This window comes from Heptranchias perlo, chromosome 20, assembly GCF_035084215.1.
Source record: "Heptranchias perlo isolate sHepPer1 chromosome 20, sHepPer1.hap1, whole genome shotgun sequence".
In the NCBI taxonomy this organism is placed as follows: Eukaryota; Metazoa; Chordata; class Chondrichthyes; order Hexanchiformes; family Hexanchidae; genus Heptranchias; species Heptranchias perlo.
The window spans coordinates 47090465-47234643 of NC_090344.1; the positions used below are offsets into that span (position 1 = coordinate 47090465).

Genomic DNA, 144179 nt, shown 5'->3' on the forward strand with positions numbered 1-144179 from the left:
GGATGGGGATGTTTACAGAGCCTCTTCCTCCTGTTAGTTGTTTAATTGTCCACCACCATTCACGACTGGATGTGGCAGGACTGCAGAGCTTTGATCTGATCCGTTGGTTGTGGAATTGCTTAGCCCTGTCGTACAGCATGTTGCTTCCGCTGTTTAGCATACATGTAGTTCTGAGTTGTAGCTTCACCAGGTTGGCACCTCATTTTTAGGTACACCTGGTGCTGCTCCTGGCATGCTCTTCTACACTCCTCATTGAACCAGGGTTGATCCCCTAGGCTTGTTGGTAATGGGAGATTGAGGAATATTCCGGGCCATGAGGTTACTGATTGTGCTGGAATACAATTCTGCTGCTGCTGATGGCCCACAGCGCCTCATGGATGCCCAGTTTTGAGCTGCTAGATCTGTTCTGAATCTATCCCATTTAGCACGGTGGTAGTGCCACACAACACCTTGGATGGTGTCCTCAGTGCAAAGATGCGACTTCATCTCCACGAGGACTGTGCGGTGGTCACTCCTACCAATACTATCATGGACAGATGCATTTGCGACAGATAGATTGGTGAGGACGAGGTCAAGTAAGTTTTTCCCCTCGTGTTGGTTCGCTCACCACCTGCCGCAGGCCCAGTCTCGCAGCTATGTCCTTCAGGACTTGGCCAGCTCGGTCAGTTGTTGTGCTACCGAGCCGCACTTGGTGATGGACATTGAAGTCCCCCACCCAGAGTACATTCTGTGCCCTTGCTCCCCTCAGTGCTTCCTCCAAGTGGTGTTCAGCATGGAGGAGGACTGATTCATCAGCTGAGGGAGGCAGTAGGTGGTAATCAGCAGGAGGTTTCCTTGCCCATGCTTGACCTGATGCCATGAGATTTCATGGGGTCCAGAGTCAATGTTGAGGACTGCCAGGGCCACTCCCACCTGACTGTATATCACTGCACTGCCACCTCTGGTGGGTCTGTCCTGCCGGTGGGACAGGACATACCCAGGGATGGTGATGGAAGAGTCTGGGACGTTGGCTGAAAGGTACGATTCTGGAGTATGGCTATTGCTTGACTCGTCTGTGGGACAGCTCTCCCAATTTTGGCACAAGTCCCCAGATGTTAGTGAGGCGGACTTTGCAGGGTCGACTGGGCTTGGCTTGCCTTTGTCATGTCCGGTGCCTAGTGATCCGTCTGGTTTTATTCTTATTATGACAATTTTTAAGGAAGATTTTACAACTGAGTGGCTTGCCAGGCCATTTCAGAATCAACCACATTGCTGTGGGTCTGGAGTCACAAAAAGGCCAGACTGGGTAAGGACGGCAGGTTTCCTTCCCGAAAGGATATTAATGAACCAGATGGGTTTTTACAACAATCCGGTAGTTTCATAGCCACCATTACTGATACTAGTATTTTAATTCCAGCTTTTTATTTTTAATTAATTGAATTTAAATTCTCCAGTTGTTGTGGTGGGATTTGAACTCATGACTCGGGGATTATTAGTCCAGGCCTCTGGATTATTAGTCCAGTAACATAACCACTATGCTACCATACCCCTGGCAGAAGGGTTGAAAACCAGAGGGCACTGATTTAAGGTGATTGGCAAAAGAACCAAAGGCGATGTGAAGAAAAACTTTTTTACGCTGTGAGTAGCTATGATCTGGAATGTGCTGCCTCAAAGGGTCGTGGAAGCAGATTCAATTGTAGCTTTCAAAAAGGAATTGGATAAATATTTGAAGGGAAACATTTTGCAGGGCGACAGGGAAAGAGCGGGGGGATGGGACTAACTGGGTTGCTCTTGCAAAGAGCTGGCATAGGTTTGATGGGCCAAATGGCCTCCTTCTGTGCTGTAACCATCCTAAGGTTGTTTCCCCTGGCTGGAGAGTCTAGAACTTGGTAGCATCGTCTGAGGATGAGGGGTCAGACAATTAGGACTGAGATGAGGAGAAATTTCTTCACTCAGCGGGTTGTGAATCTTTGGAATTCTCTCCCCCAGAGTGGATGCTGAGTCGTTGGGTATGTTCGAGGCTGAGATGGATCAATTTTTGGACTGTCGGGAAATTGAGGGATTTTGGGGATGGGGCGGGAAAGTGGAGTTGAGGTCTGAAAAAAAAAGTTATCTGTTTTTAATACAACTGGACATTCTCTCTCTCTGTGCCTTTCGGGTCTCTTTCTCTCTCTGGCTATGTAATCTGACCCATTGTGTATTCAGTATACTGGGATGTAATGTTTTCCGTGGCGAACCTGTCTGAACACCAACGACACCTTTGATTGCTGTGATGGTCTCCCAGCCGAAGACATGCTGTGCGATTTTAGAACCCTTCACTCACTCACCTGACGAAGGAGGAAAGCTCCGAAAGCTTGTGATTTTCAAATCAAACTGTTGGACTATAACCTGGTGTGGTTAAGATTCCTTGCATCTGATCTGATTGAATGGTGGAGCAGGCTGGGCGGGGGGGGTGGGGGGCCAGTTTGACCCATTCATGCTCCGAGTTCTCAGGTTGAGAGATTGATGGGCTCCGAGAGGAACCACTCACCCTTCAATGGATACACAAGAGGCATTGTCCAATCAGCGGGCGGCGGAGGCGGGATCAGAACGCGCTGACGGTCATGACCCAATCGGTGCGAAGAGGGGGCGGGCTGAGTGGGCGCCACTGACCAATATGGGGCGGCGGCGGCGGCGGAGCCCGGAAGCGATATTCGGGGCCTGGGACGGAAGTCGGTGGAAGGAGCCGGGAGTGGGGGGGAGAAGCCCAGTGATCGGGTCCGGCACATGCAGCCGGTGCTGCGGGGAGGGGGGGTTTGAAGGGAGCCCCTGGGGGTGGGGGTGCTGTGAGCCATGATCCACAGTCTGTTCCTCATTAACTCCTCCGGGGATATCTTCCTGGAGAAGCACTGGAAGAGCGTGGTCAGCCGCTCGGTCTGCGACTATTTCTTCGAGGCGCAGGAGAAGGCGAGCGAGTCGGAGAATGTCCCTCCGGTGATCTCCACCCCGCATCACTACCTGATCAGCGTCTACCGCGATCGCATCTTCTTCGTGGCAGTGATTCAGAGTGAGGTCCCTCCGCTCTTTGTCATCGAGTTCCTCCATCGGGTGGTTGACACCTTTCAGGTCAGTGAAGATTATCGGCCTCCGAGCCGGTGGGGAATTTCTGTTGCTCCCAGAGAGTGGGAAGTAGTCAGCTCGAAATCAGAACCAGAACACTGGTCAGTCAACATGAGAGACAGACTGGCTGGTTTTGGTGGGGGTGCGGTCCTGTATCAGCTGTTGCCAAATCATCATCCGAAAAGATCCGAAGCCAGATATCTCTGCCGCTTCGTCCTTTGTTTATTTCTGTATTTTCTACTTAAATATTGCTGGCCAGAGCTGACCAAAACGTTCAATGCAGTGACATGAGGTTCTGGTCCATTGATGAGGGTGCTTCTTAAAGCTAAACATTGCCTTCCAATTCTGTGTCCCCCACAGGGGGAATTCTGTTCAATAATGCCTGTTCATCAGTTTCATTCTTTTCAACCCCAGGGATAAGTGATGTCTGACTGACTGAACCGACCTTTGTCTTACATTATGACATTGAGCAGCCACTTCCATTTAAATAATGGTTGCTTATTCCATTCTTCCTGTTTTCTGTGGTAGGGAATGCCACTTTTTTTGCTCTTCCTCTTTTTGTCTTGTGAATATTTTGGACATCTAGTAGGGAAGCTGCAGCCCCTGATGTGATTTTTAGTTGTAAACAATTTTACAACACCAAGTTATAGTCCAGCAATTTTATTTTAAATTCACAAGCTTTCGGAGGCTTCCTCCTTCGTCAGGTGAACGATGTGAAAATGAAAACCTCGAAATGAAATCGCATTTATAATTCACAGAACAATGCTTGGTGAGTACAGACAGTTTTTTCAACTGCCCGTTGCCAAGGCAATCAGTGTGCAGTGTGATTTTTAGTGGCAGTCGGCCTGGCTGATGAGAAAAAACTGCAATTCATGCAATGTCTGCATTGTTGATGCAGATTGTCTTCAGAATGTTTTGAGCTGGCACTGTGATGACTGTCAGCTGTTCCAGAATTTAAGGTGACACGTTAGAGAGCAACCCTTTGAGTTTTTATTTCAGTAATTGTGTTCCTGAAGTTTGTGACTGATTCCTTTTCATAAACAAATGTTGGAGAATGAATTTGTCTGATGCTGTCTGTGTCCTGATGAGATGGGAGATGCTTCCTCACAGCTCTGGGTATAAATCTTTCCACAAGTGACTTTTTTTTTGTGTGAATGGTAAAAAATCTGCAGTGAAAACAGAAAATATTCACCAAGGCCATGGTCATCTGAAAAAGCAAGCTAACGTTTCAGATGGAGACCCTTCATGAGAACTGCAAAAAAGAAGAAAGGAGAACCCCTTTGCAAGATTGACCAAAGAGAAGAACAACAAGTAACTATTGAGCACAAATCTGCTCACTACTGGTCAGTTCCAGCAGCCTGTGAACAGACTTTTATAAAAGCAGGGAAGAGGGGTGAATCCAGGTCCGATTTGATTTTAACAACTTGATATCCCAGCTGTCCTGACGTTTACCTGTTTGTTTCCTTCATTTCCATTCAACTTTGCTCCTTTTCGATTTTGCAATTGTTTGACTCCACTTTTGTCTTTCTGCTGCATTTTCACATCCTGATTGGGATGACATTGGCATACTATCCAGCACTTCACAGCTCTATCCAGTTTTTTTTCCAAGTCTGTGCACAGATTATTAAACCTTCCTCTTTATATTAGGAGTTAAATTATCTGTATTCTTGATGTTTCGCTGTCGCCCCTTTCTCCCTTCTTTATTTTGGCTCGTTCGAGGGGCTTTTTTTTCAGTTCTGACAAATAGTCTTGACGCAAAATATTAATTTGTCTCTTCTTTTCAGTTGTTAACAGACCTGTTGTATATTTCTGTTCTTCATTGTCTTTGTCTTTGGTTTTGGAAAAAAGGAAACTCTCCATGAAAGAACCAACATTAAAACTGTGACAATCAAAAAATGAACAATGCTGAATTCAGCCCCCCTTGAAGTCGGTGACTTCCACAACAAGATGCACATTGGAAACAACCTCGTGTTTTTATTTGGAAAAAAAAATGCCCTTGAGACTATTTGATTTGTGTTTCCTCCACTTCTGAGATGTCTTTCTGTTTGAACAACTACTGTAACCGAAGAACATGAATTCATGCTGAATACAGTGAACTGAAATTTCAGGATAAGGATCAGTTAAGCAACATAAGCCCCCTTCTCATGAAACTCAGCCCTGACTCTCCGTGATCACTCATTTCTTCCTTCCATCTCGTTATTTTTCTTCAGAAGTCTCTGGATTGGATCATGGGCTTGGGGCTTTAATGCAGTCTGGTTGCAAAGTGAGCCAGTGGGGTGACTGGAAATATTGAGTGTGTCTGCCTTGGGATATTGCATGTCTTGGACGAATGACTGCAGGAAGGCATCATTAGGTAAAGGACACATAGACTATTGGTGCTTCTGCTGATGTTTCACTGATCTGTCCCTGTAAACTAATGAATGTGCCCTGCCAGTGCTGGGAGGACCTCCAAAGCCAGAGTATGCATGGCAACGTGAGAATGTTGCACACAGAGCTGGCAACAGAAATTGACACTGCCACATGGATCGTGAGTTCTTGATTTTACTTTTAATATTAGGAAAGGTAAGAAAATTTGTATTAGCACATTATGGCCTCAATAGACTAGAGAATAATTAAGGGAGAAGGTAGAAAATGGCCTTTCTTGGGCTGTATTTCGTAATCAATCTCAATCTCCAAAGCTGAAGCACAAATGGGAATCCTGAGATCTGTAATTCGTGTGAAGTGCATGACCCAGTTTGTGGCTTGGAGGCAATGGTGGCACTGTTTGCCTCATCTGAACGAATAGAACAGCCATTGTTGTCCTGCTGTGCTCTGATTTGTCATGATGATTTTTGGAGTGTTGGTGCGATTCGAGTTTCCAGTTGAAGTAAGGAAAGTGAATTGAGATGTACTGTATCTTGTTCCGAATGTTTCTCCAGTTCTACTTCATGGTCTCACATTCAAAATCAGTGTTGTGTGAAAGAAAAGCACTTCACTGTTTTGAAAGATTATTAATACAGCTGTGCATTTTGATACAGAATCTCTTTAAAGTTGGGGAGGATCTTGTGATTTGCAAAGAAATGTTTCATGCAGATTATTGGATAGTTTTATGCAATTTATTGGGCTCATCTATTTTCCAGAGCTTCAAGTACTCAGTAGAAAAATGCAGTACAGACTAAGGATCAAACTTCAGACCTTCTGGAATGAACTAATTTGTGGTTTGGTGGGATGTTGATGTTTTTCCATTGGACATACTACCTTTTCTTGCAGCATGCATTGTACTTGCTGAATTAACTGCGGTAGGGGAATAAAACAGAACCTGGGAAGTGAAAAGGATCCTGGTTATTTAAATATTAATATCGAGCTGATTGTGTTCATGCTATGTAGTAACAGTATCTACAGAGCTCAAGTCTCAGACAACTATTGCAACAGCTGTTTCTTGAGAAACTGGAGCAATCAATTTTCTGCAGAGTTAGTGTTCACTCTGAGCCAATTGATTTCATCTGGAAAACCCAACTTATTTTTTTGAAGGAGTAACCCATCATTAAATGGGTTCCTTGACACTAAGAGGTGTGCCATCGTTGAATCATGTTCGCACCGACTTATTTTGTGTCATTCCTGTTTCCAATGGAGAATCTTCTCACCTCACCAACAAAAACTAGTATCAGTAATGGTGGCCATGAAACTACCGGATTGTCGTTAAACCCATCTGGTTCACTAATGTCCTTCAGGGAAGGAAACCTGCTGTCCTTACCCGGTCTGGCCTAAATGTGACTCCAGACCCACAGCAATGTGGCTGTTTCTTAATTGTCCTCTGAAATGGCCTCGCAAACCACTCGGTTGTAAAATCTCACCAAAGAAAGTCATAACAAGAACAAAACCGGACGGACCACCCGGCATTGGACCACTGGGCATCAGACATGACAAAGGCAAACCAAGCCCAGTTGACCTTGCAAAGTCCACCTCACTAACATCTGGGGACTTGTGCCAAAATTCAGAGAGCTGACCCTCAGACTAATCAAGCAACATACTGACAGAATCATACCTTTCAGCCAACGTCCCAGACTCTTCCATCACCATCCCTGGGTATGTCCTGTCCCACCGGCAGGACAGACCCACCAGAGGTGGAGGTACAGTGATATACAGTCAGGAGGGAGTGGCCCTGGGAGTCCTCAACATTGACTCTGGACCCCATGAAATCTCATGGCATCAGGTCAAACATGGGCAAGGAAACCTCCTGCTGATTACCACCTACCGCCCTCCCTTGGCTGATGAATCAGTCCTCCTCCACATTGAACACCACTTGGAGGAGGCACTGAGAGTGGTAAGGGCACAGAACGTACTCTGGGTGGTGGACTTCAATGTCCATCACCAAGAATGGCTTGGCAGCACCTCCACTGACCGAGCTGGCCGAGTCCTGAAGGACATAGCTGCCAGATTGGGCCTGCGGCAGGTGGTGAGCGAACCAACACGAGGGAAAAACCGACTTGACCTCTTCCTCACCAATCTACCTGTCGCAGATGCATCTGTCCATGACAGTATTGGTAGGAGTGATCACCGCACGGTCCTCGTGGGGACTAAGTCCCGTCTTCGCGCTGAGGATACCATCCAATGTGTTGTGTGGCACTACCACCGTGCTAAATGGGAGAGATTCAGAGCCGATCTAGCAGCTCAAAACTGGGCATCCATGAGGCGCTGTGGGCCATCAGCAGCAGCAGAATTGTGTTCCAGCACAATCTGTAATCTCATGGCCTGACCTATTCCTCACTCTACCATGACCAACAAGCCAGAGGATCAACCCTGGCTCAATCAGGAGTGTAGAAGAGCATGCCAGGAGCAGCAACAGGTGTACCTTTAAAAAAAAAAATCAGGTGCCAACCTGGTGAAGCTACAACTCAGGACTATATGCATGCTAAACAGCGGAAGCAACATACTATAGACAGAGCTAAGCAATTCCACAACCAACGGATCAGATCAAAGCTCTGCAGTCCTGCCACATCCAGTCGTGAATGGTGGTGGACAATTAAACAACTAACGGGAGGAGGAGGCTCTGGAAACATCCCCATCCTCAATGATGGCAGAGTCCCGCACGTGAGTGCAAAAGACAAGGCTGAAGCGTTTGCAACCATCTTCAGCCAGAAGTGCCTTGTAGATGATCCATCTCAGCCTCCTCCCGATATCCCCACCATCACTGAAGCCAGTCTTCAGCCAATTCGATTCACTCCACGTGATATCAAGAAACGGCTGAGTGCACTGGATACAGCAAAGGCTATGGGCCCCGACAACATCCCGGCTGCAGTACTGAAGACTTGTGCTCCAGAACTAGCTGCGCCTGTAGCCAAGCTGTTCCCAGTACAGCTACAACACTGGCATCTACCCGACAATGTGGAAAATTGCCCAGGTATGTCCTGTCCACAAAAAGCAGGACAAATCCAATCCGGCCAATTACCGCCCCATCGGTCGACTCTCAATCATCAGCAAAGTGATGGAAGGTGTCGTCGACAGTGCTATCAAGCAGCACTGACTCACCAATAACCTGCTCACCGATGCTCAGTTTGGGTTCCGCCAGGACAACTCGGGCCCCAGACCTCATTACAGCCTTGTTCCAAACATGGACAAAAGAGCTGAATTCCAGAGGTGAGGTGAGAGTGACCGCCCTTGACATCAAGGCAACATTTGACCGAGCGTGGCACCAAGGAGCCCGAGTAAAATTCAAGTCAATGGAAATCGAGGGGATAGCTCTCCAGTGACTGGAGTTATACCGAGCACAAAGGAAGATGGTAATGCTTGTTGGAGGCCAATCATCTCAGCCCCAGGACATTGCTACAGGAGTTCCTCAGGGCAGTGACCTCGGCCCAACCATCTTCAGCTGCTCCATCAATGACCTTCCCTCCATCGTAAGGTCAGAAATGGGGATGTTCGTTGATGATTGCACAGTGTTCAGTTCCATTCACAACCCCTCAAATAATGAAGCAGTCCGAGCCCGCATGCAGCAAGATCTGGACAACATCCAGGCTTGGGCTGATAAGTGGCAAGTAACATTCGCGCCAGACAATGACCATCTCCAACAAGAGAGAATCTAACCATCTCCCCTTGACATTCAACGGCATTACCATCGCCGAATTCCCCCACCTGGGGGTCACCATTGACCAGAAACTTAACTGGACCAGCCATATAAATACTGTGGCTACGAGAGCAGGTCAGAGGCTGGGTATTCTGCGGCGAGTGACTCACCTCAGTCCCCAAAGCCTTTCCACCATCTACAAGGCACAAGTCACGAATGTGATGGAATACTCTCGACTTGCCTCAAGAAGCTCAACATCATCCGGGACAAAGCAGCCCGCTTCATTGGCACCACATCCACCACCCGAGACATTCACTCTCTTCAACACAGGCGCACGGTGGCTGCAGTGTGTACCATCCACAGGATGCACTGCAGAAACTCGCCAAGGCTTCTTCGACAGCATCTCCCAAACCCACAAACCCACAACCTCTACCACCTAGAAGGACAAGGGCAGCAGGCACATGGGAACAACACTGGTGACTAAAGTAGTGGACAGGGGAATGTCAATGGATGTTATTTATATGGACTGCCAGAAGGCATTTGATAAGGTCCCACATCAGAGCCTGTGAGCTAAGATAGAAGCCCATGGAATCGAGGGAAAAGTATGGACTTGGTTAGGAAGTTGGCTGAGCGAAAGGCGACAGAGAGTAGGGATAATGGGTAGGTACTCACATTGGCAGGATGTGACTAGTGGAGTCCCGCAGGGATCTGTCTTGGGGCCTCAATTATTCACAATATTTATTAACGACTTAGATGAAGGCATAGAAAGTCTCATATCTAAGTTTGCCGATGACACAAAGATTGGTGGCATTGCAAGCAGTGTAGATGAAAACATAAAATTACAAAGCGATATTGATAGATTAGGTGAATGGGCAAAACTGTGGCAAATGGAATTCAATGTAGACAAATGTGATGTCATCCACTTTGGATCAAAAAGTGATAGAACAGGGTACTTTCAAAATGGTAAAAAGTTAAAAACAGTGGATGTTCAAAGGGACTTAGGGGTTCAGGTACATAGATCTTTAAAGTGTCATGAACAGGTGCAGAAAATAATCAATAAGGCCAATGGAATGCTGGCCTTTATATCCAGAGGACTCAAGTATAAGGGGGCAGAAGTTATGCTGCAGCTAATCAAAACCCTGGTTAGACCGCACCTGCAGTACTGTGAGCAGTTCTGGACACCGCACCTTTGGATGGATATATTGGCTTTGGAGGGAGTGCAGCGTAGGTTTACTAGAATGATACCTGGACTTCAAGGGTTAAGTTACGAGGAGAGATTACACAAATTGGGGTTGTATTCTCTGGAGTTTAGATGGTTAAGGGGTGATCTGATTGAAGTTTATAAGATATTAAGGGGAACAGATAGGGTGGATAGAGAGAAACTATTTCCGCTGGTTGGGGATTCTAGGAGTCGGGGGCACAGTCTAAAAATTAGAGCCAGACCTTTCAGGAGTGAGATTAGAAAACAATTTTCGACACACAAAGGATGGTAGAAGTTTGGAACACTCTTCCGCAAACGGCAATTGATGCTAGCTCAATTGCTAAATTTAAATGTGAGATAGATAGCTTTTTGGCAACCAAAGGTATTAAGGGATATGGGCCAAAGGCAAATTTATGGAGTTAGATCACAGATCAGCCATGATCTTATCAAATGGCGAAGCAGGCACGACTGGCTAAATGGCCTTCCTATGTTCCTAACACCACCTGCACATTCTCTTCCAAGTCTCACACCATCCCGACTTGGAAATATATCGCCATTTCTTCATTGTCGTTGGGTCAAAATCCTGGAACTCCCTTCCTAACAGCACTGTGGGAGAACCTTCTCATGGACTGCAGCGGTTCAAGAAGGCGGCTCACCACCACCTTCTCGAGGGCAATTCGGGATGGGCAATAAATGCTGACCTCGCCAGCGATGCCCACATCCCATGAACTAATAAAAAAAACTGTGTAGCTGTAATTTTGCACACAAGTTCTTCCAGTGCAGTTGCTCTCTGATTAGCTGTGTTGATACACCAACATGATGGGTCACATAATCTACCATTTGAAAGAGCTTTGGTTAAATTTTGCACTCCAGTTGAAGGATGTCTGTGTTGAGATGGTGCAATCTTGTTTTCCCCCCTCCACCAATTATTTATACCTAGTGTGACTATCAAGGACATTTGACACACAGGGTAAGGATCTGTTGCTTTCCTTCAACAGTGTGTTGGAAACCAAAATCTGAGGAGAATGACTGCCTTGTGTGAATTTTTTTTCACCTCCCATTTTAAGCATCAGATCATGTGGCATGTTTGAGACTGCCACTTGGTGCCAAACTACATAACTGTGAGCTTGTGTTACTTAGAATTGGGTTGACCTTACATGTGTCATATGGTCACATGGAGCTGTCAAGGACAAGGCGTTTTGACCCTGCCAATTTGGGTGTATTTGAACCCAATTCCGAGAGGAGGTAAGAAAATGTGCTCGGTCAGTGCCTTAAAAACACCATCGGACCAAACACACAGTCCCAGTGCTGTGCCTCCAGGGACTGATGCATCTGTGCACAGATGAGCTGAGCTCACACCATAATGTGAGGTCGGCATATTTAAATATTTTAATGGTAGTCCTGTGCATGGCACCCACTCAATGGAAGCATCAAATTGGAGCTGGAATGTTGGGTACAAGCAGCCAGTGAAGATTATCTGGCATAAAATTGCTGCTGTTCTTTTGTTATGGTCATTTGGGACATGTGTCCACTTACTGCTTCTGGTTATTAAGGCTGACGAAACGAGGCAATATAATCGGGTGCAAAATCTCCTCCCTCCTCCTCCCTCCCCCACCCCCCCCTCCGACGAACAGGTGCCGAACAGCTGGAGCACCGTATTGGGAGGCCACCGAATACTAAGGAAATGCCGCATCGTAATGCGGCCAGGTCATAGGGCGTTTGTACAAACCCCCAGATCCCGTGGTTACTGGTTGCATTGCAGCAGGCACAGGATAAGCCTCGGGCCTTCATGTCCAACAAGACAGGGAACAATATTTCACAATACACACCAGAGACGGTTCTCGCAGCAGTGCAGAGGATGGGAGGGGATCTTATTGGCGATACGGTGGCCATCGATCAGTCACCATCACGTTATCAGTCCCTATATTTTAACAATTTTAGTAATGGGAATCTGAAGGCGATTATAATCGCCTTCTGTTAAAGAGACCGCAGTGTATCAATTGTGGGATTTAAAACTGTATCTAAATACAATGTTGTGTAACTTTTTGTTTGTATTTATTTTCCCCACCTCTTTTTGTCGTTGTTTAAATCACAGCTAAAAATAATTTGCAATGATTGACTGACTACATCTTAAATTTCATAAATCTCTTATTCCAGATGAATGATGCTTGTTGACTTCCTTTCTCTCCAGGACTATTTTGGAACCTGTTCAGAGGTGGCAATCAAAGACAATGTTGTGGTTGTATATGAGGTGCTGGAAGAGATGTTGGACAATGGCTTCCCATTGGCAACTGAGTCTAATATTTTAAAGGAGCTGATCAGACCTCCCACCATCCTCCGTACTGTTGTCAACACCATCACTGGTATGTATTGTGGGATGTGGCAGGAGCAGCTGCAAAAGTAACACAAGGGATTTGCCACGTTCTCTGCTATGTTTTTATTGTACTCTATGCATGTTCTAGAGGTGAGTTAGCTCCCCAATTCCTGCACCTGGAAAGGTTGATGGCACTCTAAGGGTGGCCAGACTTGGCAAATTTTCAGTCTTGCCTCCCTCTTCTCTCAAATGTTCGTAATTTTCTCGAAGCCATTTTGGATGTTTCCCATTTTAAAATTAATCATGTCTCTGTCAATTTGTCTTCACCCTCCCTCCGACAATCTGCTATCTTTTTTTTGCAGCAGGTCCTCCCTCAGCTGGATTCTACGATTCTCCACAGCTGTAGTCAATACCCTTTTAATATCAGTCAGTGGTTCAGACTGCTCCTGCTGTATGGGCAGTTTTTTGGTGGCAGCCAGACATCAGATGTAACTTGGATGTTAAAGAACCACTTCAAGGTGCAATTATGCAATATTTCCCCAATGTTCAGTGCTGTGGGAAGCCCTCCCTCTTTATGTCGAATAACATTAAAACGTGTGCAGTTACTCTTGAATCACAATCGTGCCTTATTTTTGATTAGTACACCTTGTTCACCGGCCTGCATGAGTGAGCTGAACCACTCAGTCTGCCAACAATTACAAAATCTGGCTGCCTCTAATGGCAAGACCTTTTATGTTTTACATTGTCAATAGAGACAGATTTGCCCTTGCAGATGCTGTCCATGATACTCTAGTGCTGTAAAGTAGATGCTTTAAACAACACTGCCTCTATTGCAATTGTACTGCTTAACTGCAGATTCATACTATTGTGTCTTGTTTGTTGCTTGCAAGGAAAAAGTCTCCAATCCCGTGGCTTTCACAGGAAGATCGAGCTTTGGAAGGGGTCACTCATGCAAGTTATTTCCAAAGGATTCTGAGAATTATTTTCACAGCTGGCAGCATTTGATCACATGAAAATACCTTAAAGTACATTAAGTTCTTGTTTGTGCCAAACCTTTTCTGAATGTCGTTTTCTACATGGTTTTTCTTTTTTTGAAATACTCTTTGTATCTCAAAATTCAATTCAAAAGTACTTAATTTAAATAAATAAAACTTGAAAAGCTACTGCTTAAGCTAAATAAAATGACTGAAGATTATTTTGTGCATTAGTAAATATTGTTTCCCTGGAATCCCAGGTGAATGATCTGTCTTTTAATTTACTGTTGGAATTTCTCACGATTGTTTTGCAGGTAGTACCAATGTTGGGGACCATCTCCCCACAGGACAGCTCTCTGTGGTTCCCTGGCGCCGTACCGGAGTGAGGTACGCCAACAATGAAGCCTACTTTGATGTGGTGGAAGAGATTGATGCCATCATTGACAAATCAGGTACAGATGGTATTGCTGAATCAAGAGTCATGTTCACTGTCACTGGGGATGCAAGTGGATCATATTTCATTGCCCAAGAAACTTAACATACTTTCACATCTTGGCATTGATTATATGGAGTAATTTTACTCCTAGCACATTATATTCTAGGATGCTTGCAAGCTTAGTGTGGACATCAAATTTGGAATGCTGCATCGAGATGCAAAGACACACTGAGACTTCCCCTTTTTACTTTGAGCCATTGTCTCACCACCTTTAGTGTCACTGTTCACCTTTCCAAGTTCAGAGCATCGAATAGTGATCTGCCCCAAAGAAGTGAGCTGTAATTTAATCTTAGTGTTCACGTAATGTCCTTGAACTGCTCGAGCTTTGCCTCACCTTGATTAAGTAACAGTCTTGTTACTTGCTGCAAGCTACCCATAATTCTGCAAGTAATTCTACTTCAAAGACGGCTGCTTAACATCTGATTTTTTTTTTTTTTAAATTCCTGGTGTTGACTGTTTACCTGCACCCTCAACACACCAATGTGGAGAAAAACATTATTAACCTCTTGCACTGGATAATATTGTTGATCAGGTGGCCAGTTTGCTGACAAACGGACCTGAACCAAACACAGGTGGTTTGTGTGCGGCCTCATCTCTTTCAGGTATCAGTTCATTTTTTGTGTTCCTTTTTGCGAACTCAATCACTGCAGCTGATTGTTGCACTGATAATGTCACAGCTGAATTTATCTACCATGGTGCGGACATGGGATTGAACTTGGGGCCTCTGATCCATTTGGAGGACCTCCCGGTTACGTTTGATCAATCGAGGATAAATTGCTTCTCATGCTACAAAGCATAGCAATGTATAAACCACAACAAACTGAGTCTTCATTTTTCCTCCCCTTGAGGACATGCTACTGAACTAGTCCCAGATGTCAGCCAGTGCCACTGTATGACCATCTGTTATGCACTGTGCAAGAGTACCCAGGGTAACAGTTCTTTCATGTATTCGTTCTTTTTTTTCCACTCCCTTTCAGAAAAACCCTGACACACCCACTCCTTCCCTTTTTATAGCTCCTCACAACCACCTGGCGAAGGGGGGGTAAACTGTTCATGTAGTGGATTATAGGCCTTTGGTCTCGACATGCTCCAGAGTGGCAGGAGCGACTTATGAAAATCTCAAGTCTTCTTAAATAGGCAATGCAGTCAGATGGTCCAAGCTTCCTTTGGCATTATCCTGAATTAATTTTCTTTGAGCTGCTCTAAATTGGAATGGCATGAACTAATGCTGATGCCACTCTTGCTGCAGGTTCAACAGTATTTGCTGAAATACAAGGTGTTATTGATGCCTGTGTAAAACTGACTGGAATGCCAGATCTCACTCTCTCATTCATGGTAAGATTTCTGATATAATTGCAGAGCAGTTTCAAATATGACTGAGAAAATGCTTTGATGTGCTTACGCTGTGTTGGCACTAAGGTAGTTGGGTACCAATTAACAGGCATAGCTCCTCTTGTGTGGCGTTCACTGGGTCGTCCGGGTGGATGATGGGAAGATGAGATGAATGCAAGAGGCAAAGGATCAAGATTTGTGTTATCCTATTGAAACACTTTTTATTCATTCATAAGATGAGGGCGTTGTTGGCAAGGCCAGCATTTATTGCCCTTGAGAAGGGGGTGGTGAGCAGCCTTCTTGAACTGCTGCAGTCAGTGGGTGAAGGTACTCTCACAGTGCTGTTAGGAAGAGAGTTCCAAGATTTTGACCCAGCAACGATGAAGCAATGGCGATATATTTCCGTCAGGATGTTTTGTGACTTGGAGGGGAACATGCAGGTGGTGGTGGTCCCATGCGCCTGCTGCCCTTGTTCTTCTGGGTGGTAGAGGTCGTGGGTTTGGGAGGTGCTGTCAAAGAAGCCTTGGTGAGTTGCTGCAGTGCATCTTGTAGATGATACACACTGCAGCTATGGTGGTGGAGGGACTGAATGTTTAAGGTGGTGGATGGGGTGCCAAATCAAGTGGGCTGCTTTGTCCTGGATGGTGTTGAGCTTCTTGAGTGTTGTTGGAGCTGCACTCATCCAGAGAAGCATCTGCCAATAAAGTGCCATTGGTAGAATCGTGGAAACCAGTGACTTGGCTGGTCTTTGAGTCAAGGCCTGGTCTGGAAACTGAGGAAGGGACAGGGAAATTAAACAATTGGAGAATTCCCAGTGGTAACAAATGAGGCCCAACGGATTCCAACAATGATTGCTGACTTCTGGTGAAAATAGGGAGGTTCATAATGTGGGATTCTCATTGACCTTTTCTTTCTTGTAACAATTGCAGAATCCTCGACTCTTGGATGATGTCAGTTTCCATCCTTGTGTCCGTTTCAAGCGTTGGGAGTCAGAACGAATTCTTTCCTTTATCCCACCCGATGGCAACTTCCGCCTCCTGTCCTATCATGTCAGTTCCCAAAAGTAAGTAACACTTTTCTGGACTGAGAGGGAGGTGGAAGACTGGAGAAGATTTTATTGCCCTTCTGCCACTTTTGTGTTGTATTTGGAGACCACTACATTAGTTGTGGAATGGCTTGAATGAGTTCTGGAATTCACCTGTGGTTTGGATGGGTTTTCGGAGCTTTATCCAGTGATACCAGCAAGGGTCTTCTGGAACTAAGATTGTAAACTATTAAGCTGCTCTTCTATTTCATTTGTCACTGGGGGATTTGCAGGTCAAATGGATTCATGATTTTGTGACAAACAGAAATTTCATCTTTTACTTGGATATCTTTTTTGTATGTCATTTAAAGGAAATCAATATTAACAATGTGGTTGAAAACATGTTGTGGATTGAGAAAGGGCCATCTGACCCACTTCCCTTGCCAACTTTCCATTGTCATATTATCTTTTAGGGAGGTAAATAAAATAGCTGAAGCTTTGTAGAAGAGAGAACTTTTAAGACTTTTCCCCTTGACGGGGTACCAGTATGTCAAAATCTATCATGTATCTAACAAGAAAGTTGTATTTAGATTAATTTGTCCCCTGCGTACCTCCTGTACATAAGTTCTCCTTGAGCTGGTCTCCTGGTCACTTGTTGGTTCATTTGCTTTTGACATCGAACCTCCACATAAATTATTTTTAATATCTGATTAGAATCTAGAAATAAAATATCCATTGTCTTTCAATATACCATTAATTTGAATAGCTTGAGTTCAAAGGATATTGTATTCTGGCCAACTACAAATCAAAAAGCTCACTGATAGCTCGGCTCATCCAGCAAGTGAAGACAGCTTCCATCTCGATCAAAGAGTTATTTCCAAACTACACTGCATTGTAAATCTATATTTAAGTAAACATTTTTTTTTCCCTATTTGTTGCATGATGAAGTTACTTGCATTACAATAACTAGGAGCAGTAAGAATCAGCATCAGGCTGCTATCTTATTGATCAGCCTTAGTTATGGTATGCACATTATATTAACACATTAAGACTGAGGGTGACATTGAAACAGTTCAATAGGAGACTTCTGCAAACCACCTTCAGTGAATCATTCTTGCATGCAGCCCACTCAGAAAACAGACCTGCTCTTTACTTCAATGTTAGAAATATCTTAATTGCACATGTTTCAACTTCAAATAGTCTTACAGTGGAGCAACAGATCTGTTTTATGTTTTACACTGTCAAGTTCGATGGTTAATAGGTGCTGGAAAGAGCTGGCAAAATTTTCCTTTTTCATTGTTCTGTAATATGTTAACTGAAGTATTGTCCTGTTTATCTCCACTATTCATTTGCTTATGTCATTAATTTTCTTGTAAATAAATTGGTCTATTAGTTTTAGCCTTAATGTAATATTATTCACCATATTTAGGATTAAACATTAGAGCATGGTGGACATCCCAGTCTCCATTGTGTAATATAGTGGGGGAAAATAATAATTGTTTGTTTTGTGACCTCCATACCACTCAACTTTCAATTCATGTGAGACTCTGTCTGTTTTAGAAAACAGCCTTTTCCTTGTAAACATAGTTGGAAGCGTTCGGAAGCCTGAATTGAAACATTGTGTCAGCAAAGGTGAAAAATGTTGTTCATCTTGAAGTTGTCGTGTTGAGTGAGTTTAAAAGTGAAATGCAATATTGGCACCTCCCCAGAAGCTGAGTGGTTGAAGCAGGGAACTTTTTACCATCTTGACACCTTCTGATGTTGATCTGATGCAGAATGTGCATCTTGAAGATGATTGCATTGCATGTCTAGAGCTGACAATGCGACATTTCCTTTTTTATCCTAGTTTATGAAAACCTGTCGAGCCATTCCTGCGAAATGAATCAAAATAAAATGAAACGGGGCTCTTTTGATGCTCCGTTGGTAACATCTGACAGTGGGTAAAGATTGGGCTTGGCTGTGATGCTGCCTCTTGTCAAATAGCCTGCTGGCTGCAGGCAGCATCACAACCAAATCTGGACGCCCTCCTCTAACGTTAGGCTTTCAGCTGTTGAGCTTGGACTGAAGTAATGGCCTCCATGGTGAGCATCTATCGAACTGTCTCCTCGGAGACGCCTTCAGGGAAGGGTGAGTGGAGGAAAAATGGTAAAAAAAATAATAAAATCTCTCTCAGAAACTGACTCTACTATCCAGTCCTTCCCTCTCCCAACATGTCTGAGCAATCTGAATATGTCGAAAAACTTTGTGTCTAATTTTTTATTTTTTAAAAGCCTCCATTGTATTTATTTTGCCTCCAGTTTAGTTGCCATTCCTGTCTACGTAAAACACAACATCAGCTTCCGAGATGGCAGCTCCATGGGGCGGTTTGAAATCACCATTGGCCCAAAACAAACAATGGGAAAGACAGTGGAGGGTACGGTTGTGACCAGCCTGCTGCCAAAGGTGGTCCTGAACATGAATCTCACCTCCACACAAGGGAACCACACCTTTGACCCAGTCACCAAGGTAACTGAAAGAGAATTGGCGTTGCCATGAGTTCACTGCTGATAGCATCCTGATGAGCATGTAACTAATTTGCCAAGAAATGATCACTAGTTCAGGAATAAACTCCAGATCAAAAACAGCTCACACACATGTGTTGTTCCCCTCCCAGCATGTAAAATCTGTGATTCATAATTTAATCTCAACAACAACAAAATAGCTGAAGAAGAACACAATTGTAGAATTATAGAAATGTCTTCACACGTGGTCCGTTGTCCCTGGCACTAACTCTGCTTTGGACTCACTATTCTAATCCCATTCTGTTGTCTTTTTTTTTCCCCCGAATGTTTCAACATTTTTCCTCTTAAAGTATTTATCTTATTACCTCTTGCTGTGATTAATAGCAACTTGCAGCAATTCCATACTCTTATGACCCTTTGTATGAAAATAATTCACTCCCAAATCTTGCCCTTTTTATAATTTTAGCACTAATCCTCAATTTTTTTCTCCTTCATTCTGATTGATGTGACCATTCGATTTTCCTTTTGAGGATGTTTATTATGAAGCACAGCTTTTCAGGGATCTTGCAAAGTTTTAAATTATATCCTTTGCAGAAATTTCAAGCAGAAGTTTTTCTTTCCTCATGGCAGTGATAATATTTTTCAATGCAACAATGTCATTGATTTGAGTAATTTTTTTAAAAAGCTATGATGGTGCATATCATCTGCCCTCAACTTCTTGTTGCAGATATTGTCATGGGATATTGGGAAGATCAACCCACAGAAGCTGCCCAGCCTGAAGGGCACCATGAGTCTGCAGGCAGGGACACCCAAGCCTGATGAGAACCCCAATATTAGCATCCAGTTCAAAATCCAACAACTCGCCATTTCAGGTAACAAGTGCAGGAAGCACTTATCTTGGTCTTTGACATGCTGAGGTTATTCAGAATTACATAGAATTTGCAGCACAGAAACAGGCCATTCAGCCCAACAGGTCCATGCCGATGTTTATGCTCCACACGAGCCAGGTGGGCGGTTTGCTTTTCCATCCTGAAGAAAATGAGAAAAAAATAGGGTAGTTGTCTGCATTGTATGTTGTCCTTTTTAGCTTGGAGCTTGAGGGTTTCTGTATCACTGCTTTTCATACTCCATGGCCATCTGGAAACAAATTTATTTTAGCTTGGTCGTGACAGCGACTGCGCGTTCTTGTTTTCTCATTTCCATCTGTTCTTGATTCTTGCCCTGCTCGCTGTGGCTGAAGGTTTCTCACGTGGTGGCAGGCAAGGCGTTGATGCAAGTTGACCATAACTTGAAAAAAAATAATTTGAACTCTCCCCTGCAGTTCCACTCATGTTCTGCAGGCCTCTCTTTCTCTGCTGTTGTTCTACTGACAGACTGCATGTGCTTTTAGATCTAAAAGCGCAGCAATTTTGCTTCTGAATTGTGGCCCAGCAAGTTTCTTTTTTCCCCACTACTCCCTGACTACTGAACACCTTGGTTTATTGAGGGGAGGGGATGCAAGTGTATAAATGTTTTACCAAAGAAAGTCATGCGAAGAAACAACCGTTAAGCGATTGCAAGGAAAAGTCATGCAAAAATAGACTTTATTATTCAAAATGTTATGACTGCAGCTTTGTGTTGAATATCACTGTCTAAGAGAAGGATATTTTAGCATTGCATGCTGCAGTAAAGATCCCTGTTTTCCTCCATATTTGGGTGTTCTATAATTTTTTCACATGCCAGCCAATGACAAAACTTATATTCACTGCTTAAAATAGCTACAAGATTGCTTGATAGAAATCACCTTCAAACTTGTCTGGAACTGATAACTTGGTTCTGTTGAGAGCTAGTGGATGGGTGTTTTCTTGTCATGAGGGTAAGGGGAAAGGACTGGGGCTTATTCTCAGAACTGGGCTAATTTTATTTTTCTTCAGGAGAACCTGTGGGGTCAGATGTGAACTTACTGCAATGGACCAAATCATATTGACCGATTCCTGATCAAACTGAGTAGGGGAGTGTGGAATGAGCTGAAAATGTCCTGATGGGGTCCGAAACGTGAATCTTAAAAGATGGGATGAAAGTGATTCCTTGTTAGTATTTTTTTAAAATGTGATCCATTAAAGAAAGAAAGACTTGCACTTTTATATGGTGCCTTTAGGCAGCTAACGTTTTGTCTTGTTGAAATGAAATGTACGGAGAGTGGTGAACAGAGTACTTTTATGTTTTATGCAGTGAGTATCAGCATTAATCACTCTCTGTTTAGGTTTGTCATGGGTTAGATGGAAAATAAGGATCCTTTGATGCTGTTCCAACCTCAGACTAGCGTTTTAAACTACAGCCGTGTGACACTTCGATTTCTGATCGGCTATCATTATGACCTTTGAGTGAGACTGCAAATATGATGCCAATTTTGTTTCGTTCTGCAATGTGGAACTGGATGGAGAATGTAAAAAGTTGCTCCATTGATAGCTTTGCAACTACCAGAGTAGATTTTTATCCACCTTTTCATTCTTCCAACCCTTTCATGTTGCACACAGTAGCCCACAAAGTGCAGATTCAGTTCTATGTACCACGTTATAATGAGGTTGATTTCTCTTGCCTCAGGTCTGAAGGTGAATCGACTGGACATGTATGGAGAGAAATACAAACCATTCAAAGGCATCAAGTACATGACTAAAGCTGGAAAATTCCAAGTCCGAACATAATCGCTGTTCTGAGGGCACTTGCCTGTTGCGGCAGTGAGACTCTTTCCCTGCCTGTCTACCCATCAATTGAATGTTCCCCTTTTCTTGTGTGTTGTGTTGGTATCAATACAAACAACTTGCACGGTTAACTGCACTTCTGAGGACTCCAGAGCCAATCTCATGATGTTAACCCACAATGTTACTGGTGTGAGCCGAAGGTTTAGACTTTGTGTCGAGTGGTAAAGTTTATGTTAGTCATCCTCACTGAAGGAGTGCAATTGATGTTACAGTACGTTCACCGACCAACCTGTCTTCAATTAAAATGTTATCACTTAAATATAATTAGAAACCACCATTATCTGCTTTTGGACAGGAGGATTAGTGTAAAAGCTGAACATTTGCCATGTGGTGCGATTTTTGCATTACAGAAAAGAAGTGTTATGGAAAGCAGGGCTATTGTGTTGCTAAGCCTTCACCCAAACTCTCTGGAGACTGCTGCATTTGGTCAGGTTTTGCATTGTGATTATTTCAATAACTGCTGGGATGTTGGGTTATTAGGGTGATAATTTTGTTTTACACTATTACTGCCCTTCAAAGGGATATGCTGATTTTTCACATGACTTTTTCTGCATATCACTTGTTTCCCAACTGTTGAGCAGTACTTGCTGTTCATGAGACAAAAGCTGATATTTCAATGTACAGTGAGCCTAAAGTACCCAGTGGCAGCACAGCATATAGGCACACAGGTTTTGGAACCACATTTGTTTGTGTACTTGCATGAATTGAGTGCATTGGAGTGCAGTACTGGCTCCAGTTACCTTTTTTGAAGAGGGGTGTCAGTAAGTCCTGGAGTATTTCAGAACGTTGGTATTTTCTGTGTTGGAATGAAGTGGTGCAAGGTTATTCCTTAGGTCAGTTTTGAATACATTTTCCTGACCATGCCTGCACATACTCCATTTAATAGTAGTGCATTGCCAGCTATTTTGTGTCCCTTATGGCTGTGGGGAAAGTATTGTGCAGTAACTAAAATTATTGAAGCATCTTTATACTCTGTGAATGGAGTATATTGGATCTGAATATGTGTACTTTTAGCGCCATGTCGGGTAATCTTTGAAGTTAATTCGGGCATGGTGAAAGTCTCCGTTAAATAAACAGTTGAAGTTGCCTGAACACCTTGCTTATTTACACTACTGTTTCTCACCCTTAGTATTTCCGAAGTGCAAAAATGACACATGGGTGGGGGGGAATATGTATTTTTCTGACTTTCATCAGCACTGTTGGTTGCTACTGTTCAATTTATGGTGGAGTTGGTAATGGACTGAGGAGGAAAAGGCTAATTATGGAGCACCAATCATTGACTCAAATTTCACCTCATAGTTTAATAAGAAGTTGTGCTGTTGAGAATATGCAGCACCAATGCATTGTCTCCCACTTGTCCCTACCAAGCATTTTTCACTGTTGGAGGGAAACTAGCAGTGTTTTTTTTTCCACACATTGCTTTGTGAAAATGTTGAAACTTTGAAAGCTGCTGCGAGAAGAGGACAGGCCTTGCAGTTCTCACAATACACTTTTTTTTTGTTGATGTTTGTTCATGTTGTTCCACAAACTATTTGAAGCTCAACATTTTGAGAAGATTAACCCCTTTGAATTAAACACTTGTGACCACAATTAGCTGAACTTGACAAGAAACTGGGGGAGAGGCAACATTGAGCATCCCAAACTGATGACAAAAGAAAGCAGAATAGACACTTGTGCCCACTTGCTTTTCTTTGTATCGTGTTCATGTTCCTATATTTTGGTTAATTTTACTATGTTAAGGCCCAAATAACACACAATAGATGCAGATATTTGTAGTTATGGTACAGGACCACACTGAATTTGTAGGTATGATTACCTCATGGTGTCCTATTTGGAGCATTCGGTCTTGTAGGTAGTACAATGTTTTAATTTATTTTGAGTATTTGGATGTATTTAAAATAATAACCATTACTGTACTCTCCTATTGGGTAGTGTTAATACAGAGTATGATTCGATTATGAGCAGGCAATTTTACTTGAAGATATGTTAGTGTTTAGCATTAAATAAAGTAAAACATTGTTACAACAAAGTGCCAGTGGAATATTGTGTTTATATTGTTCAAACCTTTTTCTGTGTGTTCATCGAATGCAAAGCTTTGTTCGTCAAACAACACTGGCTGGGCCCAACAATCAACCATCCTCGCCACAATTAGATTGGCTGGCTAAAGACAACACAAAACTTTACCATTCCGTTCTTTCCTTTGCCAGGCTGCAATTGGCTGTCTGTAGTTATATTTAGATCTTGCCACATAATCACCCTGTCTCAGATTTAGTCTTGCACATTCTTTTCCCATCTGGAACCGATTGCATCACCTTCCAAGTGCAATGATCGTCAGCCGGGCGACATATCTAGCCAAGCTGTTCCAGTACAGCTACAACACTGGCATCCACCCGACAATGTGGAAAATTGCCCAGGTATGTCCTGTCCACAAAAAGCAGGACAAATCCAATCCGGCCAATTACCGCCCCATCAGTCGACTCTCAATCATCAGCAAAGTGATGGAAGGTGTCGTCGACAGTGCTATCAAGCGGCACTTACTCACCAATAACCTGCTCACCGATGCTCAGTTTGGGTTCCGCCAGGACCACTCGGCTCCAGACCTCATTACAGCCTTGGTCCAAACATGGACAAAAGAGCTGAATTCCAGAGGTGAGGTGAGAGTGACTGCCCTTGACATCAAGGCAGCATTTGACCGAGTGTGGCACCAAGGAGCCCTAGTAAAATTGAAGTCCATGGGAATCAGGGGGAAAATTCTCCAGTGGCTGGAGTCATACCTAGCACAAAGGAAGATGGTAGTGGTTGTTGGAGGCCAATCATCTCAGCCCCAGGGCATTGCTGCAGGAGTTCCTCAGGGCAGTGTCCTAGGCCCAACCATCTTCAGCTGCTTCATCAATGACCTTCCCTCCATCATAAGGTCAGAAATGGGGATGTTCGCTGATGACTGCACAGTGTTCAGTTCCATTCGCAACCCCTCAGATAATGAAGCAGTCCGAGCCTGCATGCAGCAAGACCTGGACAACATCCAGGCTTGGGCTCATAAGTGGCAAGTAACATTCGCGCCAGATAAGTGCCAGGCAATGACCATCTCCAACAAGAGAGAGTCCAACCACCTCCCCTTGACATTCAATGGCATTACCATCGCCGAATCCCCCACCATCAACATCCTGGGGGTCACCATTGACCAGAAACTTAACTGGACCAGCCATATAAATACTGTGGCTACGAGAGCAGGTCAGAGGCTGGGTATTCTGCGGCGAGTGACTTACCTCCTGACTCCCCAAAGCCTTTCCACCATCTACAAGGCACAAGTCAGGAGTGTGATGGAATACTCTCCACTTGCCTGGATGAGTGCAGCTCCAACAACACTCAAGAAGCTCGACACCATCCAAGATAAAGTAGCCCGCTTGATTGGCACCCCATCCACCACCCTAAACATTCACTCCCTTCACCACCGGCGCACTGTGGCTGCAGTGTGCACCATCCACAGGATGCACTGCAGCAACTCGCCAAGGTTTCTTCGACAGCACCTCCCAAACCCGCGACCTCTACCACCTAGAAGGACAAGAGCAGCAGGCGCATGGGAACAACACCACCTGCACGTTCCCCTCCAAGTCACACACCATCCCGACTTGGAAATATATCGCCGTTCCTTCATTGTCGCTGGGTCAAAATCCTGGAACTCCCTTCCTAACAGCACTGTGGGAGAACCGTCACCACACGGACTGCAGCGGTTCAAGAAGGCGGCTCACCACCACCTTCTCGAGGGCAATTAGGGATGGGCAATAAATGCCGGCCTTGCCAGCGACGCCCACATCCCGTGAACGAATAAAAAAAAAAAAAAATAAGTGCTGTACTCATTGCAATCCTTTGACTAGTTCAATGGCTGGACAAAAGCTGCTGCTCACTATATCCCTTGCCTTCTGCCAGCAGGTAACGAACATCCTCAATACCCAGCACGTTGCAAAAACGCCCATTCTCTGCTTCTGTGTCTTTGCCAACACCCATCTTTTAGCACCATATAAATTTGCTGATTGCCCATCAGCCTCACATACAAAACTTTTTTACCACCGACCCAATGAAACATCTCAAGTGGTTTCCGTGCTCCATTAAAAATACTTCCAGCCAAAGTCATGCATCTCTACACTTCTTTCTCACTTCCTCTGTATAAAAGCTAGTTTACCACTTCTATCCTCTCTCCATCAATGCCCACTTCTTTCCACACTGTTTGTACCACTGGTACAACCATGGTCATTTGGGAAGTTGTTAAGCCCCCACTTCTTGATCACTAAAGTCAATGACTATCGGAACATCAGCAGCCAAGGTTTAAGTGAGTGTGATGAGATCTTCTCCAAATCGCAGCATACCCTGTCACTTGACTGCATTCGCTGTTTCTGTTCTCCAACGTCTGGCCCATCAAACCGTCCATGACCGCATTAAACAAGGTAGGCGACTGAATGCAGATTATTATCATTCAAGGAGCTGGGATATATTTTGAAAGGAATTTCATATGGATGTACTGTGAATCAAAACTGAGAGAATATGGAAAAGTAAGAAAACCACACATTGAATCATAGCCTGATACAGCCCAGAAGGAGGCTATTCGGCCCATCGTGCCTGTGCCAGCTTTTTGAAATAGCTATCCAATTAGTCCCACTCCCTGCTCCTTCCCCATAGCCCTGCATTTTTTTCTTTTCAAGTAGATATCCAATTTCCTTTTGATAGTTACAATCGAATCTGCTTCCACTACACTTTCAAGCAGTGCATTCCAGATCATAACAAAAAAAAATTCTCCCCTCTGGTTCTTTTGCCAATTACCTTAAATCTGTGTCCTCTGGTTACCGACCCTCCTGCCACTGGAAACAGTTTCTCCTTATTTGCTCGTATCAAAACCCCTCTATTTTGAACACCTCTATTTAATCTCCCCTTAACCTCTGCTCTGAGGCGAACAATCCCCAGGTTCTCCAGTCTCTCCACATAACTGCATTCCCTCATCCCTGGTGCCATTGTAGTAAATCTCTGCACCCTCTCTAAGGCCTTGACATCCTTCCTAAAATGAGGTGCCCAGAATTGGACACAATACTCCAGCTGAGGCCCAACTGGTGATTTTATAAAAGTTTAGCATAACTTCCTTGCTTTTGTACTCTGTCTCTATTGATAAAGCCAAGGATTCCATCTGCTTTTTTTTTAAACAATTGCTCAATTTGTCCTGCCACCTTCAAAGATTTGCGTATATACACCCCAGGTCTCTCTGCTCCTGCACCTCCTTTTAAAATTGTAAGTATTATGAAGTACAAAAAAAATTTATAATTCGGAAATGCAAAACTATGGAAGATTGTGGGATACAAAATGCAAAAGAAAAAAGTTCAGGTAAATTTTAAAAATTCACAATAAATAAAAGAGCCCTTCAAATAAATGAGCTTTTTTGAATCATTTTCTCCCTATTTCTGATTTTTAATCTTCTGTTACAGATTTCCAGTAAAATTAAAAACAACCACTCAATCAATTCTCTGAGCAATTGTAAAAGGGTTCTTGGAAATAGTGAAAAACATGAAGAAAAAGGAAAAATATAAGATTTAAAACCATGTGGTGAGTATTTTTTTTGCTTTCTCTGACTGAAACAAATGAATACCAACCTGAGTTCATACTCAATGAGCTGCCAGATAAAGATTTGAAACTGGAATCTTCATTTCGAGTGATTAACGTTGGTGTGAACCTCAGATGTAGGGCAGAACCACCTTATCTTCCAGCTCCCCCCACCCTGCTGTTCATACGTGCCTTGGCTATCCTGAGACTGTGAACAAAGCTGTTGGAGCCTGATTTAAAGTCAATGCATTGAGGTGAGCTTGTCAGCGGATTATACAGAGGTTGGTATTTATCTGAGTTTGAGTCACAATTGCCAGATAAACAGTTCAAGTGATTAATGTGCTCTCTGGTGCAATGTCATCACTTGAATTTTTTTTTTTCATTTTTGAGTGCAGATTACATGTAACCGAGGGACTTTACATTGGATATTGTCTTTTAAATGGTGATCAGTACCTGTCCTGTGGCAAGGGGAGGAAATTTATGCTGACCGATATAAGGAATGCCAGGGTAGGGAAGATATAAATATACCTGTTCAGGGGTCCTTTATTGACAATTTGGCTTCGTTTCCACCAATAATCACTGCAGTGATATATGTGATAACACAAAATGCACACTAGGAGCTTTTTAATCATTCAAATAAGACACTCCTGTTTCTGTTTCTTGTCTTGGGAAAATGTTTGGGTAAATATTTATGCATAAATGACTTCAGGCCTTTGTGCTCCACCAGAGGGTGCAGTGACATCAAGCAAGTGAAATGTCTTGTGCTGCATAAGATTCCAAGGCATCGGGATCAGTGTTTAGAATTTATTTTGAGGCGATTCAAAAATTAGCTGTACCTCCAAAATTTGCAGATGCTTTGTGAATACGCGGAGGAGGAGTACTTAACTTGCAATTGGTTCTTAAAAGGACCATAAATAATAACCCTCTTGCTTCAGTGTATATGTTAATAGCTCAATGTATGCATAATATTATCAATTCCCTCCAGTTGCAAAGATGCAAAGAGTGTATATGCTATTCTCCTCAGAACCACTTCGAAAGTGCCCATGGAAGGAATGGACACAATTCATCTTCTGCCAATTTTTTCTCCATCAAGAAATATTTCACTCATTAGATTTTTTTTCTTTATTCTTTAATATTATAAGTGGCTTTGAGGCACTCAGAGCCATGACCTTATTGGCGTCTCCAATTCCTGAATTTTTTTTTGCCTGCTTACAGAGATAAACGACTGCTGCTAATGGCTGCATGTGTGTGGATATTGGTTGGAGGCGATTGGGCCTGGCTGGTCACCACCAGCTTCTCGAGGGCAATTAGGGATGGGCAACAAATGCTGGCCTCGCCAGCCACGCCCACATCCCGTGAACGAATAAAAAGAAAAAATAATACAATTAGTTGCCATGATGGGAGTCAGTCCATTTGAGTAATGAGCTTTGATGGATTGAATTGCCTTTTTTTCATCCCTGATTTTCCTTTGGCAATTCAGTGAAAAGTAAACATGTAAACATTGAAATTTTGAAGAGTTTTTTGGTCAAGTTAAAATATAAATCAATGTTATGCTCAAAATTTAAGGACTTGGGGTAATCACTTGTAAAATGTGTTAAATGGACTCCATGTACAAGGCTCTAAAACACTGAACCATTTGTCTGCATTACCATGAAGCAACAGTTGATGTCACTCAGAATTTTTTTAAAATGAATGTGTCAACAGTTGATGAATTTTGTTTCTCTGTGCCTGACATATTCTATCAGCTAAAATGGTGGGCAAGCAATCTGCTCCCAAGGTCTCTGCCGGTGCTGGTTACTGGAGTGAGATTTCATGACCCAGATTCCCTCTCTCATTGTAGGAGGAAGTCAAGACCTCCCTTTGGGATATATAGCCTGACAACGTGGTCAAAATTGGAAACTTGTGGCATGGAACATCATGAATATGAATCCATGCCTTCACACCATGAAACACCTTTCAGAGCAGATGTCAAACTGAGACACCATCTGTCGGTTCAGGACATAAAAGATTCCATTGCTCTATTTGAAGAACAGGGAGTTTCCCAGTGTCCGAGCCAACATTTCTCCCTCAATGAGAACACCACCAAAAACAGATTAACTGATCATTCACCTCATTTGTTTGTGGGATCTGGCTGTGTGCAAATTGGCTGCCACGTTTACCCACATAACAACAGTGCCGAAACTTCAAAAGTAATTCATTGGATGTGAAGTGCTTGCTCGGGATATGATAAGGATTATATAAATATAAAAATTTGCTTTCTTTAAAACATCTGTTCCGACTGATGCTGAGGCCCTCTTTCCTCCATTCTCCCTTCGTCTGGAAGCAGTACAGTCTGTATTAGACAATTGGAGATAAGCGTGCTACATAAATGTGCATCCATTTAGCTGTATATCTATGTGGAGTAATATTTTCCATTTTCTGCTTCATGTATAAAAAGGAAAGAAAAGTTACAATGGTTCATAAATGCCATCCAGACTCCAAGATTAAATTCCTCACTCTCTTCCATTTATCATCTCGTTATTGTACATAATGTCTCCATGAAATAAATAGAATGCTAATGACAGTTGGAAGTGCTGCTAAATTATACTGATTGAACACTGAGTAGCAATTATGATCTTATCACTGTAAAGTAATATTCCAAAAATGTCTGTAGCCATGGTCTATCTTACCAGCAGTTTTAAATCATAAATCACAGGAATAAAGGCAGCTTGAAACACACAAGAAAGTGGACAGCTATCTCTTGTGAAGTTTCGAATAATGGAACAATTTACATGAATAGTTCATCATAAACAGTTTTATTTGTCCAGGTGCACCCTTCATCCTGGGACTACCAATTACTTTACTTAACTCTCAGCAGTCCCTTTCTCTTTGATACAGAAAAATTGTTGAGATTTAAATCTAATCTGGTCCCATTAATCATTCAAGTCTTGCCATGTGATTTACTGATAATGGCTTCAGAACTGGCTCTTAGCCAATCAAATGTCAATTTTACAAACATGTTTTCACTTCAAACGTGTATAACGGAGGCAGGGAGGCAGAAGAATAAAAACAGCAAGTTGAGGATTTTAAAGTCAGAAAAATAGGACAGACAGAAAATAGAATAGAGAACAAATGGGGGAGGAGACAATTGGAGAAAGAAATGTATGATGGGGAAATAACAGTTAAACATTTAATTTCTTCATTTTTATGCAATTAAGTGTTTTGGTGTTTACTTTGGTACCTTAGAGCCAAATCTGCTTGATATTTGAATATCTTTATTATTGTAATATGGGAATTAATTCAATTTCACATTGCTGAACTGAAAGATAACAAAACTAGACAGCCCAGGGACATGGGAGTTTCTCTGAACCTACTGTCAATCCAATGGTTAATCTATTATTTAAAAAATTAAAGGTTGATCCATCTGTGTCTGAAAGTCTGTTTGTACTGAGATGCGAGGTGATTGCTCTGTGGGATACATGGGACTGCAAAATATGTCCTCTCATTGGTGCTGGTATCCTTTTTACATTGGTCACTGTCAATGATCAGTGTGAACACTACTCCTGTCAACTCATGTTTGGTCTCATGGTCATGTTTGAACCCAGATCCAGCAGCAGCCATCTCAGACCAACTCTGTCCAGTCTTCCTGTTTCCAATTGGATCACCAGCCCCCACCAGACCTTGACTCGGGCCTTAGACTCGGTAGTTGCCTGCACCCTCTATCCAGGCTCATTTCCAGACTCGCCCCGAGTGCTTCAGAGCCAAGGTCCGCTCCAAGCGCACCCAGGCCTTCTTGCACTCCTGGTCACAGCATCAGGACCCCAAATCTCCTGACCTCAGGAATCTTACATAACTAAAATGAGATCCTCAACAAAAATTGCCTGACCTCCACAACAGGCTCCCACTCTCTTGGCCTCAAGATGGTCAAGAACCAGCAGCCCTGTTACGAAGTGACAAGAATCAGACATTTTAGGAATGCAGAGTGCAACTGTGAATGTGCTCTGCTGCACAGACTACACTAAATTGCAGATACTCTCCATTAAGTCATCTACTTGGAGATAATCCTTGTTGCACTGGCATTGTTGTATCACCATGATGAAGTTGGCACTTCCATGACACTCTTCTGGAGGCAGCAGTGCTTCAGGTGGCAGATGTAACCGGCCGCCGCTGGCAGCATTGGTCAATCCAGGTCGTCTGAGCTCTCAACCTAACGTGCTCTGTTTCTGCACGACTGATTTTCACTGGATCTTCCCCATCATTGGCAAAGTCCTACAGCCAGAAACGTGACATGGTGGCCATGATGGGTTAAACAGCTTCTGCTTCTACTCTGAATTCTGCCCTGCAGTGGGGTGAGTTCAGAGCCAACATGTACTGCAAAACTACTACAAATAGCAATGGTTCTGCAAAATATATGGGGATGGCTGGAATGCTCTCCGACATATGCATACACTGAAGCTGGTACTGCAGCAATAGGAGCTCCAATACGATCAACAGCAGTGCATCCGAGATTGCCTATTGGTGGGAAGCTTGGGTACCATGGACAAATAACGTCTCTCTCTGCCGACATTGCTGCTATTAGTTGAATAGGGGTTGATGGGAGATCCAGCCAATTACTGTTAGCTGGTGGTGGAGTGACTGATCGTCTGGGAGACTTCCCATACAATATGAGGCTTTAAGCTGACACACAAAACTTGCTCTGGTCAGGATAGTTGTCAAGAACCAATGCTAGGGACTCCCTCTTCCACATAACTCATGAAACTGAATTTTTTACATGTCAACTATAAAACGTTTTACATTATTAAATGTAGTCAGGGTGTAATTCACCCACTGCAGTTTGTGTAATTACTCTGGATTTTCTGATCTTTCTTCCTGTATATTTGTGCTGTCAAGATCTCTGCATTTTACCAGTTGGGGTTGAAAGACAATGGTTTTCTTTATTCAAGTTTCCGGCTCAGACCAACATGGAAATCGCATTTTCCAGCGCTGTTCCTAATATGATGGCCGCTTAGTGATATTTACATGTGTTGCGATTTTTGAGTGTGGGCCGATATTTTCAACGTTCTTTCGATGCAATCCAACCTCTTTCTCAATTTATCAAAGCAGCTGTGAAATAAAAGTCATATCCTGAGGTGGTGCTTATATTAACCCGGAACTGCTTCACCAAATATTAAAGGGTCTCTTCCAACAGAGAGGAAGGGACGTGCAAAGAGTGGGGATTAGCTGTGTGCTGTGGCTGGCTGATATCTGGACAACACACACTGCAAACTGCGGTTAGGATGGCTGCAGCCCTCAGATCTGTGACACAGGTTACATGCATGAAATGTCGCCACATCCAGGTGCCACTTGGAGACTTGATCGAACACCGCCTGCCCAGTTACTGTCTTTGCATCGGGAAACATCTGCAAATCCGGGAAAGAAGGCTGACCTCCACCGCCAGCCGTCACTGCAAGGCGGACAACAACATCGAGCTGGTGATGGGAACCGAACATTTCTGTTCCACCACTCACACTGTCGGGAATCACAGTGGGAGACCGAGAATTACCAGGATTTCAGTCGAAGGAAATATCGGTAGGGTTACGCAAAGAAATTTTTTTTAAAAATAAAATTACTTGCAAAAGTATGAAGATGATGTAAATTGTAAACGTGAATATTTCATACTGGTTTAAAGAGAATAATGCAAAAAATTATTTTAAAATCTTTTTCTACTTGAACAATAAATGCACAAATATCATGGAACACTTGTAAGCTGATTACAAATGTTCCAAACTCTCGGGATTGTTCAAAAATGACAGAATTTTCGGAATTGCAGTATTCCAGTGGCCTCCGGTGAGTGAGCAAGAGTGTGAATCTCCCGAGATGGTGAGTGAGGGAAGAGAGAAGATTGGAACAGGCAGCTCTCACTCTCACACTCACTCGTGGTGATGTCAGAAACAAGCGTCTGCTTACATTTTCATGATTCAACAACATGATTCAATAGAGTTTGCATCATTGAGTTTACCAAACACAGAAAATGGTTTGCCAAACATGTTATTTGGTGTTCCTTTGCACTCTTTTTCCTTCTAAAATGCAAAATATGCCATCCAAAACACTTCCTCTCCTCCACCTCTCTGTGTTGAAATCAATGCACATTGCACTGTTTCCTTCAACTCCATCTTTCACAGGGCCACAAAAATGTGTAACTCCATGTCCATCTGCCTTCTTTGTACAGTCTTTAAAAAAACAAACTTGCAATCACGTAATCCCTACTTCCAGACTCGTATTGTTTACTCTTTTTAACCTCAGTGGTGTCCAGTACTTTGTTCCTTGGTACATCACCTTAATTTCGCCATTCAAAAAAAAGATTTTCGTGCAGACCGTGTCACTCTGTAGCAAGAAAAATAAACTTACATGCTACAATGTACAGTTGTATTATCTTTGTAAATGCCTAATCCTGCTCATTCAAGATGGTTGGACAGTTTAGCTTCTGGATATTTCCAGAGTTGGAATCAGTGTTTCTTCTTCGGGTGGAATATTTATTCTTAGGCTCCAAATGTAGCTCTCCTGTGAAACTGTAACACAACAGTTACCATGTAAATGCAGCCTGAATTTGACAATGGGACCCAACACAACACCAGAAAGAAGAGTCTTGTGCCTTGGTAGCCAATTTATACTGCGCATAATGTAAGTGTGAAGAGGAAATTGCTGCATACGGTCACTAAACTTGAGACTGTGAAATGAACCTTTAGTTGACTGGCTAGGGTGCTCTGGAACAGTGAGTGTTATCAGTTCATCAACCACACACGGTTGGATTAAACTTCAACTCATCCAAAACTCTGCTGCCTGTATCCTATCCCGCCCCAAATCCCATTCACCCATCAGCCCTCTTCTTGCACCCTGATGACTCCTCTCTCCGCTGACCTAAATTGGTTCCCTGTCCCATAAATGTAAAATTCTTATTCCTGCATGGTTTTGCCCCTCCTTAACTCTGTAACCTATTACTGTCCCTCCGAATTCGAAGTTCCTCTTCCTCTGACTTCTTGTACTTCCCCCTAACCCTTCACCCACCATCAGTGGTTATGCTTTCAGCCACAGAAATCCCATACTTTGGAACTCCCTCCCTAAACCCCTCTGCCTCTCCACCTCACTACTTTAGGGTCCTTTTTAAAACCCACCTCTTTGACCAAGCTTTTGATCTCTCTTCCTGATATCTCTTGCTTTTGTTCAGCTTCCATTTTTTGATTACACTTCAATGCAGCACTTTGGGATATTTTTCGATATTAAAGGTCCAATATAAATGCCAGTTAATGATTTTATATTATGGGGTTGGAGAATGTCATAGCAACTGGAAGGTGGAATTGGGATTAATGGGTAACTTGTCATCTTTTTGTGAGTTATTCAATTTTAGGTGATAGAAGTTTATTGTTAAGGGTGAATATAATGAAGTTGGTGAAGAACTCCATTGGTTATTATATCTGAGAGTGCTGCAAAAAAAACCCCAAACAGTCATTGGGAAGAATTTTTGCACCAGAGTGGTTGGGCAGAACAATGTGGGGTGGGGAGGGAAGAACAAAGATTTAGTGTAATGGATTGGTGAGTAACAAATATAGAAAATACCAGTTTGTTTGGGGAAGGCATTCTTTATTCAAGGCTTCAGGTAGTGCCAATGACGATGCCCCAACCATTTTTTTTGTGAAACTCTCAAGTGTTCCTAGGTTATACCACGGTTCCTCTATCTATACTGTACACATCAACAGTGTACATCGTGTAACCAGCCATGACAGACCCAGGCTTCAATTATACATGCAGACCAAATCTCCAAACAAGTGTGGTTTATTCCCCCACATTGAGTCTTTACATTGTACAATTTACCAGACATTCATCGGTCGTACATTCTGTCCTATCACTTAGTTTTCTATGTTCCTTCTGCTTCATGCTTCTCTGTGCAGATTAATCACCCACATTCAGTCCTTACATTATCCTGTGCACTGGACAGATTATACTTTCCAGCTTATCACTTGTCCCTCACAGTTTCTCTCTCTCTTTGATCAGTCACTGAGCCTTTTATACTCACAGGCTGGGAGTCATTAAAAGCAATTAAGGTCAACAACTTCCGAAAGGGGTTTCCCAGCTCGGATACAACACTCTCACTCTGTTACAATAGTTAATCGAAAGAAGAAGGAGTTGATTTTGGGTAGATAATCCAGCAAATTGGTAAACCTTCCATCCCTCCCTGGGCATTACTTGTGCAATACAGGGCAAAATGATGACTGCAGATTGTACGAGTATGTGTATGGAGATCAAGGGTGGAAATGTGAGCAGTGTATGAACAGGCAAATAGTGAGTGTGCCAAGAAAAGCACACCCAGTGGAAAAACAGGCCCTGTTCTTAAAGAACACGCGCATTTTTTAAAAGTGTGGAAGGCCTGTTTCTGTTGGAATTCATTTTGGTGATTTGAATCTTCCTTGTAAACTGTTCTGATGCTCTGAAAAGATGGATTGACAGAAAGGGCAGAATAAGAGCAGCTGCACTCTTTGCCATTTTTGTCTGGGTAACATTTCAAAACTATTTTTAAAACATCACATGCATATTACGGATTTAATAAGTACAAGTGACTCCTGCTGGAAAGTGCACTTGTGAGCACGTCAAGTGACAACAGAATTAGATTCTACTGTGTTGCTCTATGATTGAAATGTCTGCCAACACTCAGTCTACGCTCACAGCTGAAGAGGTGAGTTAATGAACTATATCCTAGCTGTCAATCCTCTCTGGGTCTTTGGCTGGTATTTCAGATGAGAAGCATGAACCTTCCTTCTTCAAGTTCTGCCATTGTTCAATATCCTCTGAAGGATCCATGCCCTGAATGTAAACGTATGTCAAATTTTATAACATATAGGTACCCATCCATTGCAGGTCAAGAGTCAGTTAGAATGGAACTGGTGATTTGTTATCGGTGTCAATCCAGTGAGTTTGCAACAAATGTATTGTATTAGTCACATAACAACATGCAAAGTGAATACCTTGTTGAGCATTCACGAGCCTCCTTCTGGTCGTATGACTTGGGATTAAGGCTTGCGTGCAGTCCACTTGTGCCTTTTGCCAGATATCATTCACTAAATAAGAGAAACTACAGTCACCTCCTTAATAGGGTGGACTTGCATATTTACATTCATTTTACTTTTAAGAATTTTTGAAACTTAATTGCAGGAATACAAATATCAGCCCACGTTGTAAATTTCTGGCTACTGAGACTGCAATTCACTGCCACTTTTGCATTGAAGCAAAGTAGCGTTGGATGCAAATCAGTATAAAAGTGACAGTACAACTCGTGAACCCATCTGACTCCCAAGTGCACTCAAGACAGGTGCTTTGAAAACCCCCTGCAAGCAGCCCTTCTCTCACCACTTGAGAAAGTGGGCTACCAGCCTTGCTCTTAACATTGAAAAACAGCTGTCAGGGGAGTGACGCTCTACATAAGTGAATGCACACATGTGCTGAACTGCCTCCTGGTAGAAAACCTGCAGCATAATTTCAGTCTTGAGAGCTGCACAGTGCACTCTAAAGCTACTGGTAGTGTAGTATAACTGCAGCCTGAAAGACCATCAGCATGATAACCCAATTCTTGAGCCAAATGACAATTCAAATCTTGTTTTTCCAGGTATTGTCGCACAAGCAATCTGGACTGGTCTCTGGGTCAATGTGACCTGGAACCTGGAGCTATTCAAAGGCAGGCAGAGGTTATTATAAACAAGCAGACAAACTTAACTGACAAATACCAAGTGTACAAAAAAGTTACCCATTCCGTTCATTACTTTAAGCCTGGAAGTGCTCTGGTTTTCCCTTGGCTCTGCTGCTTCTGTAGTAAAATGTCAACAAGAAACCCAAATTGTACCAAGTGTGTTTTTAATATTTATATCATGCATGTGTGCATATGCACAGATTCAGCGACAGCTGAACATGTATTAGGTGACCATTTGTCCATTGAACTGACTTGGCCTCATGGTCGTCATCTCCAAGTGGATTTCAATTCACATGAAATGGATTGTGACAAAAAGGGATATTTTTGTCTGCATTTTATAGTTTTTCTCTCTTCTGCATTTCTAAGCTTAAAATAGGTTATTTTAAGCAAGGTACCACCCTCAAAGTAGCTTCTGCATTTACATATCGAAAGATTGACTTCTATTCTTTTGGCTCTGCATGAAGTGTCCAAAGAAGAAGCCAGTCAAGTCAACACATTTGATTACTAACAGATGTAGGCATTTGGATGAACAGTCACCGAGCATACCGAAGTGCAAGAAATAACTAATGTGTTTTACCAGGCTATTAATTGATGACATAATCTAATCAGGACTGTGCTGTCACAGCACTTGACAAACACTGCAACTAACCATCAGCATGTTTTTGAATATGTTTTTATGGAGTCTGTGGCCATTGTTTGAGGAAAAATAGCTGTGTCTCACAGATGCTTCTCAAAGGCAAAACTGTATTTCAAAGGTTGTTTGGCTGTGAGAGTCCAGCACTTTTGATATATTAATTAGTTACAATTTTCATCAAGTTGCAAAAGATACTCCCTTGCCACTGACTTCATCCACCCTCTCAGGTTGAACCAGTTTACTCTCTGACACTGAGCTCAACTTCAAATCCACATCTTATCTGTCACCAAGAGCTGAAACAGTGTGCAACGACTTCCTCCAGGTACCCTCTGACTGCAACTGAAAATCTGAGTTGGTTTTATTTCATTGAACTTAACTTAAAATTATGCTGTGCTCGTGTTTGAGTCTGTGTGATGCGAAACCCACTTCAGACAAACACAAGATGTGCAAAATAGCTGAAGATTTATTGTACAATGGCTCTGCTGATTGGAGAGCTGCTAAATAATTTTAAAACTTCACAGCAATTATTGCATTTCCAGATGTAGCAGTCAGTAGATATCAACCTATTCAGCTCAGCAGGTGGATCAGTTCCAGCTACAATTTCAAAGCTTGGCCACTGCATTTCATGGAAAGGTTAGCAACATTGTGTATGAAAAAGTAATCACTCAGCATGTGATTTTGGCTCACCTCTTGTCAACAAGGCCAGGAAGGATTGGTATGAGTATCCAGCATGGTAATTAAAATATGGACGAGAGCTGTTAAACACTTTTTGATGACAGTATTCACACTTCTGTAAGACTGAACAACGTTTTCTGTTTTTTTTTAAGCTGCAGGTAAGTCCACATTTGCTCAAATGTTGGAGCAGATGGCCAGCAACCAGTGGGAGATTATTCAAGAGCCGGTAGCTAAATGGTGCAATATTCCAGATTCCAGCTGCAATGAGGTGAGTATCAAATTCTCATTGTGTGACCAAAAATGACCAAATGTCACATGGAGCTGTTATGTCTCCAGTCAGGAAATTGCTGTCCTCATTTTGCAATAATTTAACAATATTTACAGTCAGACCTGGTTCAACTGTGATTCATTGATTCATTGAGCCGAATGTCTGGTGATCAGAACAATTTTCTTAATAACCAGTTTGAAAAAAATCCAAAATCTTATATTCCAAATCCAAATTGAATCAAGCCATTCAGCAAAACCCCACTGTCCTCTATGTATTAAACCAAAATAGCTACTTGTTGAATTGATTTGATGCCACTTTTCACCAAGCTGTCTCACCCCCCGTACATTATTTTTTTTTACTCATTCATGGGATGTGGGCATCGCTGGCGAGGCCAGCATTTATTGCCCATCCCTAATTGCCCTCGAGAAGGTGGTGGTGAGCCGCCTTCTTGAACCGCTGCAGTCCGTGTGGTGACGGTTCTCCCACAGTGCTGTTAGGCAGGGAGTTCCAGGATTTTGACCCAGCGACGATGAAGGAACGGCGATATATTTCCAACTCAGGATGGTGTGTGACTTGGAGGGGAACGTGCAGGTGGTGTTGTTCCCACGTGCCTGCTGCCCTTGTCCTTCTAGGTGGTAGAGGTCGCGGGTTTGGGAGGTGCTGTCGAAGAAGCCTTGGCGAGTTGCTGAAGTGCATCCTGTGGATGGTACACACTGCAGCCACTGTGCGCCGGTGGTGAAGAGAGTGAATGTTTAGGGTGGTGGATGGGGTGCCAATCAAGCGGGCTGCTTTGTCCTGGATGGTGTTGAGCTTCTTGAGTGTTGTTGGAGCTGCACTTATCCAGGCAAGTGGAGAGTATTCCATCACACTCCTGACCTGTGCCTTGTAGATGGTGGAAAGACTTTGGAGAGTCAGGAGGTGAGTCACTCACCACAGAATACCCAGCCTCTGACCTGGGTATGGTCGCACAGTGGTTACTGGACGAGTAATCTAGAGACCTGGATTAATAATCCGGAGTCATGAGTTCAAATCCCACCACGGCAGCTAGGGAATGTAAATTCAATTAAATAAATAAAAATCTGGAATTAAAATACCAGTATCAGTAATGGTGGACATGAAACGACCGGATTGTCGTAAAAACCCATCTGGTTCACTAATGTCCTTTAGGGAAGGAAACCTGCTGTCATTACCCGATCTGGCCTATATGTGTCTCCAGACCCACAGCAACGTGGTTGATTCTTCGGGCTCGATGTTACCAGGGCTGCGGGTTCGCGGCGGGGGGGCTATTGGGTGCGTGGGTAACGCGCCCGGTGAAATCAGTCTTCTCCCCGCGCGATCGCAGCCTAATTGGATTCACTTACCTGCTCCTCCGGGTTCCCCGCTGCTGATCTGCGCGTCAGGCGGACTGCGCATGCGCAGTAAGCTCTGTCAGCTGGAGGAGCTCTATTTAAAGGGGCAGTCCTCCACTGACAGATGCTGCAACAAATAGAAAAAATTACAGCATGGAGCAGCCCAGGGGGAAGGCTGCTTCCAGTTTAATGATGCCTCACTCCAGGTATCATCAGATGGGGTGAGGAGGAGGGGGAGGACAGAGATCTTCCCCTCGGCGGGCGGGAGGAAGCGGCCTGCCTCTGCCACCAGGAAGGCCTGGCTCGAGGTGGCAGAGGAGGTCACCTGCACCACCAACATATCACCCACCTGCATACAGTGCAGGAGTCGCTCCAATGACCTAAGTAGGTCATCCAAAGTGAGTACACTCACTCATTCCCCGACACTCCGTCTGCCACATCACCGCCCCCGCCCCACATCTCCTTCTGCACTGCCAACACTACTCTGTCACATCACCCCTCATACCCACTCAAAGCTCATCCTCATCTGACCTGCACTTACTCACCTCGCCAGTACTCATCCCGCCACTACCACTCAACCCAATCCTCATACAATCTCATGGCTCTATCTCATACTCACCCTCTCCTGCATCTCTTTCACAGTCAGCCTCACTCAACCTGCCACTACCTGTGCTGCAGCCACAGGGCATGCGTCACATATGTGCAGTAGGCAGCGTAAGGCAAACGTGTCGTGAGCATGAAGGGGATGCACAACGGTGTTTGAGGGTTTGTCATGGTTTTTACTTATATTAAATTTCTGACCAACTCACATTACATATTATATTGGCACCACTACTGCCACGTCTTTGCGAATCTTGTCTGGTTTGTTCAATAATGCCCTTTCCTGAGGACCATAATGAAGACCCACACCTGATGACACCCATTGTGTCACTGCAGAGTGAGTGCAGGTGTATTTGCAGGGCTCTTTTGTGCAGACGACTGAGAGACGTCGGCGATGTCCCCGGTTGCACCCTGGAAGGATGCGCAGGAGAAGTTGTTGAGGGCAGTGGTGACTTTGACAGCGACAGGTAAGAAGATGGTGCTCGGGCCAACCGGGAGCAGCTCGGCGTGAAGGAGGCTGCAGATGTCCACAACTACATGTCGAGTGACTCTGAGCCTCCGTGCGCACTGCTGCTCGGAGAGGTCCAGGAAGCTGAGCCTCGGTCTGTAGACCCTGTGGCGAGGGTAGTGCCCTCTGCGACACATCTCTCTCTGCGGTTGCCTTCCCTCCTGCTGTGCAGGTGGATGTGTCACAGCACTGTGTTGTGGAGCTCCACGTGTCAGAGGTGGATGGTGTGGCTGGTGAGGCTGGTGAAGCTGTTCGCCCTCCGAGGAGGTCATGACTGCAGCTACGGCGGCCCCCATCCAGAAGATGTTCGTCTGAGGGGGTCCGCAAGGTAGGTACATGTGTCTGGACACCGGGGTAAGTGTGCAAGTTGGTGAATTTTATTGTTTGGAGGAGGGTGGTGGAGGTCAAAATTTGTCCCAAGTGACAGAGTGGCCTCCTGCAATCAGTGAGGGTCTCCCCCCACCACCTGTCAAATGGACCTTTGCAGTTGCCACAGGCTGACAGCTGCAACACGTCCATTTCAACTGGGAGTGTTTCGCCCAGTGTGGGAAACAGTCCCAGTTGTTTGTAAAATCCCACCCCTCCTCACATAATCCCTTAATCAGGTCTGTTAATGACCTGAAATAGCTAGATAAATATTGTCAAGTGGCATCCCGTTGGTTTTAATTGCCTGTGGGATTCCCACATGCGGGGGCTGCACGCGCACATCGGCGCGTCTGTGGGGAACCCGGAAGTGGGCGGGTTGGAGCCGGGCTCCGGACCCGCTCCGGTATTCCCCGATTTTCGGAGCCCCCCCTGCCAGGAACGCACCCGATAGCGGGTGCTAAAATGAAGCCCTTAATTGCCCTCTGAAATGGCCTAGCAAGCCACTCAGTTGAAAAATCTCGCTTGAATAAAAGTCACAATAAGACTGCAGCGGTTCAAGAAGACGGCTCACCACCACCTTCTCAAGGGCAATTAGGGATGGGCAATAAATGCCGGCCTCGCCAGCGACGCCCACATCCCATGAACGAATTTTTAAAAAACCTGCTCTTGTAGCCACAGTATTTATATGGCTGGTCCAGTTAAGTTTCTGGCCAATGGTGACCCCCAGGATATTGATGGTGGGTATTTGGCAATGGTAATGCCGTTGAATGTCAAGGGGAGGTGGTTAGACTCTCTCTTGTTGGAGAGGGTCATTGCCTGGCACTTGTCTGGCACGAATGTTACTTGCCACTTATCAGCCCAAGCCTGGATGTTGTCCAGGTCTTGCTGCATGCGGGCACAGACTGCTTCATTATCTGAGGGGTTACGAATGGAACTGAACACTGCAATTATCAGCGAACATCCCCATTTCTGACCTTATGATGGAGGGAAGGTCATTGATGAAGCAGCTGAAGATGGTTGGGCCGAGGACACTGCCCTGAGGAACTCCTGCAGCAATGTCCTGGGGCGAAGATGATTGGCCTCCAACAACCACTACCATCTTCCTCTGTGCTAGGAATGACTCCAGCCACTGGAGAGATTTCCCCCTGATTCCCATTGACTTCAATTTTACTAGGGCTCCTTGGTGCCACACTCGGTCAAATGCTGCCTTGATGTCAAGGGCAGTCACTCTCACCTCACCTCTGGAATTCAGCTCTTTTGTCCATGTTTGGACCAAGGCTGTAATGAGGTCTGGAGCCGAGTGGTCCTGGCGGAACCCAAACTGAGCATCCGTGAGTAGGTTATTGGTGAGTAAATGCTGCTTGATAGCACTGTTGATGACACCTTCCATCACTTCGCTGATGATTGAGAGTAGACTGATGGGGCGGGAATTGGCCGGATTGGATTTGTCCTGCTTTTTGTGGACAGGACATACCTGGGCAATTTTCCACATTGTCGGGTAGATGCCAGTGTTGCAGCTGTACTGGAACAGTTTGGCTAGAAGCACGACTAGTTCTGGAGCACAAGTCTTCAGCATTACAGCCGGGATGTTGTCGGGGCCCATAGCCTTTGCTGTATCCAGTGCACTCAGTCGTTTCTTGATATCACGTGGATTGAATCGAATTGGTTGAAGACTGGCTTCTGTGATGGTGGGGATATCGGGAGGAGGCCGAGATGGATCATCCACTCGGCACTTTTGGCTGAAGATGGTTGCAAACGCTTCAGCCTTGTCTTTTGCACTCGCGTGCTGGGCTCTGCCATCGTTGAGGATGGGGATGTTTCCAGAGCCTCCTCCACCTGTTAGTTGTTTAATTGTCCACCACCATTCATGACTGGATGTGGCAGGACTGCAGAGCTTTGATCTGATCCGTTGGTTGTGGAATCGCTTAGCTCTGTCTATAGCATGTTGCTTCCGTTAGCATGCATGTAGTCCTGAGTTGAAGCTTCACCAGGTTGGCACCTCATTTTTAGGTACGCCTGGTGCTGCTCCTGGCATGCTCTTCTACACTCCTCATTGAACCAGGGTTGATCCCCTGGCTTGTTGGTAATGGTAGAGTGAGGAATATGCCGGGCCATGAGGTTACAGATTGTGCTGGAATACAATTCTGCTGCTGCTGATGGCCCACAGCGCCTCATGGATGCCCAGTTTTGAGCTGCTAGATCTGTTCTGAATTTATCCCATTTAGCATTGTTTCCATTGTTCCTACCCAGGCTCTTCATAATGAGCCCTATGAAGTGAAAAATAAGCTTTTCTTGGGACAAAATCATTTCAGCTGATCACCGCTTTAAACTGGGCATTTTGGCCAGATTTACTGCAGGAGCGATGACTGCCGCAGCTAAGTGCCATAGACTTCACATCTTGGCTGGATCGAAGAGTTCAAAAAATGCAACTGACTGGCAAAGAATGTTTTGCATATTGAATGTAAGGAATCTTACAACACCAGGTTATAGTCCAACAAATTTATTTTAAAATCACAAGCTTTCGGAGATTATCTCCTTCGTCAGATGAATGAATTCATTCATCTGACGAAGGAGATAATCTCCGAAAGCTTGTGATTTTAAAATAAATTTGTTGGACTATAACCTGGTGTTGTAAGATTCCTTACATTTGTCCACCCCAGTCCATCACCGGCATCTCCACATCATTGCATATTGAAGACACGGATGCCATTCGTTGTGTTGTCTCTCGTTGCAATCAGCTTACATTACAATAGTGAGTACACTTCACAAGTGCTTCATTGGCTGTGAAGTGCTTTGAGATGTCCTCATGATGTGAAAGGCAAGTTTTTCTTTCTTTTCAGTTTTTGTAAAAACCTAGTTTAAAAGGAAATTATTGTTTAACATAGAAAAGCAAACGTGGAGGTACAGCAAGCAGTTAGGAAGGCAAATGGTATGTTGGCCTTCGTTGCAAGAGGATTTGAGTACAGGAGCAAGGATGTCTTACTGCAGTTATACAGGGCCTCGGTGAGACCACACCTGGAGTATTGTGTGCAGTTTTGGTCTCCTTACTTAAGAAAGGATATACTTGCCACAGAGGGAGTGCAGCGAAGGTTCACCCGTCTGATTCCTAGGATAGCAGGACTGTCGTATGAGGAGAGATTGGATCGACTCGGCCTGTATTCACTCGAGTTTAGAAGAATGAGGGGGGATCTCATTGAAGACTGGATGCAGGGAGGATGTTTCCCCTGGCTGGCAGGTCTAGAACAAGGGGTCACAGTCTCAGGATACGGGCTAGGACATTTAGGACTGAGATGAGGAGAAATTTCATCACTCAGAGGGTGGTGAACCTGTGGAATTCTCCACCACAGAAGGCTGTGGAGTCCAAGTCACTGAATATATTTAAGAAGGGGATGGACGGACGGACATTGAATGGCGGAGCAGGCTTGAAGGGCGGAATGGCCTATTCCTGCTCCTAATTTCTATGTTTCTATGTTAAAATAGAAAATATTGGAAGTCAGTCATCATCTGAAAGAGAAAGATGGGACAACGGTTCAGGTGAGATCCTCCTTTAGTTCTGATGGTCTCATCCTAAAACACTGATCTGTGTTTCTCTTTCAGATGCTGACTGAATTGCTGTGGATTTGCAGTATTTCCTGTTGTCCTTTGGTTTTCAGTTTTCACGGTTTTTAGTAACAGTCGTTTGTTATTCCCCAGGAGCTGTCATCCACGCAGAAGAGTTTTGGTAACCTGCTTCAGATGATGTATCAGGACCCCCACCGGTGGTCTTACACCTTCCAGTCATACTCCTGCATGAGCCGAATCAAGGCCCATTTGGCACCAGTATCCGCCAGACTCCTGAAGGCACAACAGCCAGTGCAGATTTTTGAAAGATCGGTCTATAGTGATAGGTAACTACATGACTGCAGTGTTGACTCTGACACCATCTGTTTTTTTTGTTCATCAAGGTGAAGGTGCAAAACTTCAATCGCAATCAATTTCAGAGGGGCACCCCTTTATTACACCAGTGTGACCTTTCCAACCATGATTGTGGCCTTCCTGTGTCAAATGGTTAATTATGGATCGTTTTGAGTAACTTGATTCTCACTGTCTCAAACTCATTTTGCAGCAACACACAGAATACTTTCATTCCATCAGCCTGGACTAGATTCAAACCTTCGGTCCCACAGGTGAAAAGAAACTGCACTATGCAGTCTCTGACAATTTTCATTTGACTAATTCATTACTTACCACCTATTTTGTGTGTAATATAATGGTGATTTTTTTTTTTCCTCCTCTTTATAGGTGCCCCAGATTGGAGCATGTCACCTACTCCCATTTCTCTGGCAATGCTGCGCTTGATCTTTCTGCAGGGAGATGTGACAGAGTAGCAATGATTTGTCCTGTTGTTTCTCCCTGTGAAAGATGAAGCTGACCTCCACTTGCTTCCTTCCTGTGGGATTGTCAAAACAGGCATCTCCTAGCAGCTGCCAACTTAGCACACCATTCTATTAATTGCAGAGGACTTTGAAATCAATCTGCAGTTTTGATATCACACACTCCATATCAATACACTTCTGAAAATCACCATAAGTCATGAAATATGAACAACCCCTGACAAAATTAAAAATTGAACAAAAGTTAAAATGACTGCGAGGTGATAGGTTCTTTTCCTTGCTAGTATTTCTCTCCTCTCCCTGAAGTGATTGACTCCTTCAATGAAGTATGGTTCCATTGCACCAATTTCCCTCTGGTACTTCACCAAAGTAGCTATTATTCATGTGTGAGCCTCAACACTGTGATTTGGAAGGCTATTTAATCAGGGAGGCATTACAGCCAAAGCTGATCCTGTCCTCAATCGGCATCCAACATGTTCATTTTCCATTATATATTGAACAGGAGATAGAATTGTGGTTGACTTTATTCCCTCTCCCGAGCTCTGGGATAATTGATACCACTTGTGGTAACCTTTCTATTGCTCCATCTTTAATCAGCTAACACAGACAGGAGATTGAACCTGAACCACTACAAACTGTATGGACCGCTGCTCAGTGAATAAAGTCACTGAACCATGGAGGAACCTTCAAGGCGAGAACCTCCTCTCCAGGTTCAAACTAATTTTAGAATCAATAGCTCTAGTTTTCATACATGACCATTTTTACCAGAAATTGCCTATAAATTTGCAAAAGCTCGACAGCAGAATGCAAAATTCCTCCAGTTATTTAAGAATTAGAAAACTTGAATTGAGTTAGGCTATATTTGTGTCTATTTTTACAGGTATATATTTGCTTCCAATCTTTATGAATTGGGCTGCTTGAATGAGAGCGAATGGGCCATCTACCAGGACTGGCACACTTACCTTATCAATCAGTTTGGCAGCCGAATAACATTGGAAGGAATCATTTACCTTCAAGCATCTCCTGAGGTGAGCGGTGTGCTGAAGTTTAACAACAGTAACTAATGCATCCAGATCTTAGTATCTTAACAGTGTACAACCAGTACCAAAATCGATTTCAAATCATGGAGTTTCATTAAAACATCAATTAAATGATGATGTGAACCGTGAGAGGATATGTCTAAGCTTCTAATGTGACCTATTTGGCATTTCCCACATTTCGGTAAAGGAAATTTGAAGCAGGCAAATTAAATTTTCAAGTGGAAGATTTGCTGTTCAGTGAAGTTGTGTTCCTCAGGATCTTCTTTTTAAATTTTGGCTCTTTGATCGAATAGTTCATAGGCGATAATCAGCCTCAGTTACTTCAACATTTAAAGAGCTGAGACTTTTTTTCCCAGCAGAGGCCGACATCTGAGAACATATTGTGCTGAACTCTTTTTGTAGTGCACTCTGCTGCAGCTCAAACACAACCTGAGATTTTTTTTTCAACAACAACTTTTTATTTTTCCTTAGAAGTTTTGCATCTCATAACATTTAACCAAAACAACAGAATATTCCAGCACACACTGATTACATCAGCTGGGCATTGGTCAGGATTGGAAGGAGGTGAATGTTATACTGGGACATAAGGGAGGCAAATCCAGTCCAGGCAACTACAAAACGATTAGCCTACCTTTTGTACCAGGCAAAGATAGGAAACCCTTCGAGTACTGTGCACCGTTCTGGTCTCCATATTACAAAAAGGATAAAGAGGCAATGGAGAAGATGCAAAAAATGAGAGGTTATAAATATCAGGAAAGACTGACCAGGCTGGGGCTCTTTTCTCTAGAAAAGAGAAGGCTGAGGGGTGACCTGATAGAGGTCTTCACGATTATGAAAGGGTTTGATCGGGGAGAAGTGGAGAAAATGTTTCCGCTTGTGGGGGGATCCAAAACTAGGGGTTATAGATATAAGATAGTCACAAATAAATCCAATAAGGAATTTCAGAGAAACTTCTTCACCCAGAGAGTGATTTGAATGTGGAACTTGCGACCGCAAGGAGTAGTTGAGGCAAATAACATGGATGCATTTAAGGGAAAGCTCGATAAGGGCGTGAGGGAGAAAGGAATAGAAGGCAATGCTGATAAGGTTAGATGAAGACTGTGGGAGGAGGCTTGTGTGGAGCATAAACACAGACATTGACTGTTGGGCCAAGTGGCCTGTTTCTATGCTGTTAATTCTATGTAATGGAAACCATTTTAAGGGGTATACAGAAATAAATATATAAGAAAAGAGAGTAATGCCTGACCATCTTCCTCAGCTCTTTTGAGGATGTTGCAGATCAAGTCAATTGTTGATTTCCTTACAACATATTTTACCTCGACTTTCAGAAGGCTTCAGATAAAGTTCTGCAGGAAAGATTTTAATTAATCTGAAAGCTATCAATTACAGGGTAAAGTATGGGGCTGGATACAAAAGCTGACTAAAAGATAGGGAAGCCAGAGTCGAGTGAGAAGTGTTTTTTTGCAGTGGGGGAAGGTGTTGAGTGATGATTTGCAGGGGTCAGTGCATGGTGTATTAACCTCTGTTGCTTCTTGTTTACATAAATGAGGTGGACTCTGACACTAACTGCAAGATCGTTAAATTTGTGGATGACAGTAAAGTAGTGGCAACGCGGTAACAACTGAGAATGCAGCTAGATATTTGCAGAAAGATCTGGATGATATGAACATATGAATTAGGAGCAGAAGTAGGCCATTCAACCCCTCGAGCCTGCTCTGCCATTTTATAAGATCATGGCTGATCTGATTGCGACCCTACTTTCCCGTCTACCTGCTATAACCTTTGACTCCCTTGTTAATCAGGAATCTACCGAACTCAGCCTTAAAAATATTCAATGACCCTGCCTCCACCGCTCTCTGGGCAAGAGAGTTCCACAGACTCACAACCCTCTGAAAGAAAAAAATTCTCCTTATCTCTGACTTAAATGGGAGATCCCTTATTTTTAAACTGTTGCCCCGAGTTGTAGTCTCTCCCACAAGGGGAAACATCCTCTCAGCATCTACCCCTTCTCGTCCCCTCAGGATCTTATATGTTTCAATAAGATCACCTCTGATTCTTCTAAACTCCAGTGTTTCCAGGCCCAACTTGTCCAACCTTTCCTCATCCCAGGAATCAGTCGAGTGAACTTTCTCTGAACCACCTCCAAAACAATTATTTCCTTTCTTAAATAAGGAGACCAAAACTGCACACAGTATTCTAGATGTGGTCTCACCAATGCCCTGCAGCAAAACATTTCTACTTTTATATTCCATTCATCCTTGCAATAAATGACAACATTCCATTTGCCTTCCTAATCACTTGCTGTACCTGCATACTAACTTTTTGTGATTCATGAACGAGGACACCCAGAACCCTCTGTACCTCAGAGTTCTGCAATCTTTCTCCATTTAAATAATATACTGCTTTTCTATTCCTCCTATCAAAGTGGACAAGTTCACATTTTCCCACATTATACTCCATCTGCCAGATTTTTGCCCACTCACTTAACCTATCTATATCCCTTTGCAGACTCCTTATGTCCTCTTCACAACTTACTTTCCCACCAACCTTTGTATCATCAGCAAATTTAGCAACCATACATTCGGTCCCTTCATCCAAGTCATTGCTATAGATTGTAAATAGTTGAGGCCCCAGCACTGATCCCTGTGGCACTCCACTCGTTACATCTTGCCAACCTGAAAATGACCCATTTATGCCTACTCTCTGTTTCCTGTTAGCATAGATAAAGAATTGGTTGGCTGATATGTTACCCCCTACACCATGAGCTGTTACTTTGTGTAGTAGCCTTTGATGTGGCACCTTGTCAAAAGCCTTCTGGAAATCCAAGTACACCACATCCACAGGATCCCCTTTATCCACGTTGCTTGTTACTTCCTCAAAGAACTCGAATAAATTCGTCAAACACGATTTCCCTTTCACAAAGCCGTGTTGACTCTGCCTGATTGCTTTGAGATTTTCTAAGTGCCCTGCTATAACCTCCTTAATAATAGATTCTAGCATTTTCCCTATGACAGATGTTAAGCTAACTGGCCTGTAGTTTCCTGCTTTCTGTCTCCCTCCTTTCTTGAATGGAGGAGTTACATTCGCTATTTTCCAATCTGATGGGATCCTTCCAGAATCAAGGGAATTTTGGAAAATTAATACCAATGCATCTACTATCTCTGCAGCCACTTCTTTTAAGACCCGAGGATGAAGTCCATCAGGACCTGGGGACTTGTCAGCTTTCAGTTCTAATAACTTTTTCAGAACCCTTTCCCTGGTGATTATGAATGTTTTAAGTTCCTCCCTTTCACCTCTTGATTCATAATTATTTCTGGCATGTTATTTGTATCCTCTACAGTGAAGACGGACGCAAAATATCTGTTCAATTCATCTGCCGTTTCCTTATTCTCCATTATTAATTCTCCAGACTCACTCACTAGAGGACCAACACTCACTTTACTTACTCTTTTCCTTTTTAAATACCTGTAGAAACTCTTACTATCTGTTTTTATATTTCTAGCTATCGTTCTCTTGTACCCTAATTTCTTCCTCCTTATTATTCTTCTAGTCATTCTTTGCTGTTTTTTATTTTCTGTCCAATCTTCTGACCTGCCACTAATCTTCGTGGAATTGTTTGCTTTTTCTTTCAATTTGATACTATCTTTAACTTCCTTAGTCAGTCACGGATGGTACTTCCTTCCCTCGAATCTTTTAAGTGGAGTAATTTAGAATAAGTTATGCCAGTTGCTGGAAACAAAACTTAATGCTGACAAATGTGAAGTGTTTCACGTTGGACAGAATGATGTGTGACGTAAGCACAAAATGAATAGAATGGAATCAGCACAGGGTGACTCAGAGGAACCTGGAGGTAATAGTGGACTCATTTCTATCACTGCGTAAGACAATATGGTGAGACAATTGAAAAAGCTAACAAAATGCTCAGATGTATAGTCATAACTGTGGAATACAAATCTACAAAGCTCAGACTATACAATACACCGATCAGACCACCGCTTGGAGTGCTGTGTGTTATTGTCATCGTCATGCTGCAAAAGGAATTTGCAAACATCGGAGTGGTAGAGAAGAGCAACAACAATGATTCCAAGTGTAAATGGGATAAAATACGAGGTAGGGTTAAACTTCAATCTCTGCAGCTCAGAGAAAAAATAGTCAAGGGGGGACCTCCTGGAAATGTCTAAAATATTAACTGGTGAGATAAAGTAAATCCTGAATATTGCATCAAAAGTTCAGTTATAATGACATATGGACATCACTGACAAGTGGTTTCCACTTCATGGTCACATAAAAGTGGGATGTCATCTCGCTCCAGAGCAAAGCAATTTACAACCTCTGGAGTAAGCAGTCTCACACCAATTGGAGAAAACTCCAGTGTGGTGTCAAACCTAGTTTAAAGACTCCTCAAGGGGCATTCAGTTGCAGATGCGGGCAATCAATGCAGCCTTGCCAATACAACATACATCCCAAGAACAAATAACAAAACTTCATCGGGTGATAAATGTCTGGATTAATCTGCGAGGAATGTAGTAGAAATGTACACTTTAGGGCGTTCAGAACACAGGTGGATGTAAGGCCAGGAGAGCTAGAATACTTTGGCCCACAAAAGCTTGTTCCTAAATTGCCTTTTTATAGTGTTGACTTCGGCTCTTATCATATTTGCCCATATTTACAATGGGAGATTTTGCCTGAAAGGACTTTTGTGCACAATTTAGTCCTTTTAAAGTTATGAAATGTTTGACCAAAGGGAATTTTTACTGTATTTAACTAGTATCAGTGATGGGGTTAGGTGTGTTAATTGAAGTGTGACCTGCCTCTCATAGGTTTTGTGAGAACAGTTTGTTTGTTTTTCCACAGAAATGTTTAGCAAGACTTCAACAAAGGGGGAGAGATGAAGAAAAGGAAATTCAGCTGGATTACCTGGAACAGCTACATTCACGACATGAAAACTGGCTTGTGAAGAACTCTACAGAGTAAGTGAAGCTTTTTCTGATTCTTTAGTTCTTTGGGTTTTGGCTTTTAATTTCACGACAAATTGTCAATTCTAATGTGAGCTGCTCAAAATGGAGTGCCGATCTGAATTAGTTTCCTTAGTGTTTAGTTAATTCTTGCTTCCCTTCTGTTTTTTCAAGGTTTTTCTTCCATGCTCCTCTTCAAGCATCATTCCACAACTGAGTCTGCAGAAAGCCCAGGCCTCTGTAAAAGGGAGTCACCATTCTAAGAACCAAAATGATATGCATTGATTCTCGATTTGATTTTTCTGTGCAACCTTCTGATAAAGTGCCTTCTGCTCCCTGCCAACATAAGCTGTGGCCAGAAAATCGAGATGTTGCGCTGCTGCGCTCCAACAGAATTTAAATCTTTCTTAAATTTTGTGTGACTTATTTTTCTTCTCTGCTTTTGTTTTGTATATTGCTCCTCCATCTCACACCATTATCTGGTCTTTGAGACAGGCAGGCAACTGGCTCCCATTCCTTTCATCCAGCTGCTTTTCCATTGGAGTTCATAAGAGAAGACCCGAGCATCTCTTTTTGATTTTCTTTAACCTGTAAGGATGAGACCTGGCCTGATGCTGGGACATTTCTCATGGGGTGATTGAGGCAAGAAACTTGCCATGTGCACCTACTATAGTTCCCCATACTGGAGCATCACTTCACCTTGTTCCACAGGTGATGTGTTTGAAAATGCATACTGATTATCTATCAATTGGAAGGAGTTCACTGTATCAGAATTTTCTTCATGCATATTTCTTCATATTCACATGCTAAATATTGGGTTAGTGTCACAAAATACAGAAATACAAAATACAAAATACAAGCAAAATATTCTGCACCTACTGTAGGCGGGTTGAGTTTAAACATTACATTCTGTAAAACGAGGGTTATAACTTCTGTTGAAGTCCAAAACCAGACCAGAGGCAGGATGGGGTGGGACAGATTGGGATCATAACTTGAGTTAATTGAAAACCTAAGTAACCAGTGCTTCCACTGTGATGATCAGAATTTTGGTGGTTTGTTTCCAATTTCGAAATTTTAAGAAATGTATTCAAAAACCAGGGTGTCCATTTTAAAAATCAAAAAGTTGTCAAACCTGTATAAAGGTACTGCTGAGCTTAACTATGAGCAGCTGTCCTGTGTATATTGTAGCTCGACAGTGGCATCACATGAGAAAATGGCAAACTCTGAATGCCAGTTTCACAACTTTGAAGAAGAGGATAAGGAAATATTGACAAATATCTCTCCATTTTCTTGAGCCTAAACATTATATTGAGGATGTGTGCTGATTTTAGATTGTTTTCAACTTTGTTTGCCTTAATAAAAATATTTCAAATGAGAAACTTGTTTTTTAAAAGAAGTACTTCCTGTGTGTCTGGCCTTGCTTAACCATAGACTGTGTCAAAAGGGACTGTAGTCAAGAATTCCTGGCTTAGCATGAGTGATGCATAACTCAGACAGCAGCAGAAATAAGAGTTTTCTGCAATTTCCTGCAAGCAGTATAATTTTTCAAAGTGTTTCCTTCATTTTAAACCTTTTCTACAAAGAATGCAACGTTTATAGCCAAATATTCTTTTCCATTAAATGGCTGTGAACTCCTACATTTACTATTACAATACATACCTTCTAAATTCTGACTCTCCCGGGCTGAACTTGCTAAACCTTTTTCATTGACACATGTGCTGTAGTTCATTTTTTTGTCTTGTTAAGCCACATTTTGAGACCTTAATGTCAGCCGTACTGTCAGATGTGAGCACAAACATAGGCCAGGCATCTCCCCTCAGGAGAGGGGAAAAAAGTTGGGGGATGTGTTTTTCCACCCCCCGCCCCCACCCCCCCGCCGACAGGAGAGCTCATGTTTCCTGTGCCTTAGTCCAGTGACATTGGCTGAAGCCTGGGAACAAGCTTCTTTGGTCAGCATGTCATGTGCAACTTGCAGGAAATAGGATGAGTGGAAAGAAAGAAAATATAAAATAACTTCTGGAGAACAAGGATGGTTTTTTGAATGGGGATTTAACTACCTTTTCCTCATTTTCAACAGACTCCACTTTGAACATCTGAAGACCATTCCAGTGTTGGTGTTGGATGTCAATGAAGATTTTGAAGATGATAAATCAAGACAAGAAATGCTTTTCGTACAGGTACAGTGTTGTTCTTTTTACATTTCTTTGTTCACCTTTCCTTCATTCTGTGCTATGTCACTAATATAATATTTAATACGATGACTACAATGGCCACACAGTAAGTCATGTAGAAGACACATTGTACAGGACTGGTGGAAAACAAGCTTAGTTTTGTGCACGCAACACATGTAAGGAGTTGATTTAAGCTTATTGGGGGTAATTTTAACTTTTATTACCGGGTGATGCCACCACTGGGACAGAAATATTTCTGTTGTGTTTATTTAAATACCTAGGCCGGGAATTTCCTTGGAACTGCTCTCACTCTGCTGTTGTAACTACTCCAAAAGTGCGACAGAAGTTCTGATTTAGCCCCTCTCGTATCTTTTGCCTTTTTGGGTTTAAATATGGTAATGAGGGCCAGTGGTTCTGCAGCTTTGAATTTCTTGGTTTTGTACTCACAGTGCCCTAAGAGCAAGTTGGAATGAGAGATGTTGTGGGTAAGTTAGAATGAGAGATGTAATTGGTTGTGTGGAATGTTATTTTTCGCATTCCAGCCGACACAGCCTTCGACTTGCTTCTCACAGTGTGAGACGACCCAACTGCTGGTGTGGGCTGATCAGAAGCAGGTCTGGCAATCCCCATGGGCATATCTTTGTTTGCCATTTTCGAGGAGTAGCAGCAGCAGGGGATTGAGAAAAGGAAAGTGAGGCAGCACTTAAGGAGGATACCCACCTCACCAAATATTACCCCTGCCAAAGAAAATACAGGCATCACATGAGAACCTTGGGCCCCGATATTACCAGGGAGGCGGGTTGGCAGCGGGGGGTCGACTGGGCGTGTGGGTAACCCGCCCAGTGAAATCTGTCCATTCCCCACGCGATCGCGAGTAAATTGAAACCGCTTATTTTGGCATCCGGGTTTCCCGTCGGAAACCTGCGCAGCGGGCGGACTGCGCACCCGCATCACAGGCTGTCAGCTGGAGGAGCCCCATTTAAAGGGACAATCCTCCAATGGCTGATCCTGCAGCAACCAAAAGAGCACCATGGAGCAGCCCAGGGAAAAGGCTGCTCCCAGGTTTAATGATGCCTCACTCCAGGTCTTACTGGATGGGGTGAGGAGGAGGAGGGAGATCTTCCACCCGGCGGACGGGAGGAAGTGGCCTGCCTCTGCCACCAAGAAGGCATGGCTCGAGGTGGCAGAGGAGGTCACCAGCAGCAGCAACATCTCCCGCGCATGGATCCAGTGCAGGAAGCACTTCAATGACCTAACTAGGTTAGCCAAAGTGAGCACACTTACTCATTCTCCGACACTCCGTCTTCCACATCACCGCCCCCACCCCAAAACTCCTTCTGCACTGCCAACACTATTCTATCACATCGCTCCTCACACCCACTCAAACCTCATCCTCAATTTACCTGCACTTACTCACCACCCCAGTACTCATCCCACCACTACCACTCAACCCAATCCTCATACAATCTCATGGCTCTGTCTCATACTCACCCTCTGATGCATCTCTTTCACGGTCACCCTCACCCAAGCTGCCATTACCTGTGCTGCAGCCACTGGCGATGCATCACGTATGAGTCGTAGGAAGCGTAAGGCAGAGATTTCGTGAGCACAAAGGGGATGCACAAGGGTGTTTGACGGTTTGTCATGTTTTTTATTTATATTTAATTTTGGTTCAACTCACATTAAATATTATATTGTTACCACTACTGCCACATCTTGGCCATTCTTGACTGGCTTGTGCAATAAGTCCCTTTTATGAGGTTCACCATGAACACCCACACTTGATGCCACCCATTGGGTCACCCTACAGTGGATGCATGTGCAGTTGCACGACTATTTTGTGCAGGTGCCTGTGGCAGCACTGTGTTGTGGAGCTCCACGTGGCGGAGGTGGACGGCGTGCCTGGCGAGGCTGGTGATGTTGCTCGTCCTCGGATGAAGTGATGAATGCAGCTATGGAACCCCTCCCCCATCCTGACGGTGAGAGTTTGAGGGGGTCTGCAAAGTAGTTAAATATGTTTGCACAGCAGAGTTTAGGGTATAAATTAATAACTTTGAGTAGAAAGACAAAGGTGTTGCAGCCAAAACTTTGTCTAAAGTGACCGAGTGCCCTGCTGCAATAAATGAGGTTTATCCCCCCAACTGTCAAAAAATCCTTTGCATCTCCCACTGGCTGCTGACTGAAACACGTCTGCTCCAACAGGGAGTATTTCCCACAGCACAGGGAACATGCTGAGGATCCATGAAAATTGCACCCCTGCCAAAATCTCCTGTCAATGAGGTCTGTCAATTATCTCAACGAGGTAAGTAAGTATTTAAAATGTCATCCCGCCGGCTTTAATTGCCGGTGGGAGTCCCGCACGTGGGAGCTGCGCACACACCCGAATGCATCAATGGGGAACCTGGAAGTGGGTGGGTTGGAGCCGGGCTCCGGACCCGCTCCGGGATTCCCCAATTTTACGAGCCCCCATCCACCGCCCGCAACGCATCTGCTCAGCCATGCTAAAATCGACCCCTTCGTGTGGGAATGTGTATTAGAAGAGTGCACTTCACCAAAGACACAACTGGGGAGCTCTTCTGCCTGCTGCATGAAAAGTCCTGCAGTTGTTCACACTGCTCTGTCTGTGGCTATGAAGATGACAACCGCACCCAATTTTTTGGCATAGTAATTTCAAGCAGAAGCAGCCACGGGGGATCTCTGTAATATCAGCCAGGGTGCAGTATGGGCCTGCAGTCATCAGATTACTGATGAATTTTACATGGGAGCACCCAGTTTTACAGGGTTGCTGCCTTTCTCAAGGTCCAGGGAGCAATAGATGGCACCCACGTTGCTTTGTGAGCTCCTACAGTCAACCCCCTCAACTTCCTTAATAGGAACAGCTTCCAATTCCTGAATATACAGATTGTGTGTGACAACATGCACGTCAACATGATATATGCTGGAAGTTGTTATGATGTTGTCATCCTTCAAAATTTGGCCCTCCTTTGCCTCTTTAAGGAAGAAAACCAAATGAGTGGGTGGCTTTTAGGAACATAGGAATATCAGATCAGGAGTAGGCCATTCAGCCCCTCGTGCCTGCTCCGCCATTTGATAAGATCATGGCTGATCTGTGATCTAACTTTGGCCCAAATCCCTTAACACCTTTGGTTGCCAAAAAGCTATCTATCTCACATTTAAATTTAGCAATTGAGCTCGCATCAATTGCCGTTTGCGGAAGAGAGTTCCAAACTTCTACCACCCTTTGTGTGTAGAAATGTTTTCTAATCTCACTCCTGAAAGGTCTGGCTCTAATTTTTAGACTGTGCCCCCTACTCCTCGAATCCCCAACCAGCGGAAATAGTTTCTCTCTATCCACCCTATCTGTTCCCCTTAATATCTTATAAACTTTGATCAGATCACCCCATAACCTTCGAAACTCCAGAGACTACAACCCCAATTTGTGTAATCTCTCCTCGTAACTTAACCCTTGAAGTCCGGGTATCATTCTAGTAAACCTACACTGCAATCCCTTCAAGGCCAATATGTCCTTCCGAAGGTGCGGTGCCCAGAACTGCTCACAGTACTCCAGGTGCAGTCGAACTAGGGTTTTGTATAGCTGCAGCATAACTTCTGCCCCCTTGTACTCTCGTCCTCCAGATAGAAAAGCCAGCATTCCATTAGCCTTACTGATTATTTTCTGCACCTGTTCATGACACTTCAATGATCGATGTACCTGAACCCCTAAGTCCCTTTGGACATCCACTGTTTTTAACTTTTTACCTATTAACTTTTAACTTTTGAAGGACAAAGCCTATGCAATACTCCCATTGGGCATGACCCCACATAGAGTTGCCCGAATAGTAGCAGGAGCATTACAACACGGCACATGTCTCTACCAGAGTGGTAATTGGAGTCTTGATGGGGCTTTTTGGCTGCCTTGGCAAGTTAGATGGGGCTGTGCAGTGTACTACTGCTTGTGTGTCCTGTATAGTTGCAGTCTGCAGCACTTCAACACACACAAAGGCCGAAACTTTGATGTTCCGAGAGAGGCAGCCCTAGCTGCTTTGGAGGCAGAAATATCTGGAAGAGAGCATCACGATGACCATCGCTCAGAGGTGGCATCGGAGCACAGCTGATCACTCCAATCTTCTCTTCTATTTAACACAGTCTACCTTTGTCATCACTGCCTTAACTCCTTCTTCCCCACCTTCAAATAAAGGATCAATGTGTCAGTTCCTGTACCCATCCAAGAACATGACAACACACCAGATCTTTTTAACCCTACATGACTGCCAATACTACTCAACTGATAAGTAAGCACAAAATAAGTGCACCCTTTCCTGTGTAACTGTAACCTCCAGTAATAACAAAACACAATACAAGTGCACATTCTATTTTAGTTCAAAGTGAACAAATGTTAACCTGCTCTTTCCTCTTTCCTAACATCGGGCTTCCCCCTGGTGCTTAAACTCTCCTTTCTTTCTGCTATTCTCATGCTTTTCCTAAGTGGAATCTGAGGACCAGTAGCTTGTTCGGTGATTGGCAGCTCATGTTCTACAAAAGTCTCATGGGACTGCACTGACCCTCTCTGACAGTTTGCTCCTGGGAGAAGCTATCGCTGGCTGCATCTCTGGAGCTGGTTCCTGGGCAGCCTGGTGTCGCCTCATATGAGCCATGTGCTACGGTGTGGTGCTTTGAGGGGGCAGGTTGGAGGCCAACATATGCTGCTGCCCTGAGGAAAAACAAACTTGTGTTCGTCAAACCCCAGCTATCGCCTTTGCACTGTGAGCCCTGGATCTCTGTCCCCACTGATCAGTGGACTGGCTGGTCTAATGGCAGTTCTCAGATCCTGAAAGCCCTGAGAGACAGCAGCATCCATCCTGGCCTGCAGGGTCTGGAAGCAAGGTGGTGCCTATTCTGTTTCTAGCTGCCACTGAGGCAGTGACCAGTGCTGCAGTGGAGGTGGTGGCACCAACTGATCCCTGGCCCTTTCTGCTGCAGATTCTATTGAAGCTGCCACACTCCCCATTGATGTCTGCAGCAAAGGAAAAAGCATCCCTGAGATTTGTAAATTGGAGTCACCCCGGTCAGTTGCCACACATCCTCGGTGACTGACCTCAGAGCCTGCATAGGTATGATGTTGCTCAAACATCCTTTTCAGGTGAGTAGTGGGTCCTATGGTTCCAAAGTACAGATTGCCTCCACTCCCCTGGTGGCCTCGTGCTCTGTAAATCATTCGGTTCCACATCCTCACTAACAATACCAACTCCCCTCCCTCGCCAATGGATGAAAGTATCTAAGTTGGTGCATGGTAGGGATAAAGCTAGTGACAGAGTGGTTGAGATTGTGGAGATTATGGCAGAGGAAAGTGGACCAGAAACTCTTTGGGCTTGACTCTAACTTCCTCCTCCGTCTTCTTCATCAATCTTCTCATCTTCGTAATCCTCACAATCCACGAGGAAGTAGTTCCACCTCACCTGGTCCTCCTCATCATCATCGTCCTTGTCTTCCTCATTCTCTGCACTCCATTGCTGTGGTGGATCTACAGGAAGGGAGGATAGAAGCTAAGAATGGGTGATCATTGCCCCATTCAGATTAAAGAGTCAGAAAAGAGGATGGAAGATTGTGGTTGTGTGGTGCTTCACAGGCATTCAGTCGCTAACCTGGCACTATTCCTTTCAGCTGACCATCTCCTACAATAAGAGCAGAATGCCACTTTATCCGCTCTGTGACTTGCTCCTCGTAGTTGGTGAAGTCTGTCAATTTGGGCATACCCCTTTTGGTGCCTTGCCTCTTGTGGGCATTCTGAGCTAGTTTGTCCTGCTACAAGGCTGAATGAATTAGGTGAAGACTAGCAACTGAGTATCTGCGAGGTGGCATGGGACAGCCGTTAGTGACACAAGGGATTTTAAGGTTGGGCATACAAGTAATTGCTGTTAGGGGAGATGGGTGTCCTGCAAGATCCCAAGTTAGTTCCTCCATTAATCAGAGTGCATTGTGAAGAGTTAACTGTTCAGCTTTCAGTGTTGGAGGGTAAGGAGTAAAGAGTGCCCTGTGTATGACCTTGCCTGTCCTATTCAGGTCATTGAACTATTTGCGGCATTGGTTTGCAGCCCTGGTAGTGAGTTGGCAGTAAGTGTTAGGACCACCTCCCTTTGCATAGCACGAGAGACATTTCTCGGAGGCTTCCTCCTGCGAAGCACCCAGCAGCCTGTCTCGTCTCTGTTTCATTAAGGTGGATTTGTCGGTCTGACTCATTGAAGTTTATGCCCCTGTGTCATGCCCCATCCCTTCTCTGTCTGCCTCTGCCAGCTGCTCCTGTGGCAGACATTCTTTAAAAATGGCACAAAAACTCTCTCTTGAGACATCCAGTCAAGATACCTGATGGTGAACTGAGTAAGCTGCTGCTGCCCCAGCCTGCTGCTGCAATCTTCATCCAGAACAACAACAACGTGTGTTTATAAAGCGCCTTAAGCATAGAATGCCCCCAGCACATTACGCCAAAGGATATGCAAATAAGCTGACCCACAGAATGCTGATGCTGCAAGCTCTCCAGAACACTGATCGGTGTACCTCATGTCTCATTAGCGCAATTCACTGTGTGCAATTTCGGGGTCATGTTCTTAAAATATATCTTGATCTGTACTGAAGTGTTTTTTTTTTTCTCTTCTGCTTCCCTTCCAGGTGAAGAACTTTGTGAACAATCTGAAGTTGGCAAAGTAAAACATTTTTTGAATTCATTGTAAGAACTTCTTTGTTCTTTGAGGAAAAAATAGGGTAAATAAAGACTTGGTTACTGAGACCCCAGTTCCTGATTGTCGTCCATTTGATCACACCATGATCCGTCCCTTACTTCAGAAGGACTGAAATGCTTGTGACTTCGGGTGGGTTGTGCAGAAATTAACCTTTTACAGAAACATGTGAACAATAATTTCATGATGGCACCCAATTAATTGAAGTTCATTTTTCATAGAATTGTTTCCTATTTTATTTTTTGACCTATGAACCATCACATGGGGCAAGAAATGATCAATATGTTTAACTTGTACTTTTTATAATTCATGTGATAATGCAATTAAACTGGGACAGCATTTTCAGTTTCCAACTAAGGATTGTGATATCATACAATTTATTGAATAAAAGTGCACGGTGAATAAGCTGGAAATAACATTGTTAGTATATATTTATATAATTTTCTATTAGTTTGTAGGCTTATGTATCAGCTTTGATTGGTTCAGTTTAAATTTATGTCTGAGTTTCCCATTGATCAGTGTTTTTACTGTTTCCGATTGTTTCACTATTTACATAAGAATGTGTTGAACAGAAAAATACAGTTTGCCCATGGTGTCCATTCCCTTGAGAGCAATTTGCATGATCATGCCCTTTTCTTAACTTTATTTACATTTCCTCCATAATGACATGTCCTCCTTCTGACATGCCTCGGCTTTGCCTACCGTTCACTCCCCATTCTGCCTCATACCCGTATTTCTACTCACTCCTGAACTTCAGCATCCATCACAACCTGTGAGCAACACCCCAAGAGAGGTATTAGTATATTACTGTGTTTTACTTTGCAGTTTGTTTTCATAACCCTCCCATTCATAAAATTGAAGTCAGTGGAAATCAGGGGGAAAACTCTCCAGTGGCTGGAGTCATACCTAACACAAAGGAAGATGGTAGTGGTTGTTGGAGGCCAATCATCTCAGCCCCAGGACATTGCTGCAGGAGTTCCTCAGGGCAGTGTCCAAGGCCCAACCATCTTCAGCTGCTTCACCAATGACCTTCCCTCCATCATAAGGTCAGAAATGGGGATGTTCGCTGATGATTGCACAGTGTTCAGTTCCATTCGCAACCCCTCAGATAATGAAGCAGTCCGAGCCTGCATGCAGCAAGACCTGGACAAGATCCAGGCTTGGGCTGATAAGTGGCAAGTAACATTCGTGCTACACAAGTGCCAGGCAATGACCATCTCCAACAAGAGACAGTCTAACCACCTCCCCTTGACAATCAACGGCATTACCATCGCCGAATTCCCCACCATCAACATCCTGGGGGTCACCATTGACCAGAAACTTAACTGGACCAGCCACATAAATACTGTGGCTACAAGAGCAGGTCAGAGGCTGGGTATTCTGCGGCGAGTGACTCACCTCCTGACTCCCCAAAGCCTTTCCACCATCTACAAGGCACAAGTCAGGAGTGTGATGGAATACTCTCCACTTGCCTGGATGAGTGCAACTCCAACAACACTCAAGAAGCTCGACACCATCCATGACAAAGCAGCCCGCTTGCTTGGCACCCCATCCACCACCCTAAACATTCACTCCCTTCACCACCGGTGCACAGTGGCTGCAGTGTGTACCATCCACAGGATGCACTGCAGCAACTCGCCAAGGCTTTTTCGACAGCACCTCCCAAACCTGCAACCTTTACCACCTAAAAGGACAAGAGCAGCAGGTACATGGGAACAACACCACCTACACGTTCCCCTCCAAGTCACACACCATCACGACTTGGAAATATATCGCCGTTCCTTCATCGTCGCTGGGTCAAAATCCTGGAACTCCCTTCCTAACAGCACTGTGGGAGAACCTTCACCACACGGACTGCAGCGGTTCAAGAAGGCGGCTCACCACCACCTTCTCAAGGGCAATTAGGGATGGGCAGTAAATGCTGGCCTCGCCAGTGACGCCCACATCCCATGAACGAATTTTTAAAAAAATTCCCTTGTTCCTGAATGATGAATATTTAAATACTTCAATTGCAAGCAAAAGAATAGCATGTATCTTATATTGTTTCTCTAATGGTTCGTTGAATGGTGGCGTTGACCATGTACTATGCAGCAGGAAAGACTGTTAGCTTGAATGTGATTTGACTACACACACAGACACACACACGCGCACACACACAGACACACACACGCACATGCACACACACACACACATACGATCTGAAGTACAGATGAAAAATAGAGTAGACCAAAGCTTTGGAAGTTAAAAATAACGAATGAGAATGTCCTGTCTTGTTACGACCTCCACAACTAATAATATAATTACACAGTGATTATCCCATTGTGCAGAATCACAGTCATGTCAATGATTCGATGTATGGAGGAAACTTGGGGAACATTTGCAAAGCATATATTACAGAGTAGAAACTCTCATTTTTGTGATCAAATCACTCTGAAGATTTCTGTATCTTAAACCTTCAACAAGTTACAAAATCAACTGGCTAAACGTGGGACTGGATTTTTCTCCATGAAATCAGGTAGATTGTGGCGGAAACATGGGTTGATGAGGCCTACTGCTGCCTCTCCATCCTCACCTGGATTTTCCTCCCCGTCCCCCCACTAGGATTGCTCCTGACCACCCCTTTTGTGGCTGCCACATGTACATGCTGGTGGGGAGGCAGGGCAGCGTCGCGACTCAATTTCCTCCAGCCTGCCCTTGTTGCTGCCGCTCCCCAGGAGACCTGGGGGAAGTTGGCAGTAGGCCCGGGGTAGCACTGGTAATGGCCCCAAGTTCTCCTGATGGGAGGAGGGGGCGAGTAAAGTTTTTCTCCCCCTCCATTTCAGCCGAATGGACTTAACTTTTTATGCCTCAGTCTCGGCCTCGCTGCAGCACCACTAAGATTTTCCTGCCTTACAGTGGCGGGCTCCCTCTTGGTGGCAGGGATCCTGCTGGGAGTCCAACCTGCATGTCTAATCACCCCCGACCCAGGATAATGGGTCAGGGTTGTGGTGGGAACAGAAGGGTGGGTAGAAATCCTGACCAGAAGCTAACCTGCCTCTTCAAGGAAAATCACTTCATATGTATGTGATTGGTGCCACTGCATGCTGATTGTTCAAGCTCAAACAAATCGGATCGTGAAGTAAGACTGAGAATTCAAACGTTAACGATAGACCACGTTATTTTCCAATAATTGAAAATGGATTATCGTTCAGTAAAACTTTCAGTGATTTTATCTCAATTCCATTGATGAGATGACTGATTATTATTTCGGATGATCCACGATGCCCAATTAACAGCTGTAACTTGGATTTGATGTTTTCAAATATCCAGCAATATTTTTTACTCACAAAGTCATGCTTCATGCTCGTCTATTGACTTGAATTTTGCCTTAAGCAGCTCCAGCATTTGTAATTTATCTATTCCTCCCCTGCTAAAATGACTATCCTTGAAGCCCACTTAAAAGTGAATCATAATGATTCTCTGCTGTATACCGACAAACAGCTGCATTTGATTTCTCCAAATAAATAGAATGAATCACTCTGAGATCACTGCTGGTAGAGTTTGTATCAGTGATGTAATGGCTGGTCACCACGCTGGCAGGTATTGTTTTTTAGAAGTAGTGATGTCAGGATTTAACAAAACATGAGCTTGCAGCTGCCTTTGTGCTTTGAGACATTGAAGTTTTTTTTGTGACATAATGACTTCATGTTTTGAACTGAAGCTCACAAAAATAAAATGCTTTACGTGTTTCAAAGTAAAGTGAAATTGTGAGACATGGGGAAAACCAATTGGAGAGCAAGCGTCGAAGAATAAACATATTGATTGTTTGAAACATAATTTTGATAAGTTTCCTGCCTTTTGGAACTGACTCCTCTGTTCGAACATAAGAAATAGTGGCAGGAGTTGGCCCCTTGAGCCTGTTCCAGTGATCAATAAGATCATGGCTGATCTTTGACCTCAACTCCACTTTCCCGCCCAATCTTCAAATCATTTGATTCCTTAGTGTCCAAAAATCTATCAATCTCAGCCTTGAATATACTCAACGACTGAGCATCCACATCCCTCAGGGGTAGAGAATTCCAAAGATCACATCCCTCTGAGTGAAGAAATTTCTCCTCATCTCAGTGCTAAATGGTCGACCCCTTATCCTGAGACTATGCCCCCTAGTTCTGGACTCTCCAGCCAGGGGAAACTCTCAGCATCTACCCTGTCTAGCCCTCTTAGAATTTTAGATGTTTCAATGAACTCCCTTCTTAACAGCACTGTGGGAGAACCTTCACCACATGGACTGCGGCGGTTCAAGAAGGCAGCTCACCACCACCTTCTCAAGGGCAATTAGGAATGGGCATTAAATGCTGGCCTCGCCAGCGACACCCACATCCCATGAACGAATAAAAAAAATGGGATCACCTCTCATTCTTCTAAACTCCAAAGAGTAAAGGCCCATTCTACACAATCTCTCCTCATTGGACAACCCTCTCATCCCAGAATGCTAGCACATCCCAGTCATGCTAACACAACTACAAAAATGGCTGCAGTTGCAGGCTGCAACTGGGAACTATAAATGTGAGAGTTCCAAGAGTGAGAGAGAGTTAGACAAAAAATGCACATTTATTTTGTATTTGTGCACATTGGGAACCATTTTAAGCATGTAGAGTGGTGTCAGGTATGTAAAAGTCGACCCGATCATTGGGCTTTATTGGAACACATTAATCCTCTGTGTCTTCATGTTGGGGTTTGTCCTCTACAGATCAACGGTCATGGAGCAGAACCATATCATTGTGCATTGCTTGGCATTCATAACTCTGCAAAACGTTGAGTCAGTAAGTACAACAGACAGCACACAAGGAATACGTATAGCTCCATTACCTTTTTATTCAGCAGATGACCAGCATTTGTAAATACTGGACAGTGAGTGTGAATTAAATTGCATGTTGCTTGCATCACACTTGTTATTCTGATCAGAGTGAATCTGTATTAATGTAAGTGCACACAGGGGTACTGTAATGTGGTGGTTATGCTACTGGACCAGTAATCCAGAAGCCTAGATTAATAATCCAGAGAATGTGAATTCGAAATACCACCTGTTTGAGAACTTGAAATTAGTTTTTGAAATCTGGAAACAGAAAGCTGGTATCAGTAAAAGCGACTATGAAGCTGTCGGATTGTCATAAAAATCCAACTGGTTCACTAATGTCCTTCAGGGAAGGAAACTGGCTGCCCTTACCCATTGTGGCCGATGTATGCTTCCAGTCCCATACCAAAGTGGTTGACTCTTAACTGCCCCCTGATGTGGCTCTAGCAAGCCACTCAGTTGTATTAAGTCATTATTTGGGCAACTCGGGATGGACAATAAATGTCAGCCTTGCCAGCGACACCCACATCCGGAGAATGAATAATAAAAATACACTGCCTCTGGAAAAGAAATACAAATCCTCGATCATCAAAATGAGTTTTGTTTTAAGGTCCTACATGACAGTGTTGGTTCATGTTTGTAATGCAAGTGTATTGAGCAGTTACAACCTGTTCTTCATTTTGTTGAAGTAATTTATGCTCTTTGCTTCAAAGTCTGCACTTTAGATATTTTATCTGGCAAAATTTCTAGTCTGTTAAAAATATAGGAGAATAGTCGTCTTCGCACAACCAATGGTGTGAAAAGTGTTTTAATGGTTAACGGTAATTCTAAGGCTATAATGCTGTAAGTATCCTGTTGGTAACGTGAAGAATTGTGTCCTGTCAGAAGTTAAATGATTCAGTCCTTTGTGTGCGTGTGCGTGCGTGTGACTTGTTGTACTTCAGGCATTGTGGGACCCTCGTTATAATGTTATCTTTGAGAGCCATAAAGGAAGCACGTTATCAAGGGAGTGTGCTATAGGATCCCGATCAGTGAAGGAGTTATAAATTACACGTACTTGGAGAGGGTGTGGTGTGTTTCACTCCTCGTGAGGAAGGTTACTGTGTGACTGTTTGTTGTTGCAACACTCTCTCAAGAAAATGCAGCTTGGTATGAAACAATTTCCACTCAGTGGAATAAAACATTAGGAGGATAATTTCGGTTTTAAAAACTTGCATTTTTGGAATCACCCATCATGGTTGTGATTTTTCCAAGAGTACAGAGTGTACTGCTTTGTTTCTTGTTCCCAAAAACACATCATAAAAAAGCTGTGAATTGTGATTACTCATCTCTGGGAGTCACTGAAATTAACATGCATTCTTGCGAAGAGTGAAGCTGCTTGTTGGTGTTTTAAGATGCTGCATCATGGGATGAGAGCCCCAGTAGTAGTTTAACAGTCCAATAGATGTGATTTCTGCCAGTCTCAATCCAGTTCGCAGACAATACAAGATCTGCTGTTGTGTTGAAAGAAGACCCAAGAATCAAATTGGTACCGTATTGCTGAAATATGATGTGCTTTTGTCAGATTTCAGTCGATATGTTGCCAAGGGATACAGTGCGGGGAGCTCTACAATACAGGCAATTGATAGGAGTGTGTGGAACTTAATGCAAAGTGGAAAAATTCCCCAGCACTGCTGTTTCACCACGCCCTGCCTCACCCCTATTCAATGTGAGCAGTTGTGGATGAAAACGTATCGCCAGTCAATGTGAAAATGTAACCCCTTTATTTGAAAAAGATGATTTCATGTCCATTAGGAAGTTTCTTGATCTCAACATAAAGAATTTTAAATGTGTTTTTCAAGACGATGGGCCAAAGTTCCTGAGTTCCTGTCTTTGCCAAATTTAGAGAGACGAGAAAAGAATCATATTCCAATTCTACTTTTTTGCTACAATTAGCAAAAACAGAAATTCCGACTTCCATATTGAGAAAAACAATGTCTTCATTAGAGAATTCGAAAGGAAAACTACTACTTGTTTGTAAAATGATGAGCATAGACTGTAACTTTTATTTGTTATAAACATGCATGTTGACATATTTGTTTGATTTTAAATCATCCGCCTATAATAAAGTGGACGTGTTTTGTTGAAATGTTGGTGCATTTTGGTCTGTTTATACGTTTCTCATTTACATATAGTACCCCTACTGCACGTTCACGGGGATTCACTTAAATGTAAACCATGTACAGTTTCAGTCTACGGTTAATTTGAGCCGATTTCTTTTCATTGACTGTCTTATTGCATGCCTCCTATGTTGTCGAATTGTTTGAAAATGAGTCTGTTTGGCTTTCTGATATGGCAAAGATCTGTTTTCATGGAACTGCTGAACCAACAGGGGGTGCCATCTGACCTCACATTGAAAATGTAAAAACAACTTGACACCAGTTGAACCTGCGGTAAGTGAACGGTGTTCCGATCAATGCTGTCACCATTTCCGTTCAACTAACTTGATAGAAGAAGAATTTTCATTTTTATGGTTTCATGCCAAGCTGCAATTTCTCATGAGGTTCCACTGATTTGTAGAATAAATCCTAACTTTGAAAATCTCTCGCCCTCGCCCTTTAAATTTCACACATTTCCTTAACTGTTGTAAATTTGAGACATGGGCTTATTATCTGGTCCCATCAATGTGCCAGCAGGACTGGATCTCTGTGTACATGGTGCATATTTTACTACAGAATGACCTCCCATGACTTCGAGGTCAGCTCATTGTAATAATTTGTTAATACTCTGTGAGCACATTGGCCCAGACGTAGGAGGGTGTGTCATGTGTGAGCAGGATATCTGGTGAGCCAGAAACTCTTAAAGGTTGCTATTTGTATTTAAAGGGAACTTCACTGAAGACCGTGAACACAATACTGAAATACCAAGAGAATTAAGGGCATAACGCAAAGAAGCAGGACTGCTCCATGAGACAGCTGCCCTTGAAAACTAGCTCCAGGAGGTGCAGTAAGGACATAAGAACATAAGAAATAGGAGCAGTGTAGGCCAATCGGCTCCTCGAGCCTGCTCCGCCATTCAATAAGATCATGGCTGATCTGATCCTAACCTCAAATCTAAATTCATGTCCAATTTCCTGCTCGCTCCCCGTACCCGCTAATTCCCTTTACTTCTAGGAAACTGTCTATTTCCGTTTTAAATTTATTTAATGATGTAGCTTCCACAGCTTCCTGGGGCAGCAAATTCCACAGACCCACCACCCTCTGAGTGAAGAAGTTTCTCCTCATCTCAGTTTTGAAAGAGCAGCCCCTTATTCTAAGATTATGCCCCCTAGTTCTAGTTTCACCCATCCTTACCACATCCACCCGATCAAGCCCCTTCACAATTTTATATGTTTCAATAAGATCGCCTCTCATTCTTCTGAACTCCAATGAGTAGAGTCCCAATCTACTCAACCTCTCCTCATATGTCCACCCCCTCATCCCCGGGAGTAAAAGAGTATTATTTCTTTTTGGAGCAGAGGGCACCCTCCCATCAGAAGCAATTAGAAATCCCTAGGAGGAGCACGTGAATACAGTCTCCTTACATTGGTAGGTTGTGAGAGCAAATTTAGGAAACATTTTCAGGAGTCAGGAAAAATGCTGAGGTCATCTGTAACATCGCCCACCTCTGCCTCAGCTCATCTGCTGCTGAAACACTCATCCATGCCTTTGTTAGCTCCTGGACTGGACTATTCCAATGCTGTCCTGGCCGACCTCCCATCTCCCACCCTCCATAAATGTGAGCTCATCCAAAACTCTGCTGCCCGTACCCTAACTCACACCAAGATCCAATCTCCCATCACCCCTGTGCTCGCTGACCTTCATTGGCTCCTGGTCGGGGAATGCCTCCATTTTAAAATTCTCATCCTTGTTTTCAAATCCCTTTGTACCCTCGCCCCCTCCCTATCTCTGAAACCTCTTCCAGCCCAACAACCCTCTCAGATCTCTGCGCTCCTCCAATTCTTGCCTCTTGCGTATCCCCGATTTTAATTGTTCCACCATTGGCGGCCGTGACTTCAGCTGCCTAGGCCCTAAGCTCTGGAATTCCCTCCCGAACTCTCTACACCTCTCTACCTCTCCTCCTTTAAGACACTCCTTAAAACCTACCTCTTTGACCAAGCTTTTGGTCACCTGTCCTAATATCTCCTTATGTGGCTTGGTATCAAATTTTGTTCAATAATCACTCCTGTGATGCGCCTTGGGACGTTTTGCTATGTAAGAGGCACTGTATAAATACAAGTTTTTGTTGTTGTTGTCCGAGTACCTAGAATCTGCCGACTCTATGTATATGGTCTTACAATGCACGGTATTTCTCTCAACCTGGTGCAGCTTCATTGAGGCAGCATTCCAAACATTTGGGTAACCTGTCAGCTTTTTTTGACAGATATACATATATGTCCATTTTGCTTTGTTGTGGGCACTGATATATGCTTCTATTGTTGCACAAAAATCTTGTAAAGTTGAAATACTATGCACAGTGCCAACACAAACGATTTGCATGCTGTATGTTCATAGAATCTGACAGTGGCGTATAGGCTCTGCTCTTCCAAATTCCAAGATATGTGTGTTTTCTATCTGTTTACAGAAAAAGTCTGCACCTAACAGTCAGGCACAATGGTGAACCATTGACTGAGCATGAGGCGACTAGCCTAAAACAGCGGGAGCCAGAGGCCATAGACAGAATGGGACAGCATGAGGTCAGAGGCATCCCCCAAGCTCAGGTTCAGTACTATCCTCTGGTTCTTTTTCTTTCTTTTCATACTGGGGTATGAAATAGGAATAGGACTACTCATTCCCTCAGTCACACAGAGACATGCACTGCATTGCAGCATAACATAGACAGGGAAGAAGTTGGTGCCGCAGCCTTAATGCCTTCTGATTCGGTTGGAGGCGGATCATGGTCCGATTTCTGTGGCCCCCTTCATTGAGCAAGTGGGCTGCCCATGGAGTTTAACATCCGTATTGGGAGCTCACAACTTTATGAGTGGGAGATCTGGTGTACTGCAGGCTTTAAAGCACTAACTTCCATTCATTTAAATGCTTACCATGTGCAACTATTTTGCTACAGGCTGTCTTTGACATCCTCAACAGCTACCTACAATATTTCCTTCATTCACAACCTTCTTGAGAAGGTGCACTCTATTTTCCATCCTTAGCAATGTAACTGCATGATCCATGTCCATGCAATCACATGTTGCCAGCACAATGATCCATACTTATTACCATATATCTTCCGAACAATATAAACTTTTTACCTTTGCTTCTCTCTTTGCAGGCAACATATAATCAGTAAGAACAGGTCTGTACCGAAGGAAGTCCATGCAATTACCGGCAACTCAATTCTTTTGAGGAGATGGCACTTGAACTATTCGGCACAGAGGCTGTAGTTGGGGTGAGGGATGGAGAAATTGGGGGCCTCCCTCCTACTTCCAGGTATTGGACTACTACAATTTTAAAATCCTTTTCATTCTATCTGCTTACATAATCACTCGCTGCCACCAGTCCATGCACTTCAGTGCAAGAAAGTTTCACTAATTCTTGTGGAATGTGATTCAACCACTCTAATATACATTCTTTCTCAAGGTGTACGTGAAAATTTTCATGAGGCCTCCACCCAATATCTCGCAAGTACTTCATGGCAGCGAGTGTTCCTCATTCCTATCCACTGATGTGTGCAGAAAGAGTACTAAATTAGGTTCAACTGCACATAAATCATCAAGTTGCAGAAAAAGGAAGCAGAGTGATGCACAACAGTTGGGCCACACACATGGTTGTGGATGCAGTGGATCTCGTAACTCAGTCATCTGAAGAGCCAACTCAAGGAGGTAGAGAGCCACCTCAGTCCCTGACACTCAGCATTTCAGCCATTTTTTTTTAAGAGTGCATAGATGGAGTAGTAGATTGAGTTCAATTGCACATAAACAATACAGTTTCAGAAAAAGAAAGCAATAGTGCTACACAGATCACAAAAGAATTAGGGAATAAATATTTGGTTGCATTTTAGGAGTTCTGTTCAAAGAGTGTTCTTGCTATTGGGAATAGTTCATTAGAGGAAAGCAAGTGAGTGAATTGGACATTGTATGCAGCATTGGCCAATAGTGGATAGGGGGTCGGGATCGGATAGGAGGCCAGGGAAGCACTCCACCTCCTCTCGGCTCCACATTCAGATAACTCAATTAGAAAAACTTAACATGTCGCATCGGCTGCCTCAGGGCAAACCAATCTTGAAGTGGGGGCCTCAAATAGGTCAGTTTTGTAGGCTAGTTGGCGCCTAATAAACGGGCCTAGTGAGGCTGAATTTACAGACCAAAGTGTAATGTGCATGAAGAAACAGGCCCTAGGATGTTTACATGCTGCATTAATAATAAAGCAAATCATATACTGCACTTAAATGAGACAGATTTGCATGGGGCTCATGGGCATGGTCCCTATCCCCATGTGTTAATCTGTCCCGATGAGATGTGATCCTCAGAGGTCCGCACTTCCTACCCCCACTGAGGGAGATGGAGCATTAGACTTGAAAGTAGAGGATACCACGCAATTTCACAAGGAGCAATTTTGTTCTTAATTAAAACTTGCCATCTTCATTAAAAGTGTTTGGTCAATTGGTTAGAAGCAAAGAATCTGATGACCAGCTTGCCATCGCATCACTTGCATGCCTTGTCATATTGGAAAAGAAGTCTGACTCTTACTCCCCAAATAACTTGGTTGAAATCGCGCTTTTGGATATTTCTTTGTTCGAAGCTGAAGGAGAACATGAATCCATTTAAAGTAAACAGGACAACATCTGTATTTAAAATGGCAGGTAAAGGAATTCGTATGGGTTCATCACTGATATTGCACATCATGATGTGAAACCAAAAGAGGTTTGACAAACACATTTTTCTGAAGACAGTCCTCCATTCACAGATTTTGTTTTGAAGAAATTGATTTCACCACACAAGGCAAGAATTCTGGTCACGTTTGTTTGAATTTTAATTCAAAACGGTCTCGAGGAATGCTAAGCTTTTACACAAGACTGTCAGCGATTTTAGTAGTGGGGGTTTCCAGACTGTGAAGGTTGTTCTGAGTGTGATGGTTTCGCATGTTTGCAGAGATCCGATAGAGCATGCACATTACCACCAGCCATACCTGAACAAGGGAGCACATGATAAACCTCAGATACTAAACCTACAGCAAAACAAAGAAGCATGAAAGAACGATACTAATGTCTGCATTACTTGTCCTTAATCTTCATGGTTCCTATGATTAAGAATCAGAAATTCAAATCCGTCCTCTGTCATTTTTTATGTATAAAACTGGTTTACATTTTAAAAAGCAGTTTTTTTATAGGCACTGTTCTCTGTGTCTATATTTTTAATTCACTGGCCCCACTTTATCTGTCTTGAAACTAATAAAACCTTGGATTTTCACTTAAAGTAACTTTAATTTGGAGCTTTGCTGCTGCCTAAAATAAAGTTACACTTAGTTTATTCGAGTAATTTTCTGATTAAAGTATTCGAAGTTACTTTAGTATATATCTGGATTTCGTACCATTGACGGTACGTTAGTAACAAAGGTGCGGGCTGCTGGGTTGTTAACTTAGCTGAAAATAGTTTACTTCCTTAGTTATGAATAACATTTAAAACAATGATTCGAGCATCTAACCATATAAAGTATTTTCTAACAATTAAAATGCCTTTATATTTAATTACTTTTGTAAGTGTGAGTTATTTACGAACTTTTTCATGTTTGGAATAAATGAATACGCCAACGAAGACCTCATTTCATTCCATGTTTTCATTGTTCAATTTTCCAAATGCCAATTTTAAATGCCAATCTTCAACTTTTAATCAGTTTCACTGGGGTATTCCAAGAAGGGGTTTGGACCTTTCCGGCTCACTGTAGTTCAAGGAAATCGCACCTATCAAACTGTAACTGTCTGCAGAGTATCAGTTTCTGTGACTTTCTTCCGAAAGAGGCACTGACTTCAAAAAAACTGTTCGGCAAATATTTTGTTTTTTTTCGAGGCAGAGACTGTTTCATTTTTAGCACAATGATGTCAATCACAAGTGTTGAAATGATGTGGTTTTGTACAATCTCTGTCATTGCTAAGAAGAAGAAGTTCACTGAACACTTTTCCCAGAGACCTGAGCACGAAACTAGACTGACACCCCAGTGCAGTACTGAGGGAGTGCTGCATTGTCGGAGGTGCCATCTTTCAGATGAGACGTTGAACCTAGGCCCTGTCTGTCCTCTCAGGTGGATGTAAAAGATCCCACAGCACTATTTCAAAGATAAGCAGAGGAGTTCTCCCTGGTGTCCTGGCCAATATTTATCCCTCAACCAATGTCACTAAAACAGATTATCTGGTCATTACCAGATTGCCGTTTGTGGGAGCTTGCTGTGCACAAATTGGCTCCCGTGTTTCCCACATTACAACAGTGACCACACTTCCAAAGTACTTCACTGGCTGAAAAGCTCTTTGGGATGTCCAGAGGTCGTGAAAGATGTTGTATAAATGCGTCTTTTCTTTTTTCTTCGATAACGATATCCCTTCAACAAAGACAAGCAACTTTGTAGTAAGGATGGAGCTTGTCATTTTTTGATCGTTTTTAAATGCAGCCAGTGTCGGCCGCACAAAAGGGAACTTTCAGTATGTACATGCTTTTTCTAGATTTCAAGAGAGAAACTCATTTTGTGGACTAAAATTGCCCAAATAGAGCAGGGGAAGTAACACTCACTGTTAAAGATGGCTCCTCATCCCCTGTTTCACAATACCTGCAAAAATCATATGAGACACAAATTATCGTAACTATTCTTTGTGATGGCTCTCGTTATAATCTTTTAATTTGCATCCTTACAATGTGCCTTCAGTGTAACGGTGAGACTTTTAGCACAAAAAGTTAACACTGTATATAGCACAAAAAGCAAAACACTGCAAATACTGGAAATCTGAAATAAAAACAGAAAATGCTGGAAACATTCCGCAGATGAGACACCATCTGTGGTGAGAGGAAGGTCGGGTTAACATTTCAGGTCGATGAATGCGGCGTTTTCTCTTGTTACTACTGTACATATTCATTTAGAACACTTATAATATATTCATTTATAACACTGTTAAAAATGAAAAACCTGAAAACTCCATAGCTTCTATAATGGTAGCTTACTCGAAAGTGAATTGCACTTTAAATATTGACTATTTCCACAAAGAACTTCTACGGTGAGGAACCAACTGCTAAAGTAAAAAAAATGGAACCCATGAAGGCTGGTAAGTGAAGACAAAGATTTATTCAAAGAGAGCTTTCAGGCAACCCACAACTGAATTCACTTGGTGGTATAATGGATTACTTTTTAAAACTTTGTATGATGCACTGATTATTTTGTAAACAATTTTACAACACCAAGTTATAGTCCAACGATTTTATTTTTAATCCCACAACCTTTCGGGGGCTTTCCCCTTCCTCAGGCGGTGTGGAAATGACAATTTCCACACCGCCTGAGGAAGGGGAAAGCCCCCGAAAGCTTGTGGGATTAAAAATAAAATCGTTGGACTATAACTTGGTGTTGTAAAATTGTTTACAATTGTTAACCCCAGTCCATCACCGGCATCTCCACATCCTGATTATTTTGGAGAGAGGGTTCTGTGCTCCTTACGGTGATGATAGCTGGATGGGTAATGAGAATGTTATGCTGGTGCAGTGGTGGTGGAGCTGGCTCATCTCAGGTTAGGGTGAAAGCACATGTTTTAGAGCATGATCTGTATACTCCCATATCATTCAAAAAAATGAAAAGAGAAATATGCTCCATTCTGATAAACAACAAGGAGGACTGTGGAAGATTTCAGAAGGATTTAGACATGCTGGCAGAATGGCAGACAGTGGCAGATGCAACTTAATGTGGACGAGTGTAAGGTAATGTATTTTGGAAGGAAAATAAGGAATGGAAAGACACTAAAGCATGTTGATGAACAAAGAGACCGAGGGGTTCAAATACATAATTACTTGAAAATGTGAATGCCAGTAAATAAGGCCATTTAAAAGACCAGTAATACTTAGAGTTTTATAAATGGGGTAAAGAGTAAAAAAGCAAACAATTTATGATAAATTTGTATGGGCCAATAATTAGGCCACAGTTAGGATAGTGCAAAGTTTTGGGCACCCCTTTTTATAAAGGATATTAAATCCACAGAGAACATATAGCACAGATTCAACAGGACATTGCCATGGATGGGTATTTATAGTTAAGAAGAGAGACTTGAGATACTTTGACTATTTCCACTGGAGCAGAGAAAGCTAAGAGGAGAATAGAGGTCTTCAAAACATTATTAAAGATTTTCATCGGGTGAATAGGGAAAGACTATTTCAACAACAATAATAACATCAACTTGCATTCATGTCACACCTTTACCATCGAAAAAAGTCCCAAGGCACCGTCCTCTGGTTGGGGAGACAGTGACAAAGGATCGTCAATTTAAGATTGCCACTAACAGGATGAGGAGAGAGACTAGGAGATACTTCTTTATACAAAGGTTTGTTGGAACATGTGTACGAGCTGATAGCTGTTTTACTAATTGTTCATAGTTTGTTTCCCTATTCAGTGGAAATGATTTATAAGCCAATCAGGTGTAAGTGTGACATACACTTTGCATGTGTGCCACTTTCAAGTATGGTGCTTTCAAGGGTGAGAATTTGAGGTGTAACAGGCAATAATAGTGCCCAAGTCAGTGAAAATTGTGTTCTTTAGCATGCCAGGCATCATTATACCTTTCAGCTTTGCTTCCTGCAATACAATTCTTGGCAAAATGGAAAATAAATTCTGCATGCTTTTACCATTATTACCTGAGCAAGTGCAAGCAGGTTTGGCAATGCACCATTTTAAAACACCAAAATAAAGATAATTTTGAAGAAATGGAAGAGTTATTCAATGTGTCCTTAGTTATTTGGGAGAAGGAGGAGGAGCAGTGATGTCTGTGGAGGGCCAGCAGACCAGGTCTGATGTGAATTATGCAGCAATGAGGAATGAAAAATATTCTGGAGATAAGGAAGTATTTATGCAGGACATTCCCTCAGAATATTAAACTGACAAATCCATGACAGGGTAAATATTACATGGTTTGTTAAAGGAGCAAATTTGAAAGGCCGAATGGTCTTGGTCTGAAATAAAATTATTACTTGATGAGCTAAGAAATTAATTTTTCTCTCAAATTATGGTATCCATTTTCAAGTGGACCAGACAGATAAATAGGTGCAATGAAACATGACTAGAACAAGAAAGGTCGGTGAAATCTTTCAGATTCAAATTATAAAATGATGATTTGATCAGTGGAAGCCTTTGCCTATAAGAGATCATTGTTAAAATACATGGTTATAAGGAATTGGGTGGTATAGTGAAATAGCACTAGGCCCTTTCATCTCTCGGCTTGTAAGGGCTGAAATTGCACCCCCTTGCACTGGCAGCACAGGCGCAGAGGGAGCAGAAAGCTGGGATTTTGATCCTTCTGCTCATTTTGTGTCTGTCATGGGTCATTAACAATGAATATGTGCAGCATTCTGCAGCTGTTAAGTCATATTAAAATGATTATTTTACTCCGGTTCAGTCTTGGAGTTCGTGAGATTAGTGCTGAGGAAGGTTTTCAAGTGTCAATGTATACTTGAAAACCTTTCTCATCCCCATGAGTATGAGTGTAGAAGCCACGTGTGGGTAAATTACTGTGGATCAGAAGGAGGAAGACAGGCTCACCCAAAGCTCATTGGACATTTGGAGGTACATGAGTTATACTCTGTACTTTGAGGTGAGACATTAAATTGAAGCCCTGTCTGCCTGTTGAGATGGAGTAAAAGAATTCCCATGGTACTATTCAAAGAAGAGCAGGGGAGTTCTCCTTGTGTCCAAACCAACTTATTCCTTCATCACAATCACGAAAACAAATCACCTGTCATCTATCTCATTGATGTTTGTGGGATTTTGCTGTGCATAAATTGGCTGCTGTGTTTGCCTCCATTACATTCGTGACTGCACTTCAAAATAATTCATTGGTTGTGAAGCGCTTTTGGACATCTTGAGGATGTGAAAGGCGCCATAGAAATGCACGTTCTTCCTTTTTTGAGTTTGAATATCTGACAGGATTTTGTCTTTGCAGAAACTAATTCTATTAGAATATAAGTATTTTTCGGAAGACAAGAAGCTGTTAAGCCCGAGAAGCTTTGTAATTTTCTTTTTTTTTTGCATCTTCTTCCACATCCTCCAAGTTATGAAGACAGAATTCACCAGTCTGTCATATATTGCCATATTTCCTTTTTATTTGTGCTTCGGGCATTGGTGACACTTGCAAAGCAGTATTTATTGCTCATCCTTAATTGCCCTGAGGGTATTAAAAGTCAACCACATAATGTGAGACTGTTGTCATGGATAGGCCAGTCCAAATAAGGGTGGCAGGTTCCCTTCACTGACGAAAATTCGTGAACCTGTTCTGGCAGCTTTCAATGCCAGTTCCTGGTCCTAGCCCACAAATTACCAGATCTTTATTGAATTCAATTTCACAACTTGCCATGAAAGTTGCCGGATTTCAAATCACAATCTCTGGGCTGCTAATCCAGTACCATAAACCTAAATTGCTAGTCCACTATCGTAACCACTATGTTACTGTACCCTTCTTTGTATAGTAGTGGACGGTTTTTCGCACCAGAAATGTGCTCATGTCACTCCATTACTTGCTTATCAGTACGCGGAGGGCCTTATTGTTAAATTGATGTTCAAATATCAATGTGACACTCCAAGTTAGATTTTTGAACTTTTTAATATTTATATTGTTTAAGCGGCTAATTAACTGCCCGAGAAGCATTAAAAGATAATTATTGCACGTCATGATTGGCAACTAATTTTTTGCTGCCAGGAACAAAATTACATTTCCACTTGTTAGAAAGCTGTATATTCCCATGACTTCATTAGCAATTTATTAGTTGGAGAGAAAAACATGCTTTTCTTCCATTTTTAGTGTAAACAGGAATGTCTGGCCCTAGATGTTATTACTAAGTATTATGTGCAAAAGAATATTATTTATAAAGTCACTTCTCTGCAACTAAGCAGTACAATCTGTTTAAATAATACTCTTTCAAATCAGGATTTTTGTCTGTCCTAAGCTGATAGAATGAAAGTCTTTCCCTCCCACCTATAAAGAAAGAAAAATAAGCTTGCATTTCTATTGTACCTTTCACAACCTCAGGACGTCATCTATAAAGAAAGAAGGAACTTGCATTTATAGAGCACCTTTCACAACCTCAGGATGTCCCAAAGTGCTTTGCAAACAATGAAGTGGTCAGTATTGTAATGTGGGAAAGGCAGCAGCCAATATCCAACAAACAGCAATGAATGAATGACCAGATCATCTGTTTTATATGTTGGTTGAGGGATAAATGTTGTCCAGGACACCGACGAAGAACTCCCCTTCTCTTTTTCAATAGTGGCATCTTTAACGACTACCTGAGATTGCAGATGGGTCCTTGGTTTCATGTCTCATCTGAAAGACAATAACAACAACGCTACGAAAAGTCATAATAAGAATAAAACCGGACGGTCCACCCGGCATCAGACCACTAGGCACCGGACACGACAACGGCAAAACACCAAGCCCAGTCGACCCTGCAAGGTCCTCCTTACTAACATCTGGGGACTTGTGCCAAAATTGGGAGAGCTGTCCCACAGACTAGTCAAGCAACAGCCTGACATAGCCATACTTACAGAATGATATCTTTCAGCCAACGTCCCAGACTCTTCCATCACCATCCCTGGGTATCTCCTGTCCCACCGGCAGGACAGACCCACCAGAGGTGGCGGTACAGTGATATACAGTCAGGAGGGAGTGGCCCTGGGAGTCCTCAACATTGACTCTGGACCCCATGAAATCTCATGGCATCAGGTCAAACATGGGCAAGGAAACCTCCTGCTGATTACCACCTACCGTCCTCCCTCAGCTGATGAATCAGTCCTCCTCCATGTTGAGCACCACTTGGAGGAAGCACTGAGGGTAGCAAGGGCACAAAATATACTCTGGGTGGGGGACTTCAATGTCCATCACCAAGAGTGGCTCAGTAGCACCACTACTGACCGAGCTGGCTGAGTCCTGAAGGACATAGCTGCTAGACTGGGCCTGCGGCAGGTGGTGAGCGAACCAACACGAGGGAAAAACTTACTTGACCTTGTCCTCACCAATCTCCCTGTCGCAAATGCATCTGTCCATGACAGTATTGGTAGGAGAGACCACCGCACAGTCCTCGTGGAGATGAAGTCCCGTCTTCGCACTGAGGACACCATCCAACGTGTTGTGTGGCACTACCACCGTGCTAAATGGGATAGATTCAGAACCGATCTAGCAGCTCAAAATTGGGCATCCATGAGGCGCTGTGGGCCATCAGCAGCAGCAGAATTGTATTCCACCACAATCTGTAACCTCATGGCTCAGCATATTCCTCACTCTACCATTACCAACAAGCCAGGGGATCAACCCTGGTTCAATGAGGAGTGTAGAAGAGCATGCCAGGAGCAGCACCAGGCGTACCTAAAAATGAGGTACCAACCTGGTGAAGCTACAACTCAGGACTACATGCATGCTAAACAGCGGAAGCAACATGCTATACGCAGAGCTAAGCGATTCCACAACCAACGGATCAGATCAAAGCTCTGCAGTCCTGCCACATCCAGTCGTGAATGGTGGCGGACAATTAAACAACTAACGGGAGGAGGAGGCTCTGCAAACATCCCCATTCTCAATGATGGCGGAGTCCAGCACGTGAGTGCAAAAGACAAGGCTGAAGCGTTTGCAACCATCTTCAGCCAGAAGTGCCGAGTGGATGATCCATCTCAGTCTCCTCCAGATATCCCCACCATCACGGAAGCCAGTCTTCGGCCAATTCGATTCACTCCATGTGATATCAAGAAACGGCTGAGTGCACTTGATACAGCAAAGGCTATGGGCCCCGACAACATCCCAGCTGTAGTGCTGAAGTCTTGTGCTCCAGAACTAGCTGCGCCTCTAGCCAAGCTGTTCCAGTACAGCTACAACACTGGCATCTACCCGACAATGTGGAAAATTGCCCAGGTATGTCCTGTCCACAAAAAGCAGGACAAATCCAATCCGGCCAATTACCGCCCCATCAGTCTACTCTCAATCATCAGCAAAGTGATGGAAGGTGTCGTCGACAGTGCTATCAAGCGGCACTTACTCACCAATAACCTGCTCACCGATGCTCAGTTTGGGTTCCACCAGGACCACTCGGCTCCAGACCTCATTACAGCCTTGGTCCAAACATGGACAAAAGAGCTGAATTCCAGAGGTGAGGTGAGAGTGACTGCCCTTGACATCAAGGCAGCATTTGACCGAGTGTGGCACCAAGGAGCCCTAGTAAAATTGAAGTCCATGGGAATCAGGGGGAAAACTCTCCAGTGGCTGGAGTCATACCTCGCACAAAGGAAGATGTTAATGGTTGTTGGAGGCCAATCATCTCAGCCCCAGGGCATTGCTGCAGGAGTTCCTCAGGGCAGTGTCCAAGGCCCAACTATCTTCAGCTGCTTCATTAATGACCTTCCCTCCATCGTAAGGTCAGAAATGGGGATGTTCGCTGATGACTGCACAGTGTTCAGTTCCATTCGCAACCCCTCAGATAATGAAGCAGTCCGAGCCCGCATGCAGCAAGACCTGGACAACATCCAGGCTTGGGCTCATAAGTGGCAAGTAACATTCGCACCAGATAAGTGCCAGGCAATGACCATCTCCAACAAGAGAAAGTCTAACCACCTCCCCTTGACATTCAACGGCATTACCATCGCCGAATCCCCCACCATCAACATCCTGGGGGTCACCATTGACCAGAAACTGAACTGGACCAGCCATATAAATACTGTGGCTACGAGAGCAGGTCAGAGGCTGGGTGTTCTGCGGCGAGTGACTCACCTCCTGACTCCCCAAAGCCTTTCCACCATCTACAAGGCACAAGTCAGGAGTGTGATGGAATACTCTCCACTTGCCTGGATGAGTGCAGCTCCAACAACACTCAAGAAGCTCGACACCATCCAAGATAAAGCAGCCCGCTTGATTGGCATCCCATCCATCACCCTAAACATTCACTCCCTTCACCACCGGCGCACTGTGGCTGCAGTGTGTACCATCCACAGGATGCACTGCAGCAACTCGCCAAGGCTTCTTCGACAGCACCTCCCAAACCCGCGACCTCTACCACCTAGAAGGACAAGAGCAGCAGGCACATGGGAACAACACCACCTGCACGTTCCCCTCCAAGTCACACACCATCCCGACTTGGAAATATATCGCCGTTCCTTCATCGTCGCTGGGTCAAAATCCTGGAACTCCCTTCCGAACAGCACTGTGGGAGAACCGTCACCACACGGACTGCAGCGGTTCAAGAAGGCGGCTCACCACCACCTTCTCGAGGGCAATTAGGGATGGGCAATAAATGCTGGCCTCGCCAGCGACGCCCACATCCCGTGAACGAATAAAAAATAAATTAAAAAATTTATATCGCGCCTTTAACATTGTAAAATGTTCCAAGGTGCTTGACAGAAGCATTATCAAACAAAAGTTGGCACTGAACCACATAAGGAGGTATCAGGACAGGTGACCAAAAGCTTGGTCAAAGAGGTCGGTTTGAATGAGCTGCTGAAAAGAGGAGAGAGGTAATTCCAGAGCTATATTACACACTCAAGTCTCTGGAATGGTACTTGAACCCATAATCTTTAGACTCAGAAGTGAGAATGCTACCACTGAGCCATGCCTGACACTGTATGTGAAATGAGTTTAGGCCATTTCACTTCAGTTCCTTGTGTGTGCCAGTGCAGAGTACTGACTATAAAAAGGCCTTAAATTAGCAGTTTCTCTCAGAAGCCATGAGGAAAACCGATATAGGGAGAAGGGGAATGACTTTTCTTGGTTGTAATTAAGGCATAGTGTTAGAGCTGTGTAGAGTTTTACTCAACATTTATCCTATGCTAGGAATGAAAGATGATAAAAAATAGTCCAATCCTAGCCTGCATCCATAACTTAGGGCAACACAAAAAAATAAAATAAAGCCACTGGCCACTATGGGGAAAAAACAGTATTACAGGATTTCTTTCTTTGTGTAATCAATATTAACATTATATCGAAGATCAAATCCTGCAGATATCAGTTTTCCTGTGGTGGATTAAAATTGATCTTATGAGAGTTTCATGACATATCTGGCAGATAACATCAGTGTGTTATACCTTCGTTTCCCAATCCAAAATTGTTTCTTCTTCTACTTTGGTGTCCTGTTGCAATTCTTCCTCATTTCACAGACTAACTCCTCATCTGCCCCAAAAATGCACTTCATGATTAATTTCCTCAGGTCAAAGCTTAAGGCACAGATTTTGGTCAGTGAAATGTAAATTTAGGCAAATTCAATGAAACTGTGGAGCCACTGATCTGTTGGGGATTGGATTATTTTACTTTTAAAGCAATTGTAATGCCATGTTATACATTCTGACATGTAACTCTTCACCTTTTTGCTGCAAATGTTTTTTTTAATTCTTTGGAAGAAAAAAACATCCCAGCCTGGCAGCTCCAGTGCTACAGCATGTCAAATCTTAGGAGACCAATGTACAAATGCTTGTCTCAAATGACATACACACCCAGGCTTCCTCTTGAGAATAGTTTTCACTGCTCTTGCCTTGCTCATTTCTAGAAGAAAGGGAAATAACAACTGTTGTGAAGAGCCCTCTTGCTGGACCATTCAAGAACACCCACCTCCTGGTGAGCTGCTCAAAGATGGCATCCATCAAAATGTCTGCAGACGGACTGTCCACAGCTCTTCACTGATGTTGATGGGTGCGAACAGAAGAGGGGGTTTGAGACAGCAAAACTGAGTCCTCCACTCTCCATCCTGGGACGAGACACAAGTAATTGTTCTTGCACTCAAAATTACACCATTGGAAGGGTACAGTTGTAACAACTGATGTAAAGATTGATGACGACTGTCTGGTCAGATTAGCTTAGTTGTATTAAGGAAAAACTTTGTTTTAATAGACATTAATTATAAAACTTTAAAATGATACTTTTACTATTAAAAGAATACCAACACTTTAATGTGTGTGTGTAAATACATGCTGATGTTTGCCTATGTGTATTGCCTGGAATTAAAAGGAAGTCCAAAGGGCCCCCTTCTCCTCCCCCTCCCCCTCATCTTCTCCTCCCCTTCCCACATACACACAGCACACACTGGTGTTGTGCTTGGCCAATCTCTTCCTGCATAGCCTTTGTTTCCTGAGACTGAATTGAACACTGGATAGGACTAAGCGTGCAATTGAAAGTACCATATGTTTAACATGATTCTCACTCCTCCTCTTGCAACAATATGTATTTATATGTGTATTTAATAAAAGACATGCCAATGAATAAATCGACCACTACAAGACTGCCCGGACTGTGTGATTGTTAATTTATGATTGGTATGGGCACTGTAGTAGCTGGTTTGCTGTGAATGGGGGTGGGGAGATTAATTATTGTAATCCAGTCTGATCAGTGGTGGGACGCACCGTATATGCGCAATTCTCTTGAGATCTTGCAAAAATATACTGGAAACAGTGCCATATTATTGGATTTTAGACAAATGTGTGCAGCAAACAAATCTGCAAAACGATACTTTGTGTAAACATAAATTTGTTGCAGTTTTTTGTTGCTTTGTCTTGACCATAAATTACAGATACTTCTTTTAATCCAGGCATTTTGAAATGTTAAAATACTTTTTAAAAAGTTTAAATCAATAAAACGTTTATATCACACGTGACCATTGAGATGGTCAGGATTTTTGTTCGGCTTTGTTTTCAATCATTCGTTGAACACTTCAATTAAAGAAATTAACTGTATTTAAGTGTGAAAAGTAACTGATTTAAATGTTACAAATAATGACTCAGATTTATCGTTAGCTTGTAAATGTGAGAACAGTATAATTCTTCGTGGGCCAAAATGTAAACAGATGAATTAGTCTTTATGTTCCTGCATTAGATTGTGGTATTTTTTAAAAAGATAGTACCAGATTGAGGTACACAATAATTGAAAACATTTCAGAAATCTGGGAGCTCCATCAGAAAAATACATCAGATTGTAACAACTCTGAGAAAGACATATTGAATAAATCCATACTTGTATTATCATTAATCACAACTGACGTTAAATTCAAATTAGTTTGAGCTTCTATCAAGTTTTAAGTAAATAACTGATACGTCATCATATTATTCAGTTTTACAGAAATATCCCACATGTTGTGAATGGGCACTTTGCTGGAGGTTATTTAATGCCATCAAATTTACATTGCACATAAACAAATTTCCAAACCCATCTGTATCGACCTAGGTATGTGTACAGTCGGAGAGTGCCTTAGAGTGGTCAACAGCAGTTTATACGAAGAACATTTTGGGGAATGTCTGCAACAATTATAAAAGTTTACTGACAGCATGATGGATTTGCATTGTGGAGCTGTTGCTGAGGTTAGCAATAAAGGTCTCCCCCTTGCTAATCAGGAAGCTCTATAGTAATGATACCCCCCGTCAGGAATCTGCTCCGTTTCACAGTTTCGAAGCGACGGTTCTTATCCATTAACCTCATTTTGCCTCTTCGTCCGGGCTGGGAGGGCTGAGGCCAGGGAGCGCTCCATAAAACGGCTTCCCTTTAATCACTCATATCACACGTTTCTTTTGTGCCTTACATTTGCAACGTGCGGTACGTTTCTGGGACTCTTTTATTTTTTTCGAGACTTTTCAAATGATCACTTGCACTTTCACAAACGTGAACAATGTGACTTCATTCTTCAAAAAAGCAACGTTAATTCAGGCGTGCCTTTCACCCGGTAAGTCGAGCTTTGTTTCGATAAGTGTATTTCCCTTTAATATGTTTTGATTTCTTTACATTACAGTCACGATATTTCAAAAGGAACACACAAACCCACATTGCTTTCTTCAAAGCCACATCGTTTTGCCACAACAAAGCAACTCTGAAATTCAGTGAAACAGACGAATGCTATAAAGGCGAAATTGTCAAAGGAAAAACATCTCGAGCAAACAAAAAAAAGTCGATTTAGTTGTTCAATCTTCGTGTGTATTGTGTGCGAATTTTAAGTTACATAGTCATTGCACCGCGGGCCTGTACGATTAAATTTGCAATTCCATTCTATTGTCTGAGCCCTCCTGCCCTACTGCAGTCGAGCGCTGATGGGTCAGATTCTCCTGGAGCCCTGTTGTGTACATTGTTGGAAGTGCTGTCAAATCTATCGTTAGCTTGTGAATCAATTCTGCTGAAACGATGTGCTTCGAGGATATTTGAGCGCCGTTTTAAAGTTTGCCACTTTAAAGCTCTTTTTTCTTCCAGCCACGTGCTGATGGCTGGGGCTTTAAGGAAGTCCTGGAACTTTTTCCGGCAACAGTCCACCAGACAGAAGAGACCCATAATCTAACATGGTTAGAAACCCGTTTAAACGAAGAGAAACGGTTGCGTCTTCTTCTTTTGACGTCAGACTGAATTGATTCCGCTGAAACTCCATTAAAAATAGTGGGGAATAATATTTAAAATCGGCTCCGATCACATATGTTCGTGTGCCGATTCGGCTTTGTTACAAATCTATTGTTGGTTGGGGGAGTCATATAGTTTAAACTGTTCGCAATACACATAGGTGTGTGGTTATTAACGTGATTGTCAGAGCTACATATTTAATGAATACACTTAAATAAGTGAATAGTATAACATCCCCAAGCGCTAGTCGAAAAAAAAGTGGCATTTTCTCGCATTGTGAACTGTCAATAATGAGTGACTGGGAGCTGGTGACGGGAACAAAGACAACAGTCCTTCTCCAGACTCAATTACAAACACACACCACCACATCAGAGTTTCTGGTCTTTCAGATGGAAATCTTGCATATCTGAGAGCTCGGACATATCACCGATTAGAATATTCGTCGCAGGGTTATTTTTGAACGATCGATTATCAAAAGGAATTTCTAAATACTTAAATGGTAACAGCGAACAGTCTCTGAGAAAGCAGAGCGTTTCCCAAGCTTTTGCCTTGCGGGCTCCTTTAGGCAAACGGGCCAATATGTCTAAAATAGTTTGTGCAACGCAGACAAGACTACGTAATGAGTACATCGATGACTTATGAGAAAATCCAAGAACGAGATAAGACCATTGGGTCGACCCAAGCTCATCCCTCGAATATCCAAACTCTCCCAATGCAGCATCCAACTTCCTTCTCGAACCTCCCGAATGTTGTTGATTCTATTACTCCATTGAGCAGTTTGCTCCAAATATTTATCAGTCTTTGAGCAAAGAAGTGCTTGTGTTGTAATTTTTTTTAACTTTCCTGGTTTAATTGAAAGTAAAATTCATTGGCAGTAATAAATATTTACAGTTTAATTCTTACTGAAACTGGAATAAGCATTCTTGTCTGCGACAGCAGTGTTTCCCTTCCTGGACAATTAAGTTAGAGTGGGTCCCATAAACAAAATGCACAAAGGGGACTATTGTTCAACTCTGATGCCCAAATACTGTTTTTGCACATTTTTGTAAAGTAGCTGTGTAGGGTTTCAGTGTGTACATTACAGTGCCTTCGACTCATATAAATGACTGGTGCAACATGACAGCATCATTCACAGTTACAATAACCCATTATTCACTCTTCGCCCACTCTCACCAAAGGATAGTACATGTAGCTTTGCACAAACAGGAAATATCTTCCTTTTACTTTTTTACATAGCGCTGCTATTGGCAAATGCAACACTATAGACTTGATCCAAGTTTGTTATTTGGGGTAATGGTGCTAATAGTGCTATCATTTAAGGGTTTGTTCTGTCAAGTTGATTGGGGAAGGGAAGTTTTGATCCATTTTAGGATAGGTCTGTGTTTAAGGCACCAAGCTGCACAATCTTGGGTCCTAATGCAAAACAATTTTGATAGTTTAAAACTAAGGGAGGAATTGCTCCATACTGCACAATTACTTTGAATTTTGTAAGGGGTTTTTGATGGGGATGTAGAAGTTGACAAAAAAATGTATCCCAATGAACATGCAGATGTGTCAGCCGTGGCTCAGTTGATAGCACACTTGTGAGGACATAACCTCACCTGGCACTTCAGGAGTGCTGCATTGTTGGAGGTGCTGTCTTTCGGGTGAGACGCTAGACCAAGTCCCCTCTGTCCCATGTTAAAGTTCTCCTGGTGTCCTGGCCAATATTCATCCCTCAACCGACACCACTAAAAATACAGTTCAATTGGTCATTTATCTCATTGCTGTTTGTGGGACCATGCTGTGGGAAAATTGCCTGCCACGTTTCCCCACACTACAACAGTGACTGCACTTCAAAAGTAATTCAATGGCTGTGACGTGCTTTGGGACATCATGAAGTAATGAAAGGTGCAATATCAATGCGAGTTCTTCCTTTACTGAAAAAGTCGCATTACAATAATCTTTTCAAAATATTCTGCATGTTTTGTAACACTTTCTAAGTCTTACAGTTGGCATTTTTGTAAATTGAGTTATTCTAGGATGAAGAGTGTCTGACCATGCTCCATTTATGTTCTTGAAGTTTAGAACTATCAAAAATGTATTTTTTAAAGTTGAGATGCCCTTCCCGAGGCCTTTTAATGATAAGAAACCTAAAATGTCATTTCACTCTTTCACTTTTGGTTTGTTTAACTCTCTACCATTCTCTTCTTTTCATAGATGCACTTAAGGAGAAGCTAGATAAGCACATGCGGGAGAAAGCAATAAAGATTATACGGATAGGGTGAGACGAAGTAGACTGGGAGGAGGCTCGTGTGGAGCAGAAACAGCAGTATAGACCAGTTGGGCCGAATGGCCCGTTTCTGTTCTGTAAAATCCTATATAATTCTTTCCTTTCAAAGTCTGGCTGGAGACTATATAGTTTGACAATAAGTTGGTTGAGTGGAGAGTTTGAAAAACATAGTTTTGAATTCATGAAGTTTATCAAAAATTGAGTGGAACAGCACACTGAGAAACGGGTAAAGTCGCTTTAGATTGATGTGAATTGTTCTTGTTTTTTCTCCACTATTTCCCAATTTGCAAGGAGCTGAAACTTTTGTGGAAGCAAAACGTGGCAGCAGTTTCCTTTTTTTTGTGGTTGTTTATATAAACTTCTCATGGTCAAAGTCTACCTGACCTATACTGACACGACAATGTTCTCGTGTCACTCAAATTTCTGATCAATGGTTGAAATCAAACTTTGGTTTAAGTCGCGATATTTTGTACCTTTTTTCTTTTAGAAGCTTTTACCTGACTCGAATGAGGCTATTGGTCAAGGCAAAAGTAACCATGGTGACAGATAACGTTTGTGGAAGAAATTGGACCCACACCTGACTACTTTGAAGCACTGATACTTGTTTTGAGGTGTTTTAGATGATGACAGGTGTGCTCGAACATGCTCGACCCCACAGAATCCCATAAAGGTACAGTAATAAAAGAAAAAGACGGGCAGTGGATAAAAGAAGATTTTAATTTGGTGAAAAAGCCATTGGCCATCAACAGTGAGGCAGGTGGGAAAAATTTCGATCAAAAGTTTCATCAATTGAATGGAAAAACAGTCCACGCAACTGGAAATTCCAACACAGGATCGCTAACACAGTTAGTGTTTCATTCTTTTCTAAATAAAACCGAAGGCCCAGTCCTCATCAAGCCCGGTGGGAAATCAAATGTATTAGTTGGTGGAGCTGACATCCAGAATTCAAAGATTAAAAAAAAATCCGCAAAAAAGCCCGTGTTATCTTCAACTGCTTCAATAGCCTTCGTTTTCCCCAAGGCAAAAAAGGCAACGATGAAGAAGATAAAACACATCGATAACGCAGAGAACGGTTCGGCCTTTGTCAAGGCAACAACTGAAGACTTCTTTGAGGACGGCGCAGCAATTGAAGACAATCAACTGACGGACGAGTATTCTAAGTCTAGTTATGAGGATTTCGATGCTGAGACCATTATGATTCCATCCAAACTAAAAGCTCCGGTCTTGAGTTCGGTGGATCCATCTGTTTATCAAAAGAAGAAACGTAAGCGTTGTGGGGTATGTCACCCTTGCATGAAAAAAGACAATTGTGGGGAATGTAGCAACTGCAAGAATCGTAAGACTGGACATCAGATCTGCAAACAGAGGAAATGCGAAGAACTTAAGAAGAAACCAGGACTATTTACTGAGGTAAGAACATATACCAATTTAGGAGATCCAGGGTTGTTGGGACTGTACAATATAAGGTGTAAAATTTGGATATTCTTCCATTTTTTCATTCATTTGCAAGTAGCATGGATGTGAGGAAAGCTTTTCCAATGAAACATGTTTTTGCACCTTTTGCATCACAATGCAAGGAATAATCAAAACTTTTTTTCAACTGCAAGATTTTGTTTAATGTCACTTTCTGCAGGCTTTATGAGAATGGGCTTGTCAAATGATTTAAAGATTTCAACAAAAGGCAGTGAAGTGGAACCTAAAAAGCTTTACTAACTGGGATGGTCACATTAAGATTGTAATTTCATTCAGTCACAAGCAACTCTAATTTAATACCTGCATAGATTTTTCATTTTGGTTCGGTAAAATGCTGCCTTTTGCCAGTTTGAAACTCAGAAGTGTGGAGGTGAGATAACGAAAGTCCTCCCCTGGATACACCACTTATATGAAGTTATTAGTTGACCCCTGTGGTGTTGCTCTTCATTGTTTTTAAAGAGTTTCTCTGTATTCTTGGAACTGCCTTTCTGCTTCTCTTCTACTGTTATCTTCTTTCTGTCTCTCTCTGTTTTCTGCATACTTTCCACTCTTTCAGTGACCCTCTTTGTTTTTCGCTGTCTGCCTCACACATATTTTCCTTTGTTGCCACATTTCTTTTTCTCTGTTTTTTTCTGTTTGACTTATTCATTAATTTCCCTACCTCTTCTGCATTCTCTGTTTTCTCTCCGATTTTCTTGTTTGGCGATTCATTCTCATTTTTCCATCTCTGACTCCTTTTTTTCTCATCCTTCTTCAGCTTGATTGCATCTCATCTACTTTCTCTGAACTGATCCTGTCGGTCACACGTGCACAACGGATATTGACCAGCACTGAAGATGCACATATGTACAGTTCTGGAAAACTGGCAATGAATTTGTGCATGCAGGGAAAGGTGAAAGATGTCAGCCATGGCTCACTAGTAGCCTTTGAGGCAGAAGGCTGTAGGTTCAAGTCCCACTTGAGTACAAAATCTACGCTGATACTTCAGCTCAATACTGAGGGAGTGCTGTACTGTTGATTATCGGATGAGATATTAAACTGAGGCTCCATCTGCCCTCTCAGGTGGATGTAAAAGATCCCATTTCATTATTCAAAGAAGAACAGGTGAGTTCTCCCTGGTATCCTGGCAAATATTTAGCCCTCAACCAACATCAGTAAAAACAGATGATCTGGTCATTATCACACTGGTGTTTGTGGGAGCTTGCTGTGCACAAATTGTCTGCTGCATTTCCCACATTACAACAGTGACCACACTTCAAAAGTACTTCATCGGCTTTGGGATGTCTTAAGGTCAAGAAAGACACTTTATAAATGCAAGTTCTTTCTTTCTTTGAAAAACACTGGGAGGGAAGCCTCAGCTGTAAGTTCCAAGGTCTGGAAAGTGCTTGAGGCCTTCAAGAGATAGGGATAAGCAGAGCACAGGAGCTCGTACATAAAATGAGAGGAGGGGAAGATCGAGGTTGCAAAGGGGACTCGTTAAAATGGTGGGGGCAGGGGAGAATTAAAAGAAGACAAATGAGGAGAACATAGAAATCTTTCATTGCACCTTAAAGGCTTTCTGGATTTTTTTTGGGGGGGGAACGGAGCAAAATATGCCCATGGAATCCGAGGCAAAGTGGATAGTTGGATCCAAAATTGGCTCAGTGGCAGGAAGCAAAGGGTAATGGTTGACGGGTGATTTTGCGACTGTAAGGCTGTTTCCAATGGGGTCCTGCAAGGCTCAGTACGAGATCCCTTGCTTTTTGTGCTTTATATTAATAATTTGGACTTGAATGTGGGGGGCTTGATCAAGGAGTTTGCAGATGATGCAAAAATTGGCTGTGTGGTTCACAGTGGGGAGGAAAGCTGCAGACTGCAAGAAGATATCAATGGACTGGTCAGATGGGCAGAAAAGTGGCAAATGGAATTCAATCCAGAGAAGAGTGAGGTAATGCATTGGGTGAGGGCAAAAAAGGCAAGGGAATACACAATAAATGGAAGGATACTGAGAGGTGTAGAGAAACAAAGGGACCTTGGAATGCATGTCCACAGATCCCTGAAGGTGGCAAGACACGTAGATAAGGTGGTTAAAAAGGCATGTGGGATACTTTCCTTTATTAGCTGAGGCATAGAATATAAGAGCAGGGAGGTTATGCTGGAACTGAATAAAACATTGGTTAGGCCACAGCTTGAGTACCATGTACAGTTCTGGTTACCACATTACAGGAAAGATGTGATTGCACAAGAGAGGGTACAGAGGAGATTTACGAAGATGTTGCCAGGGCTGGAGAATTTTAGCTGTGAGAAAAGATTGGATCGGCTGGGGTTCTTTTCTTTGGAATAAAGGAGGCTGAGGGGAGATTTAATTGAGGTATATAAAATTCTGACGGGACTAGATAGAGTGGATAGGGAGGAACTATTTCCCTTAGCAGAGGGGTCAGTGACCAGGGGGCAATGATTTAAGTAATTGGTAGAAGGATTAGACGGGAGCTGAGAAGACATTTTTTCAACCAGTGGATGGTGGGGGTCTGGAACTCACTGCCTGAAAGGGTGGTGGAGGCAGAAACCTTCAACTCATTTAAAAAGTACTTGGATGTGCACTTGAAGTGCCATAACCTACAGGGCTACGGACCAAGTGCTGGAAAGTGGGATTAAGCTGGATAGCTCTTTTTCGGCCGGCACGGACACGGTGGGCCGAATGGCCTCCTTCAGTTCTGTAACTTTCGATGATTCTATTCCATTCTATGATTTTTTTTTGGCAATGACAATTGAGATAATGAAATGCACTGGATATTTATGTGAGGTTTTAGTTCTTTTTGACGAATTGCTTTCTCGTGAATGTGCAATTTGAACCAATCAGCATTATTCGCATCCTGAAGATATGTTAAATACTTTTCCAGGTGCAAATTTTTTAACAGGTTAGGTTTATTAACAGAACCCATGGAATTGAGTTCTAATTCTTAAAAAAATCTTGTTCCGTCCGTATAATGCCTGAAAAGCTTCACCAATGCTTTACATCATGCTGTACTATATAATGCATTGAGTGATAATATCTCATTGGTGCACAATGAGCCAGTTGTGTCACAGTTTCTTCATCTATGTGACACAGTTTTTGTATCACATCAGTGCACAAATTGTGATAAAACTGTGGGTTGAAGCAGTTAATTTGACTTCAGGTCAAACTGGGTACCTACTATATTCTGTGAATAAAAATGTCAGATTAAATTTCAGGGAATCCTGAGAGCTGCGCTCCATTCACAGTTATTAGTCGGCACATCACAGATATGACAACCAAAGCAGATGAAAGGTCACAACTTCTCTGATATCATTGGTGTAACAACATGAATTACATAGTGCATCATTATCTGAGGATCAGCCCTCACTATGGTCTGATGGCAGCAGGGCCTTTTGTCCGAACGTAACTTTGCATTGCTTTATATATATTAAGCTTTTGGTATCAATATTCAATAAATTATTAACGTATTAGATAAATTGCTGGAAGATCTGAACTGCATGGCGGAGGTAAACTTAAATTCTTTGTTTGGAAGCTGCAAATTGAGTGAATTTCACTCCACGCGTTAGAACTAATCCATGTGAGCTTCTTACGTTCAGAATTTATTTACTATCCAAAGTTTCAGTCAGTTCACAGTGACAGACAACTGAATTTCCAGCTCTTCTCTCAAGGCAAACATGACATGTTCAGAACTGCAGGAAGATTTATGCACCTGCACCCCTCAAAAGAAAAAAGTTAAGACTTTATTGTGGGAGCAATCTGATGTATTTCCCATAATTTTCACCCCAGCAGATCTATGTACCTCTAATGCTCTGCGTTCCTAAGGGCCTCGGGGGAGGGAGGGAGATTTAAAATTTAAAAGGCCAGTTTCTGTGATGTCTTGTATGAGCCAGTGCTGCTCTTGTGGCTACCAGTAAAATGATGACTACAGGCAATATAATTGGACAATGTGTTAACATAATACTGCTCTGCACCAAAACATGGGTGAGGCTTGCAATTCGCCATATGGGGAATTTTATTTTTAACAGCAGCAGTGGAGGCAAGACTGAGCAAAGGCTAAGGGGAGAAAGGTGGTCAAAGGTTGGTTACCCTTGGCTAACAGAGGTTGAATAAACTATATATAAAACCCATAATAAAGGTACCATCCATTCTTCCCATCAAGATAATTGTACACTACATCATTCTTAAGAAAATGATTGGACAATGGGTAAGAAACGGCACGGAAGACTTTTTGCTGATACATTGCTCAAAGAAAAAGGTTGGTCTTGTGGTATTTTAGAAAACATAAGGTCGCTAATTATATTGTGATAACTTTTTAAATGATTAGCTTTCTATTACAGTGGGCTAGGAATTCGTATCTGGTGATAATGCATTACAATGATTTGAATACACTCTGATTTTTCCTCTGATTTTCTCTTTCTTTGGGAAGGAATCTAATTCTGTTCAGTGCTTCTTTTGACAACCCACCGAAACTTTCAGTGCAAGTAGCTCTCACATGTAATGCCAGAAGACTTGTATAAAATAGTTTTCAACCTAAAAAATACTGTATTCCACTTAAAATGTTACTATTAAATGAAAATCGGTAAATTAGATGACTGCATTCACAACTATTCATAAAAATCTGAAAATATTGACAAAAGTTGATAAAATTAATATATACCCTCACTATCATTGTGCAGAAACAGTGACAATTGAGATTAGAAGCAAGATTTTGCTAAGCCTGCACATGTACTTTTGTTTGCTGATACCACACTGCAGGTGGGTATGAATAATTGTAGAATACTGAGAACAGCACCTGAAGCAGCTTCTGAAATTCCATGTGGTCACCTTATATACACTCTTTCCGATGCACAACCAGGGAAAAGTCATAAAGACAGCAATTGTAACTTTCTTTTCTTGCCAGGGTATGGTTCTGTGGGAACTATTATCCCTCTTGTACTTTGTCCAATTGACCATTATTTGTGAATCATTCTAGACAGTGGGTGTTGGCAGGCAATTTGACCACATGAAAGTATCCTAGCTGAGCCGAGTTCTGACTGAATATGACATCGACTGAGCACACTTTTAACAAGAGACATGGAATGGCAATCAGGCACAGTAATCATGGCTGGTTTTCCCTTTTCCTAACTGGAGAATGCTGTGGAAAATTGCACAGCACCTACCACTGCACTGGCTAAGGTCACTGAACTCAAAACAGATGAGGGATCAAACCGAGGATCTTCCTGGTCTGTGTGGCTCAGTGCTGCCTCACAGTGTACATTTATAATTGAGCCATCACGTTCTGACCTTTTATTCGTACACGGTGGACTGAGTGTCACAAACCACTTTCCCTATTGTTTTATGACTGGAGCTGAGTTAACTGCTGTGGCAGACTTGGTAATCCTTTACTGGAGTCAGACAAGTCCGGAGCAGTCTACGATACCATTAATGACTGAACAGCCAGCCTGGCTCATTAATGGGCCCTGGAGGGGTAGATCTACCTCCGGAGCCTACGATTTTTTCTGTTTGGCTCCAGATGACCCTGCAAGCCATTGTCTCAACAATTAGAGTTGTCCTGGCCAACTTCCTAAATTCCCTATCACTGTATAAGTAATCCAGTTCAGGGGTGGCCTATTGGCAGCTCACAAGTTGCATGGGGAAAGAGCAGGGGAGTGGGATTAATTGTTTAGCTCTTTCAAAGAGCCAGCACAGGTACGATGTGGCATCACTCTTCGATTCTATGATTCTAAGAGATTTCGATTAACATAAGGACAGTATTGGCTGCAATAAAACAGCTTTAATTCTGATCCAGTTCACCAACATATTTTGAATTAATTGTAACATAGCCTCGTTAAAATTAGCCCAAATGGGCCACCATATCTAGATGCAGGAATTGTGCCTTTCGATTGAAAAATTGCAAATGTGACTCCATTATTTAAGAAGGGAGCGAAGAAGAAACCAGGAAACGACAGACCTGTCAGGTTAATATTAGTTGTGGGGAAGTTACTGGAATCTATCATCAGAGACAGAGTGCCTGAGCACCTGGACAAGTATCAACGAGTCAAAGAGAATCAACATGGGTCTGTGAAGGATAGGTCATGTCTGACTAATCTTGTTGAATTTTTTGAGGAGGTCACTAGCATGGTGGATAGGGAGGTGTCTATGGATGTTGTTGAGATGGACTTCCAGAAGGTATTTGATAAGGTTCCACACAAGAGATTATCAGCAAAAATGAGCACACAGAATTAAAGATAACCTTGTGACATGGGTCAGTAATTGTTTGGGAGGTCGGAGACAGAGAATCGGGATAAAGGGAATGTTCTCTGATTGGTGGCATGTGACAAGTGGAGTTCCCCAGGGATCCATACTGGGGCTTTTGCTTTTCACCATATCTATTAATTTTTTTTTTATTCGTTCACGGGATGTGGGCGTCGCTGGCGAGGCCAGCATTTATTGCCCATCCCTAATTGCCCTCGAGAAGGTGGTGGTGAGCCGCCTTCTTGAACCGCTGCAGTCCGTGTGGTGACGGTTCTCCCACAGTGCTGTTCGGAAGGGAGTTCCAGGATTTTGACCCAGCGACAATGAAGGAACGGCGATATATTTCCAAGTCGGGATGGTGTGTGACTTGGAGGGGAACGTGCAGGTGGTGTTGTTCCCATATGTCTGCTGCTCTTGTCCTTCTAGATGGTAGAGGTCGCGTGTTTGGGAGGTGCTGTCGAAGAAGCCTTGGCGAGTTGCTGCAGTGCATCCTGTGGATGGTACACACTGCAGCCACAGTGCGCCGGTGGTGAAGGGAGTGAATGTTTAGGGTGGTGGATGGGGTGCCAATCAAGCGGGCTGCTTTATCTTGGATGGTGTCGAGCTTCTTGAGTGTTGTTGGAGCTGCACTCATCCAAGCAAGTGGAGAGTATTCCATCACACTCCTGACTTGTGCCTTGTAGATGGTGGAAAGGCTTTGGGGAGTCAGGAGGTGAGTCACTCACCGCAGAATACCCAGCCTCTGACCTGCTCTCATAGCCACAGTATTTATATGGCTGCTCCAGTTAAGTTTCTGGTCAATGGTCACCCCCAGGATGTTGATGGTGGGGGATTCGGCGATGGTAATGCCATTGAATGTCAAGGGGAGGTGGTTAGACTCTCTCTTGTTGGAGATGGTCATTGCCGGGCACTTATCTGGTACGAATGTTACTTGCCACTTATGACCTCAAGCCTGGATGTTGTCCAGCTCTTGCTGCATGCAGACTTGGACTGCTTCATTATTTGAGGGGTTGCGAATGGAACTGAACACTGTGCAGTCATCAGCGAACATCCCCATTTCTGACCTTATGATGGAGGGAAGGTCATTGATGAAGCAGCTGAAGATATTTGGGCCTACGACACTGCCCTGAGGAACTCCTGCAGCAATGTCCTGGAGCTGAGATGATTGGCCTCCAACAACCACTATCATCTTCCTTTGTGCCAGGTATGACTCCAGCCACTGGAGAGTGATCCCCCTGATTCCCATTGACTTCAGTTTTACTAGGGCTCCTTGGTGCTACACTCGGTCAAATGCTGCCTTGATGTCAAGGGCAGTCACTCTCACCTCACCTCTGGAATTCAGCTCTTTTGTCCATGTTTGGACCATGGCCGTAATGAGGTCTGGAGCCGAGTGGTCCTGGCGGAACCCAAACTGAGCATCGGTGAGCAGGTTATTGGTGAGTAAGTGCCACTTGATAGCACTGTCGACGACACCTTCCATCACTTTGCTGATGATGGAGAGTAGACTGATGCGGCAGTAATTGGCCGGATTTGGATTTGTCCTGCTTTTTGTGGACAGGACATACCTGGGCAATTTTCCACATTGTCGGGTGGATGCCAGTGTTGTAGCTGTACTGGAACAGCTTGGCTAGAGGCGCAGCTAGTTCTGGAGCACAAGTCTTCAGCATTACAGCTGGGATGTTGTCGGGGCCCATAGCCTTTGCTGTATCCAGTGCACTCGGCCGCTTCTTGATATCACGTGGAGTGAATCGAATATCGGGAGGAGGCCAAGATGGATCATCCACTCGGCACTTCTGGCTGAAGATGGTTGCAAACGCTTCAGCCTTGTCTTTTGCACTCACGTGCTGGACTCCGCCATCATTGAGGATGGGGATGTTTGCAGAGCTTCCTCCTCCCGTTAGTTGTTTAATTGTCCACCACCATTCACGACTGGATGTGGCAGGACTGCAGAGCTTTGATCTGATCCGTTGGTTGTGGAATCGCTTAGCTCTGCGTATAGCATGTTGCTTCCGCTGTTTAGCATGCATGTAGTCCTGAGTTGTAGCTTCACCAGGTTGGCACCTCATTTTTAGGTACGCCTGGTGCTGCTCCTGGCATGCTCATCTACACTCCTCATTGAACCAGGGTTGATCCCCTGGCTTGTTGGTAATGGTAGAGTGAGGAACATGCCGGGCTATGAGGTTACAGATTGTGCTGGAATACAATCCTGCTGCTGCTGATGGCCCACAGCGCCTCATGGATGCCCAGTTTTGGAGCTGCGAGATCTGTTCTGAATCTATCGCATTTAGCACGTTGGTAGTGCCACACAACACGTTGGATGGTGTCCTCAGTGTGAAGACGGGACTTCATCTCCACGAGGACTGTGCGGTGGTCACTCCTACCAATACTGTCATGGACAGATGCATTTGCGACAGGGAGATTGGTGAGGATGAGGTCAAGTTAGTTTTTCCCTCGTGTTGGTTCGCTCACCACCTGCCGCAGGCCCAGTCTAGCAGCTATGTCCTTCAGGACTTGGCCAGCTCGGTCAGTCGTGGTGCTCCCGAGCCACTCTTGGTGATGGACATTGAAGTCCCCCACCCAGAGTACATTCTAAGCCCTTGTCACCCTAAGTGCTTCCTCCAAGTGGTGCTCAACATGGAGGAGGACTGATTAATCAGCTGAGGGAGGGCGGTAGGTGGTAATCAGCAGGAGGTTTCCTTGCCCATGTTTGACCTGATGCCATGAGATTTCATGGGGTCCACAGTCAAGGTTGAGGACTCCCAGGGCCACTCCCTCCTGACTGTATATCACTGTACCGCCACCTCTGGTGGGTCTGTCCTGCCGGTGGGACAGCACATACCCAGGGATGGTGATGGAAGAGTCTGGGACGTTAGCTGAACGGTATGATTCTGTGATTATGTTGCTTGACGAGTCTGTGGGACAGCTCTCCCAATTTTGGCACAAGTCCCCAGATGTTAGTAAGGAGGATCTTGCAGGGTCAACTGGGCTTGGTTTGCCTGACTTTTCGTAGCAAGATTTTACAACTGAGTGGTTTGCCAGGCCATTTCAGAGGGCAATTAAGAATCAACCACATTGCTGTGGGTCTGGAGTTACATTTCGGCCAGACTGGGTACCTTCCCGAAAGGACATTAGTGAACCAGATGGGTTTTTATGGCCATCATTACTGATAGTAGTATTTTTATTCCAGATTTTTATTTAATTAATTGAATTTAAATTCGCCAGTTGCTATGGCGGGATTTGAACTCATGACTCTGGATTTTAGTCTGGGCCTCAAGATTACTAATCCAGTAACATAACCATTATGCTACCGTACCCGATAATGATTTGGATGCAGGAATCGAGAGTTGTATATCCAAGTTTGCAGATGACACTAAGTTATTCTGGCATTGCAGCCATGTCCTGGCTGCTAAGCTCCTGGCATTCACATGTCCCTCATTATTTTATAGACTTCTATAAGATCACCCCTAAACCTCCTACTCTCCAGGGAAAAAAGTCTCAGTCTATCCAACCTCTCCCTACAAGTCAAACCATCAAGTCCCGGTAGCATCCTAGTAAATCTTTTCTGCACTCTTTCTCGTTTAATAATATCCTTTCTTTGATAGGGTGACCAGAACTGCACACAGTATTCCAAGTGTGGCCTCACTAATGTCTTGTACAACTTCAACAAGACATCCCAACTCCTGTATTCAATGTTCTGACCATTGAAACCAAGCATGCTGAATGCCTTCTTCACCACCCTATCCACCTGTGACTCCACTTTCAAGGAGCTATCTCCCCAACGCCGTACCATTCACGGAGTAGGTCCGTTAATGCTGGCCATAATATGAAAATGAGCAATGACTCTTCTGGCTCCTCTCTCACACCAAACACAAAAGTTTGCCAAACTGATTTTTATGAAAAAGGTATCTGGCAATTAGTTGACTTTTATGTATACAATGCATTGTTACACTCCCTTTAAGAACCTGGCAGGGTTTTACCAGTGACCGTACTAAGTGACTATGTGTGAAAACCCCCATTTTTCTTATAGTGGTTAATTAGAACAATGCACTTTTAAAGTACCTTCTGGGATTGAACCCAGAGAAGAACATATGCACTGTACACAAAGTAGAGATTCATTTCTACAAGGTCACATGACCTTCGGGACAGACAGTCATTGATCAGCCATTAGTCAAATACTGTAGTACATGTCCTGACAGAGAATGGCTGAATATTAACAAATCCTGCCTCAGGAACATAACGTAAATTCAATGGGATAAAAACATGAGCTTTAAAAGTACAGAAGGTCGACAAAACAAGAATGATTAAATGGGAAGGAGAACATATCATTACTGTGTTCACTATGTTTTTTTCTACTTCCCCTTTAAAATGACTAACAGGGAGACTGAGGTCAATGACCTCAGATCTCATCCATGACAGCAAAAGAAATCGATTTATATACTGTATGTATGCTAATTAACAATTTTATTATTTTATTTTACAATTTATGAATTGTAGAGATTTGAGAAACACAGATATTGTTTTTGTTGGTGGCATGGTTTTTGTGTCTTAAAGACTGTTTCAAATTATGAGCTCTGTGTGCTGAAAAATTATATGACGTATATTCTTTATTCCGCTGTATAAATTGCAAAGCAAGATTCCACAAACATCACAGTACCCGAGTTTGAAACAGTTGTTTGAAGTACAGTACATGAGCTTCTCTTTAATTTCTGCGTGACCTCCCCTCCCCCAGTTGTTTCCGATACATGGAAGCAACCGTCTTGCACACGCTTCTGATGGTGTTGAAATCTACTGGAAAAAGAGACTATGCTGCAAGCTGCACCTCAAACAGATCTGTGTGGTTTTTATGGTTCAGTTTCCTTCCAAGCTTTAAAGGAAACTCAAGATATGCTTGCTTTGGTCAAAGTCTGGTGACAGAGCTGGTAGGATATCACTTTAAGGATAAGCCTCCATATGTTTAAGGACCTTGATTTTTGGTCTGTGCAACAAATGAAACAGTGTCGACTAAAATGAGAACTGTTCTCATAATTTTGACTGGCATTATAGACCAAAGAGAGGCCAAGAAAAGGGATAAAGAAACAGGATCCTCCAACTGTAAGAAGTAGTCGTAAATGCATGTTTAATAGCAAGGAGAGATTTCAGTGGAAAAAACTCCTTGCTTGTTACTTCAATAATGAAAATAATTGTAAGCTTACGTGAGTCCAATTCAGACGGTATTTTATTAATAACTGCGACGTCGGAAACATGGTGGGGAGGAGGGGGCAGAGAAACATTCAGTTGCTCGTTCCAGGTAATCTGGAAAACCTCCAAGCAGTCCTTCAGTAGCATTCCATAGTTAATGCCATCCAACCCTCAATCTCTCTGCCAGATGCAGTTGTTTGTTTATGAAGCGTCAGAGTGTAATGGCATGCTTAGCCTTTTTTCCCTCAGGGAATACTCCACACTGTGCCCTTTCAGCCCTCTGGTCTTACAGCAAGAGGATCAGCCAATTACTCCGGCAGTCTCTGGTGAAATTTCCATTCTTCCATGTTTTAAACTATCCTTTCTCATATGGCACTGATTAATGACAGCATTGGACTTCTGACCTTCAAGGGATGGGGGAGGGGAACTAAAGAAGGGAAGGCTAATAGGTAAGGGGTGCCTGAACCCTTGATTTTTTTTCTTTGAAAATTTATCACTTTACACAATGGCAGCAAATTCAGATTTGATCAGAATTTAAAATTCTGAAATTAAAATTCACAGTATAAACAAAGTACATGAACTGACTCTGATGCCAGTTTAGATTAAAACTTCTCACTTCCCAGTGCTGATTTAGAACCAAGCTACAGACCAAAGAGATTCCAACTTTGGCAAGTTTGATTTTAATCCTGCTCACTTTCATGCCACAGCAAACTGTAAAATATTCTTCAAAGTGTATTTTGATGTTATTAGATGAGGCTGTTTATATCATGTGTCCTAACATTTCAAAATTGTAAAATTTCTGATCATTTTACTATCCCATCTTCACATCATGACAAAGGTACCATCCCCATCTTTAGAAAATAACAAAAATGTTTTACATGAAAAAGATTAATTTATTGGAAATATAATGTATATGACCATACCTTACTGCAATTCTTTACATATTGTATCTACTAAAGCTGTCAGCATTCTATTTTTCTGAGCCGAGATCTCTCTAATTTTCTAATTATCTCTCTTTTTCTCTCTTCTTCTGCTAAAGGTGATGAGTCCTGTTGGTTTCACAGGTGCAAGTTGCACCCCTCTGCCTTGGCTATTTTTTATGAGCGAGCCTAATCAATGAATGTCAGTGAGCTATTTGACAGTGAGGAGCATCACATCCAAGATCGATCCTATCCTTCCCCCAATGTCTTCAAATGCAGTTTTCGCTGATATCACTGGATAATGAATAGGAGCAGCATCCAGTGGTTTCTGCTATGAACTGTTCCTTTAATATTAATATTAATAAGAGTTAATATTCCCCTCCCCAGCCCAGGTAAAGTAAGGCCAATTGTAGTGCCCCAGCCACAACCCCAGATCAACAAAGATCAGGATTGAACCTGGTTCTATTCCAATCTGTATGACCCTTCACCATGCCACACAATGTATTTGACCACTGGGACAACACAGGGGCCCCAGCTCCATCCCTGATCTCAGATGGGACACCAAAAGTCATTCACTATAATAGTGTCAGATCCATTCAAAAAGAAAATAATTGTATTCACAGAGTGCCTTTCACAACCTTGAACAGTCCTAAAGTGCTTCACAGACAACAAAGTACATTTAAAGTTCAACCACTGTTGTAATATAGGAAAATGTGGCAGCCAATTTGCACACAGCAAGGTCCCACAAACAGCAATGAGATAAATGACCCATTAAACCGTTTTAGTGTTGTTGGTTCAGGGATGACTGTTGGCCAGGACAACTCCCCTGCTCTTCTTCAAATAGTGCCATTGGATTTAAGCGAGCAGATGGGGCCTCAGTTTAATATTTTATCCAAAAGGCAGCGCCTTCAATAGTGGAGCACTCCCTCAGTACTGCACTGAAGTGTCAGCCTAAATTATGTGCCCAAATTTCTGCAGTGGAGCTTCAACCCTTGACATGTAACTTCAGCAGTGAGAGTGCTACCACTGAGCCAAGGCTGACACCGAAAAGATAAAACCTTATTAATATGTGATACTTCATCTCAATGAGGGGCACATTTTCCAAGTACATGCTTTTTTCCAAGTACACCAGTGTATATTGAGTGTGCTGCCCACGATTTTCCATCCACTGCCCATGATTTTTGCATAAATGTTGGCAGTGGGTGAGGTTGACCGCCACCAGCTGGTATTAGGAACATTACCCTTATATACCACCTTTATGATGAATTACATGCTGCCTCAATAAGATGTCAAGTGTCATGAAAGTAAAACTTATTTTAACCTGTATCTTTTTTTGCCAATTTTCTCCCTTCTGCTCCCCTCCTTGCATTGACTCCTTGCTGTTTGGTTCCACATTCCTACTTGCCTTTCAGCACTTTGTCCAAATGACCATTCTTTATGCCTAAGCCCAGACAATGAGTGTTGGCAGCCTGATTGACTGCAGGGGGGCGTTAAACAACCTAACCTGATCCTACCCTTCCTTATCCAATATGCACACATGTGTACTTCCTGCAGCGGACACTTGATTACACACTAAATGCCAATTTACTAATGTATAATTATGTTGTCTCACAAATGAACTATAGGGTAGATGTTCCAAGTCCTCACCATGGTGAGGTAGCTGGAATACTGCAAGCATGGATTGGAAAATTGTGGCAGCCTCCTGCAGTCAAATAGGGGTTGACACTCACTCTCGATGCTCACACATGCAGAATCATCAATTGGGTTCGCTACTGAAGGCCTATGGGCAAGGACTTAGAAAAATTACTCGCCTCAAAAATATTATATATTGCTACACAAAACAATGACTGTCAGCTTGAAATTCCAGTAATGATTTCAGGGTTCCAATAATAAAAGACAAACTTAATCCATTGTAAAAACTAGTGTTGCAGCCTCATGCATGTTGTTATGTGCTCTAAAAATAGAGGAACAGCTTTTAGATCTGTGGAATTAGGGTTGCCACGCTCTGTAAATTCCAAAACTGAAACTGGAACAAATAGAAGTAGGAAAGGCAGTGGGGTCATGCCTTGAGTTTTGATGTTTCCTTTGCTGCTAATGAAAACTTTAGTTATTTTAATCAGCAATTCCTCTGCTTCAAAAGATACAATGGGTCGGAACTTGCTGAAAAAATAAGGGCGTGTGAACGATGCACGCCGTTATTAATGTGCAAATCGGCCAGCAAGGTCAGGGGATTAAGAGATACGCCGTGAATTGTGAATCTCCAGAACTTGCTGGTCGATTTACACCGCTCTGTCGTTTGCTTCGCTCTAAGCCTCCCTGTTATTTTTAAGAACTTGCTGGATTTGCACATTAACTGCCCATTAAACGCGCCACAGAAAGTCACGTCTCGTGATCAATAGTGTAAGTGCCTCTTTAATGATGTGATAATTGTTAATGACTGCCAATCAACCTCTCCAGCCAGAAAGTGAACGATTGAAACTGTGGAGACTCATTCCTGCACGTGGTGAATTATTGTTGGAGATTTTAAAAATGTCAAATTTAAAGTTAAAATGTTTTTTTCTTACTTTTCCTTTCTGTCTCTTTTCTCTCTCTCTCTTAATCCAATCGTTCTTTCCCTCTCTTTATTTCTCTTTCTGTTCCTGATTTGATTCTATTTCACCCACTCCAATTCACCCTCCTTCTCAGTTGTTCTGTTTATTTCTCAATTGTTAAATCTCACTGGGTAAGGAGATAGACTGTTGGTCCTGTCATTCCCTAAGATCCCATATGCCCCATTGCCTTCGCTACGCCGTTATCAGGTCGTACTTCCAGCAAGTTAGGGAGCAAAAAAATTTGAGCTGAAGGGTGCAGGAAAAATTCTAACTCACAGTGTACACTGTGAGATGCGCCACTCCAGCAAGATCTGGCCCAATATGTGGAGAAAAAAGAAATGAGCTTTTCGTGTCTGGTTTACATTTTAGAAATTTCTGTAGCTCCCACTCAAAAACTGGTTGATCCAGTCCAAAACAAGACAGCAACAACTCTAGGAGGGGCATAGGGCCTCAAATTGCACTGACTCATACAGACACTGTTGCTGTGATGCATTGCTTGACTGCAGAAAGGGATGACTCACTTAGGTACTGTTGCCGTGTTGCATCATTGGACCCCAAACACCACCAACTCATACAGACACTATCACTGTGGTGTATCATTGGGCCATACTATTTTCAGTGAATGTAATTCAAGATTTTGTCGAACCAAAGCCTTCACATTAAGATTTTTATTTCTGTGAGCGAAGGGGGTGAATTTTAACCCTCAAGAATGGGTGGGTTGGGGGTGGGGTGGAAGTTAAAATAATTGATTTTTCCACCACGACTGCAACCCGGCTCCAACGCGCTAGCTTCCGGGTTTAACAGAGGTGCATTTGGATGCGGTGTGAGTGCAGGTGAGCGGGTACTTCTGGGAGCAATTTACCTCATTATGAGACGTTAACTCGGTGTTTTTAATTTGAATTTAAGAGATGTTTGAATTTAAAGCCTCCAGCACGGGTTTCCCGGGGCTCGCGAATCTTGCCAGTGAAACGGAGGTAAGAAGGGCTGGATCTATGAAGTAAGTGCCTTTATTGCACTGCTTATGGACCAGGAGGAGCAGGAGTGCTTCCACAGGGCTCACCAAGCTTTCCTTTGAAAGACCCCATGATCAGCCGACCCCCACCCCCACCCACAATGTCTAACTTTCCCCACCCTCCCCCACAATTTCTGACTCCCCCCCCTTACCCCCCCCCCCCCAAACCGGGTCTCCCCCCTCGTATACACCCTGAAGAGTTCGATCTCTCCCTGGCTGCTTTCCCGCCCAACAGATGGCTAGCCTGTCCATCTAGCTGCCGGGTACGAAACCGATTGAAAACATTTTAAAGTTGTCCTAACGTCAAAATCATCACAACGTGCAGGAAACCCTTACTTCTAGGTTTCCCATCCGAAAATCTTCTCCGCACTGCTCTCTTCCCTGCTCTGAGTTAATATCCAGGCCAAGCTGTCGAGAGAACTCATAGTGTAAAAATTACAAGCAGGTTTCAGCCTGGAAATAAATATGTTGCATAGGCTAGTGGAAGTGCATGTGCATGTACATGGATGCTCTTTGTGGACTAGCCTGCCAACACTTATTGTCAAACCTCATTCATGAATAATGGCCACATGGTAAAATACCGGCGGGTGGGGGGCGATCGGAAGAGGTGGGGGAAGCAATTGGAAAGGGGGCAGTGATCAGGAGGGGTGGGGAGGCCATCAGGAGGGGGCTGAACGTGAGCCAGCAATGGTCTTCGTCACTGCAGCTCATCCCAGCTCCACGTTCAGTTGAGCAGTTTTTAACAATCTTTTCTTTTCGATGGCGACCTTGCTGGTTAGGCCACATGTAGTTCATGTTTTCCTGATCGCATCTTGCTGGCTGTGTTCAGGGCAAACCAATTTTGCAAAGGAGGCCACCAACAGGCATTGGGCCCCCTATTTGCATATGCCTGTTTCAGGCGATGGCCCTGCACGCCTCTTTTTCTGCCTTTACCAATATGGCGGATGGCACACTTCCAGAGTGGAATATGCACGCACACGCCACCTGCCATATTGGACACTTTGGCGCCTGTGTTATGCCTGTAAACCGGGCACGTCGTCAACCAATTTCTAGGCCCGTATTTCAAGAAAGACCTATATTTTTTTTCCCTAAAGAGTACTGTCAACAAGAAAAAATGATTGGCAAATCTTATAATTTTTGGGGAGAGAGAAGAGGCATTCGAGTTATATCTCATTTTTAGCATAATATCATGCATAAATGAAATGATAATCCATTTCAACACGATTTAAATAACTGGTTTGTGTATTTTCAAACAAAAATTGTTTCTCAAATTCTTTTGATGAAGACAATGCTCCTTTAAGTCCAAAAATCAGAAAAAAAATTGCAAAATATCAAATGATTCCATGGCTGTCACATTTAAATTAGTACACAGCATAAAACTGCTCTTCCTCACTCCTGTTGTTAAGTTGTCAGTCAAAAGGATGATAAGTTTGGAAAAATAGAAATGTCATACAAGTGCAGCTGTGGAAGCTCTTCTGAGGTTGGGGTTAAGGCACACTGTTGGGTAGAGTAGTGGAAGAAGTAGTATGAGAAGAATCCCTTTTAGCATATTGGCTTCATTGCAATGAAAATCAGGTTTTGGCTCATTTATTGTCTGATTACACACTTATCTCAACCTTTTATTTCCTATCCTGTTCAGACTCCCTGGGGGTGAAATTAGACATGGGCAAGGATGAAAAACAGGCAGAATGGCATTGGTTGCCTGTGATACGTTCCGTCCGATATCCAGTCCCGGAGACTAATAGAGCTGAATACTGGACGGAGCGTATAACAGGCGGTCGTTTTGCACTTTGGCCCAAGACAAGTTTCTATCCCCCTTTGACAATGCAGCAAATATAAAGAATTTCTTAAAATGGCCAGAGACTGATCCATAAACAGATTGCCAACAAAACAAACTCAGTATTTCCAATGCTTTGACATGAATTTTATCAAGAAGAATCTCTTGCCCCATTGTTACTGCAGCACATCCACTCCACTGAGGAACTGTGTCATTATGATAATATTAAAAAACAACCAATAAATATTGTATACACTGGTACAGGCTGATGTAAAGTAAGCACACATCATTCATTAAGCTTACTCATACAGCAGAGAAGGGTACAGTAGCATAGTGGTTATGTTACTGGACGAGTAATCCAGAGGCCTGGACTTATAATTCGGAGTCATGAGTTTAAATCCCGCCACGGAAGCTGGGGAATTTAAGTTCAATTCATTCATTTCAATTAATTAAATAAAATCTGGAATTAAAATACGAGTATCAGTAATGGTGGCCATGAAACTACCGGATTGTCGTAAAAACGCATCTGGTTAACTCATGTCCTTTAGGGAAGGAAACCTGCTGTCCTTACCCGGTCTGGCCTATCTGTGACTCCAGACCCACAGCAATGTGGTTGATTCTTAATTGCCCTCATGAAATGGCCTAGCAAGCCACTCAGTTGTAAAATCACGCGAAAAAAAAAGTGACAATAAGAATAAAACCGGACGGACCACCAGGCACCGGGACACGACAAAGGCAAACCAAGCCCAGTCGACCCTGCAAAGTCCTCCTCACAAACATCTCGGGACTTGTGCCAAAATTGGGACAGCTTTCCCACAGACTAGTCAAGCAACAGCCTGACATAGCCATACTCCAGAATCATACCTTTCAGCCAACATCCCAGACTCTTCCATTACCATCCCTGGGTATGTCCTGTCCCACCGGCAGGACAGACCCACCAGAGGTGGCGGTACAGTGATATACAGTCAGGAGGGAGTGGCCCTGGGAGTCCTCAACATTGACTCTGGACCCCATGAAATCTCATGGCATCAGGTCAAACATGGGCAAGGAAACCTCCTGCTGATGACCACCGACCGTCCTCCCTCAGCCGACGAATCAGTCCTCCTCCATGTTGAGCACCCCTTGGAGGAAGCACTGAGGGTAGCAAGGGCACAGAATGTACACTGGGTGGGAGACTTCAATGTCCATCACTAAGAGTGGCTCCGTAGCATCACTACTGACCGAGCTGGCCGAGTCCTGGAGGACATAGCTGCCAGACTGGGCCTGCGACAGGTGGTGAGCGAACCAACACAAGGGGGGAAACTTACTTGACCTCGTCCTCACCAATCTACCTGTCGCAGATGCATCTGTCCATGACATCATTGGTAGGAGTGACCACCGCACAGTCCTCGTGGAGACGAAGTTCCGTCTTCGCACTGAGGACACCATCCAACGTGTTGTGTGGCACTACCACCATGCTAAATGGTGATAGATTCAGAACAGATTTAGCAGCTCAAAACTGGGCATCCATGAGGCGCTGTGGGCCATTAACAGCAGCAGGATTGTATTCCAGCACAATCTGTAACCTCATGGCCCGGCATATTCCTCACATCTACCATTACCAACAAGCCAGGGGATCAACCCTGGTTCAATGAGGAGTGTAGAAGAGCATGCCAGGAGCAGCACCAGGCGTACCTAAAAATGAGGTGCCAACCTGGTGAAGCGACAACTCAGGACTATATGCATGCTAAACAGCGGAAGCAACATGCGAAAGACAGAGCTAAGCGATTCCACAACCAACGGATCAGATCAAAGCTCTGCAGTCCTGCCACATCCAGTCGTGAATGGTGGTGGACAATTAAACAACTAACGGGAGGAGGAGGCTCTGGAAACATCCCCATACTCAACGATGGCGGAGTCCAGCACGTGGGTACAAAAGACAAGGCTGAAGCGTTTGCAACCATCTTCAGCCAGAAGTGCCGAGTGGATAATCCATCTCAGCCTCCTCCCGATATCCCCACCATCACAGAAGCCAGTTTTCAGCCAATTCGATCCACTCCACGTGATATCAAGAAACGGCTGAGTGCACTGGATACAGCTAAGGCTATGGGCCCCGACAACATCCCAGCTGTAGTGCTGAAGACTTGTGCTCCAGAACTAGCTGCGCCTCTAGCCAAGCTGTTCCAGTGCAGCTACAACACTGGTATCTACCCGACAATGTGGAAAATTGCCCAGGTATGTCCAGTCCACAAAAAGCAGGACAAATCCAATCCGGCCAATTACTGCCCCATCAGTCTACTCTCAATCATCAGCAAAGTGATGGAAGGTGTCGTCAACAGTGCTATCAAGCGGCACTTACTCACCAATAATCTGCTCACCGATGCTCAGTTTGGGTTCTGCCAGGACCACTCGGCTCCAGACCTCATTACAGCCTTGGTCCAAACATTGACAAAAGAGCTGAATTCCAGAGGTGAGGTGAGAGTGACTGCCCTTGACATCAAGGCAGCATTTGACCGAGTGTAGCACCAAGGAGCCCTAGTAAAACTGAAGTCAATGGGAATCAGGGGGAAAACTCTCCAGTGGCTGGAATCATACCTAGCACAAAGGAACATGGTAGTGGTTGTTGGAGGCCAATCATCTCAGCCCCAGGACATTGCTGCCGGAGTTCCTCAGGGCAGTGTCCGAGGCCCAACCATCTTCAGCTGCTTCATCAATGACCTTCCCTCCATCATAAGGTCAGAAATGGGGATGTTCGCTGATGATTGCACAGTGTTCAGTTCCATTCGCAACCCCTCAGATAATGAAGCTGTCCAAGCCCACATGCAGCATGACCTGGACAACATCCAGGCTTGGGCTCATAAGTGGCAAGTAACATTCGCGCCAGACAAGTGCCAGGCAATGACCATCTCCAACAAGAGACAGTCTAACCACTTCCCCTTGACATTCAACGGCATTACCATCAGAGAATCCCCCACCATCAACATCCTGGGGGTCACCATTGACCAGAAACTTAACTGGACCAGCCATATAAATACTGTGGCTACAAAAGCAGGTCAGAGGCTGGGTGTTCTGCGGCGAGTGACTCACCTCCTGACTCCCCAAAGCCTTTCCACCATCTACAAGGCACAAGTCAGGAGTGTGATGGAATACACTCCACTTGCCTGGATGAGTGCAGCTCCAACAACACTCAAGAAGCTTGACACCATCCAGGACAAAGCAGCCCGCTTGATTGGCACCCCATCCACCACCCTAAACATTCACTCCCTTCACCACCGGCGCACTGTGGCTGCAGTGTGTACCATCCACAGGATGCACTGCAGCAACTTGCCAAGGCTTCTTCGACAGCACCTCCCAAACCCGCGACCTCTACCACCTGGAAGGACAAGAGCAGCAGGTACATGGGAACAACACCACCTGCACGTTCCCCTCCAAGTCACACATCATCCCGACTTGGAAATATATCGCCGTTCCTTCATCGTCGCTGGGTCAAAATCCTGGAACTCCCTTCCTAACAGCACTGTGGGAGAACCTTCACCACACGGACTGCAGCGGTTCAAGAAGGCGGCTCACCACCACCTTCTCGAGGGCAATTAGGGATGGGCAATAAATGCCGGCCTCGTCAGCGACGCCCACATCCCATGAAAGAATTTTTAAAAATATTTTCTTTAAAATAAAGAAATTTGGGATTTTATTGAGCTTTCTCCTTGTTCAAAAAAAATCTTTCTTTAAAATAAAGAAATTTGGGATTTTATTGAGCTTTCTCCTTGTTCAAAAAAGGGTGTATTGATAAACCGGGCAGCTACAGGCCAGTCAGTTTAACCTCAGTGGTGGAGAGGCTTTTAGAAATGATAATCCGGGATAAAATTAACAGTCACTTGGACAAGTGTGGATTAATTGAGGAAAGCCAGCATGGATTTGTTGAAGGCAAATCGTGTTTAAGTGACTTGATTGAGTTATTTGATGAGGTAACAGCGGGGGTTGATGAGGGCAATGCAGTTGATGTTATGTATATGGACTTTCAAAAGGCGTTTGATGAAGTGCCACATAACAGGCTTATCAGCAGAATTGAAGTCCATGGAATAAAAGAGGCAATAGTAGCATGGATACGAAATTGGCTAAGTGACAGGAAACAGAGAGTAGTGGTGAACGGTTGTTTTTCAGAATGGAGGAAGGTTTTCAGTGGTGTTATCCAGGGGTTGGTGCGAGAACAACTGCTTTTTTTGATATATATTAATAACTTTGACTTGGGTGTACAGGGCACAATTTCAAAATTTGCAGATGACACAAAACTTGAAAGTGTAGTAAACAGTGAGAAGGATAGGAATGGACTTCAAGAGGACACAGACGGAATGGTGGAATGGACGGACACACAGCAGATTAAATTTAACGCAGAGAAGTGATACATTTTGGCAGGAAGAACGAGGAGAGGCAATATAAACTAAAAGGTATAATTCTAATGGGGGTTCAGGAACAGAGAGACCTGGGAGCAGGTGAGAAAGCGTATTAAAAAAGCATGTGGGATCTTGGACTTAATAAATAGAGGCATAGAGTACAAAAGCAACGAAGTTATGTTGAACCTTATGAAACACTGGTTCGGCCACAACTGGAGTATTGTGTCCAGTTCTGGGCACCGCACTTTAGGAAGGATGTGAAGGCCTTCGAGAGGTGCAGAAAAGATTTACTAGAATGGTTCCAGGGATGAGGGACTTCAGTTACATGGATAGACTGGAGAAGCTGGGGTTTTTCTCCTTAAAGCAGAAAAGGTTGAGCGGAGATTTGATAGAAGTGTTCAAAATCATGACGGGTTCAGATAAAGTAAATAAAGAGAAACTGTTCCCACTGGCGGAAGGGTTGAGAACCAGAGGGCACAGATTTAAGGTGATTGGCAAAAGAACCAAAGGTGACATGAGGAAATACTTTTTTCCGCAGCGAGTGGGTATGATCTGGAATGCACTGCCTGAAAGGGTGGTGGAGGCAGATTCAATCATGACTTTCAAAAAGGAATTGTGCAAATACTCGAAAGGAAAAAATTTGCAGGGCTGCAGGGAAAGAGCAGGGGAAAGAAACTAACTGGATTGCTCTCACAAAGAGCTGGCACAGGCTGGATGGGCCGAATGGCCTCCTTCTGTGCTGTAACCATTCCATGGTTCTATGATTCTATGATTCTTTGTAGGGTTTAAAACAAAACATTTGTAAAGTTATCCATTTTCTGCAAATTAGTGAGTTGTGGAAATGTGAACAGCAGGAATGGCTCTGCACAATCAGAGATAAGCCCCGCAGAAGATTTTTCCTGAAGACCGCAATAAGTCACACTAACTATCGTGGAGGGAAATAACAAAGCAAAACAGCAAGCATAAGTTTTACCAATATCACAACAATTTGCATTTATATAGTGCCTTGAATGTAGAAAAACATCCCAAGGCACTTCACAGAGGCATAATCAGAAAAAATGGACACCAAGTCAAAGAAAGAGATATTAGGAAGCGTGACCAAATGCTCGGTCAAAGAGGTTTTAAGGAGGGTCTCAAAGGAGGAGAGGTCGAGATGCAGCGGGTTTAGGGAAGGAATGTCAGAATGTGGGGCCTCGGTGTCTGAAGGCACAGCCCCTAATGGAGGGACGAAGGGAGGAGGTTGCACAAGAGGCCAGTGTTGCAGGAATGGATATTAAGGGGGGTGGATATGTAGGTCTGGACAAGACTACAGAGATAGGGAGGGGTGAGGCCATGAAGGGATTTAAACATGAAGGTGAGAATTTTAAACATGAGGTGTTGGGGGACTGGGAAACAACACATGTCAGTGAGAACAGTGAGAAGGGGACCTGGGACAAGTGATTGGATACGGGCTATAGTTTTAAATGAGTTGAAGTTTGCAGAAGGTGGCGGATGGGAGGCTGTCCAGGAGAGCATTGGAAAGTTAGCTCTGGAAACGACAAAAGCACAGATGAGATTTTAAGCAACACATGGGCTGGGGTAAGGGCTGAGGTGGGCGATGTGAGGGAGGTACTCTTTGTCATGGGGGATCGGAAACTCAGCTTGGGGTTGAATAGAACATCGAGGTTAAGAAGAGTCTGGTTCAGCCTGAGAGTATGGCCAGAGAGGGGGATGGAATCGGTGGCGAGAGTGGGGAGATTGTGGCCCAGATCGTAAATGATAGCTTTGGTCTTCCCAATGTCTAACTGTTGGAAATTGCGGCTCATTCAAGACTGGATGTCAGAGAAGCAGTCTGACAACACAGAGGCAATGGATTGGTTGAGAGAGGTGGTGGAGAGGCAGAGCTGGGTGTCATCAGCGTATGTGTGGGTGTTGACTCCATGGCCTAGAAATTAGGCCGCAACTGTTTTTGGGCGCACGGGGAGAGGCGGGGTGCGTAGTTCGAAACTCCCCCCCCCCAACCACAACTGAATGGTGAGGTCCGAGGCTCTCCAGATATTGGGCCTCGGGTCTCATTTCAATGTTGCTGGCAAAGCGCGTAGAGCCCACCAGTGAAGGGGAGTCCAAGTTTGTGCCGCTACTAGCGTCGCAGCAGTCCGTGTTATTGGTGATCGGGGCCTGGGTCGGGGATCAGGACTCGGGCATGGGTCAGGTATTATTTTCTTCTGAGTATCGGCCTTGGCCCAGTGGTAGCACTTTTGCCTCTATATCAGAAGATTGTGGGTTTGAGTCCCACTCCAGTGACTTGAGAACATAATCTAGGATGACACTTAAGTCCAGCAGTGAGGGAATGCTGTACTGTCAGAGGCATTGCCTTTCAGATAAGACATTAAACCAAGGCCCTGATTTCCTGTTCAGGTTGACGTAACATATCCCATTTGACACCATTTGAAGAAGAGCAGAAGAGGTCTCCCTCAACTAATATCACAAAAACAGATTATCTAGTCATTTGTCTCATTGCTGTTTCTGGGACCTTGCTGTGCACAAATTGGCTGCTGTGTTCGCCTACATAACAACAGTGACCGCACTTCAAAAATAATTAATTGGCTGTGAAACGCTTGAGGATGTGAAAGGAGCAAAAAAATGCAAGTTCTTTCTTTTTTAAGATTGAATATTTGACGATTTTGTCTTTACAGAAACTACTTCTAATAGAACATAAGAATTTTTAGGAAGAGAAGAAATGGTTAAGTGCAACAAGAAAATGACCTCTTTCAGAAATCAACCCCACCCGCCTCCCCCCCGCCCCCAACCCTTCACCATGTTCCTCAATCTACTTTCTTTCCCAACCACATCAACTGTATGCTGCATCCATTTATCCTGTCATCGTAGCTTCTGGTCATCATTCACACAGTTAATCTTTGCTAAACGCAAAAATCACACAACTATTTAATTTGTTTGGACTGTGTGATGAATGGCCCTCAAACTTTTCCAGCTCCAGCAATACATACCAATGCTCCCATTTATCCACAAATGGCAGTGACAATTGCATTATAATGCTCAAATAAATATATTAATTGAATGGGGAAACAAAATAGTTTATTTCTCCTTATTAAGATGTTATTTATACAGAAAAAGAGGAATATTCACAATGTCAAGATTTGCAGCCTTACAAGTTTTACAGACATCATAATGGCACCCTTAGGAACATTGGTCTAGCATAATTGTTTCCTTTAGGTGCCACTACATCATGTCATGCTGCAAGGAGATGTGGAAGGAAAACCCATGACAGGGAGGTATTTTCCCAAACATTTTAGGTACTTTTACTTTTATCTACATTTCAGTACATTTGCTGTGAATATGAACATTCATGTGTGTATGCACTATCACGCCAATGTCAATGATGTGTGCATGTCCAAAAAGCCAGCAACATCTTTCAGAGCATGACAAATTCACCCAAGCTAAGGAACAATATAACTCCGAACTATCCTCGCCTGCTTCCAATCCAAACATGCAGGTGCAGCAAGCAGTGAGGAAGGCAAATGGTACGTTGGCCTTCATTGCAAGAGGATTTGAATACAGGAGCAAGGATGTCTTACTGCAGTTATACAGGGCTTTGGTGAAACCATACCTGGAGTATTGTGTGCAGTTTTGGTCTCCTTACCTTAGAAAAGATATACTTGCCATAGAGGGAGTGCAGCGAAGGTTCACCAGACTGATTCCTGGGATGGCAGGACTGTCGTATGAGGAGAGATTGGGTCAACTAGGCCTGTATTCACTCGAGTTTAGAAGAATGAGATGGGATCTCATTGAAACATATAAAATTCTGACACAGCCAGACAGACTGGATGCAGGGAGTCCAGAACAAGGGGTCACAGTCTCAGGATACGGGGTAGGACATTTAGGACTGAGATGAGGAGAAATTTCTTCACTCAGAGGGTTGTGAACCTGTGGAATTCTCCATCACAGAAGGCTATGGAGGCCAAGTCACTGAATATATTTAAGAAGGAACTAGATAGATTTCTGGACGCAAAAGGCATCAAGGGGTATGGGGAGAGCGCGGGAATATGATATTGAGATAGACAATCAGCCATGATCATATTGAATGGCGGAGCAGGCTCGAAGGGCAAAAGGTCTACTCCTGCTCCTATTTTCTATGTTTCTATGTTTCTATCTATCCACTCACAACCAGAGAATTACCTGCAGTGGCTTCTCTTCCCGCTCCCTCACCATTACCTCTGGAGTCCCCCAAGGATCTATCCTTGGCCCCCTCCTATTTCTCATCTAAATGCTGCCCCACAGTGACATCATTCAAGAACACAGCGTCAGGTTCCACATGTACGTTGACGACACCCAGCTCTACCTCACCACCACCTCTCTCGACCCCTCCACTGCCTTTGATTTGTCACACTTGTCCAACATCCAGTACTGGATGAGCAGAAATTTCCTCCAACTAAATACTGGAAAAACCAAAGCCATTCGGTCACCGCCACAAACTCAGTTCCCTAGCCACTGACTCCATCCCTCTCCCTGGCCACTGTCTGAGGCTGAACCTTGGTGTCCTATTTGACCCTGAGATGAGCTTCCAACCCCATATCTGCTCCATCACCAAGACAGCCTACTTCCACCTCCGCAACATCGCCCGTCTCAGCCCCTGCCTCAGCTCATCTGCTGCTCAAACCCTCATCCATGCCTTTGTTACCTATAGACTTGACTATTGCAATGCTGTCCTGGCCGGCCTCCCATCTTCCACCCTCCATAAACTTGAGCTCATCTAAAACTCTGCTGCCCATATCCTAACTCGCACCAAGTCCCATTCACCCATCACCCCTGTGCTCGCTGACCGACATTAGCTCCCGGTCCGGCAATGCCTCGGTTTTAAAATTCCCATCTTTGTTTTCAAATCCCTCCATGGTCTCGCCCTTCTCTATCCCTGTAACCTCCTCCAGCCCTACAACCCTCTAAGATCTCTGCGCTCTTCCAATTCTGGCCTTTTGCACAACCCCGATTTTAATCGTTCCACCATTGGCGGTTGTGCCTTCAGCTGCCTAGGCCCCAAGCTCTGGAATTCCCTCCCTAAACCTCTCCATCTCTCTACTTCTCTCTCCTCCTTTAAGAGGATCATTTAAACCAACCTCTTTGACAAAGCTTTTGATCTCCTGTCCTAGTATCTCCTTATGTGGCCCGGTGTCAAATTTTGTTTGATAACACTCCTGTGAAGCACCTTGGGAAGTTTTACTACGTTAAAGGCGTGATATATATACAAGTTGTTGTTGTTATCCAACTATCGCACACCCAAACACATACTGGTCTCAGACTGGTACAAATAGTATAACTGTAATAAAAACAGAAAGTGCTGGAAACACTCAGCAGGTCAGGCAGCATCTGTGGCAAGAGAAACAGAGTTAACGTTTCAGGTCGATGACCTTTTGTCAGAACTGCAAGAAGTAGTTCTGATGAAGGGTCATCGACCTGAAGCGTTAAGTCTCTTTCTCTCTCTCCACAGATGCTGCCTGACCTGCTGAGTATTTCCAGCATTTTCCGTTTTTGTTTCAGATTTCCAGCATCCGCAGTATTTTGCTTTTGTTTTGGTACAACTGTACCCTTATTCTGCATGAAGCATAGGTTCTCAGACATATTTCTCTTCCAGTCAGTTCCTAATCAGCTGAACTATTTGGAGGCAGGAGGGAATATCTCGATGGTGTTGCAAGAGCAGCATGGAAGGCCTTGGAGTAGGTCACCTGCTTGCTTTTCTGTGCCAGTGAAGGGCATTCTATGTTGCCATTCCTTCTCATCTAGTTCTTATTAAATCTTCTGACAGAGAGATCATTCAAGGAATCTCTTATGTTGGCAGTCTTTGCCCACAGTGGTTGGTACTGCTGAAACTACTATTTGTTTGTGTGTGTTGGGCGCTGGGGGGAAGGGGGGAAGAAAACAGTTTACAAAATAGGAAAAAAGGGTGAGTTGCATAATTTGAACTTCTGCTGCTACAAAATAGCAATGTACAGCCAAAGGAAGGTTGGTGATATTTTGGAGATGTTCTGCTCAAACCTACAAAATATATGTGCAGTAGATATATGTATATAAAAAGTGTCAAAAGCAAAGTGTAGTTCCTTGTGGGCTGATGTCCATTTTCCTTCTATTACAGACAAACCGAGGTGGCAATTAGTAGCTCATGGAACTCAACTAGCACATGTGCTAGACAGCCCAGCCATCTGTAATAGCATGCTTCCTTGCAATAAAATCCAGATGGTTGAGTAATCAATAATGTTTTATTACTTTTACATTTAGGAACTGTACCATTTCAGTCTCAGCTTATGCAGACATCATAAAGCACCGAATGGTTCTTCTCGTCAGAAGCAATACAGTATCTCTTCATCAGACATGCTTCAGGCACAGCTAACATGTTTATGCATGCCGCACATTCAGAAATGATTGACTCGTGTATGTATTGAGCAAAAGAATGTTTCTTCTGTGATGTATCGGAGGAAAATTAAATTAACCCTTGCTTTTGTGCATTTTCACCATGTTATGGAAAGGGTCTGATTCATGTGGAAACAGCTGGAAGACTGGGAATATTTTTAAGCCTCTCTGAATAATCTATACACTGATTTGAAGACAAGAATCAATCTCAGTTACTTAATTTGCCAAGTTAAAAATCTGGTGCATTACAATAGATTCTATCCAGGTCGAGCAAATCGGTTTCCTTAGGTTTAAAAATAATTTCTTAACCTTTACAAACCTGCCAAGTCTCACTATTTCAAATAAGATTCCCCATTTATAGTCAGCAAATTGACCAGTGCCTCATTTTTTGGAGAAGACAATATTATTTTTGGTAGGTTTCAGTGGATAAGCAATCTGTCTTGCTTAGCTTGCTCATAAAATCTCACTCTGAGTAACAAGCTGACACTGGGGAGTGTGCTATAATCTTTTAGTACTGTCTGGTAATACAACTGGCAATGATAGTTGCTTTTACACAAGAAAAAATAAACAAGTGAATTCTCCTGTTTACTCGTATCACAATTGAAGAGGGCACAGAAATCTCAAGTTCACAGCTTCAAAATAAGGAAAGAGGAAAAATAGGTAAAAGGGAAGGTAGTGGAAGGCCTATTCAGTAATGGTGCACACATCGATCATTTCAGGAGCATGCTTCGCTGAATGGCCCGAATGACGACTACATGGGCATCAAATTCAGCAAGCTGCAAAGTGTACCCGCTTTGGAGGGAGGCCATAGACAGAGAGTGTATGGGCCTCATTGGAACTCTTCATTTTAATCTATTGTGTGTAAATTGGTGATCGTTTTCACCTGTTTACACTTTGGGCATTGCTGGGATTTCCTCCTCTGGACTTCATTCATTTGATTCTTAAAAGTGTGGTTGTCAGTAAAATATTGCATTTAAAATTCCTTTCTGTTTGTTTTTCACATAGCTGTATCTTCATTATCTTTCGTGCAAGACATGCGGATGGTATTATAGGCCCAGGACAACATACTTGCAGTTCACTGAAGAAGAGTGCAGAAGGAGGCTTTGCTTCATTAGGGAGGCCATGACAGAGTTGTGTCACCTCCTGCAACATATCTGCAACCAACTGCCAGAGCGAGCACAGCACTACCTGTTGCAGCCAAGGTCACTGCAGCTCTCAACTTCTTTGTCTCTGGCTCTTTTCAGGGTGCCACAGGGGAAATCCATAACATCAGTCACTCTGTAGTTCTTGCTTGGATTAAGCAGGTGACTAATGCCATATTTGCCAGAGGAAACACTTTCATCACTTTCCCCACAGATAACCAGAAACAGCGGGATAGGGAACAGGGGTTCACATAGCTTGCAGGCTTCTCCTAAATCCAGGGCATTATTGACTGCACCCATGTTGCTCTGCAGGCTTCTTCACACTACCCCACTGCCTTTGTTGAATCGCAAGGGCTTCCACTCCATTATTGTGAAACTGGTGTGTGATCATCAGCTGTGCATCATGCAGGTCTGTACCCCTTTTCCTGGCAGCTGTCATGATGCTTTTATGTTGAAACAATCTTCATTCCCCCACACTTTGCCTCTGCACAGCAAATGCGAGACTGGCTGCTTGGGGACACTTAGCTCATGACTCCTCTCAGAAAGCCATGCTTGGCGGTCAAACTGTTCTACAATCAGATCCATGGGACAAGTCTGGTGGCGTCCTGCAATATAGCCCACAGAGAAAGTCCTGCATGATAGTAGTTTGCTGGGTGCTGCATAATTTTGTTCTGCAACGGGCTCAATTCATGATGCCACCATTGGACGAGAACCTGAAGCATGATGAGGGACGGGACACAGATGACATAGAGAATAGTGAGGAAGTGGGGGAGCTCCAACAGTTGCTTGCAGCTCGAGCTTTTCAGCAGCAGCTCATTGAAGAGTGCTTCATTTGAACAATCCCTGCGCCCCTGCAGTAATAGTCCTATCTAACATCTGCCCCAGTCCTTCCACCCTGAAATAAATTGCATCCAGCCAAAGACCAACACCAATATTCATGTCAACTAACACTGTCGGGGCACCAGCTACTGCAGGAGCACTCTGCACAAAAAAATATTTCCAAAAGGAATATAATTTTACTGGCTTACACAAATGCCTAATCTTTAATTATCATCCTGGTGTTACAGGAGGTGACACAACTCTGTCATAGCCTCCCTAAAGAAGCAAAGCCTCTTCCATTGGTGTCAGTGTCTGCAGAGTAGTAGGATCTCCTTCTGTAATACTCTTGCTCTAGCTGTGTGCCAGTTTCTCCTGATTGAAATGGATTAATATGTGCCCTGTTTAAGGGTTTTCAAAATGCATGAGGCAGCTTAGCAAGTGTGACCATGTCTTAAGTGCTCCCTTACCTACTCTGGTGCCGCTACGAGATGCTCCCCTGTGGTCGCAGAATGGGAGGTGGAAAGCTGCTGTATCTCGGCAAAGGGTTTATGAGATGCTTATAGACAGTGACTTATAGGGGCTTGGACCTGAGAGCACCTGGCTGCACACTGTAGCAACTTGGCGGTTGCTGGGGTGGTCTGATCCAGCTGGGTTTCTGGCAGAGGGAGTCGTGAAGATCCAGATATGCTGTCATCCTGAGAGATGGCAACATGTTCCATTCCCATTGTATGACTTCCCCTGCTGCAGTTTAGCACTTCTACTGTTCATTCGTGATCCGACTGAAGCCCCTATTCATTTGGTCTCCCAGCTTGTCCAAGGCAGAGGAGATGGTAGACCCCAGAGCCTTCATGACGCCAATATGAGCATCCCTGAAAGAGGCTATCACTGGTGCCACAGATTCCTGCAGGGCGGGCCCAGCTGGACTGTCCATTGTGCTGACACATACTCCATGGTTGAATGCAGACTGTTAAGATGCCATGCACCAGAACCCCACACAAGTTGGCATTGGACTCCTCCGCACTCTCAAATATGTTCCAGCCTAGCAATCTCCGATACTGTGTGTCCTCTCCCTGCCAGATTTGATGACAGCCTCTTCCATTGGTGTCAGTTTCTGTAGAGTAGCAGGATGTCCTTCTGTAATACTCTCGCTGTACCTGTGTGCCAGTTTCTCCTGATAGAAATGGATTAATATGTGCCCTGTTTAAGGGTTTTCAAAATGCATGAGGCAGCTTAGCAAGTGTGATCATGAGGGGAAAGTAGTGTGTGAGGGCAGTGGCAGGTGTTGAGGATGTGATCAGGGCCAGTGTGGTCACTTGAACTCGTTTTGATCGCCTAAAAGGTTGGAAGAGGAATTTTCCAGATTGACTGCTCCTAATTGGCCTGGATTTTTGTCTGTTTTTTTGCCTTTCCCAGGAGATTACATGACTTTCGAGTGGGATGGAGGTGTATGGTGTATTGTATATATTGGATGTATTGTGATCCTTTAGCCCCCACACCATCAACTGTTCCCTTTCCCATTTCTCATACCCCTCAAGTCAGCACGGAACACTTCGCTACACCTGATTTCTGCTTCCAACCATACGAACATACGACAATGACAGACAAGAAAAGACCCACTGGTCCATCCAGCCTGTCCCACATAACTGCAATGCCTTGTGCATCACAATACATCCAATATATGCAATACACCATATATCTCCACCCCACCCGAAAGTCATGTAATCTCCTGGGAGAGGCGAAAAACCAGACAAAATCCAGGGCACGACTGACCCATCACGGGAACCACTAATGCTGGAACTAAAAGTTGCCCCCAGAGTCTCCCCTCTGCATTCATGCAGATCTTGAAGATGGGGTAAACACATTGGATAAAATCCAAGATTCAGCCATGTACTACGACAGCTTCCAGCTTCTTCATGAGAGTCACATGGGGCAGTAGGTCGAAAGCCTTACCAAAGTAGAGTTTCTATAGGTGACAACTTACAGTTAAAAATTCCACAGGATGACAATGAGACAATTATATTCATTCCTTTGAAATCTAATTTCTATTGGTTTGCAAAGAATAACCTGCAGTTGATTGCAGAGAAATTCTCTGTCCAGATGTTAAAATATCTACCAGGAGGATAATTCTAAAAGCATATCTATTCTCAAAACTTTAACAAAAATCCCAGTTCTTTATTTTGCACAGAATTTGCTGCATGTTTCTTGGTGAACCTGCAAAAATGATGACAAAAGTTTACTTATCTTATATAATTTGTACTGACAGCCACCATCTGCAAAAATGTGGCAAAAACCCAAATGGATTAAAACCCAATGGGGTAATTTTCCAATTGCACTCCGAGCAGGGAGCCTTACCAACGACAGCACACATCAGAAATTCAGGTACATGCTACGCTTGATTTTCCACCTACTAATTTAAATGCTCAGAAAATTATTTGCAGCATGCACCCAAATTTCTGATACATGTGGGTGGTGGGTGAGGTTCCCCACCTGAAGCACACAGTTGGAAAATGATCCCTTATATTTTTAAAAATTTATTCATGGGATATGGGCGTCGTTGGCGAGGCCAGCATTTATTGCCCATCCCCAATTGTCCTTGAGAAGGTGGTGGTGAGCCGTCTTCTTGAACCGCTGCAGTCCGTATAGTGAAGGTTCTCCCACAGTGCTGTAAGGAAGGGAGTTCCAGGATTTTGACCCCGCGACGATGAAGGAACAGCGATATATTTCCAAGTCCGGATGGTGTGTGACTTGGAGAGGAACGTGCAGGTGGTGTTGTTCCCATGTGCCTGCTGCTCTTGTCCTTCTTGGTGGTAGAGGACACAAGTTTGGGAGGTGCTGTCGAAGAAGCCTTGGCGAGTTGCTGCAGTGCATCCTGTGGATGGTACACACTGCAGCCACTGTGCACCGGTGGTGAAGGGAGTGAATGTTTAGGGTGGTGGATGGGGTGCCAATCAAGCGGGCTGCTTTGTCATGGATGGTGTCGAGCTTCTTGAGTGTTGTTGGAGCTGCACTCATCCAGGCAAGTGGAGAGTATTCCATCACACTCCTGACTTGTGCCTTGTAGATGGTGGAAAGGCTTCGGGGAGTCAGGAGGTGAGTCGCTCGCCACAGAATACCCAGCCTCTGACCTGCTCTTGTAGCCATAGTATTTATGTGGCTGTTCCAGTTAAGATTCTGGTCAATGGTGACCCCCAGGATGTTGATGGTGGGGGATTCGGCGATGGTAATGCCGTTGAATGTCAAGGGGAGGTGGTTAGACTCTCTCTTGTTGGAGATGGTCATTGCCTGGCACTTGTCTGGCGCGAATGTTACTTGCCACTTATGAGCCCAAGCCTGGATGTTGTCCAGGTCTTGCTGCATGCGGGCACGGACTGCTTCATTATCTGAGGGGTTGCGAATGGAACTGAACACTGTGCAATCATCAGCGAACATCCCCATTTCTGACCTTATGATGGAGGGAAGGTCTTTGATGAAGCAGCTGAAGATGGTTGGGCCTCGGACACTGCCCTGAGGAACTCCTGCAGCAATGTCCTGGGGCTGAGATGATTGGCCTCCAACAACCACTCCCATCTTCCTTTGTGCTTGGTATGACTCCAGCCACTGGAGAGTTTTCCCCCTGATTCCCATTGACTTCAATTTTACTGGGGCTACTTGGTGCCACACTCGGTCAAATGCTGCCTTGATGTCAAGTTATAAATAAAAATGGAATGATGCATTCAAAAAAGTTACAGTTGTAATTGAATCTCAGAGTTCAAACTATCCACTACTCTATAATGAAATGGATTGCAAAAATCTCTTTCACTGGACTAGTTTTGAAATCCAATACAAGGAGTTAGAGTGCAATAATTTGAAAAACCAAAGCTATTCTAATGCTCTCCTGGCCGGCCTCCCACCTTCCACCCTCCATAAACTTGAGCTCATCCAAAACTCCTGCTGTCCATATCCTAACTCGCACCAAGTCCCGTTCACCCATCACCCCACTGTGCTCACTGATCTACATTGGCTCCAGGTCCTGCAACGCCTTGATTTTAAAATTCTCCCATCCTCGTTTTCAAATCCCTCCATGTCCCTCGCCCTCCCTATCTCTGTAACCTCTTACAGCCCTACAAACCTCCGAGATCTCTCTCTCCTCCAATTCTGGCCTCTTGCAAATCCCCAATTTTAATCACTCCACCATTGGCAGCTGTGCCTTCAGCTGCCTCGGAGTGACACAATTCTAAAAGGGGTACAGGAACAGAGAGACCTGGGGAAAAACATACACAAATCATTGAAGGTGGCAGGGCAGGTTGAGAAAGCAGTTAAAAAAGCATACGGGATCCTGGGCTTTATAAATAGAGGCATAGAGTACAAAAACAAGGATGTCATGATGAACCTTTATAAAACACTGGTTCAGCCACAATTGGAGTATTATGTCCAATTCTGGGCACCGCACTTTAGGAAGGATGTGAAGGGTTTAGAAAGGGTGCAGAAAAGGTTTACTAGAATGATTGCAGGGTTGAGCGTATTTAATTACGTAGATAGACTGGAGAAGCTGGAGTTGTTCTCCTTGGAACAAAGAAGGTTGATAGAAGATTTGATAGAGGTATTCAAAATCATGAAGGGTCTCGACAGGGGAGATAGAGAGAAACTGTTCCCATTGGCAGAAGGGTCAAGAACCAGAGGACATAGATTTAGGATGATTGGCAAAAGAACCAAAGGTGACATGAGGAAAATATTTTTTATACAGCGAGTGGTTAGGATCTGGAATGTACTGCCAGAGGGGGTGGTTGAGGCAGATTCAATCTTGGCCTTCAAAAGGGAACTGGATAAATACATGAAAGGAAATAATTTGCAGAGCTAAAGGGATAGGGCAGGGGAGTGGAACGAGCTAGATTGCTCTTGCATAGAGCCGGCATGGACTCGATGGGCTGAATGGCCTCCTTCCTGCTGCAACCTTTCTATGATTCCATGAGATTTGAAACATTTTGGATTCACATTTAAAAATATAAGAATTTGCCAGGCTGAGGTAACGTTTTCTTTAAAAAAAATAGTAGAAATGGCACAAATTATCCCTCCTTTTCCTTCCGACATAACCTCCCCCCAAGTTTTCCCACCATAACGGCAAGTGGGAATGGCAAAAAGTAATTGAGCAGCTGCTGTTCTGTTTGGATACAGAGCAACCATGAAAAGGAAGTAAATGGGTATTAGCCGATTCCTGGCAGGCGAGGGTGTGTACATATGTTTGGAGAATCTGATTCACAAGCCATTCGGAATCATTCCTTTCTTTCAGCTCTGAAATTCTCCCCACTTTCTAACATTATGTGCAATACCTTTATGGTGCTTTCCAACAATACACATTTCTGAACCGTGTCCAAATGTATGCCCATAACAGGTGTGTAATTAACTGTACACCCCTCCTTGAGTGCATTTTTTATCCTTTTCTCATGTCGAGGATCATTGGCTGAATAAGACTAAAGTAATATTAGCGGCTATTGTTCGCAATATCCAGAAGACTACTATGTTTAAAGCTAGAGAGCAAGGAGTTTGAGTAGTTTGATGAACTTACCCAAAAAAAAGCAACGTGTGCACAATTTTCATTCAAATGACATTATGACTGTCATCTTCATGGCCTGTATCAGCAGTTTGGGTGCTGTACAAAGATAAACATTTACCAAAATACACTATGGTGTGTGATGTTATTTAGATATTTGATAGGAACTTAAACCCTCAGTAAACTAATACTGATGCCTCACAGCTGTGAATAATTTACATCATGTCAAAACATTTTTTAGTCATTTAAAAGCAGAAAATGCTGCAAATGCACAGCAGGTCCATCAACGCCTGAGTTCGAATTTGAAGGGTCCCAACAGAAAATTTTAATCTGTCTTTTCTTTTTTCAAACCCTGATGAACCTAAATTTTCTGTTGTTTTCAATTTTGAATTTCCAGCATTAAGTTTTTCTTTTCTATTGTTTAGTTATTTATTGTTCAGCAAAGAATATGTTTCTACAAAGCAAAACATATTTTTAAAAAATCAGTCCCTATTAATGAATAATTTGTTTGCTACAACATTTCACTTGTTTCTCAGGGACGTTCATTGATTAAGATTTCACAGCCAAACTACTTTCGTTTTGAAAGTGCTGTGGAGGAAGTTGGTGGTGTTGGTGGCTTATTGGAGAACCTTGGGCCCGATATTACCATGGCGGCGGGTTTGCGGCGGGGGGAGCGATTGGGTGCGTGGGTAACGCGCCCGGTGAAATCAGTCTGCCCCGCGCACAATCGCAGGCTGATTGGATCCACTTACCTCTTGTTCCGGGTTCCCCACTGCTGAGCTGTGCAGCGGGCGGACTGCGCATGCGCAGTAAGGTCTGTCAGCTGGAGGAGCCCTATTTAAAGGGGCAGTCCTCCACTGACTGATGCTGCAAGAAATAGGAAAAATTACAGCATGGAGCAGCCCAGGGGGAAGGCTGCTCCCAGGTTTAATGATGCCTCACTCCAGCTCTTATTGGATGGGGTGAGGAGGAGGGGGAGGACAGAGATCTTCCCCCCGGCGGGCGGGAGAAAGCGGCCTGACTCTGCCACCAAGAAGGCCTGACTCGAGGTGGCAGAGGAGGTCATCTGCACCACCAACATATCGCCAACCTGCATACAGTGCAGGAGGCGCTGCAATGACCTAAGTAGGTCAGCCAAAGTGAGTACACTACACTCCATCTGCCACATCACCACCCCCACCCCACATCTCCTTCTGCACTGCCAACACTACTCTGTCACATCACCCCTCACACCCACTCAAACCTCATCCTCATCTTACCTGCACTTACTCACCTTGCCAGTACTCATCCCGCCACTACCACTCAACCTAACCCTCATACAATCTCATGGCTCTATCTCATACTCACCCTCTCATGCATCTCTTTCACAGTCAGCCTCACTCAACCTGCCACTACCTGTGCTGCAGCCACAGAGCATGCATCACATATGTGCAGTCGGAAGCGTAAGGCAATCGTGTCGTGAGCATGAAGGGGATGCACAAGGGTGTTTGAGGGTTTGTCACGGTTTTTACTTGTATTTAATTTGTGATCAACTCACATGACATATTATATTGGCACCACTACTGCCACGTCTTTGCGAATCTTGTCTGGTTTGTGCAATAATGCCCTTTCCTGAGGATCACAATGAAGACCCACAACTGATGCCACCCATTGTGTCACTGCAGAGTGGGTGTAGGTGTATTTGCAGGGCTCTTTTGTGCAGACGACTGAGACGTTGGCGATGTCCCCGGTGGCACCCTGGAAGGATGGGGAGGAGAAGTTGTTGAGGGCAGTGGTGACTTTGAGAGCGACAGGTAAGAAGATGGTGCTCGGGCCAGCCGGGAGCAGCTCGGCATGAAGGAGGCTGCAGATGTCCACGACTACATGTCGAGTGACTCTGAGCCTCCGTGTGCACTGCTGCTCAGAGAGGTCCAGGAAGCTGAGCCTCGGTCTGTGGACCCTGTGGTGAGGGTAGTGCCCTCTGCGACGCATCTCTCTCTGCGGTTGCCCTCCCTCCTGCTGTGCAGGTGGATGTGTCACAGCACTGTGTTGTGGAGCTCCACGTGTCAGAGGTGGACGGCATGGCCGGCAAGGCTGGTGATGCTGTTCGCCCTCCGAGGAGGTCATGACTGCATCCGGAAGATGTACATCTGAGGGGGTCCGCAAGGTAGGTACATGTGTCTGGACACCGGGGTAAGTGTGCAAGTTGGTGAATTTTGTTGTTAGGAGGAGGGTGGTGGAGGCCAAACTTTGTCCAAAGTGACAGAGTGGCCTCCTGCAATGAGTGGCTGATGGCTGCAACACGTCCATTTCAAGTGGGAGTGTTTCCCCCAGTACGGGAAACAGTCCCAGTTGTTTGTAAAATCCCAACCCTCCTAAAATATCTCGTTGATCAGGTCTGCAAACAACCTGAAATACCAAAATAAATACCTTAAGTGGCACCCCGCCGGCTTTAATTGCCGGCGGGAGTCCCACATGTGGGGGCTGCGCGTGCATGTCAGCGCGTCAGTGGGAAACCCGGAAGTGGGTGAGTTGGAGCCGGGCTCCCGACCCGCCCCGGGAATCCCCGATTTTCGTAGCCCCCCCGCCTGGAACGCACCCGATCGCGGGTGCTAAAATAGAGCCCCTTATCTATGCTCCTCCAGCCTGCAGGCCATGTCCGGGCTCATTCTTATGCCTGTAGTGAGGGCAAACTGAAGGAGTAAAGAATGGGCGTCCCAGCCTAATACCCCATTGGAGGTGAAACGCAAGGGAGGTGAAGCCGTTAATACTCTCTGAGGATGAGGCAGTGGCGGTGCTTTCCAGTTAGCCACCAGTCACATGTGGCTAATTGGGAATCCAGATGTGGCTAATTGCATTTCTGATTAGTCAATAAAAAATGAGTAATAGTCACCGTTGTTGGTAATGTGATCTCAATACTTATTTGCACGCATATACATTTTTATTTTAATCTTTTTATGCGTTTGTTGGTAAAATAGTAAGAGGAAAAGCAGAGTGCGTGATTGTTTTTTGATTGTTTTAAGTGCTTTACGTCTTTGGTTATTGAATGGTGACGGATGTTTGTTGAGTAAACATAAAAATGTGAAGTACATTTACCTGTATTGTTGAGTGTATGTAAGGTGTTTTCTACTAAAATTAGTGCATGTGGCCAAAACAGTGTCGCTGTAGCCACACCTGTGGTTCGTCAGCAATTTCTATTGGACAACACAGAATTCAGGATTTTGCTTTGTCATCTGAATGCTTTGCTAAAGATCATCTACTTGAGTAAGGGGAGTAAGAAAAACTGAATATTTTTTAAATGGTGAGAAACTATTAAATATTGCTGTCCAGAGGGACTCTCTGGACTTTAGAAGAATGAAAGGTGATCTGATTGAAATGTGTAAGATTCTGAGAGGGCTTGACAGGGTAAATGCTGAGAGGCTGTTTCCCCTGGCTGGAGAGTCGAGAACGAGGGGGCACAGTCTCAGGATAAGGGGTCGGCCATTTCGAACTGAGATGAGGAGAAATTTCTTCACTCAGAGGGTTGTGAATCTTTGGAATTCTCTACCTCAGAGGGCTGTAGATGCTCAGTCGTTGAGTATATTCAAGGCTGAGGTCGACAGATTTTTGGACTCAAGGGGGATCAAAGGAAATAGGGATCGGGTGGGAAAGTGAAATTGAGGTAGCAGATCAGCCATGACCTTATTGAATGGCAGAGCAGGCTCAAGGGACCATATGGCCTACTCCTGCTCCTATTTCTTATACTAATGTACTTAAGAGGTAGGTTTAAAGGAGTGTCTTAAAGGAGGAGTGCGAGCTAGAGAGGCAGAGAAGTTTAGGGAGTTAATTCAGAGCTTCCGGCCAAGGCAGCTGAAGGCAAGGCCATCAATTATGGAGTGAAGAAAATCAAGGAAACACAAGTGGCCAGAATTAAAGGAGCGCAGAGATCTCGGAGGGTTGCAGGGCGAGAGGAGGTTACAGAGATAAGGAGGAGTAAGGCCCTGGAGGAATTTGAAAACAAGGATGAGAATTTTAAAATCAAGTTCAGATGGACTAGTACAAGGGCCACAGGGTTCAAGGGAGTTTCACAGATATTTTAGTTACTGTTTAGAAGGGATAGGAACCTTTAAGATGGAAAGGTATTTGGTTCTTTGCCATTTTTGTGTACTGAGGCCATTGGAATGCATTTGAAGGACTCCAGGAGAGTACTCATGTCCAGATTGCAACAGGGATTCAGTTCAAAGAATGAGGCTTTCCAAACTTTTGCAGGAAGTTATCCAGCCTGGATGCTCTATCATTTGCATTTAGCATCAAATTAAATGGATCAGGTCAAAGCTCTGCAGTCCTGCCACATCCGGTTGCGAATGGTTGTGGACAATTAAGCAACTAATGAGAGGGGGAGGCACCATGACTATTTTTATCCTCAATGATGGCGGGGCCCAGTACATGAGTGAAAAAGTAAGGCTGAAGGTTTCACAACCATCTTTAGCAAGAAGCACCGAGTGGATGATCCTTCTCGGCCTCCTCCTTAGATCCCCACCATCACAGATGCCAGTCTTCAGCCAATTTGATTCACGCCACGTGATACCAAGAAATGGCTGAGTGCGCTTGGCGCAGCAAAGGCTACGAACCCCGACAACATCCCAGTGCCGAAGACCCGTGCTCCAGAATTAGGTGAGTCTGTAGCCCAGCTGTTCCAGTACATCTCCATCACTGGCATCTACCCGACAATGTGGAAAATTGTCCAGATGTGTCAAAAATCCATGACAAATCCAACCAGACCAATCACCACCCTATCAGCCTATTCTCAATCATCACAAAATAATGGAAGGAGGCATCAACAGCCCCAGGACATTGGTGCAGGAGTTTCTCAGGGCAGTGTCCTAGGTCCAGATGCTTCATCAATGACCTTCCCTCCATCATAGGGTCAGAAGTGGGGCTGTTCACTGATGATTGCACAGTGTTCGGCTCCTTTCGCAATTCCTCAGAAAATGAAGCCATCCAATTCCACATGCAACAAGACCTGGACAACATTCAGGCTTGGACTGATAAATGGCAAATAATATTCACGCCACACATTCGCGCCTCCAACAAGAGAGAGAATCACCACCTCCCTTTGGCATTACCATCACTGAATCCCCCACCATCAACATCCTGGGGTCACCATTGACCAGAAACTCAACTGGCCCAGCTACATAAATGTTGTGGCTACTAGAGCAGGTCAGAGGCTGAGTATTCTGTGGCGAGTGGCTCACCTCCTGACTCCCCAAAGCCTCTCCACCACCAACAAAGCACAAGTCAGGAGTGTGATGGAATACTCTCCACTTGCCTGGAGGAGTGCAGCTTTAACATCACTCAAGAAGCTCGACACCATCCAGGACAAAGCAGTCTGCTTGATCAGCATTTCATCCACCAGCTTAAACATCCACTCCCTCCACCACAGGTGTACCTTGACATAGAAACATAGAAAATAGGAGCAAGAGTAGGCCATTCGGCCGTTCGGGCCTGCTCCACCATTCAAAATGATCATGGCTGATCGTCTAACTCAGTACCCTGTTCCCGCTTTTTCCCCATATCCCTTGATCCCAATAGCATTAAGAAATATATCGATCTCCTTCTTGAATACATCTAATGACTTGGCCTCCACTGCCTTCTGTGGTAGAGAATTCCACAGGTTCACCACTCTCTGAGTGAAGAAATTTCTCCTCATCTCTGTTCTAAATGGCATTCCCCGTATCCTGAGTCTGTGACCCCTGGTTCTGGACTCCCCAGCCATTGGGAACATCCTCCCTGCATCTACTCTGTCTAGTCCTGTTAGAATTTTATATGTTTCGATGAGATCACCTCTCATTCTTCTAAACTCTAGTGAATATAGGCCTAGTCGACCCAATCTCTCCTCATACGTCAGTCCTGCCATCCCAGGAATCAGTCTGGTAAACCTTCGTCACACTCCCTCCATGGCAAGGACATCCTTCCTCAGATAAGGAGACCAAAACTGCACACAATACTCCAGATGTGGTCTCACAAAGGCCCTGTACAACTGCAGTAAGACATCCCTGCTCCTGTACTCAAATCCTCTTGCAATGAAGGCCAACATACCATTCGCCTTCCTAACTGCTTGCTGCACCTGAAGTCTCGCTTTCAGCGACTGGTGTACAAGAACACCCAGGTCTCGTTGCACCTCCCCTTTTCTCAATCTATCACCATTCAGATAATAATTTTTCTTTCTGTTTTTACAACCCAAGTGGATAACCTCACATTTATCCACGTTATACTGCATCTGCCATGTTCTTGCCCACTCACCCAATTTGTCTAAATCACATTGGAGCCTCTTTGCATCCTCCTCACAGCTCACATTCCACACTAGCTTTGTGTCATCTGCAAACTTGGAAATGTTACATTTAGTTCCCTCATCCAAATCATTGATATATATTGTGAATAGCTGGGGCCCAAGCACAGATCCCTGCGGTACCCCACTAGTCACTGCCTGCCACCCGGAAAAAGACCCATTTATTCCTACTCTCTGTTTCCTGTCTGTCAACCAATTCTCAATCCATGCCAGTATATTCCCTCCAATCCCATGTGCTTTAATTTTGCACACGAGCCTCTTGTGTGGAACCTTATCAAAAGCGTTCTCAAAATCCAAATACACCACATCCACTGCTTCTCCCCTATTTATTCGACTGGTTACATCCTCAAAAAACTCCCGTAGATTTGATAAGCATGATTTCCCTTTCATAAACCCATGCTGACTTTGTCCAATCCCGTTAATGCCCTCCAAGTGTTCTGTTATCACATCTTTTATAGTAGACTCTCGCATTTTCCCCACTCCTGATGTTGGGCTAACTGGTCTGTAATTCCCTGTTTTTTCTCTCCCTCCTTTTTTAAATAATGGGGTTACATTTGCCACCCTCCAATCTGTAGGAACTGTTCCAGAGTCGATCGAATTTTGGAAGATGATCACCAATGCATCCACTATTTCCAGGGCCACTTCCTTTAGTACTCTGGGATAGAGATTATCAGGTCCTGGGGATTTGTCAGCCTTTCGCCCCATTAATTTCCCTAGCACTATTTTTTTAATAATACTGGTTTCCTTCCAATTCCTCCCTCTCACTAGACCCTTGGTTCCCTAACATTTCTGGCAGGTTATTTGTTTCCTCCTTTGTGAAGACAGAACCAAAGTATGTGTTTAATTGTTCTGCCATTTCTTTGTTCCCCATTATAATTTCCCCCATTTCTGACTGTAAGGGACCTACATTTGTTTTCACTAATCTTTTTCTCTTGACATATTTATAGAAGCTTTTACAGTCAGTTTTTATGTTCCCTGCTAGTTTATTCTCATACTCTGTTTTTCCCCTCTTAATCAATCTCTTTGTCCTCTCCTGAATTCTGAACTGTTCCCAATCCTCAGGCTTGCCACTTTTCTGGCAATTTTATATGTCTCCTCTTTGGATCTAATGATATCCCTAATTTCTTTTGTCAGCCATGGTTGAGCCACCTTTCCTGTTTTATTTTTGCACCAGACAGGAATGAATAATTGTTGTAATTCCTGCACACGTTCTTTAAATATTAGCCATTGCCTATCCACCGTCATCCCTTTTAGTAAAGTTCCCCAATCTATCATAGCCAACTCGCACCTCATGCTTTTGTAATTTCCTTTATTTAGATTCAGGACCCGAGTTTCGGATTCAACTACTTCACTCTCCATCTCAATGAGGAATTCTATCATGTTATGGTCGCTCTTTCCGAAGGGACCCCGCACAACAAGATTGTTAATTCATCCTTTCTCATTGCACAACGCGCAGTCTAGGATCGCCTGTTCTCTAGTTGGTTCCTCAACGTATTGGTCTAGAAAACCATCACGAACACACTCCAGGAATTCCTCCCCCCACAGTATGATTGCGAATTTGGTTTGACCTATCTATATGTTGATTAAAGTCACCCATGATTATAGTTGTACCCTTCTTGCATGCGTCTCTAATTTCCTGTTTGATGCCCTCCCCTACATCTCCACTACTGTTTGGGGACTTATAGACAACCCCCACCAATGTTTTCTGCCCCTTGGTGTTTCTTAGCTCCACCCAGACAGATTCCACATCGTGATTTTCCGAGCCAATATCCTTCCTCACTCTTGCATTGATTTCCTCCTTTACTAACTACGCTACCCCACCGCCTTTCCCTTTTTGCCTGTCCTTCCTAAATATTGAATACCACTGGATGTTCAGTTCCCATCCTTGGTCACCCTGCAGCCATGTCTCCGTAATCGCAACTATATCATAACCGTTAATATCTATCTGCGCTGTTAATTCATCGACCTTATTGCAAATGCTCCGTGCAGTTAGACACAATGCCCTTAGACTTGTCTTTTTAAGATTGCTGGTCATCTTAGTTTTATCTTGCACGATGGCCCTATTTGTTTTTCGCCCTTGTTTTCTCTGCCTTCCACTATTGCTTCTTCCCTTTCTACCTTTTGTTTCTATCCTTGTTTCCCTGTCCTCTGTCTCCCCGCTCAGGTTCCCATCCCCCTGCCTTCCCCAACAGCACGAGCAAACACCCCAGCGAGGACATCGGTCCCGGTCCTGCTCGGGTGTAACCCGTCCCGCTTGTACAGGTCCCACCTTCCCCAGAACTGGTCCCAATGTCCCAAGAATCTAAATCCCTCCATCCTGCACCATCCCTGCAGCCACGCATTCATCTGGTCTATTCTCCTGTTCCTTTACTCACTGGCATATGGCACTGGTAGTAATCCTGAGATCGCTACCTTTGAGGTGCTGCTTTTTAATTTATCTCCTAACTCCTTAAATTCACCTTGCAGGACCTCATCCCTTTTTTTACCTATGTCATTGGTACCAATATGGACCACGACTACTGGCTGTTCACCCTCCCCCTCCAGAATGCCCTGCAGTCGCTCCATGACATCCTTGACCCTAGCACCAGGGAGGCAACGTACCATCCTGGAGTCACGTTTGCGGCCGCGGAAACGCCTTTCTGTTCCCCTTACAATCGAATCCCCTATCACTATAGCCCTGCCACTCTTCTTCCTCCCCTCCTGTGCAGCAGAGCCACCCGTGGTGCCACGAATTTGGCTCTTGCTGCTTTTCCCTGATAAGTCATCTCCTCCAACAGTATCCAAAGCGGTATATCTGTTTGAGAGGGAGATGGCCCCAGGGGACTCCTGCACTACCTGCTTAGTCCTTCTACTCTTCCTGGCGGTCACCCATTTCTTTTCTTCCTGCATAATCTTTACCTGCGGTGTGACCACCTCACCGAACGTGCTATCCACGATAATCTCAGCATCGCGGATGCTCCGCAGCGAATCCACCCGCAGCTCCAGCTCCGAAATGCGGTTAGTCAGTAGCTGCAGGTGGACACACTTCTTGCACACATAGTCGCCAGGGACACCGATAATGTCCATGACTTCCTGCATAGTGCACGAGGAGCATATCACGGTTGCGAGCTCTGCTGCCAAGACTTGCCTTAGATTAAGCTTGTTAGTTACTCCCTTTAAAGAGTTTACTGATTTAAATTACTCTTAATTTAGAGAATGTCAACTGTACCAGGGATCTTGATTCACTATAAAAGCTGCAGACCTTCCCTTTCTTTTTACTTCAGTTACTATAGAATAGTAGAAATACTCACCTGAACCTACTTACCAATCAGGTGCCTCCCCTGTGTCGCATCCCTTTCTTTGATTCCTGACCTCACTTTGAACTCCGTCGCAGCTCCCTCTGCTCTGTTCCGCTCCTCTCAGCTGTTTTCGGTGTTCCGAAATCCTGCCTTTTTATGGGACACTCCCTCTCTCGGACTCTCCTCTCGCTCTCGGACTCTCCTTTTACACTGCGCTCACCTCTCGGACTCTCCTCCTGCTCTCGGACTCTCCTCCCGCTCTCGGGACTCTCCTTTTTCACTGTGCTCACCTCTCGGACTCTCCTCCCTCTCTCGGACTCTCCTCTCACTCTCAGGACTCTCCTTTTACACTGTGCTCACCTCTCGGACTCTCCTCCTGCTCTCGGACTCTCCTCTCACTCTCAGGACTCTCCTTTTACACTGTGCTCACCTCTCGGACTCTCCTCCCGCTCTCGGACTCTCCTCTCACTCTCAGGACTCTCCTTTTACACTGTGCTCACCTCTCGGACTCTCCTCTCGCTTTCGGACTCTCCTCCCACTCTCAGACTCTCCTCCCGCTCTCGGGACTCTCCTTTTTCACTGTGCTCACCTCTCGGACTCTCCTCCTGCTCTCGGACTCTCCTCTCACTCTCAGGACTCTCCTTTTACACTGTGCTCACCTCTCGGACTCTCCTCCTGCTCTCGGACTCTCCTCTCACTCTCAGGACTCTCCTTTTACACTGTGCTCACCTCTCGGACTCTCCTCCTGCTCTCGGACTCTCCTCTCACTCTCAGGACTCTCCTTTTACACTGTGCTCACCTCTTGGACTCTCCTCCCACTCTCGGACTCTCCTCTCACTCTCAGGACTCTCCTTTTACACTGTGCTCACCTCTCGGACTCTCCTCTCGCTTTCGGACTCTCCTCCCACTCTCAGACTCTCCTCTCGCTCTCGGGACTCTCCTTTTACACTGCGCTCACCTCTCGGACTCTCCTCCCGCTCTCGGATTCTCCTCCCGCTCTCGGACTCTACTTTTACATTGCGTTCACCACTTGGGCTTTCCTCCCGCTCTCGGGACTCTCCTTTTTCACTGCGCTCTCGGACTCTCCTCCCGCTCTCGGATTCTCCTCCCGCTCTCGGGACTCTCATTTTACACTGCGCTCACCTCTCGGACTCTCCTCCCGCTCTCGGATTCTCCTCCCGCTCTCGGACTCTACTTTTACATTGCGTTCACCACTCGGACTTTCCTCCCGCTCTCGGGACTCTCATTTTACACTGCGCTCACCTCTCGGACGCCATTTGATGCCCTGCTACAGCAAAATCTGGCCCATTAGTGGCAGCTCATTGTGGGAGAAGAGGGAGGGAGGGAGGAAATACAATTCAGCCATTACATTTCATGCAGTGCCATTACAAATATTGTCATATCTGAACTCGGCACCTCAAATTGCGCCTGACCAGTTCTTCACCCCTGTGTTGAACAGCTCAAAACATGATCTCCACAATGTGTACTATCCACAGGATGCACTGTTGTAAGTTGCAAAGACTTCTTCAGCAGCACCTCCCAAATCCATGACCTCCACCACCTAGAAGGACGAGGGCAGGTGCTTGGGAACACCATCACCTCCAAGTTCCCCTCCAAGTCACACACCTTCCCGACTTGGACATATATCACCGTTCCTTCATCGACACTGGGTCAAAATCCTGGTACTCCCTACCTAACAGCACTGTGGGAGTACCTTCACTACATGGACTGCAGCGGTTCAAGAAGGCGGCTCACCACCACCTTCTCAAGGGGCAACTAGAGATGGGCAATAAATACCAACCGTACCAGTAATGCCCATATCCCGAGAATTAAAAAAATTATACTGAAATTCCATTAAAAGTTTTGAAAATTCCTGATTTTATTGATACCCACAAGTAAAGAAATTAGAGACAGTACGTAGAATCGTAGAAAGGTTACAGCACGAAAGGAGGTCATTCAGCCCATCGAGTCCGTGCCGGCTCCATGCAAGAGCAAACCAGCCAGTCCCACTCCCCTGCTCTATCTCTGTTGCCCTGCAATCTATTTCCTTTCAAGTACTTATCCAGTCCCCTTTTGAAAGCCACGATTGAATCTGCCTCGACCACCCCTTCTGGCAGTGCATTCCAGATCCCAACCACTCGCTGTGTAAAAAAAATTATCTTCATGTCTCCTTTGGTTCTTTTGCCAATCACTTGAAATCTCTGTCCTCTGGTTCTTGACCTTTCTGCCAATGGGAACAGTTTCTCTCTATCTACTCTGTCTAGACGCTTCATAATTTTAAATACCTTGATCAAATCTCCTCTCAACCTTCTCTGTTCCAAGGAGAACAACCCCAGCTTCTCTCATTCATCCACGTAACTAAAGTCCCTCATCTTTTCTGCACCCTCTCTAAGGCCTTCACATTCTTCCTAAAGTGTGGTGCCCAGAATTGGACACAATACTCCAGTTGTGGCCGAATGAGTGTTTTATAAAAGTTCATCAAAACTTCCTTGCATTTCTCCTCTATGCCTCTATTTATAAAGCCCAGGATCCCGTATGCTTTTTTAATCACTTGCTCAACCTGCCCTGCCACTTCCAATAATTTGTGCATGTATACGGCCAGATCTCTCTGTTCCTATACCCCTTTTAGAATTGTGCCCTGTAGTTTATACTGCCTCTCTTCATTCTTCCTACCGATTGGAAGACATTTTTGCAGGTGCAGGTTCTGTTAAAATTATGGAAGGTAACTTCTCTCAAGATTGTGATTGCCACCCTTTTTAAAATTTATATTGCTTTCTTCGGCACTACACATTGTAAAATATATAAGGCCCCTTTTCATTCACTTTCAAAGCAGTTACATTAATTAAAAACACTCCAAGTGGTCAAAAAAAAAGCCTGAAAGCCAGATACAGACTTGGCACTTGTGATATTTTCAGGAAAATGACCACAAGGGAAATGAAGTAAAAAAAAGTCTGGTTTCGATAAATGCAGTACATTAAGCTGATTAGTTGTTTCAGAGAGGTATTCAAATGTTAAAAGTGGCACAGGCCACCCACACTCTTTGTGTACAAAGTGGTGTTTTTTTTCTCATTTAATTCTCTGCAGTCCAGCAACCATCACAGTGAAAACAGATTCCATAGCGCTGTACGAGCTGGTAAATCCAGTTCATTGGAATATCGGCAGCTAGGTGGCATAAAAACTTCATCGTGAGCTGAGAACATGGCATATTTGAGGAAGACATTCAGTGCAACTGAAACAAACAAAACATTCCAAGTAGCTGACACAAAGTAATTGTTCAGTTGTTGGTTATTCTCTGAGAGATCATGTTATTGGCTTATTCCGCATATGTATATTACATTCATGATAGTGTTTCAGCACTTTCACTTCGATCTGAAATTGTTGTGCTTTAAAGGTCGTTTACCGTATGTGACAATTTAACTGAACGTGGCACTAAAATATGCACAATTCTTTGATTTAAAATCCTACGGGTTAAATACTTGAATCTTCAAAGCATATTATCTAATTAAGATATTACATGTCTGAACAGTGTAATTATTTAAATTGTTTTCAGATATTATCCTCCGGCTATCACTTAAAGTGCCACATGTATGTAATTTGATTAATGGAAATTGCACTGATTTGAGTAGGTGGCCCGGAGATGCGGTTCCAAAGACATGTCTACTTCGCTCAGCCTTGGTTTTGGTGATAACCTGTCCAACAGTTACACAAACTCTTCCTGTGCCACTGATGAGGTGTCACGTCATGTACAATGTCCCTGTCCAGGCTGCTGATGAAATAACTCAGGTCTTTATTTGACTTAAGAAAATGACATTAAAGGTCTCTAAAATCTTCAAGACAAATTTTGATTTTATTTTCAGTGAACCAAAGGCGCTTTGTTTTTATTTGGTTCCAGCTTCCAAAATGGGCAGTGGAACCTGTGAGGCTAAAAAAGCTTTACGTTTTAAAATTATTGAGGCCAAAGTTCCATGGAAGGCTTTTTTGAGGGTAGATCTCGGTGGTCTGGAACCTCTGTCCAAACCTCCGGCTCAAATTGCGGGGTTGGCTAATATGCATTGATTGGAAGGGTGCCTGTGCCATTAATAATGCAGCTGGAGCATCCACCTCAGGTGAGAGTTGAGGAAACTAATAGTGGGTTCCAAGCCAGTAAGGTAATGGTGTGGGCTGAAGATATTTCAAGAAAATAATTGGCTGTTTTTTTTGAGAAGTTCATTTCAGAAGTGCAATCAATCGCTTTGCAATCAATAATAATTGAATTGCCTCTGCCGCCTTTAGCAATGCTGGATGCCAGGGACCCACAGGCATCCCTTGAGAGCGGTGTTGCTAAGGGCACAAATGTGGGAATTCTGTTGTATGATATAATTTCAATATTCAACAAAGCCCTGGTTAGACCACACTGGGAGAACTGTGTTCAGTTCTGGGCACCGCACCTTAGGAAGGCTATATTGGCCTTGGAGGGAGTGCAACGTATATTTACAAGAATGATACCTGGATCCAAGGGTTAAATTACGAGGAGAGATTACACAAACTCGGGTTGTAAACCCTGGAATTTGGAAGATTAAGCGGTGATTTGATTGAAGTTTTCAAGATTTTGAGGGGAACTGATCGGGTAGATAGAGAGAAACTATTTCTGCTGGTTGGGGAGTCTGGGACTCGGTGACACAGCCTAAAAATTAGAGCCAGGACTTTCGGGAATGAAGTTCGGAAACACTTCTACACGCAAAGGGTGGTAGAAGTTTGGAACTCTCTTCTGCAAACGGCAGTTGATGCCAGCTCAATTGTTAATTTTAAATCTGAGATTGATAGATTTTTGTCAACCAAAGGTATTAAGGGATATGGGGCGAAGGTGGGTATATGGAGTTAGCTCACAGATCAGCCATGATCTCATTGAATGATGGAACAGGCTCGAGGGGCTAAATGGCCTACTCCTGTTCCTATGTTTGCATGCACCTACCCATTTGAGGTGTTTTGTGTCCGTCCTCCAAATGGTTGGAAAAAAAGGCAGGGACCTGGTATATTTGGGTCCTGTAGCAAAATCTGTACCTACGCTGATAACAACCTAGATGCGCCCAAAACATTGAGTAATAGATTTTTAACAAAGTAGCTCCAAACCAAGTCTGTCCTCGGGAGCTGACCTCAGCTGAAGAGACAGGAAGAGCACTGCAATTGGCCAAAGTGGCCCTGAAATAAGGAAGGAAAAATTGGTCTGGATACCTTTTCTAACTGCTATAGAGTGATCTCTGCTGGAAGCGTGTATCTGACGATGCTGGGTTTGGACAGGGATAAGATTAGGATTCTGCTTGGCTGTGATGTTCTCTGCAACTATATAACCATTGTAAACAATTTTACAACACCAAGTTATAGTCCAGCAATTTTATTTTAAATTCACAAGCTTTCGGAGGTTACCTCCTTCCTCAGGTGAACGATGTGGAAATGAAATCCTCGAAATGAAATCGCATTTATAATTCACAGAACAATGCTTGGTGATTACAGACATTTTTATCAACTGCCCGTTGCCAAGGCAATCAGTGTGCAGACAGACAGGTGTTACCTGCCAGGTCTCAGAATATACAAATCACCAAAAAAAAAACAACAAACAAAAAAAAAACAGAGATAGAGAGGTAGAAACATAGAAAAGACAGCAACTGACCCGTTATATTAAAAACAGATAACATTTGTTCGCTGGTGGGGTAACGTGTAGCGTGACATGAACCCAAGATCCCGGTTGAGGCCGTTCTCATGGGTGCGGAACTTGGCTATCAATTTCTGCTCGACGATTTTGCGTTGTCGTGTGTCTCGAAGGCCGCCTTGGAGTACGCTTACCCGAAGGTCGGTGGATGAATGTCCATGACTGCTGAAGTGTTCCCCGACTGGGAGGGAACCCTCCTGTTTGGCGATTGTTGCGCGGTGTCCGTTCATCCGTTGTCGCAGCGTCTGCATGGTCTCGCCAATGTACCATGCTCTGGGGCATCCTTTCCTGCAACGTATGAGGTAGACAACGTTGGCCGAGTCACAGGAGTATGAACCATGCACCTGGTGGGTGGTGTCCTCTCGTGTGATGGTGGTATCTGTGTCGATGATCTGGCATGTCTTGCAGAGGTTACCGCGGCAGGGTTGTGTGGTGTCGTGGACGCTGTTCTCTTGAAAGCTAGGTAATTTGCTGCGAACGATGGTCTGTTTGAGGTTGGGTGGCTGTTTAAAGGCGAGTAGTGGAGGTGTGGGGATGGCCATAGCGAGGTGTTCGTCGTCATTGATGACATGTTGAAGGCTGCGGAGAACATGGCAGCCTTCAACGTGTCATCAATGACGACGAACACCTCGCTATGGCCATCCCCACACCTCCACTACTCGCCTTTAAACAGCCACCCAACCTCAAACAGACCATCGTTCGCAGCAAATTACCTAGCTTTCAAGAGAACAGCGTCCACGACACCACACAACCCTGCCGCGGTAACCTCTGCAAGACATGCCAGATCATCGACACAGATACCACCATCACACGAGAGGACACCACCCACCAGGTGCATGGTTCATACTCCTGTGACTCGGCCAACGTTGTCTACCTCATACGTTGCAGGAAAGGATGCCCCAGAGCATGGTACATTGGCGAGACCATGCAGACGCTTCGACAACGGATGAACGGACACCGCGCAACAATCGCCAAACAGGAGAGTTCCCTCCCAGTCGGGGAACACTTCAGCAGTCATGGACATTCATCCACCGACCTTCGGGTAAGCGTACTCCAAGGCGGCCTTCGAGACACACGACAACGCAAAATCGTCGAGCAGAAATTGATAGCCAAGTTCCGCACCCATGAGAACGGCCTCAATCGGGATCTTGGGTTCATGTCACGCTACACGTTACCCCACCAGCGAACAAATGTTATTTGTTTTTAATATAACGGGTCAGTTGCTGTCTTTTCTATGTTTCTACCTCTCTATCTCTGTTTTTTTTTTGTTTGTTGTTTTTTTTTGGTGATTTGTATATTCTGAGACCTGGCAGGTAACACCTGTCTATCTGCACACTGATTGCCTTGGCAACGGGCAGTTGAAAAAACTGTCTGTAATCACCAAGCATTGTTCTGTGAATTATAAATGCGATTTCATTTCGAGGATTTCATTTCCACATCGTTCACCTGAGGAAGGAGGTAACCTCCGAAAGCTTGTGAATTTAAAATAAAATTGCTGGACTATAACTTGGTGTTGTAAAATTGTTTACAATTGTCAACCCCAGTCCATCACCGGCATCTCCACATCATGACTATATAACCAGTGGGTGCTCGCTGTCAGGGTCTATAAGTAAATAATAGCTACTTGGGTGAGGTACTGGAGGATGTTTGGTGCCATGTAACGGTACTCGAGCGAGCGAACCATTGCTTCAGGAAAGAAAATTAGAGAGAAAAGCGGGGCAAAAATTTGAAGACAACACCACCCAGATAATATCTTGTCCAGGAGCAAATCAACCTGAAAGACAGATTGTACAAATTTAGTTCTAATTCAAACCAGAATGGGAAGATTCACATAAAAAAAAATTTAAGGTTTCCTTTCTCTCCTGCAGTCAAAACAACTTAAATGTGTATAGAAAATGTCTCAAGGAGCTATACGGGGGAAAGAGAGAAAATAAATAAATAAAATAGATAAAGGGACAGGTTCTGAGCCCTTGTGGGAAAGTTGCGACTTAAGGTTTGGTTGAAAAATGAGTTTTGAGTCGGTTTCACAAGGTGGAGAGAGAAGTGAGGACGCAGAGGGTTTTAGGGAGAGAGTTCCAGAGGTTCAGGTTGAGGCAACTGAAAGCTCTGTCATTAAAGCTGGGGTGAGAAGAAGGCAAGATACACAGGAGGTCAGCATTAGAGGACCAAAGGGTGTGGGAGGGGATTTCAGGCTGGAGAAGGTTGCAGAGATAGGACAAGTCAAAGCCATGGAGGGATTTGAGCTTCTGTTGTAAGAAATACAGGTATGAAGAAACCACAACAGCAATTCAGCAGGCTTTTGACTGAAAGGTGAATTTTTCGCACAGAGAATATTCTATTAATTATTCATTAGGAGCCTAATGGTTGTCTACTATGCTGCAGGATTTAAAGTCGATCTTTCAGTCACAGCCAGTAAGGAAACAGCTGAGCCTCACTAACCTTGTTCCTCTTCACATCAGAAAGTGTAAAAACATACGCACAGATGTAGGGCTGGATTTTCTTCCAGGACGGGATTTCTGCCTGCTGTCCTGACCCCGCCATGACATGACCCATTTTTCTGGGTTGGCAGACATTAGTTATGTAGTGGAATGCCTGCCACTCAGAGGGAGCCCACCACTGCCTGCCAAGGAAATATGTTGGTGCCACCTGAAGGAGAGGTGCCACATGCATAGGGAGCATAATGCCCCAGAGACCTGAAGCAAAATTTAATTTTTGGCCCTCGACTAAGGCCCAAAAATCATTTATGATTAGAATGTTAAAAAATACTTCCAAAAAAATTAGAAACGTTTCCTCTTTGTGCAATAGACACAGAGGCTGCAGCTGTATAAACTTCGTACGGTGACAATACCACAGATTTTGAGCAGAATTTTTGGAACAGGCCATTAGCATAGTCAAACAACTCAGTGACACTCAGCAAGTTCATGTAATGCAAATCTCCTGTCACTTTCTGCCCCAGGGAAATGGCAATTCAAGAGGTACTTTAAGCTTACCCAATATATTTACTAAATTAGGGCTAACTTTTTATCATGAGATGGTGCATTCAATTTGAATCATCCTGAGCCACATTCTTCCTGTGCAACTGTGGTATTTGTTGTTATCTCACCAGTTATCTGTTAACATATGACAAACATTTTCTTCCCTTTCAGGAGCTAACCTCGCACCTCTCCGGTTGAGTTTTTAGGTGA

The 144179-nt window shown here is 43.8% G+C and overlaps 3 protein-coding genes and 2 long non-coding RNA genes across 7 annotated transcripts; 4 read left to right on the plus strand and 1 right to left on the minus strand.

The window, feature by feature from the left end:
* The first annotated feature begins 2780 nt into the window (after window positions 1-2780).
* On the plus strand, window positions 2781-23733 carry ap3m2 (adaptor related protein complex 3 subunit mu 2). The gene is made up of 8 exons (XM_068001243.1): window positions 2781-3084; window positions 12514-12685; window positions 13925-14062; window positions 15356-15441; window positions 16368-16501; window positions 18760-18967; window positions 19691-19835; window positions 21547-23733. The coding sequence occupies exons 1-8, from the start codon at window positions 2812-2814 to the stop codon at window positions 21645-21647; spliced, it is 1257 nt and encodes a 418-aa protein (XP_067857344.1). The 5' UTR covers window positions 2781-2811; the 3' UTR covers window positions 21648-23733.
* Window positions 23734-32415: 8682 nt separating this feature from the next.
* On the plus strand, window positions 32416-61008 carry LOC137335805 (deoxycytidine kinase 2-like). Of its 3 annotated transcripts, none has more exons than XM_068001244.1 (7): window positions 32424-32834; window positions 38443-38558; window positions 45075-45268; window positions 46635-46782; window positions 51649-51764; window positions 53827-53926; window positions 60584-61008. In XM_068001244.1, the coding sequence occupies exons 1-7, from the start codon at window positions 32543-32545 to the stop codon at window positions 60620-60622; spliced, it is 1005 nt and encodes a 334-aa protein (XP_067857345.1). In that variant the 5' UTR covers window positions 32424-32542; the 3' UTR covers window positions 60623-61008. The 3 variants fall into 3 exon arrangements, with proteins under 3 accessions (XP_067857347.1, XP_067857345.1, XP_067857346.1); XM_068001245.1 differs by having other exon boundaries at window positions 38449-38558; XM_068001246.1 differs by lacking the exons at window positions 53827-53926; window positions 60584-61008 and adding an exon at window positions 51924-53814 and having other exon boundaries at window positions 32416-32834.
* Window positions 61009-68398: 7390 nt separating this feature from the next.
* LOC137336146 (uncharacterized) lies at window positions 68399-70939 on the plus strand. Its single transcript, XR_010966585.1, has 3 exons — window positions 68399-68465; window positions 70088-70223; window positions 70778-70939. It is a non-coding gene; the product is annotated as an uncharacterized lncRNA (long non-coding RNA).
* A 17387-nt stretch (window positions 70940-88326) lies between these two features.
* LOC137335808 (uncharacterized) lies at window positions 88327-90797 on the plus strand. The gene is made up of 3 exons (XM_068001250.1): window positions 88327-88512; window positions 88774-89696; window positions 90517-90797. The coding sequence occupies exons 2-3, from the start codon at window positions 88929-88931 to the stop codon at window positions 90775-90777; spliced, it is 1029 nt and encodes a 342-aa protein (XP_067857351.1). The 5' UTR covers window positions 88327-88512; window positions 88774-88928; the 3' UTR covers window positions 90778-90797.
* LOC137335809 (uncharacterized) lies at window positions 88986-101566 on the minus strand. The gene is made up of 2 exons (XR_010966498.1): window positions 101181-101566; window positions 88986-89529 (listed from the first exon to the last, which is right to left on the minus strand). It is a non-coding gene; the product is annotated as an uncharacterized lncRNA (long non-coding RNA).
* Between the last annotated feature and the right edge of the window lie 42613 nt (window positions 101567-144179).

What these genes read in the sequence shown, in the direction of transcription:
- ap3m2 (XM_068001243.1), top strand. Translation starts at nt 2,812, where the DNA reads ATGATCCACAGTCTGTTCCTCATTAACTCCTCCGGGGATATCTTCCTG. An exon ending in TGTTGTCAACACCATCACTG is followed by an intron (nt 12,686 to 13,924) that starts GTATGTATTGTG and finishes ATTGTTTTGCAG; the next exon opens with GTAGTACCAATGTTGGGGAC. An exon ending in CCAACAACTCGCCATTTCAG is followed by an intron (nt 19,836 to 21,546) that starts GTAACAAGTGCA and finishes CTCTTGCCTCAG; the next exon opens with GTCTGAAGGTGAATCGACTG.
- LOC137335805 (XM_068001244.1), top strand. Translation starts at nt 32,543, where the DNA reads ATGGCTGCAGCCCTCAGATCTGTGACACAGGTTACATGCATGAAATGT. An exon ending in TTCAGTCGAAGGAAATATCG is followed by an intron (nt 32,835 to 38,442) that starts GTAGGGTTACGC and finishes TTTTTTTTTAAG; the next exon opens with CTGCAGGTAAGTCCACATTT. An exon ending in AGATCGGTCTATAGTGATAG is followed by an intron (nt 45,269 to 46,634) that starts GTAACTACATGA and finishes CTATTTTTACAG; the next exon opens with GTATATATTTGCTTCCAATC.
- LOC137335808 (XM_068001250.1), top strand. Translation starts at nt 88,929, where the DNA reads ATGCTCGACCCCACAGAATCCCATAAAGGTACAGTAATAAAAGAAAAA. An exon ending in AACCAGGACTATTTACTGAG is followed by an intron (nt 89,697 to 90,516) that starts GTAAGAACATAT and finishes ATCCTTCTTCAG; the next exon opens with CTTGATTGCATCTCATCTAC.